Below are 144179 nucleotides of genomic sequence, written 5' to 3'. Positions count from 1 at the left end.
TTTCACCCCATTTTTTATGCTTTTATGAGACTCTGGCAAAGGTAGTAGAGGGAGAGAGCTCGAAAGACCATGTTGACCGTAGAGCTTCATCCAAGGATTTTCTTTCCTTCCAGACTTTTCTAATCGGTATCTTGCTTCTAATGAAACTCAGGAATGAGATGCTTTTTTTGGAATATCTTCCAAAATTAGATTATAGTTAGAACATCATATTTCTATAAAGTGAATGTTCATCCAGAAATAAAACTGCATTTATGTATCCAACAATATCAATAGATAGATCTAGATAGATGATAGATTTTGAGTACCTTGACTTTCAATTACTTTTTCAAAATATTATTATTTTGCTTCCTGATTTCTTTTTAAGTTTAATTGCTTTTGTTTCAGTTATTTTTCTACAAATGGCATGCTACTTGACTAGTAAAAACAATAAAAATATAAGAAGTAGCCCTGGCTGGTGTGGCTCAGTTGGTTGAGTGTTGTCCCATGCACCAAGAGGTTGCGGGTTCAATTCCCCATCAGGGCATGTGCCCAGGTTGCCAGGGGGTGTGCAAGAGGCAGCGGATCGATGTTTCTCTCTCACATCCATGTTTCTTTCTCTTCCTCTTTCTCTAAAATCAATTGAAAAAAAACCTTTAAAAAGTCCACATTTATAAGAAGTGAAGGAGATGCAGTTTGCTTGGAGAAGAAGATGCTGAATTCTGTTTTGGGCACTTCTGGGCTTTCTTCAGATAGACAATCAGGCAATATATAAGATATAAGAAGCTGAGAATGTGAATCGGGAGGTGTGCTGGGGTCCAGCCTCAGCGGTCCAGGGGTTCCCAAAGGTGTGGACGGAGTCGGCGAAGAATGTTTTACACAGAGAGCGTTCAGAACTCTCTAGCTTTCCTTAGTCTCCGTGGATCTTCCCTGTGCCTTGCCACAGAGGCAAGCTGAGCCTTTATTTTTATAGTCAGAGGTAAACAAGGTAGTGGTTACCAAAGTTACACTGTTCTTGTGAGTTTCACTTGTTTTTGTTCTTGTTGCTTGCACTTCCCTCTGCCCCATTAGCTTCCCAGGTAAGATCTAGGGAGCATTATAAGATCAAGCCTAATTATGCTAAGAGGACTGTGCCCTCCAAGCTGGGACTTGTTTGTGACTTTGCCAACAGGTCAGTCCGAGGTTTAACCCTATAGCGGCTCCCCACAGAGGTGAGCGGTGTGGCAGCCCTCAGGACAGAGATGAGGAGTTGAGTTCTGAGTGGATGAGGACACCCAGAGAAAGTAGAGCCAGGTGATACAGACCAAGGACAGAATTCATGGTAGTAGAGGGGAAAACAGCAAGAGAGATGAAGGAAGAGCGGGCAGTGAATTAGAAAATTCATTAGTATCCTTCATCAAAATGTAAGGAGACCTGGTAACAGAAGGTGAGCTACAGGGATGCCTTTGGTCCCTGGGACGGAAAGCCCTCACTAAAGTCCAGCCCCTCTGCAGCCCTTGCCACAGGCTCACACTTCTCAGCACAGAACCTTGTCCGGAGGGGAGGTGCAAGGATAACCCCAAGCAAAACAGTGCCCCCCGGGGAGCTTTCCCTGACGCCAAGAGTAGAAGTTGCCCAAGCTGATCAGTCCTGGGCCTTCTTGGGAGGGAGGCATCCTTCCCCATAGAGGCAGCCCCAAGCATTTGTGCAGGTGCCAAGAGGAAGGAACATTCCAAAGATGGAAAGCACCCCTTGCAAAAATAAAAAATAAAGCCACTTGCTTTCAAGGGCTTTTAACCTCGTAACTCAGCACATTAAAACGTCTGCCCTGTCCCCAAAGTCCTGCACCCCACCTCCAGGAAGGAGGGTGGGAACAATGCCCCACCCCCTGTGTGCATGCAGTTTCCTCAGACATTTTATTTCACTGGTGGTGGTAACCAAGGGTGGCTTAGGGGCATCTAAGCCCTCTCATAATTCCCATCAGACCTCCATTTTCATCAAGAATAATTGGTGATTTCTTCATCTTGTGTAAAGAGCAATGCAAATGTGAGTTGAAAGGAAGCCTAATGAACTCCCCCTCCGCCTGGATTGTAGCCCCACCCAGGCACGCCCCCTCACGCAGACCTTGAGAGCCAGTGCTATGTTTCAAGGATGAGTTTTTAAAAAGTAATGGAAAACTAACAAATGCATGTGAAGTCTTTGTTTTAATATGAAGACTGTTTAAAATAACTTTTCCAGTCTTTTAAAAAAGGAAATACATTTTTATTTGTTAATCCATACCCAAGGATATTTTTTTTCCATTGATTTTTAGAGAGAGTGGAAGGGAGGAGAGAGGGGGAGAGGGAGACAGAGAGAACCACAGAGAAAGTGAAACATCAATGTGAGAGAGACACATTGACTGGGTGCCTCACACACGCACCCTTACCTAGGCCGGGGTTCAATCGAACCTGCAACCCAGGTACATGCCCTTGACCAGGAATCAAAGAATCAAACCCTTCAGTGTGAGGGCCTGCGCTCTAACCACTTAGCGCACTGGCCAGGGAAGAAAGGATATTTTATTTTATTTTATTTTTTTTAAATATATTTTATTGATTTTTTACAGAGAGGAAGGGAGAGGGATAGAGAGTCAGAAACATTGATGAGATAGAAACATCGACCAGCTGCCTCCTGCACACCCCCCACTGGGGATGTGCCTGCAACCAAAATACATGCCCTTGACCGGAATCAAACCTGGGACCTTTCAGTCCCCAGGCCGACGCTCTATCCACTGAGCCAAACCGGCTACGGCAAAGAAGAAAGGATATTTTAATATCCCCAAAGTGAGAATAATATAATCTCAATATAAATCATAGAAACTTAGTGTTATGATAAATTCACTATACATCTTTATTTTTCTTGGTTTTCCTTGGCTGGCCCTGGTTCACAAATCAGCATATGGGAACTACTGGTTTAGAGTGTTAGCCAACAAAAATGGTAAAAATATCCCACTCTAGCAAGAATAGACCATGATCTTCTTTGAGCCTTTCTCTGACTTGTAATTCTTAAAGCTTTCTGGTGCCAGAATAAAGACTTCTTTCCCCTCCCTCTTAAACAGTAAGCTCTTTGAGACCAGTACACTAGGGCAGTGGTCGGCAAACTGCGGCTCGCGAGCCACATGCGGCTCTTTGGCCCCTTGAGTGTGGCTCTTCCACAAAATACCGACTTCTGCGCATGGGCCATGAAGTTTCAATTGCACTGTATGCGTGCACCCGCACGTGGTATTTTGTGGAAGAGCCACACTCAAGGGGCCAAAGAGCCGCATGTGGCCCGCGAGCCGCAGTTTGCTGACCACTGGACTAGGGTATTCTTCATATCTTCAGCACAGGGTTAGATATGAAGGAGTTGCACCAGGAATGTTTGATGAATGAGTAAATGTTCAGCAGTGGGGGTGGGGGGCGGGGGCGGGCTGTAGCTGCTGCTGTAGAAAAGATTAAGGAACCAGGAGTTCTTATGTAAGCTGCCCACCTATGTGGTCACTGGAGAATTCCACCATTAGAGTAGGCTGAACAGGGATGCCATCAGCCAGCTACCCAGAACACCTGTATAGTCTGAAAGGAACTTAAAAACTGGTACCTTGAATCAATAGATATGAGCAATTCGTCATGTCATCCGGTTCTGGATATGTAGTGAGGAGAGAAGGGATTTTTTAATGAGGATAGAGGAAACCCTGCACAGAGCTATGGGGATGAGCTACCTTTCCCTGCAAGGACAATAGGATGAGCGATGGTCCCAGCAATGAACCACGACTGAAGCCTGGGCTGGAGGGAACACTTTAAGGCAGGGATGGGGAACCTTTTTTCTGCCAAGGGCCATTTGGATATTTATAACATAACTAGAGGCCTGGTGCACAAAATTCGTGCACTCAGGAGGGTCCCTCAGCCCTGCCTGCACCCTCTCGAATGCCAGGAGACCTTGGGAGATATCTGACTGATGGCTTAGGCCTGGGCCTAAGCGCTGCTGTGGAGGCGGGAGAGGCTCCCGCCGCCACCACTGTGCCGCAAGCCATGAACTCAGCTCAGGGCTTCTGCCTGAGCAGCGCTCCCCCGTGGGAGCACACTGCTTTGAGCATTTGCCCCCTAGTGGTCAGTGCATGTCATAGCGACCAGTTGTTCCATCATTTGGTCGATTTGCATATTAGCCTTTTATTATATAGGATTTTGGGGCCATACAAAATTACCAACTTAAAAATTAGCCCAGCCCTAGCCAGTGGATAGAGCATCTACCCCTGGCTGAGGGTCCTAGGTTTGATTCTGGTCAAGGGCATATACCTCAGTTGCAGGCTTGATCCCGGGCCCTGGTCGGAGAGTATGTGGGAAGCTACCAATCGATATGTCTTTCTCACATTGATGTTTCTCTCTCTGTCCCTTCTACTCTCTCTAAAAAAAAATATCATCTGGTGAGGACTAACAACAACAAAAAATTAGCCTGTTATATTTGGTCAAATATTTAATTAACTCACCCTAATGCCTTGGCAGGGCCAGACCAAATGATTCCAAACTTTCCCCACCCCTGGCTTAATGGGAGGTCAGACTAGAAAGAATTAATGCTGAGTGAGCAGAAGGACAAACGGACCAATGAGAAGGACTGGAGGATAGGTGAAAGGGAAGCGTACCCAGTGCTGCTCAGACTTTACAGTGTGTGAGTAACTTGACCTTGTGGAAATGTGCATTCTGTTTCCATATCCTGGGTGGGACCTGAGGCTCCGCATCTCTAACAGTCTCTCTGGTGACAAGGATTAGGTCATGGAAGGGATGGTATTGAGAGGGACTGGAAAGCCTGGGAACCTATTACAACATCGATGGGAAATCCTGTGGCAGCTGCTTTTTTTCTGCCCCCCAGCTCTCCCCGCCCCCCTGCCACACCCACTACAGCAGCACTGTTGACATTTGGGGCCAGTTATGTCTTGTTGGGGGTGGCAGGTGGGAGGAGGGGGTGCTGTCCCTGCATCATAGGATGTTAAGCAGCATATCTAGCCTCCACCCCCTAGTTTCTGGTACGCCCACATACACACACTATTTGTGCCAACCACAGATGTCTTCAGACATTGCCAAATGTCCCTTGGGGTTCAAAACTGCTCCTGGTGGAGACCTGTAGGTTAGAGGGAGCATTGAGTCACCCCCCTCATGCACATTTACCTCCTGTCTTCTGTAACCATGAGGCAGAAATAGCTTTCCTCTGATTTATATGCTTAGAATACAACACACTCTTCACTAGCGCAACCTTTAGAAATGCCGAGAGGTGTTTGCTTTTCATTTGACAGCTGATCACTTGAGAGTGTCCTCAGCACAGACCAGCATCTTGCCCCGCCCCCTCCTTGCAGTTCTGGGGGAACAGTAGGGAAATGCCTTTCCAAGAAAATGTTGGCTAAGTAACCTAACATCATTTTAAGTCATCACGACACGCCCACCCACAGTGCGCAATAAAATGGAAACTCCATGATCTGTTCTCAGGATACTGTGTTAGCATTTCGCTGACGACCTAACAACTTCTTCATGTCCATCCACCACCACATCTCACTTTTCTAACAGCCTCTAAATGTTTCCCAGCTCCAAGGCCAGTCAAGTGACAATCTCAAAAATCCTGACAGGGATGGGCGGGTTTGCTTTTTGCCGTTGTTTTAGTTATTTCTTCTTAAAGTGTTGAGAAAACATCTTGAGGTTTTAAACCCGGCTGGAGTCTTAGGCCGAAACAGTTCAGCAACCTGCACTTCACTTGTCTTCCCGGTGCCTATGCGTGCAGGGCCCAAGGCCCATGGTCCAATCAGTTAAACTTCTCTGAAAGCCAAAGAAAACTCAGGTCCAAACAGGGTTAGTCTCAGGCTGAAACAAAAATGTACATCGTGTTGAAAAGGCTTCTCCAAGTGCTACAGTTAATAAGCACTGTTGTGTTTTTACTGGAAAAGCGTGTATCTAGCCAAGCATTCTTCACATTTTTCCCAGGATTTAGTCACAAAATCAGTTTAGACATATTGCAAGGATGAAATGTGTACATATCTGATAAAGGGCAATGGTATTTTTTCTTTTCTGCTGTATAGCTCCCTGAAGGGGAAAACAAACTACACACACACACACACACACACACACACGTGTGCACTTATATCTGTGGTTTGTTTTCCCCCTCATGAATTGTGTACCTATGTGTGTAAAACAAAACACAGACATATAAACACAGATGTGAATGTATATCCACTTTCACCACTGAGTACAAGAGCTTCTTTATTCACTATTATACTTCTACTTAGATTTAAATGGGATGGCACAGACCTTTCTCCTGGATTTGAATAACTTAGATCCAACGTGCAGAACACTTCCTAATCTTTCGCACATGTCTACACCGTCTTCAGAACTTCAGTCGAAGTGGCCTTGGATTTGATTTATTTGGGACAGCTGTGTAGACATGGATTTTGTGCATGGTCGGGAAGGGACCAGGGCTGTGGAGTCATGTCCATAAATGCGGGCATGAGGGCATCATCCTCGGCTGCATCGCTAACCAAAGGAAGGAGAAAAATGTACCCAATGTGGACTGTTGCAAAAGTTCCCATTTTCAGAGCAGATTGGCCTGAAGGTAATAATCTGTGGTGGAGGCTAATGGGCGCTGGACTTGGATTCTGGGTTTGAGCTCTGGCTGTGCAACTTACTGGGTGTGTGACCTTGGACAGGTCACCTAATCACATTCCTCATCTGTGAAATGAGGATAATGAAACTCAATACAGTGGTGGTCATGAGGACTTAATGAGATAAGTCCTCCAAATATGTGAACATTGTGAAGGATTGTACAAATGCAAAGTGGTATTTTTTCCAGCAGATACTATTCTTGTACGAGTTCTTGCTAACACACCCCATTACATTTCTGAGTCAAACTAACTTTGGTAACAGATCATGGAAACAGTAAATCAGGGGGAGATTAATGGGACGCTCTGGGCCAGCGATGACTTGGCGCTGTGTGCCTGCGCACACAGTGATGGAAATTGCACTCAACCTGCGCGTCTTCCTTTCAGAATCCTAGCTCTGGTCTCCCTGAGAAAAAGCTAGACCAAATGAATGCATAGCGTGCTGACGAAAGCTTAGCTGCTGGCGTGGGCACAACAGAGGTTCTGGTGCATAGCCTGCTGGTGTGTGTGATGTAAATACTCCCATAGCGATGGCCAGTTTTCCACTGCCAACGTCACCGAATGTGAGGTTGGGAGGGGATGTGCCATAGCTCGCTGTTACACCGTATTTCCACTATGCAAGTGGGTGTAAGTAACGTCAACTATCCAGGTAATAGTAGAGTAAAGTAACTAGGGAGTGATGTGTCTTTAATATGATTTGTGTAACTGTAAGTTTGCATACTTTAGTTTTTATTAATGGCTGTGTTTAACACTTGGCTCACAACTCGAACAACCAGCTCTTGCTGGCCGGCACAAGCTGGCTCCCACATGCCACTGTTTCTCATTGGCTATGTGAAAGCACAGAACTGCGCCATGAATCAGCAGGTTCAGGACCGTCCCGGAAAACCAGCGTGGAGAATGCAGCCATCAATGGATTTTTATTTCTGTGGACTTTGGATGAGCCGTCTGTGCTTGGTCCCACATTTCCTCCTGTGTTCCCTTCGGCTAACAAAATGAGTATCGGCTCATGAGAATGGGTCATAGATCTAGTTACTAGGGTTAGTATTTGAAATTGTTTCAACTTTTTAATTATTTTAAACATTGTAAAGATTTAAAAAGAGCAGAATTTTATAGCATCTTATTGTGGTCATTAAGAAAAAAATCTAGAAAATATTCCCAAAGAGAAGAATAATGTTTTTCTCTTAGCTATCCTAAATGCTCTGGGAGACTGTTGGGGCACAAAGGTTAAAATTTAGCCCATATATGGAACATGCTGGGAAGAGGACCTCCCAGTGACCTGCACCTCCTTCCATAATCAGGTGATTCCTTATGTCTGACCAGCCACATTGCAGTGGTGGAGAATTTGGGAAGCCTGACTGGGAACACAAAGGGGAAAAAAAAAAGTTGTCAAGGCAGCTTCTATAATCAAAATCATTAAAAGATCAAAAAGCAAACAAAACCAGTATTTCAGATACTGAATTATTAACTTACTCCTAGATGTGTTTCAGGCATCGGGCTTATTTTGAAGAAGTTTGTAAGAAGGCTACAAAAACTTATAGACCCATGATATTTGGGCCAAGCATAGGTTGTGGGGGAGGGGGGGGAGTTGGAGGAGTTATAGGAAAAGGAATGGTTTCACATCAGAACCCCACATTGAAAATTATACTTTCTTGTAGGTTAATTGCCAAAAAGCTTATCTTAAAATTCGGTCCCATATGCAACCCAAATATTGCATTTTGTTTTTCTGAGAAGGACATAGGACATGAATGCCATGGGCCAGATTTTCAGACATGCCGGTCGTCTATTGTCAATCTGGTAGATGTATTTTCAGGCAAATAATGTGTCAGTGTCAAGCCTTTTAAAATAAAACAACTTGCCATAATTCTCCTATCTGATCATTGGTAAGTCATGTGCTGTTTATGTGTTGGGGAAATATGTGGTCTTTTGGTAGTTCTAAAAAAGAAAGTCTTCTTCAAGCAAAAAAAAAAAATGTCATATGGTATTGTTTTGTTTATGAATTCACTCAGATAAAATTTTGTAGACTCTTGAAAGAAAATGGTTCTTACTTCTATTTTAGTGTGTTTCCATTCAGGGGAGCCATGAGCCCGCTGTGGCAGTGACTCTCATGTTTCTAGGGGCCAGCACCTGGAGGTTCCCCGACCCCACTCTGAGTTTCCGATTTAGCAAGTGGAGGTGAGACCTGAGGCCTGAGTATTTGCATTTCTAACAAGTGTCCAGATGATCATGATACTCCTGGCCCTGAGGACCACACTTTGAGAACCACTGATTATTTTTTTATTCTTTATTGATTGAGGTATTACATATGTATCCTTATTCCCCCATTGCTCCCCCATCCCCCAGTTCATACCCTCTCCCCCCTAGTGTCTGTGTCTATTGATTAGGCTTATGTGCATGCATACAAGTCCTTTGGTTGATCTCTCCCCCTTACCCCCACCCTCCCCTGCCTTCCCTCTGAGGTTTGACGGTCTGATCGATGCTTCTCTGTCTCTGGATCTGTTTTTGTTCATCAGTTTATGTTGTTCATTATATTCCACAAATGAGTGAGATCATGTGATATTTATCTTTCTCTGACTGACTTATTTCACTTAGCATAATGCTCTCCAGGTCCATCCATGTTGTTGTGAATGGTAGGAGTTCCTTCCTTTTTACAGCAGCGTAGTATTCCATTGTGTAGATCTGCCATAATTTTTTAATCCACTCATCTGCTGATGGGCACTTAGGCTGTTTCCAAATCTTAGCTATTGTAAATTGTGCTGCTGAGTTCCCTGTAAATGTTGGAGAACAGTATGGAGTTTCCTCAAAAAAACTAAAAATGGAACTCCCATTTGACCCACTGATCCTACTTCTAGGAATATATCCCGAGAACCACTGATTTTTAAGGTAAAGAATGGGTCAGGAAAGTGACCAGCCAGTCAGTAAACATAGGATGGCCATTAACAGCACATTAGGCATTCTGAATTCTAAGAGGGGAGGACATTAGGCCATCTTAAAAACAATTTATGATTGGCAGTTTCTGTCTGCAGGCTTCTCCTAAGCTCAGTTCTAGCGTACGTTTCAGACTAAGTTGCTTCTGTGTCCATGAGTGTCAGCTGGGCAGACCAAGTTCTATCTTTGCGCTTGGCAACCTCCCCCCATGCCCTGTCTCTGCTGTTAACATTGGCATTTCCCCCAGACTGAGTAGCCTGAGAGCAGCCATCTGAAAAGAAGGCAGCAAGGTTACTGGTGATGGCGCGACAGTGGCATTTCCACTGCCAGCCAGCCAGGCGGCTTCCCCGTGTTCTGATCACCCTGGAAGGGATCCCGTGCTTCCTTTGGGGAAGCAGTTTTCTGCCTGAGCGCTGCTTCTCCGCCTCCGTGCCCCTCCCACTGAAGTCATCCCGCAGAGCCTGATAACTGAAGCAGTTTCCCCTCCAGGAATCATTCCTGGGCTTTTGGGGGGCAGGGATGCCAGGCCGGCAGAGACTCCGATGAGGGGTGCTAGCATCTCCTGTCTGGGATGCTGGGCCTGAGGGTACAGAAGTAAGAATCTAAAGGGAAGAGAGGCCTGGAGGCCGTAGTAAAGCTGTAGTCAGTGAGCCATTGCACACCCGCCTGCCATGCCGAGGGGGTAAGGCTGGTTCAGAGGACACATTGCTTTTCGAGAGCTTTCCAGAGCCTTCCAGAGCCAGCATTCTTCCTGAAAACTCCTCCGATGCGCAAATGGTCAGACTCCAGCATGACAGTCAGGAAACCTACACTTCAACGTATACCCTCTGCGGGAGGGAACAGATAGCAAATTCACGATCATAGTTAAACTCCAGTTTCTCCCGTCACAGACAAACACGTTACATTCACAAAGTGGATCCCAAACCTCACTGATCAAAATCTTACGGGGGATTTTTGGAATGCCATTTCCTTTGCACCAACCCAGACACTTTGAGTTGCCCAGTTGATGGGGGATGGCTGCGAACCTGTGTTCACTATAAGATGTGCTGGTGATTCTGATGGGTAGTCATGCTGGAGAACTTCTGGTAGATCCCTGCCTGGTTTTCATGGTGATGGTTATGCAGCTGCTGTGTTATAGGGAATTCAAAGAAAAGTTTCTTTTTAAAAGAAACACAGTAAACCACAGCTATAATAATGTTGATGTGAATAGGGTTCTCTCTCTCTTTTCTTTTTTGTTAATCCTCACCAGAGTATATTTTTCCCATTGCTTTTCAAAGAGGGTGAAAGGGAGAGAGGGAGGGACAGAGAGAGAAACATCAACATGAAAGCGACACATTGACTGGTTGCCTCCCACACACACCCTGACCAGGCGGTGGGGAGCAAACCCGAAACCAAGGCACATGCCTCGACTGGGAATCAAATGTGCGAATCTTCATTACTTGGGCCAATCCTCTAACCACTGACCCACACCAGCCAGGGCTGAATAGTGTGCTCTTGTTTTCAAAAGGCCTTTAGGAACATTATTGATGTTCCTCACCAAGTTCCTGAGAGGTAGGTGACAGGATATGTAGTATTGGCGCCATCTTACAGCAGAGATGCTGCCACAGAGTGGAGCCAGAATGAGGTCCCATCCTTCCTGTTACCTGTCACATGTGCTTGCCACTCTGCCATCTCCGTTGCTTGCTATTGCATGTATGTGTTTGTTTTGGGTACTTTGAGTCTGGTCATCTCGCATTTCATGAATAGATTACTGCACTACTATGGGGTCACTGGGGCGTAAGTGGAGGCGGAGAAGACAAACAGAAAACAGATGGAAGCTAAGGTACACCCAAGGGGCCTCACAGCCCAGGCTCTAAACTGGGGAGCAAGGCCAGAGCTCCCCGCGTGCAGGGCTGGGTGCTTATGCATACATACAGTGTAAAATCGAACATCTAAAGAGCAGCTCAGTCCAAGAGAGGAAGTTATTTGCATGCATACCATTCAAAACTGTACAAAAAAATGTATGCACGATTACAAAGGTCGCAGTGGAGTCCGAGGTCCAGGCCAGGGAGAGTAATAGCAATCATTCAGGAAGGTGATAGGCAACAGATATTGAAGAGACAATAAACAGAACACCAGAGCTCAAAGGTAAGAATTTCCATTGCCAGAAGTTCTTGGGGAGTAAAACAAGAGTTTGGGGTTATAGGTCAAGAATCTCATCATCATTGAGAACTGGCATGAGGTGAATGTGAGTCTGCAGGTTGTGGCCAGCTGCTAAGTCCAGAAAGCTCAGGTTAGCCAGACATTATCCTATATAATAAAGAGCTAATATGCTAATTAGACCGAACTGCAGAACGACCTTCTGGACGAAGCCGGGGCTGCGAGGGCCTACACTTGCACGAATTTCATGCATCGGGCCTCTAATATATATATACTTTGTTACATCACGTTGAACAAGCCTCACTTTCCTTATCTGTAAAATAAGGAGTTGGCAAATTAATAGTCTGTGTACAGTCCTAGCAGCAAGGAAATCTATTGGCAAATGAATAGCAAGTGCAGTGAGCCTTTGAGAGGGCTGACAAGAGGTGCATGTATTCAGAACTCTTTAACACTGATCCTGGGTCACTGGAACTATTGCAAGTGGCACCTCCTTTTGTGGAGAAAGGATTGAGCAATTAGTCGCAGCACAGTGGACACACCACCAGACCATGAGCCCCGTCATTTGTAATAGAGCAAATGCGGGGCCCATGTTAGTCAGGGGGCTCCTGAATGTTTAGTTGATGCCTCCCATTGACCCTCCTATCTTGGCTGCTGTTGTGTTCTTATTCTCCAGAAGAAAAATGAACAGAAGGCGGATCCCAATGCTAGCTTGTTATCTGCTGTGTGCTTCTTGTAGTGAAAGGATTGCCGGTAAGCTTAGAAACCAAGACTACTGCCTCCCCTTCATTCATTCAGTATCTTTACAACCTAGAGGAGACAAGAAAAATAAGGGCTCTCAGACAGAAGCAAGTAAAATAAAATTGGGAAGCAGGTCTACAGTAAATGCGGTGTGCCGCGCCTGCCACTCGGCGCTCCTCCTGCCGTTGCCCCTGGAAATGTGTGCCTGTGTGGAAATTTTCCAAGTATTCACTACCAAGGCATGCTAATGTCTTCCTAATTCTGGCACATCAGGCTCAGGAAAAGAGGACACTGATTAATAATTAAGTAAATGAAGCATGGGCCAGATGGGCAGTATTAAGAAGGAGGAAGAGAAATTCTCTTGTCCTGTCATTGGAAACAAAGATGGTGATAGACCTATCTTACAATCATGTGTCCAGAGCTTGCTTGCATATACACTATTATTTCATTTTGTCTTCACAGCAAACCTGTGAAATGGCTCTAGATGCCTAGATTACAGATACTCTTAAATTAGAAAAGCTTAGTAACCCATAAGCAGAGACATGAGAATGCTACCCCAAACCACTCGAGGTCATGAGCATCCCACCAGCTGGGCTTTGTGGCCTCCCGATGCCTCATGTTTTCCTAATTCCATTCAATCGTGTCAGCTCTCTGCTATGGTCTATAAAATGCCAACAAAAATCACTTGCGAAATTCCCAATGGTAACAACATCAGACTCCCTTTAAAAGACACATACTAGACCCGTTCTAATATATTTAATTTGAAGTAGCAGAATTTCCCAGAACCCAAGTTCAAAAGTACACCTCCTTGTGGTCTTGGGTCTTGGGAGAGTCCACACATCTTATGTAAACTCATGGAAAAGGTTTAAAGTTGAGGGCTCCGTGTGATCTGAAAGGGATGGATGTTTTCGTTCTCAGCATAACTATTCTAACTCCTGCCCCAAAGCAAAAATGTTAAAATACCTAGTGCTACTCAAAGGGGAAAAAAAAACAAAACCCACTGGAGCTTCCATTATTTCCAGGAATTTATGGTTTTGTGTGAAAAATTACTCTCAGGAAACTTTTGTATTTTGGTGGCAGAAGCCTTGGCAAGAAGTCAGTCAGATGTACATCCTGAGTTGTGCACCGTTGCGGCTGACGGGATGCTCCCGGGACAGCAGCTGAAGGCACGGCACGGGACCTGCAGTCTCTGTCCCCGTGGCTACAGGTTCTTTGGTTCGGAGATTCCATCAGTGGTCCAGGCTCTGCCCGGCTCTCCGGCATCATCACGCTCCCCTGTGCATACCAGGATCATTGCCCCGCATGAAAACTAGGCTCGTTGTTCAGTGGTTAAGTGTGCACTTGGGGTTCGAGGAACCTGGGCTCACACCTTGTCTCTCCACTCATTGGTATGTTGCTTTTTTTCTCTCTGCATGAGTTTGTTCATCTGGGAACTTAAAAAAGTATCCACCAAAGGTGGTGTTGTGAAGATTCAGTTATGTGTTAGATGGCACCACCTGGCATGCAGTGGGTACTCAATAAATGTTCGCTGCTCGTATTACTGTTGCAGACATCCCCAGGTATAAGACCCTGGCAGAGGATGTCTGATGACCTGATTAGATATTTTATGTCGAGAAGAATTAAACACAGAGGGACCCTGCCATCTGTTTAGAGGATGTTTGAACCACACTGTGTCATAATGAAGCAGGCAGGGCAGTCCTCAGCTACCAACACTCTCTTGCTCATTAAATACAATTAGCATCCCTGGTCTGTCGCTGTCCCTACTTCTAGCCATGTCCCCGGGTTATTGCAGCAATCAGAATACCCCATCCCCCCTCAGATGGCCCTGGGTTGAGAATCACTGGCAAGTATAGTCTGAGTTCGACTCTGACCCTAAGTAGCGGCGCACCCCCTCTGCCCGTGGCCAATAGAGAGATCTTATTCTCTGAGCGTGTGAGGGAGAAGTTCCGGCCTCTCTCCCTTGTCTGTTTCCTGCAGCACTCAGACATGTTCAGGGATCCATAGGGGCTGTAGCCGGGCTTTCTGATGGCTCCGCAGGAGCAGCAGTGACTGAGGGATGGAGGCCTTGCTTCGGCTGCATCTATAGGCGTGTTCTGTGGGCAGGACTCTTGGTTAGTTTGGGTGGGTCCACGCCCACCATTGAGCCATTGACCTACCTAATCACTCTGCAATTCAGCAATTTGCTTGACCCCCTTATTCCAGAGGCACTTATTTAACAAACTAACATTTATTGTATATCAGGTACTGTTAGATACATCATACTATAACAACTAAGACATGGCCCTTGTCAGCAAAAGTAACGCATGGAAAGCAGGTCTCTGTAAAGGGACCTCAGGGGTGGTATTCTGTTCCCACTTAGAGGCGTTCAGTCTCTGAGCCTAGGGACCAAGGCTAATTGCTCTTTCTATTCACCGTTTAGACCGTTTCTTCCCACTCGGCTCTCACTGTACTCCTTAGGAAGAGTGTTTCTCCCTCACCAGGAGCCATGGGCAGTGCCAGAGACGCAGCCCAGGTGGCAGGTCCAGCAGGAGTGGTTCGGGGGCTCCCACAGCCGCTTTCCTGCCCCAGGGGAGCACAGCATGGAGCACATGTGCTGTTTAGTCCCAGATTTCTGTCTGTTTCTTTTATGTAAAAGTTTTAAGATGATGAGAGCTCTGTCTGATCCAAACGGGGATGTTGAAGTTCTCAGCATTACTATTTTAACTGTCTTGTGCCTTTGCAAATATGTTACAGTGTTCTGAGCCACCGCCAGCCCTGGATTCCCATTTCTCGTGGTTAGGGCTGTCACCGCTCCCCGGCAGTCTGCACGGCAGAAGCGGGAACATGCGAGGAACTAGGTGGAGACCTCCTCACAGCGGAATGCTGTCTGCTCGGGAAGGGCGGGGTGGCAGGAGGAGTGATTGATGGGAACTTAGTGAAACAACCGTCACTTAAATATTTTTGCACAGATTCCTGTGGCTTCTTTGCCAGAAAATATAATAATGACAATGCAATCGTGCAGACTGCTGTAGAGTCTGGAATGTGCCGTGGCGGGTGAGGATTACTGCTGGTTCTCTTACCCCAGGCATCTGTCTGAACCTAGAAATTCTGTATCTTGGGGAAGATTAATAGCCTTCAGGGTGAAGGAGAGGACAGAGACCCTCCCCGGGAGCATGACAGGGATGGCGGTTGGTGATAATCAGATGAATGGACGGGGCCCTGTATCAGGAGGGAGCATGTGTTTGGGATTAGCATGTTATCAGGGAAATGTTTGCCCTTATCTTCTTCTTTGAATAAGTTACAAGCTATTTTTCTTCTTTCATGAAGGCAGAGTAGTAATTCAGAAAATGTTGATATCTTGTCAGATGGAAAAAGTTATTTTTGTGTGTCTGTTCAAGTTGCCAAATCAACTGATGTGTACTGAGTGTCGACTGTGTGTAGGGGATTGGAGAGAGCCTCCAATGCCAACTTTAAGATTTTTAATGTTACCCTGGAGCGAAAATGGGAAGTGGAACCCTGGGTTAGAGGGAAGCTGTGACATTGTTTCTCCTGTACCCTCTGTGTGAATGACATGTGCTCTCTCGCAGTGCCAGGAGCCCCCCTCCCTCCAATGTGCCCATGCCTCGCCATCCTGTAACCCCAGCGTGCACTGCCTATGTGGTTTCCCTCCCACCTGGCTCCTCTGCACCATCCTCCTTGCCCCTGCATCAGGGTGGACCTCATGATGCACTGGAGCAAGATCCTTCTCCCTGCCTGGAGAACTTGGTCCCTTCCCATCATCCTCCACCCTGTCACCAGAGTGACCTTTTTAGTATGAAAATGACCTTGATTAACCCTTCAGAGGTTGTCCATGGCCTTCAAGAGATGTCTTGGGGAGGGAGGGTCACTGCCTCCCTCCTCTCCTGACACCTCTTACTGTACACCCCGGATATAGCATGCTCCCTTGTGTGACTCCACGTGCTCCTTCCTCGATCTAGAGCGATTTTCTCCTTAGTTTCATATGTAGTAATTCCTGTGTCTTCTCCAAAACTCAACATTGCTGTGACCTCCAAGGAGCCCACCCTGCCTTCTCCCTCCTGGTAGGATTTTCGCTGTTCTCTCGAATGTGTCTGCACACTGGGTACTGAGCTCCTTGAAAGCAAGAACTGTGTTTTAGATCTTCTAGTTCAAGTGTCTGGTACAGATTGGCAGCCAGTGAGCGCTTACTCCATGAAGGGATACAGTCTGAAGGTTAAACAGAGGTGGGAATGGATATGAAGAGATGTCACACACTGTCTCTCGCCATCGGTGCCATTGGTGCTATCTCACATCTCTTGGTCACACCATCCCACGAAGGCCTCACACTGTTTCCCAGAGAACCTCTGGGGACTCACCCCATGACCACTTTTCTATCATGGTTCTCTTTTCATGGGGTCCATGCCCCAAACAACCAATAGGGGAGGATTTTTGAAAGCTTCGACTGTCGTGGATACATGGAGAGAGTCAGAAAGGGCGGATGTGTTTGAAGAAGCATAGATTCAGCTTTCTGGTAGTGAACGATTAAATCATCTTGTCATTCAAACTGTGGTATCAAAACATCGTTATGTAAATTGCAATAGAGCAGATGAACCCCTGAATTACCTGGGATGCACAAAGTAGAATTTAAGACCTAGTCTAGAGAGAATACAGCCCACATACCTCATGACCTGGGTGTGACCATTTGAAAATTGCTGGTGTTTTGGCATTTGCTGATGTTTTGTTCACAGATTAGAGTTGCCACAGGTTCTCTCTTTAAATGGAGAATTCCTGTATTGACCCTAATAGTGAAGTGAAGTATCCTGTAGCTGTCACTGTGTTAACAGCCTTTGGTAAACAGGCTGATATTTTATTTGTGTGCTAGCACACTGGCCGTTACTCCGCTGGCCAAAGAGTACCCCAGGTCCAACCAATTCCCTTGGGTCTCAATTCGGTCATCCACTCGGGTCAGGAAGGCAGTATCTTACTCACGTCTGTGCCAGCTGAGGGCCTGGAATTTAGATGTTAAATGAATAAATTGTTGCGGCAAAGCTATTAGCAGAATGATCTAATGACCTTAAACAGGGGAGTGTGTGTGTAGGCAACTTATATTTTAAGAATTATGTTTTAATAAGTAGTGAATTGAGTATAAATCCAATAGTAATTACCATTAATAATGGATGAAATATTTTGAGCATTTACTATGGGCACCAAGCTCTACTGCCTCTCGAATTAAGTGAAAGACTAAATTTTATAGGTTAAAAAAAAATATATAATGAAAAGTGCACTTAGTGGCATTCAGAGCTCAGGAGGAGTGAGTTTGGGATGACCTAGTGTTCATCCGTAGAAGTCCTCCCAGTTCCGTTTGCACTAATGTGGAATGGGCCACGAATAAAAGAAAAACCTACCAATTCTAAACATTAGCAGTCCTCCCCCTCCCACACCACCTCTGGAGGACTAGTCTGCGCTTGCTCAGCCTGCTATTTCTGCTGAGGTCAGAAAGGTGAGTGATTAAGAATGATGAAGCTTTGGTTAGGCCACATTGCTTCGCAAGGGAAAAGGCAGGGGACAGTGGACGGGCCTGAGAGTGGCCAGGGCAGGGCCTGTGAGAGAGAGGGGGGGAGATGGGAGGTGAGAGGAGACACCATTGCCCTGTGAGGTGGCAACTGGGGAAGAGAAGTGCAGAAAGGCTGTTAGGAAGACTTTCTGTGCATGCTGCCATGTAGTGGTTCCACATCCTCCCCGCCATCCCCGCTCCTGTCTACCCCTGCTCTCCACGTCTCTCCAGAAAACTTCCGCCAAGTTGGTGTTTCCTTTAGGAGGGACACATGATAGAAGGCCTTTGTCCACCTGTACGTGGGCCATAGTGACAAACATGGGAAGTCAGTGCCTTCCGTGGCTCGAAGGAATGGAAACTGGAAAGCTACTGTGCAAGAGTTTTTGTGTTTTTAAAATTTAGGGTTTAGCCCAGCCAGAGTGGCTCAGTGGTTGAGTGTTGACCTATGAACCGGGAGGTCATGGTTTGATTCCCAGTCAAGGCACATGCCTGGGTTGTGGGTTCGATCCTCAGTAGGAGGCATGCAGGAGGCAGCTGATCAATGATTCTCTCTCATCATTGATGTTTCTATCTTTCTCTTCTTATCCCTTCCCTTCCTCTCTGAAATCAATATAAATATATTAAAAAATATATGTGTATTAATAATAGTTTAAAAATTCCTGTCCCCTCACCTTAGCTTCTTGGCATTGTTAATTTTCTCACTTAACCCTGTTTCCAGAAAAAGCAAAAACTACCAATGGAATTCTTAATTCCTCACTGGGTAAAATTACTAGTAACAGCCAATTACCAATTAGTGGAGCCTGAATTCCATTCTGTATAACTCTATAAATCATTTTGAATAAACTTTCATTCTGTACAACTCAATGTTTTAAAGCTGTAAGTGTAGACTTATCAATATAGAAATGTCAGTGGCTCTCATATCAAATGCTTTAATAGTAATACTCCATACCTGTGTGACACTGGGAACTTCTCAACCTAGCGGGATGTTTGCAACATACCCGAGAAATAGGGGAGTTGTTGTAATGCCTAGTCCGGATAACCTGATGATAGAGTTGTTCATGCTGGGAGAGGCAGCCCAGGGCACTGCACAATGCACCTGTCTTTAGCTTTAAGTGTGAATTCTGTAGTTTGGGTGACTTGGCACCATGTGTGCTGAGAGGAATTGAGTGGTGTTGCTATCATTACAAGGTAACTGAATTCCAGCTGCTGGATGATGAAGTCATTCCTTCACATGGGGACAACGCTGCATGCCTGCATTAGTTTTTCAGGGCTGCTGTAACCAAGCCCACAAACCTCATGGCTTAAATAGCCAGAATGTATTCTCTCACAGCTCCAGTGGCTATAAGTTCAAAATCAAGGCATCAGCGGGGCCATGTTCTCTGCAGACACCAGGGAAAGGGCTGTTCCAGGTCGCTCTCCTGGCTTCTGATGGTTCCTTGGCTTATGGCAGCACAACTCCAATCTTCCCTGTGTGTGTCTGTTTCCAAATTTCCCCTTTTTATAAGGACACCAGCCATAATGGATCAACGCCTCCCCCCCCCCACACACACACACACACACATACACACACTCTGATATGACCTCATTTTAACTAATTACATGGCAACAATCCTAATTCCAAATACAGTCGCATTCTGAGGTGCTGGGGTTAGGACCTCAACTTATGAACTTGGGGGGTAGAGACAATTCAACACGTAACAGTGCCTCCTAAGTGATAGTTTGGGGGATCAGGCCGAGTCTAGCAGCCCTGCATTCAACATAATCCTTGTTTGGGGAGATGAATGTCAACATTCATTGATTTCAGGGAACAGAGCCCTCTGGAGTCTGTGATGTAACCTCACCCTCTCCTAAGAGTTATTTATGGCCTACAAGCCTGTGAACATTTGAGTGCTCATGTACAGAGAAGATAATCAGCCAGACAGATTTCTACACCCACTTCAGAGCCCTCATGCGGATCAGTCACCCACCCAGAGCAGCACATTAGATTTGACATCTGAAATGCGTCTGGCATTTTCAGGTAGCAAAGCCTTTAAAACATATCATATGGATGCCAATATCTTACTCTCTCCCTGAAAGAGCCCAAACACAGAGTCCCAGACATAGATACCATATACTATCTGGCCCTCAGTTAACTCATCTGAAAAATGAGCCTACTGCCAATCTTTCCACATTCCTGTGGATAATAAAGGGAATGATGTATGTGAGCTTTGTGAGTGATAAAGTGATATGTAAGTGAAAGGTATGTTGTTGTTATGACACAAGCACTATATGAGTTAGGACAGGCCAACAGAGAGGCAGTCTTAGAAATAATGTTCTGAGTTTCTTCCTAGGCAGGAGTGGGCAAGTCATGCCTATGCAGGAGGTAGAATTTGACCCACGCTTTGAAGACCAAGGTCATCAAGATAGTCAGAGGGAAGGAGACTGGCAATGGGCAAGGAGCATGTGTGTGAGGGGCACAGTGGGCAAGCCCTATAGCCAGAACAGAGAGCTAATTGTGCTGAGTTGCTCTAACAAATTGGTACTTTTAGCTCAAATTTCTCAGTTGAGCCAAATTATTTGTCTTTTACACATACGTGCTGTGACTTATGATGATGCTTCATTATAACAAAGCTCACCTCATCTAGACATAGGAAGTCACTTGCCATTCCCCCAGCACACTGCATCCTCTCTGCCATCAGTTCTACACACAGGTCTCTCCCGTTATTCAGATGCTGCCCTCTCTCTTCAGTGACTTCTCACCTTCCAAGAGCTAGATCTCGTCCTCTCTGTGCCACACTCTCACTGCTGCTCCTGCATAGGCACGGTCTCCCCCCCGCCCCCTCTCTCAGAGCGCTCCTCACCCGCCTCCACTGGGGCAGCATACATGGCAGGAGCTGATGGTTTGTTTGGTTCTGGTTCTATCTTCCCCATGTGACTGTAGGCCCCTGGAGAACAAGCAGTGTCATCTGTACACCTGTGACCTCCCAGGGCCTCCCATAGCCAGTTAATCTGACCCCAGTGAATGCTCAGTGATTGGAGGGACAGCGGGGAAAGAGAAGCTCTTTCAAACTCTGTACTTCATTGCACAGAAAGGCAGGTTCTTCGCCTATAATTTTTGCCAATAGGAAGAGCAGTGTCCTGGATTACCATCGGGAAATGAATTTGAGGGATGATGAGACTTGAATGTGATCACATTACCAGTCAGCTGACTTGTCTACGAAAACCTTTTTGAGAGTGTCCCTCATTCAGTCCAGTGGAATGGTCTCACACTTACTTCCTGTGAGGACAACATAATTTTGGCTTTGGCACAAGCAGTGACATGTTCCTCTTTATTTGTAATTAAAAATCTGGTTTGTTTTTATTTTATTTGAATATGGGAAAATTTTATGGGGTAATTCTTGGGGATACTGGAAATAAATTGATGGGAGCACTTGTGTGAATGAATGGATGAATGAATGAATGAATGAATGAATTAAACAATTTTGAAACCTAGGTCCCTGCAGGTATTTCTTTGTACGTCCTCACCTTTTGCGAATGTCTGCAGTTCTCTGTGTGCGGTAACTTCCTTGAGCAAAAATAACTGCAGTATGACAACACTTTTCAATTGAACAGCTCTAAAGACAGATTATTTTGAGACTGAAAAGTAGAATTTGGTGTCAACATGTTTTTAAAAGTGATTTCAGAGTTTGCCAACGATTATTTAAGTGTCAGGAAAAAAATAATTTAAATGGCATTCTTGAGAAATTTATTTTTATATTCTTGGTTTTTATGAAATGAAGGGAAACTGGGACTTGAAAAGCTAAGGTTTTGAAATGAAGAGGAAAGGAATAAGCTGGTGTGACTTCCTTTCTCTTTGAAGACACTCTGTGTCCACACTGTCCCTCAGAGCTCTCCTCCCTCCAGCACTTTCTCTGTTCCCTTCATGTCATCGCAGTGTGCAGGGCTAATGGTGGGGGCAACAGGGCTGTGGTCGATTTAACCTGCAGCCCATTCTCATTCATAAAAATCTACCCCAACTGATAATGACTTTTGCTGGATTAAATGAAATTCTTTGGGTAGACAGACTAGTCAAAATATAATCCCTACGGACCCCAAGCAAACATTCATTTCTGAGATGCTGTGGGCATGAAGGAAGGATTTAGTCCTAAGTACCTTGGGGTTTTGTTCAGTCCAGAGTGTAATTTCTTCCTCTTTTGCCTGTAGCCATTTCCTTAACATTACTGAAAGGATATTTTTCCTAATGAAGCATGAAAATTGATTGTATCTTGCCAGGAGGGTTCTTCCTAAGTCTGAAGATATTAAAGATTTCATGAGAACTGCATGAAAAATGTCTTCCTGAATCATTTACATTTCCCCTTCTGTAGGCTTATGTAACCATGCAGAAAATCTAATAATAAGTGTGCTATTAGTGTTCCGTGTGCCATACTGTAGGCTGCAGCGCTGGGGGGCGGGAGGGGGTGGAGAAATACCGGTGCCCATGGGTGTGTGATCGCATTCCCTTGCACAAGTGTCTGAAGTAAAGCCCTGCTGGGAAAGCTATAGCTAATTGGACAGAGTCTCCGTTTTTATCAGGCTTCTTTTTTGAAGCCTGTTTAGCCTTTTTTCTTTCCCTGAGTCGGAAGGAGACAGGAGCCATGGAATAGATTCACAGCGGCGCACAGCCGCTAGAACTATTTTGATTCTCAAAGCAGTGTTTGTCTAACACAGGTGACAACGCCAACCCAAGTCAGAACAGGGCACAGACAGCTAACCTGCAGTTGGAGAGAGGCCTTAAGTTATCATCATGGGAGGGCAACAAGTAAGTCAAAACAAAGACACAGGCATTGTTATCAGTGGAATTTCCCCAGCATCCATTTAGAAATCGCAAGAAGATCATACTGCCTGTCCTTTCTCAAGTCCCAAAATTCAGTAAAGGGTTCCATCCAAGTCCCCAGAAACTGCCGTGGTCGTCCGGGTGATAGAGCAAGAAATGAAGAATTTTTTTTTAATTCTCCTATTTTTCTAACCAGGCTTAGAGGGACATTGGTGGGCTAGAGATACACACTCACATCTGTAGTTGAAAAAGGAATTACAGTCGGCAGCTGTCTCCCAAGACACTTTTCCTATAGATACTTCCTCTGGACCCTAAGCCACGGGGCTGTGATTCTTGAAGTTGAACTATTTGTGCTTGGGAAAGAGTTTTCTCTGTAGATAGCTCAGTGGTGGGAATCAGTGGAGCGGAGCCTGGGCAGTAATGTACGCCTTCCGAATCCTGTGCCTTCCTGGTAATCCCAGGGCTTTCCCGGGCCTCTCTCATTGGTGTTCTTTTCATGAGGTGATGAGGCCTGAGCACGTCCTGGCTCTCCGCTGGGGCAGGGGAACTGTCTTGGCTTTACAGCAGTTGCCTGTCTCAGGTCCTCCCTCTGCAGACTTCTGCAGGGTCTCCAGGAATTCGGGGGAAGGGGTGCCTTTAGCAGAGCTTGCTGCTGCCAGGAAGCCCATCGGGCTTTTTGGATTCCTGTGAAAGTCAACATTTTCAGGGGTTCGGGCTAATGCGATGCTCTGCTCTTTCCCTTGGAAACATTTAAGAAAACATGCAGTTTTCACCAAAGGTATTATTTATTGAACAGATGTATTTCTCTTCCTTTAGACTTTCTTCTTTAAGGGTATTCCCATAATACTTGTGCACAGGGGTTTGGTCCTTTAGTCCCAGCCCCGGTTTATCTCAGTGTCAGACAGAAGGGGAGCAGCTGATCTTTGGGGAACACTTACCCTGCGACCTCACAGGTGTCCTTTCAATACTGCTCACCTGGAGCAGCCCTCCATTGGCGATGCAGCCCCATTCACACCTTTCAAGACATTTCCCCGTTAACGGATGCTCACTTGCACCTGTGGTATTTGATGAAGGTCCAGAGGAGCTCATTAAAGAGAGCGCTGGACAGCGTGCGGGGCGTGCCTCATCACCCAGTCCGAGGAGGGCTCTGTGGAACTCGTTATAGAGGCTTTATAGGTTGTTAATGAAAGGATTAGTGTTGTGCTAAACCTTTTTCAGGTTCATCCGTTGTGGGAAACCAGATCTGCTGTCTAAGCAGGCTTGCACTAGGGTTTTATAGTAAGAAAAGCTGTTAAGCTACTGTTACTCCTAATAAACCCTCTAGATTGCTAATTGACCTTACTCTGCAAAGTTGCACTTAACTAAATGTGATCTTGTTCTCCAGTTCTGTTATGTGTGAACATTATTCTTTCCAACTGGATTGGAAGTGCCTTTTATTAACAGGGACGTTGTCTTTTTTACCCCCGCCCCCCTCCTAAGAGCATCTGGTGCAGTGCTAGGTACATAACAGATGCTAAGACCTTTGTTTATTGAGTGGTAGCTGCATTTTTAGAATGCCATTCAGTGTGTTATCACATGGCTTATGTCCTGGTGATTCATGTAAAATGTTGTACCTAATTATAGAAAACTCTGCTGTTACATGTTGATCTGGAACCAGGCTGTCATCAGCAGTAGGAAAGGCACTGTGAAGCTCATATGGACGGGGAGAGCATAAGCAGGTCCAACCTGGCAGTGATGTCATCAACCGGATAAAGAAATGGCTTCCAGATGGGAATGGCCAGCATTCCTTACCAAGAACCGTGGGTGGAACAGATCAAAAGGTCTGTTTGCCATTTTCCTTTCACTTAACAATCGCTAATAATTGCCTTTTGCCCATGCGCATTCACTTGTCCATAGAGCAGATAGAAAGTAAAGTAAGTAAAAATTGCATAAATGGGAAAACTAGGGCACAAACAAGAAATTCTAGATCACTTGACAGTGGCGGCCAGATCAGTTCCCGGTGGAAACCATACTATCAAGGTATCACTGATATAAAAACGCAGCTGATGGCTGCAGGCCTCTGGGAGCAGAATGAGCCTTACACAAAGGTGTGCACGGGCAGCATGGCCAGGACAACTCCTGGGCCTCCTTGAGGAAGAGGTTGCCTGAGCCTCCCTGAAGCCCGCTCCACGTGGGCCTAATGTTCAGCCTCTTATCACACGCACCCTTCTTGCCATAGAACACTCTTGTCCCTGCATTCTCCACTCTGCCACAGCCGCATTGAAAGTATCCACATGATTAATACTTCCATAAAGGAATCGATTGATTGTAGACATGGGCCGTCAACATTTCAGAAATGACGGTCACTGCCAGCCGTCACGAAATGGAATCCACGTTACCCACGTTGACAGGTTTGGGGAAAAATGGATGATGGACTGAGTGGAGTCATATTGCATTTCTGTGTTGGAGGGCTTCCATTAGCTCACCCGTCATTCCACCTGTGAGCTCCTTCCCTGTTCTCTCTCAACTTCTTTTTTCATTCTCTTGTTTCTCTCCATATTTACTGCATCTTTTAATTGCCTTTCCTCTTGTTTCTCATTGGTCTTGCCTGGGTCTGGAGAGGCTGGGGAGGTGGGAAGGTCAAGGCTTTATGCCTGCTTATGATCTTTGTAGATGTTCATATTTCTAAGTGAATATTCATTTTTAGTTAACAAAATATTTGTGTGAAGTTGAGTGTTTTTTAAGCGATTCAAATGGTTCCTTCTTATAAGTGAATTAAATGCTGTTCTTAGAGTATGGTTTACACCAGGGGTGGGCAAACTTTTTGACTCGAGGGCCACAATGGGTTCTTAAACTGGACCGGAGGGCCGGAACAAAAGCATGGATGGATTGTTTGTGTGAACTAATATAAATTCAAAGTAAACATCGTTACATAAAAGGGTACAGTCTTTTTTTTCAATAGTTTTATTCATTTCAAAGGGGCCGGATCCGGCCCGTGGGCCGTAGTTTGCCCACGGCTGGTTTACACCATTCGTTTGCTTTGTTAAACCATTTTTTTGGGTTAAAAAGTAGGTTAAGCTCAGCTCTGCTCAAATTTATTGCATTTCCCCTATTTTTGAGGTTCTAGAATATAAGCTTCCAACGTCAGGGGCTCTGTCTTGCCACCGCCACATCCGTGAGCCCGGTTCCTGGGATGATTCCAGCAGCTTGGGACTCAGTCAATACTTGCTGATGGATTAAGATTTCCCTCCATTAATTTACATGCCAGAATTAGTTACCATTTTCCCAATGTTCTTGAATTTGACAGTTAGTTACAGACTGCACTGCAAGGTGTTTTCCAGTTTTATTTTGTAGCCTTCCTTTCACTAGTTTAAAAAACAGTTGATTTCATCATATAATTCTAATTACAATACAGTGTTAGTGGAAGAAAGCAGAATTTAAAATGATTTTCAGAATTACCCCAATTTTATCAATATATATAGATTTGAGTTTAAGTATATAAGCATTATACACTATATATAATTATTATGTATAACTTATATGTTTTACATACATATGCCAAGACATAATCAAAATATAAATATCAGATAGATCAGGCTGGTTTGATTGTGAGCAGTTTTTGTATTTTTTAAATTTCCTGTATTTCCAGATATGAACATATTCTGTTTTATATCAGAAAAAGTTCACTTATACATTAGAAATATTCATTTTGATGATAATCCTGACATCTGAAAACAACACATTTTTTTTCTGTAGTCGTCCTGGCTTTTCTGAAGCCCCTGTGTGTTTCATAGTTCCTTTCATTCCATTACTTAGTTTTTCTATGTTTGCTCTTGAAACTGTCTTAAAACAATGGAAAGCAGTTTTAGTAGCTTTAGCCCTCTAATAGATCTATACCTTTCAGAACTTTGTTATTAGTGAAAACAAGAATGGATACTAAAGAAAAGTGGTTACATTTTAAAAATATGTCCGGGGGGGTGGGGGGGGGTAGGGGGGGGCGGTGAATGTGGCAGGAAGAGCTCCTTGTGAACGTGACCTAACGCGGCTGCCATGCTGTTCTCTGTCTGGGTGGCCGGAGCAGAGCACTGAACCTCCTGAGTCCAGTCCCCCTTCCAGGCCCTGTAACATCCATAACACCCACCTCCGCACGATTCCCGGTTGGAACACATCAGATAATAATGTGTGTGAAAGTGCTTTGAATGACAAACAGGACATTATTACCACCCACAGCATTATTTCCCTGCCTGTAAAAGGCGGAGAGGTAAGATGCAGATTGTCTCTTGGCACAGGAGCGGGGAAATCCGTGTTTTTTTCTGCTGTGCCCTCCAGCAGGAAGAGTCAGAGGTAAATATCATTATTGCTCTTCATAACTTACAGCCTCGCGGTTCATGACAGGCGATTTCTCGGGTTTCTTTAGCATTTCAGAGACCATTATACACAGCAGTCATCCTTTGCGAAGGTGGAGTAAACTCATTATTCAAGGCAAATAGTCTCAAGTCAAGGAAGCAGCCCTGATGGAATGAAATGAAGAAGGGCAGTTTATCTTACAGTGAGCTAGCTAGCATTTAGGCCGATGTTGGAGATTGTCAGTGATGCTTGTGGAGGAAGGGGCGTTTAGAAGACACATGTCCTATTACACATCTTTAAATCCCTGTAATGCTCAGAAGCCGAGAGTGAAACAGTAGATGCGTGCAACTATTAGAGATTAACCCCATCCGTGGGATTCACCAACCAAGTAAAACTGACCACATAGTGTGAGATTATGACTACTTTTCCACGGCTCATTCCTTTTATTTGAAAGGATGTACAGTGTCCTTCCAAACTCCCAGGCCATAGCTCAGGGACAAAACATCCTATGTTGGATATTTGGTTTATTGGTCCACCTGAGTGAGCAGAGATATTACTGGAGGTGGAGCAGGAGAGCGGAAACCACATATTGCCCATTCCTCTGTTGCTATTTTCATTTTGAATATTAAAAGGTGACGACAGGGATTTTAAACCGGTAGACAGTTTGAAGTTACTATAACATGGGAGCGGAAAGCTTCTTTTTATTTTAATGGCCATAGAGTGATTTGTAGGGTGAAGATTATAGGGCGGGGGCATGGGATGGGGACACAGAGAAGAGACAGTCTATTTATTTTTCTTCATCAATTGAGTTTAGTGAGTTTTTATCCGTTTAGTAATGCCGGTGAGTTTCAGAGGGTTATCCTATAAAAAAGCGTTTAGGGATGTGTTTGGTGACTACGCTATGTTGGCTGTCTTGTGTACATATTGAAGTAAAGATACCTTTTAACATTTCAAATACTGACTCATCCCCAAAATTTGAAAATCTCCATTTACCACTTTCTAAACATCATTCAAGTTATCCTAGCTTCATAGATTTATGGAATCAGATGCAGAGTAAGACATGTGCCTGCTAATGAACATAGCAGGAAAGAAAATGTTCTCAAGTCTATTCATTACTCTACCTCTTTCTGTTTTTTATTGTTTAATATCTTATTCCTTGAATATGTGTGATTTGGGATTAGATGGGCCCATTGGAAGACCTCAGAGGTTCAGAAATCCACAGACTTGTGAAATATAAAACCATATTCATTTAAACAGATACCGACGGGCATATAAAATGAAAACTCCATCATCTCTCTTTAGCAGAAGGAGATTAAATAGGAGTGTAATTAAGTTGCCATCTCTGCTTCCCTGATTGAGACATTTATCAAAGTTGATCTTTAATCATTAGGTTCCTTATCTGTAGAATGAAGTCTATTGTGATGTCTAAGGTCAATTTGTTACAGGATGAGGGACAGTTTTATCAAATGAATAAATAAATAAATAAATAAATAAAGGCTAAAAAAAATAGAAATTTATTTTTCCCTCACATAAAGGAGGTTGGGAGGCAGGATCCAGGGCAGATGTGGCAGCTCCGCAGGCTCAGGGACCTGATCCTGACTTGCTCTTCGGCCATCCTTAATGTATTTCTCAGGTTCAGAATGGCTGCCGAAGCTCCAGCCTTTGCATTAGCATTCCACAAAGCAAGATGAAGGAAGGGAGAGGGGCCTGGCCCAGTTTTGTTTCCTACACTTCAGCCAGAATTTAGTTTCAGGACACCCAGCTACAAGGGAGGCTGAAGAGCAAGGCTTTGAGCTGCACAGCAATGTGTCTAGTTCAAAATGAAGGTTTCTGCTTCTAAGGAAAACGGGAGAATGGATATTGGGGCAAGCAATTACCACAATTCCTAGGTCAAAAAAACATAGTCTGGTGGGAAATTTTGACCTATGTAGTCAAGCCTGAACGTATATCGCATATGTACAAATCAGGCAACTTGAACTATATGCCTTTATAGCTTTACCCCTTATTTAGACCCGTGATTGTATTTTTTTTAGGCCTAGATTAGAATCATCAGGCCGGTGTGTGTGTGTGTGTGTGTGTGTGTGTGTGTGTGTGTGTGTGTACACAAAATCTTCTCTGTAAGGTGTGATGGATATAAGCAGTCACTCGGCAATTTAGAGCTGCCCCTGTCTCTCCCCACCTCCCAAGTGTCAGCATACACAATGTTACTCCACAGTCCAGGGGTCCTCAAAATTTTTAAACAGGGGGCCAGTTCACGGTCCCTCAGACCATTGGAGGGCCGGACTATAGTTTAAAAAAAAAAACAAACTATGAACAAATTCCTATGTACACTGCACATATCTTATTTTGAAGTAAAAAAACAAAATGGGAACAAATACAATATTTGTATTTGCCTGTGGCCCGCGGGCCGTAGTTTGAGGACCCCTGCTCCACACTATCAACACTTTGGATGCTTACTAGTAACTGGGAAGGGGGCGTGTTTTCCATAAGAGTTGTATGCACCTGCTAAGGTTACTTGAGGTCACAAAGCTAATAATAACTGCAGTACTGTTGATTGTGCTACTGTGAAGACAGGTGTAGAGGCTGAGGAGGGGAGGAAGGTACCCAGGATAACTGAGGGAGTAAACCACTGAAAGTTACAATTCTCTGGTTTGGGCTCTATGCATAAAATCATTCTAAAAGTCAAAGAGAAGAAAAAATCAATCTTGTTTTAAGTTCTCCATCTTAGTAACTCATTGGAACGAGGACTCTTCTATTCTGGGCCAGAATCTCCAGGGCACATTTGTGACATGTTGCATGTGGGTTGCTTGGAGGTTTGGGTCTGTTTCATTTAATGCATTTTTAAGTGTCTCTGAGAGTTTTGATCAACAAAACCCAAGAGTCCCTTTGGTTATATTTCAAGTCCATTTCTGCTCTTGGTTGTAGCAACGAGGTCAGTTGATAGGGTGCCGGAGCCAGAATTCAGCTGGGTGGCGAGTTCTGAATTAATGTGGCACTGCTGTGTGATATAATGTCGTTTCCTAGGAAACTGCCAGCATCTGGCTAACCTCCAGGAGGACAAGTGGTCAGGAAGGTGGAGGTGGTGTAAGAACTGTTATTATTGTGTTTTTTAACAGGCAGACATGTCATGAAAATTCATCATCATAGAGGTCCCCTTTCTATATACACAAGGCCTCACAGGTAATAAAAGGTAGACAGCTGAGATTGTTTCTTTAAATGTTGCTATTTGTCTGATTTAGATTTAGCCACAAAAACACACATAATCCCTGATGCTGAGAAGAGGTCAGAATGAGGGGGGGAAAACAAATAAGCAAAAAATAAATGTTTTTCACATCGGTATAGATGGGTTGTACATATGGGGATTGTCTGGACCCACCATCAGCAGGTATATATCAGCAGATATATGTGACTAATATCTAGATGCAGACAGAACTGATTCTACATAAATGCAGAGAAGCAGTGGGAGGTTCCTATAGTGGAAGGAAGGGAAGGGAAGGAAAATGTAATTGTTAAATATGAGGTCATGCGGGGTCGTCTGGGCCCAGTAGGGTTCCCCTGCCTTACCTACACCCTGCTTGCAAACAGTTTGCAAGCTTGAACACATGCTTGACTGTACTCTGTGCTAGGAATGGATTAGACTTGAAAACTAGATGAAAAGTAAAATAATTTCTCAATAGCATTTCTATTTGGTTATGTTATCATTTCCTTCAACGAGCTGATCTGGCTAAGACCTACGGACATGAAGCCCCCAGATGCCATTTAGAGTTTCTGTAGGATAAAGCAGAAGGAAGAAGAAATACTTTGAAAACCAATCGCACAGTTTTAGTCCTCCTTCCTCACCTGTGTTTGTTTTTGTTTTTCATCAGTGCTGATTAAGATGACACACCTCTGTGTTTTCATCCCACTCTGCGCACATGCCTAGCGTAGCACCATCATGCTGGAAGACAGGGATCCACATTCGGGCTGGAATCAGGGTCTCCCTCTGCCCCCTTCTGATTGGACACTCTGTGAAAGAGAAAGGCACCTGGCCATTTCTACATCGTGTCTCTCACCCTAATGCTCTACCTCAGTGATGGCGAACCTCTGACACCTCTGACATGCGAACTCATTTTTTTGGTTGGTTTTTCTTTGTTAAATGGCATTTAAATATATAAAATAAATACCAAATATATAAGTCTTTGTTTTACTATGGTTGCAAATATCAAAACATTTCTATATGTGACACAGCACCAGAGTTAAGTTAGGGTTTTTCAAAATGCTGACACGCCGAGCTCCAAAGGTTCGCCATCACTGCTCTACCTGGTCCATCCAATGTTTGTTGAATAATCTGGATGGATGGGTCCCTTTTCAGTTTCATATATGGGATGTAAATAGGTTACATTAATGACTATGTGGGTTCATGCTTATGCCACATTGTTCTATTGGGCAAAAAGCCTGGGGCTCTGGAATATTGGGTTCTCCTTGAGCAGTAGGGAAACCATGCTTTATCCTTACAGCCTAACTTCGGCATGAACCTGTTCCACAAATAGTGCCCCACACTTCGTCACATGCAGGCCGTTCAACAGGGGGAATTATTTATTGTGAATGAGGTGGGTAGTCTGCCTGCAGTTTCACCAGCTGCCCAAATGCCAGCGTTCCGTGTGACTCAAGCACCAAGGAGACCTGTGGTCATCGCACAGGGTCCACCTTTAAGAGACTGTAGCCGGCAAGCTGAGTAAACTTGACACTTAAGTTTTGAGCTTGGAAATTAAAGCCAGCACGTTCTGCCAGAATGCACTACCTTATAATCTTAATAACTCCTAGGGCCTGCTTACTAGGGATGTCCTGAGAAATTCCCACCAACTTGGCAATCTCTGGTCCGGACTGTGTTTCAGAATCACTTACCAAAAAGATTTCAGCAGATGTCACGGCCCCAGGAAGCCTGCTGCTAGGAGTTACTTCAGTAGGCTACCAATGAATGCGCGACCGCCTTTCTGGGCTGCAATGAAATGCTCACCAACTCACTCCTAGCTGCACTCCCCACCCGCAGTCAAGAGACAAGCCAGAATGAAGAGAACGCTGGCTGAGAGGAAAAAAATGAGTAAAATTTGAGAATACAGTGAAAATCAGCTAGCTTTACATGATGGGGGTGGACACATGCCCCCTCAGGACTGACCCACTTTATAAATGTCAGGAGAAACTCCCTCTCTCTGTGGAGAAAAACTTTGCCTTCTTCTGTGGTTAGACCAACCACGCTGATTAGATTGACTCGTGTCTAAGAGCACCAGCTTTTGCTTCTTTGTCCCATGGGTTAAGCCCCACCTCACACTTGATTGGCTTTTCGTGGAACCTTGAATTGACCTCAGATTTCGTTGTGTCCTTCTGTGGAGCATCAGGCACCAGGCAGACCACATCCCAGAGTATTATTCAGCACTTGGGATTATTACAAGATGTGATGCTTAGCACGTCATGGAATTAGTTACCGTAACAAGTGCTTGGTGTGTGCCTGTCAGGTGTGTATCAGGCACTGTGCCAAGGTCCATAGGCTGGGAAGAAGAAAAGACACATGCTTGCCCTTGGGCAGCTGTGCGTCCACACGTGAAGAGATTCTGCTTTCCCTGTTTCTCCTTGTATATCTGAAACCGTGAACAGCCAGCTGACATCTAGTAAGCATCCATTTTCCCAGAAAAACTGTTAGGGGTGAAATAATTTGGTAAGGGAGATGAGGAAAGCAGAGAGGGGTTGGGATAGAAATGGGGATATATAGGTACAAAGAAATTCCATGTATGTTATGTAGCTCTATATTTGTGCCTGTGAGTCATCTTATTTAATCAGATATTAGAATAGTAACTAAAAGAGTGCTTATTTAAATGAGCTGTTCCTTATAAAACTCTAGCATTTAGGAAGTGCACTATAGATATTAGCCATTACTATTTCTACTTCTTGTTGTAAATACATAGCAGACACTCAATAAAGCGTTGCTAAGTGAGTGGAGAGGAGATTAAATTAAGAGAGAGAGGAGAGAGAGAGAGAGAGAGAGAGAGAGAGAGAGAGAGAGAGAGGGAGAGGGAGAGAGAGAGAGGGAGGGAGGGAGAGAGAGAGAAACCAAAGCGAGAGCAACGTTCTCACATTACATTCTGACAAAATTGGTCTGGAAAATTATCCCAGCTTACCTGCATAGGCTTTAAAAGGGTTTCTGTGCACAGCGCCCGCCGTTTAAAGAGGAATGACATTCACATCTCCCCATCTCCAGGGTGCTGCTGGCAGGAAGAGCTGGGAACATGCCCTTTTGTGTCACTCGGGAGGGGAGAGGTGGTAAGAGGAGCTGACCTGAGAGGAGGGGAGGGGTGACGGTGCTAATGGAGGCCAGGGTGGTGCAAGGGGGCGGGGGACCAGGACCAGAGTGTGAAGACAGTGCTAATAAGCGGACACGCAGTGACTTCCCCGGAATGTCCCCTAATGCCAGCCCTGCCCTTTTTCTGAAGTGCTAAGACTAGAACCAGCCTCTTGCTTTAGGGGCATAAAGCTCCAGACAGTTACAAATGGCTCTCAGACCTGGGCCGCCGTGCCCTGCACGCAGCGCTGCTGCCCTGCTGCCCATACGCCTCTCCGTAGTGAGGGCGTGGGTGGGTGAGGCCGCTGTGGTCTCGCGTCTGGATCTCCACGTTGGTCTGAAGCAGCCTCAGCAGCTCCGCAGGGCGCGGGTGCTGAAGGTCTGCAGGTGTGACTCGACCAATTTACCAAAGGGAACTACTAAGGCCCCACGTCCGAACGGCAGTTCAGGTGCGAGAGTCCATGGAATCTTCTAGAGTCACCCAAATTCATCAGGGGATGATGCAACTTGATACTACTTTCTTGTGCCCAGAGGTGAAACACTTTAAGTGAACGATTCCTGAGGGTACAGAAACATGGATCATTTAGAATGAGAAGGTCCTCACTCCAGGACAGCCTCACAGAAAAATCAAAGAGAATTCTTCATGCAGTGAGTGCAAACCAGAGAGCTGAGCTGGGGGCCTGACATTAAGACAGCTGGAGGGATGGAGGAGGAGGGGAAGCTTGGGAAGAGAGAGGACAGGGTAATCTTCTGGGGATAAAATTTATTACTGAGCTAAAAAGAAAAATCTGCAAGTTAAAGTTGAGAGTCATTTTGTTTATTCCCTAAGTGCTGCAATGTCCTTTTTGTTAATTTGTTTATACAAGTTTTAGGGTCCAGCTACATTTTTAGCATACACTCTACATTTACAACCAGAGTGCTGCCCCTCAGACATTCCATCGGGCTCTGGGAAAGGGGATAAAAGGCATATTTTTAAGGGTGGGTGTGTATGTGCAAAATATGTTTGTTTTAAAGAGATCTTTAACGCTGTAGAAATAATTAGCCATGTGCATGAACCAAAATAACGAATACCAAATGGTACAAAAACTTGCTTGAATCCTGTTTCAGAACAGAACTTGAATGAAACATTAACTTCTATCTCCTCTCTCTTTCACCTTGTTTTTATAATGATCCTGATTTTATAATGATCACTTACCCCGTTGGCTATGAATTTGATGCCCCCACACATCCTCTTAACATTCTTCCTGCCTATCAGTTGCTTCAAGTCTTTAGGTATTATACTACTTGCTTTCCGGAGGGGACCCGAAATATTAACTATTGAGCATTTTAATGACCTAAAATGAATTAAACGCATGTTGTAAATGTTTAACAACATTGAAGCTGCTATTATCTACATGGTACCTTGTCACTGGGGTTATTTATCTGGGATAGGTAAAGACAGACATCCTCACTTGCTGGATCCAAACTTCTTACCTTGTTGTGTTGTTCCATCATAATTGACAGCGCTATTCTAGCATCCAATTTTTGAATTTAGGGAAGGACTCAGATGATGTGTTGGGATGCTTGAGAAGGCAAATCTAAGTGTGTGGAGGTGGGGTGTTGTCTGCGGTTTTGGTCTCCACTGCTTCTCTTCAGATGTACTGGTAAACTCACTACAGCGTGTTACTAGTAACAATCTGCATTACCTTCTATTAGCTCTCACCAAGCATGTCACCAGCAGATTGAGATTGGTTTGAGATTGACTAGACTCCCATGAATGAGCTCTAGGCTCGAACACCAGTTGAAGAGGAAGCAAACCACAGGAACAGCGTTTTCCAAGAGGATTACTTCCCTTAAATTGAAACATAATCATGTTCCCTTTCAGGGCACTCGTACAAAGCCCATCTGTTTACTCGAGCATTTGCTTGATGATGTGGGCGGCTCAGCCAGTGTAATCTCAGGCATGAGGGTTTCAAATGCTGAATATGTTATTCAAGCACATTATTTCTCATTGACCTACGTACGTGTAAAGTATGGTAATCAATAATGCAAATGTATCCATCAACTCGAGCGGCTGGAAACCATATATATGAGATGCCGCCTAGTTGATCCATTCCCCGACTCTAAAGTAGGACTATAAAGCTTCCCTTCCAAGTCATCTGTGGCCAGGAAGTTTAATCCAGTGGCCGTTAACCCCGAATCCGGGGTCATGTCTTTTAGAAACTCTCCAGTGCTTCTACTGTTCAGCGTGGATTGAGAACCACTGGTCTAATCCAATGTCCTCTCTCAGTCCGTGACTTTCTCAGTTTCTCTGCTACATTATATGTAGTTGGGGTCTTAGTTTTCTTCCGCCTTCTTACCTACTTTTCCTGTCTTTAACCAAAGTTAGGTGTGTGCTCCTCTCCCTTTTATTACCCTCCCTGTCTCAGTTTCTCTCCTGGGATAATGGTATTGCTTTCGAAGTCCTGGTCCCCTCACTTGCTCCCCATCCTCCCAGATGACTGCCCTGTAAAATGAATGAGTCTTAAACTTGATCATCCTCTCCTCTTCCAGAATAGCATCCTTTCCATCTTATCCGTCTTCTAACACTTGTACCCTTTCTTATTCCCACTTGAACACCCTGATTCCTTTCACTTAGCTTGGCTTTGCTTCAGTCATTAGCCAAGCTTTGCTCATTCTTCTTGCCTCTCTTCCATACTCACCATCACTGCTAGAATGTAGACCTAGGGACCTAAGCTAATCTGACTGCAGCTTTCTGCATCGGGAGATGGGCATAAAGCGGAAGGTAGAATGGAGAGACGGAATTCTAGCCCTGATTCTGCATTTAATTAAACACAGTACCAAAGCTATATGACTTTAATAACACCCATCATTTCTTTGGGCCTCAGTTTCTCTACATATAAATTAAGAAGTTGTATTTTATAAATGGAATAACTATAAATAGAAACCTTTGTGTAATTTGGAAATGATGTGTAAATTACAGATAGATTAGAGTTTCTTGGCCTGTGGCTGAAAGCATCATATGAAAATGCTGATGAAGAAGAGATGGTATTTCACTCCAGATGACTGTATGGACACCGTCTGGATTGACCCCTGCTCTGTCATCTAGGCCTCCGAATAGCAACACCAAGTACATGAGGAGGGCTGTGTCTTCAGTGTTTGCTCAATACAACCAACATTTTGTTTGCTCGAGATTTATCTTCCTAAAAATGTTTGGCAAATGCAAATTTGAAAATTAGCTTACTGTCTTTGAGCTACTGTCAGAACAACAGAAACCTTGTCTGAAAGAAGTTTGTATACAATTTGTGTGCTGGGATTTTTTTTTAAAATCAGATAACCCAGGTTTATCTGCCTGAGTTACATGTTGTCCCCCAAGGAAATGCAAGCAGCTTTCTTGGTGCCATCTCATCTGTCCTCACAATTCTTTAGATTTAGGACACTGTTCACACTATTCTTGGCATTTGCAAAATGAGAAACTGAGGTATTGTCGTTTAATCCATCTGTCTGCCAAGGAAAATTGAGAAACACCATGGACAAAATAGTTAAAATTACTTGGGCCTTGACTGTAGGTTCTGAAAAATTTATTCATTGAAGGGCAAAATACATTTCTATTCCCAGGGTATTGCCAAGAGCAAAGAGATTATGCTCAGAATTAAATACAGCCGTTTCATTTCACCTTTGCTTTGAAACTTAACGAGAAAGAACAGCAGACACTGTTTTCCACCGAAAGCCAGATTAGGTCAGAGAACTGTTTCCTTCGACCTCCTAATTCACGGGATGAGCAGGGAAGGGGTAGGAAACCCATGGCCCGTGTACTTGTTTAGTCCCTGATTCTTTTCTCCAAAGCGGGCTGGAGGCAGGAAACATAGGAGGAAGAGGGAGTCACTCTGGGATGTTTCTCATGTATCCAAAGTTGAGAAATCCAAGGCATGTGCTGTGTGTGTTAGAGCTAAGTCACACAGATGTTGTGAGCAAGAGGAACATTTGAGGCAACATGCCTGAACACAACGACTTGAGAGCTGAGAAGTGGAGAAAAGTCATGAGGAAGGAACGGGCCCAGTCAATGCCATACCCAGAGTCAGCCCATCACCTGCTGTTTGTAAGGGGTGGAGGTTGGAGCCAGAGATGTTAGCGGTCACAGGAAAAGGCAAGGGGGGGTTGTGGGGGGGGGGAGGGGGGGCAGCTCAATCTGCCAGTCTGAGGGGTGGGTGAGGATTCATGGAACAGGAAGGGGAAAGGCGTGCCTTTCTTGTGGATGAGGCTCCTCTTCCCACTGTGCCCGTCCATCAGGGTGGAAGCTGCTCTCTTTGTTTCCTCACTCGGAGGAGCCTGCCAGGCAGGAACGTGGCAGGTGAGACGCCTGTCGCTAAGAGGAGGTGTTCCGAGCCCCGGGGAAAATGGGAGGCGGCAGCGAATCGCGGCTGCAGTCTTCCATGCAATTGCATGGCCGACACTTAGCACCCCTGATGCACAGGGTCGGGCACAAGTGCAGGGGCACCGCGGGCAGCAGGGTTGACTGGATTCTGCAAACCGAAGCAGGCCCGGTCCAACCCAGGGAAGAGGCCACGGACCTTCCTTTTGTTGATGAGGCCAGTGAGAGGCAATGAAACACTATAATAACGAGGTCTTCTTAGTTACAATAAACACCTCTCCACCAAGAGGCAGAGAAGGGATGGGGAGACCTGGGGTGCTATAATCAAAAGTGTGACAGGACACAGGAGCGTGTAGCCGGCAGGGCCTGGGGGCAGAGGCCCCGGTGATGTTTTGGCTTAGCTTTCTGTGCTCCTCAACGTAAGGTGTAAGTCAAGTACTGTGGCCACTGTTGCCAGGCTTCCTGCCTCTCAGAGAGCTGGGTGCCTCACCATTACCCGGAGTCTTTCTTGTTCTATCACAGATGGGGGGACAGCCCGGACCCCAGACAGTCTTTTCTCTTGATCTAAATGCTGCCATCTGAGCCCTAACTGGTTTGGCTCAGTGGATAGGGCGTCGGCCTGTGGACTGAAAGGTCCCAGGTTCGATTCCGGTCAAGGGCATGTACCTTGGTTGAGGGCACATCCCCAGTAGGGGGTGTGCAGGAGGCAGCTGATGGATGTTTCTCTCTCATCGATGTTTCTAACTCTCTATCCCTCTCCCTTCCTCTCTGTAAAAAATCAATAAAATATATTTTTTTAAAAATAAAAATAAAAATAAATGCTGCCATCTGAGCAACCCGGGGCTCCTCTCAGAGCCCCAGCCCCTAAAATCATAGGAAGTTAAGCTCTCCTCTAAATGTGTCAAAAATATGAAATAGATTTTGTTTTCTGGGGAAAGCACAGTTCCGTAAAAGCAAACTCCTTGGGGGCGACAAGTGCACCTGGAGCTCAGTACAGTCGCAGATGGGCCTGGGCTTGAATTCCCTTCCTTGTTCTGTAGCTGGACCCTCTGCAGCTTTAAGGGAAGGTGCTCTCGGCTGTATTGTGGAGAGCAGACTGTGGGGCAGGCACCCTGCTAGGTCCAGGGTGTGGGGCACATACTGAGCGTGTTCCTCCCTCGGGGAATGTAGGGCCTAGTGTGGTGATTCTCACAGTAGCTGGGACTCTGGAGGCCTGCTCCCACGCTCGGCTGTATGGTGTGGTTGGTTTGGGGTGTGGCCCCACAGCAGGATGTTAAACAACCTCCCCAGGTGATTCCAACGTGTGGCCAAGGTTCAGAACCACGGTCCTGGTGGAGTGGGGTCCCAAACTTAGTTGCATTCAGAATCGCCAGAGAAGCCTCTAAAAACATGGGTTCCTGGATCCCAGCACAGACCTCCTGAATTCTGGAAAAGGGCAGGGAGCGTGTGTTTTTCCAAGGGCACAAGTGTTTCTGATCATCCACCCAGGGAACCCTCCTTGTATAGTGCCCATGCCCAGCTGTGAGCTAGGCAGTAATGCTTGTAACCGTTTAATGTCTTTATTCTCATAGACAAAGCTGTTTTCATTCCTTCAGATAATGGCCAAGTGCATTCATAGTTGTTTTAAATGAAATTTCACCGTGTTCTAGAGCTACCAACCCACTGACGGCACTCCCCATCCTTGGGGCCCTGTCCCTGCCACGTTCCTGTGAGAGAATTTGTTTCCTTCCTTAAGTCCTCTTCCCTGTGAAGTGTTTATATAGACACTCCCCCCCCCGCCCCCGCCACACACACACACACACACACACACACACATATCTAGACCTGCCTGCTGTTCACCTCTGTTACTGAAACCTGATGGTAGCCTGGCCCTCACACGTCTGTAGGACACAGAGCAGGCTTCCGGGTTGTGCCCCCGTGGCCATTGCCGGTGGGGGTCTCCCAGTCTCGTAAGGTGTGTTCTCCATGAGGCGGCGGGGCCCAGGTTCTGCCCTCACCCGGTCCTGCCGTCAGTGTGCAGGAGCCTTTTAGTCCGTGCGTTTAATTGAACAGCTTCCACATTGTCCTTGAGGAAAGTTTCAAGTCAGCTGTGAAATGGAAACCAAGCCCACCGTCGGAAGCATTTCCAGTGCCTGGCTGTTGGGAGCTCACGTAAGCTTCCCTGGCTCCCTTGAGAACTGTGTGGGCCGTTCTCAGGAACTAACACTTCGTATGTTTTACTAGAGGAGCTAGCATTCTGCATACTTGTATGTTTTACTGTTTACTTGGAAATGTATGCTGATCCAATCACTGCTTTATTGCTGTTTTTCACCACCCTGTCCACCATCCCACAAGTTAACCAGAGCAAAATGGAAGCAAAGTATAGATTTTTTTCAAAGCCATAGAGCTGAGAAAGATGCCAAATGTTGAGACGTGTCCTTATGAAGAAATAAGAGTGTATCAGACATGTAGATAAAAAGCCTCAATATTGAAGTTTTTCTACTTCACATTAGCTATTTTTCTAATGGAAGCCTCTTTTCATATATATTTTTGTTTATTTAAGAAAAAGCCTCTTTAGCTTGTTTTAAGAAATTATCTTGTACAGAAATAAAGGCTTTTTGTTCCATTTTCCAATCAAAAGTATAGTCTGTAAAAGACCAGGAATGTAGTGGCCCTCAGCCCACATCTGAGACTCTGCATCATAAAATCAGGGAATGCTGACGGTGGCAAGCTGAGCACTGGAATGAGGCCATTCCCCTGCACTCTGTGGGAACCGCATGATAAGGAATACCTATTGATCCTATAAGAAGGAAGCAGAACCCAAAAAAACCAATCCAGAAAAGTAATACCTTTCTCAGAAAAAGGACGTTGACAGAATTCTTGGAGTATTCTGACTATTTCCTCCACCTTCTCGTAATTATGAAGGAAAAAGAAGTGAGCATCAACACAGTTCCTACTGAATAGGAGGAGCATGTTTTAGTTGATAAGTACTGAATGCACAGTCTGTGCTTAGGCTCTGTACTATATGCCGAATATACAGGGTCTCATTTAATGGTCACCCAGACCCTTCAGGGTAGATGTAATCCCCTGGTTAAGTTAACTTGGTTAAGTTAACTTGCTGGGACACAAAGCCCTCACCCTAAATAAAGGCACTCCATCCTTCCAGGTATAACATGGGTTGCTTAACCCTTTCTTTGGACAAGGCCAAACTCCTTATTCTATGGGAGGAAAGGGTCAGATGTGAGGCTTTTTCCCCCAATGGTTGCAACATTTTGAAGAAAAATTGACACTAGTTGGGGAGTAACTGGATATAGGAGTTAAGTAGTAAGGAGACATCAAAAATTACGTTCTACTCTTATGCTCGGGGAAAGCCATTGACACCAGTACGGGACCGTACAGAGCAGATGCTGGTTTGAGATGGTGTTGGGGGAAGTTGGGGCATCTGTGTAGAAATTCTCAACAGGCAGTTGGAGATAGGAGACCGGATTCAGGCAAGAAAACATACTCGGATCTTTTTTGTTATAGACATTGCACTTTCTCACATATGTCGTCTTATTGCATCTGACAACAGTCTTTTGAAATGTTATTATTGCCCTGCCCAGTGTGGCGCAGTTGGTTGAGCATCAGCTGTGCACCAAATGGTCTGTGGTTTGGTTCTAAGTCAGGCACATACCTGTGTTGTGGGCTCCATCCCCTCTTGGGGCGTGCAGGAGGCAGACAATCAATGTTTCTCTCTTGCATCGATGGTTCCCTCTCTCTTGCTCTTTCTCTCTCTTCCTCTCTCTCTAAAATCAATAAAAACATGTCTTAAAAAATAAAATATTATGATCATGTTATATTATTATTATTATTATTATTATTGATGAGGAAACGGACTCAAGAGGTTAACTGTCTTCCGAGGCCACCTTCCTAGTAAAGAGAATGAGCTTGCTGTCCACAGGGCAGTCTCCTTTTAACCATAGCATTTTCTTGCCTGTTTAGATGATAGTCATTCGACACCCCCAACAGCATTATTTGGTGTCTTTCATGTGCTTTTAGGGCCTTAAGTAAAATAGCTGGCATTTTTTGTGCATTTATACTAGTGTAGAGATTTCATGAGGGCATGGGTATTCTAAACAGATTCAATAGGAAAGATTGATTTCATTTGTAATGACGAATTGTGTCTAAACAGTGTACTGTGTTCTGTGTTCAAATAAGCCAGAAAGCTTCCACGTATACTGCGGGAATAAACAGCAAATAATACAAACAAACCCAGTTTAAAACATGAATGCACGTGACTTTTACTTTTGAATGTAGATGTCATTGACTGTTTGTTCTGCAGACAACACTCTAGTGCAGTTTGAGGGAAGAGAATACCAGTGCTCTCATGTGAATTTCCCCAGAAGAAGGCAGTTTTAGGCTTAGGACGCTTTCTCAACTGTTGCGACTTGAAATCCCTCATTAACAGAGGCAAAGCAAGAAAATTTTAATTAGAGATTATTCCATCTAAGGTCTTCTCTGAAGCTGACTGGTGCCATGTGTTGCATGAAGTAACCTGGAAGGAAGGAAAGTGGGGTTTTTAATACAGTTGAAAATATGACCTAAGTCAGGGCCCTTCTCCTGATCATCATACCAGCAGCCAATGTGCCCAGACCGTGGACCAGCTCTTTGAATGTGTGAACTCACAACAAGCCTCTGGGGTAAGTTTTTTTATTCCCACTTGAGAGATAAGGACATGGAGACACAGCTGCTGGGGGAAGGCACCAGAATGCCACCTCTGCAGTCAGGACCCCAAGCCTGCGCCCTTCATTCTGCCAGGGGAGGTCGTTTCATGCCCGAAAGCAGTTCATGGCTAGAGGTGGCTTTTCCTGAGGTCCCCCAGCCTGTGTGTTAGGCTCTGGCTGCCTTGTTGTAGCAGTGCCACCACAACCGCACGACATATGGCTTATTATTATCACCATTTTCTTAAAGAGAAAACCAAATTTTCGAAAGTTAAATAACTTCCCCTAAAGTCACTGGTTACCAGAGGCCAAAAGCTACAAGTTGAGCCCAGGTCTTTGTGACACCAAAGTCAACCAGGTGCCGATCGTCCCGCAATAAGAACGCTGGTAGAAAGCGTGGTGGATTTCTAACGGCAAAGGACAAGCGAAGCCTTTTTCCTCTCTGACCAGCTTCTCCTTACAATGTCTCTTTACTGCAGGCCCCAAAAGTACTGCACAGAGGGGGGCTCCCTTCCTGCCAGACCCTGAATTAAGTAAAAGAGCGTAAACTGCCCTGACGTCTCCTGCTGAATGTGGTTGATTTGACAGTGCACCTCCTTCAGAGGGATCTGGCGTTCTTCCAGGGAGAATGTGAAATATTTTTTCATTGAGTGAATACCTGATTACATTAATGATGCTGAGCCAGGGGGTGCGGGGTGGGGGCGGGGAGGAGCAGTTTGGCAGCCAGATTCTGTAGGGTTTCTGGCAGCTCATTCAGCGTCCTCCACGCCCCACTGGCTTTGCGCTGGGCCTCCTGTGAGCCCAGGAGGGGCTGCGGTAATTACTCAGCGTTTTGATTGAAAACAGCCTTAGGTGGCGAGTCATCCCATTGTCCATTTTGCTGGTGATTGGAAACGGCACAGGGCATCTTGGGCTCTGCAAAGCAGCCTCTCTGAAATAAATGGAGGTGGAAAATAGGTTTCCCACTTGTTCCGCTTTTCAAAAGAAACCATTCATCTTTTGAGGGTCAGAACTCAGCCATCCAATTCACCGAGTATGAGTCATACCCCTAATTTTAAAACAAACAGTTTTTTTTTTCATAGAGAATTCTTATCTTGGCTGATTTTTACAGCTGGTCTTCCTGTGCTTTCCACGCTTGATGTAGGCTGGTTGCAATAAAATTGTTATCTTTGGAAATGCACATTCCTTCCAGTAAACCGAAGTCTACCAGAAGCGCTTCCTTGGGATTGATGTAAGGACAGTCTGGGCATAGTTTTGGATAATGATATGTGGGTTCTTAGAGCCCTCCCCATGCAACACACATCTTAATGATGTCTCACATGGCGAACTTAGACTTCCTGCTGCAGGGAGCGTCCGGGGCTAATAATCTCACAGGAGAATTTGTGTTAGAAATTGAATCTCTAAATGCAGATGCTTTTCAAGTACAGTGTTTTATGACACTCGACTTCCATCTTTTTATCCAATACTGTATCGTTACCTTAAAAAAAAAAAATGCAAAAGAAGATCCAGAAACCCTTTGCCTTTTGGTCGCCAACTTCTAAGAAAGACAGAGCTGTAACAGACTGACACGGGATGAGAGGGATGAGGCAGTAACCAACAAATAAAGGACAACAGCCCTAGAATCCGAAAGGACTATAAAATTTCAGTCTATACTCATCTGGGGAGTTGACAACGTGAAAACACGTGGAAAGTACAGCAAGCGCAGTCAAGTGATAGACTGTGGTGGTTGTGGACGCTTCAGAGGACGAAGGGATGAGCAAGAGTGCAGTGGTCTTAAGTGGCTTAGCCAAGCTTCCGGGGCCCCACTGTGGGCAGAGGCATGGAGGGAGTGGCCGTGGCAGCCTGGGTGGGGACCAGAAGGACAGTCGAGCTATAGGACAGCGTGTGGATGATAGGATAGAGCAGAATGATGGGGGGCACAAAGAAGAGGGGTGCGGGGCGAGGGGTGTGGTGGGGAGAACCTCAAGTAAGTGACATCTAAAGAGAGACTTGAAAGATAGCTTAGGACACTGGTGCTCAAGCATGGTCCCCAGACCAGCTGCGTCTGCATCATCTGGGAACTTAGGTATGAGAACCACTGGATCGGAAAACAGGCAACAAGGTGGCGGGAAGGGAAAGTGCTCAGAGCAGAGGGTATGCACACACCCTAAGGGCTTGAGCTGACATGCTTGAGGGCTGGAACAGTACACAGCCACATCCACTGGTCTGCGTGTTATCTATGATGCTTTCGCACGGCACTGGCAGAGTGGAGGAGTCGTGGCAGAAACTGCCTGGCCTGTGAGGCTGGACACACTTACTGGGTGGCCCTTCTCCTAAGTGCTGGCCCCTGATTTAGAGGGCAGGACTGACATCACCTGGGGGTCTAGTCCACGTGACCTGGGAGTCTACTACAGGGGAGAAGACGTGGACAAGCAGCCTTCTGTCTTGAGCAAGTAATGAAAGGATAGAGAGCTTTGGACACCACCTTAAAATGATGCTTCTTAGCTTTTCATTGCTCACAGTCCCCATTGTAATGTGAGGAAGTGCATTCTGCTGTAAGGGCTTAAAGATGCCTGGAGTCCAGCCCTGGAGAGTAGGCCGGCTCTAGCAGGTATTTGGAGGATCCATGTAGCTCCAAGGAAAACTGGGTGTGGAGAGGCTGTGGAAGTTTAAAGACAAAATTGCAATTGGATTGCAATTGGTTTGCAAACTTTTAAAATCATGACGTATAGTTTTAAAAAATTCTTTTTTCTTGTGATAAAATATCCATAACAAAAAATTGACTACTTTAGCCATTTTTAAGTGTACATCTCAGTGGTATTAGGTATATTCACATTCTTGTGCAATTATCACCCCACTTATCTCCAGAACATTTTCATCATTCCAAACTGTAATTCTGTGTACACACTAAACAGTAACTCCCCACGGCCCCCTCCCCCAGCCCCTGGAAAGCTCTGTTCTACTTTCTTTCTCTGTGAATTTGCCTATTCTAAGTACCTCCTATAAGAGGAATCATACAGTATTTGTCCTTCTGCTTCTGGCTTCTTTCGCTGAGCATAATCTTTGAATCTTTCAGTAATACTCGTCTGGTAGAAAGTATCCGAATTGCATTCCTCTTTCAGGCTGGTAATAGTCCACTGTGCGGGTAGACCACATGCTGCCTATCCAGTCCTCTGTTGGTGAGCATTCAGGTTGTTTCCGCCTTTTGGCTTTTGTGAGTAATACTGCTGTGAACACTGGCATACAGTATCTGTGGGAGTCCTTGCTTTCCATTCCTCTGGGCACATGCCTAGAGCTGGAATTGCTGGATTCTACGTTAATTCTACATTTAACTTTTTGAGGAACTTCCAATCAGTTTTCCACAGCAGTTGGACCACTTTACATTCCCACCAGCAATGCACAAATGCTCTAATTTCTTCACATCCTCACTCACCAAGACTTGTTATTCCCCCCCCCCTTTTTTTTTTTAAAGTAATGGCTATCCTATGGGTGTGTAGTGGGGAGCATGTCATTTTTTTAAAGCGCAGTTAAGGAAGGTGAGAACACCATGTTCATGTTGTCAGGGCTGGGGCAAAGGATTGGCAGCTGTATTTAAACATCATTGAGACATTCTGCCAAGGGGGGCAATGGCGTTAACCAGGAACCTAAAGATCATTGTAGCAGGGGTGCTCACCTCTGGCTGAACATTAGAATCCCCTGGTGCGTCTTTTTCAATGCCAGTGCTGGCCCCGCCTTCTGGAATTCTGATTCAGTTGGTCTGGCTGAGTCTGGACATGGGTGTGTGTTGAAAAGCTCCCTGGTTCTCCCAACGTACAATGAGGATTGACTTCTTAGTCTGCAGTGAGAACAATGTGGCCCTGGGACCCCTGCTGCCAGCTTTCCTGTTCCTCAGCTCAGGGCTGCTGCCACCGTGTTCAGCATAGCCAAGGGCACAGTGAACCCAGCCCTGCCCAGGCATGTGTGCAGCTTCCTCTGCTCTGAGGAAGTACTTCCTCCAAAAAAGCCTACGAGCCAGGTGCTGGAGCCCGGGGATGGGATGCTGGGCTGGTCAGGGTCAGTGTCAGTGGCCATGGAGATTGCTGGTAAGTCAGTTCCACTCAGTGGATGGAGGATATTGAGACACCTGCACATCCGGTGATGCTTCTCCCATTGCTCCAGCACTGTGAATAGGGTACCCAGAAAATTGAACCGCTAATTCTACCGAGATGTGTGTGCTTAACCGCTGGGTAATTCTTATGGGCAGGCTTTCTCCACAGGGCCTGGCCCAGATGGAATTACACCAGGCAGCATGTTCTCCTCTCCAACCTGTTGCATTCACCTGCCTGTCACTGGCCACTGTTTAGGGGTGCTCAAATTTGGATTGATCTAATCCTTGCTTCATGATACATTCTTATCCCTGGACCCTGATGGATTTTATTTATGTTTATTACTTTGTCTATTTAAGTATATAATCAGCATGGGCTATAAGGAGTTTATGAGCCATCTATAAAGTCAGAAAGATCCGTTTCCACAAGACTGCCCTCAATTTCTGACACCAATTACAAGTTTGAAGGGTTCCCCAAACTACCCTCAGGTGGGATAACTCACTGGAAGCTGTTATGCTCATGGCTGCAGTTTACTACAAAGAATAGATGCAGGTTAAAATTAGCCAAGGAAAGAGGCATATAGGGAAGAGGCCCAGAGGGGTCCAAACTGGGGGCTTCCAGGCATTCCCTCCCGTGGCGTCGTGGCCACAGTGTGTGACAGTATGCAGGGAGTGCTGCCAACCAGGGGAGCTCACCGGAGCCTTGGGCCCAGTGTTTTTATCGGAGCTCAATCACAGACTGCCGTGTGGCGGATCTTTTGTCCCCAGCCCTTCCCGGAGGCCTGGCAAATATCTCTAGTTATTAGCTCCTCAGAGATTGGAACTGATCCCACATGGCCAGAGACTCATCATAAGTCACTCTGTTAGACTGTCTGGTGGCCAAAGCCCCCAGGCAAACAGACACACTGATATGGGGCAGGCCACTCCAGAGGCCTGGACATCCATCACCTCCAGTAGCCCAGAGCAAAGGCTAGACCTCTGTTTGGCTATGGTTAATCTATACATATACATATACATATACATATACACATACACATACACATACATATATATATGTGTGTGTATATATATACATATATATGTATATATATGTGTGTGTGTGTATATATATATATATATATATATATATATATATATAATTTTTTTAAATTGATTTTTAGAGAGGAGTTGACAGAGGAAGAAACATTGATCAGCGGCCTCCAACATGCACCCTGACCAGGGATGGAGCCCACAACCTGGGCATGTGCACTTACTGGGAATCAAATCAGTGACCTTTCTATTTACAGGACAGTGCTCAACCAACTGAACCACACTGGCCAGGGCAGGGTTAATTCTTCACTACACACCTGCAGTTTCACTGCCTACTCTAAGAACTGGAGCCAGGCTGTTTATACAGACAAACCAGGATTTTCATTTTATTTTGGCCACTTGCACCCTGTGCCTCAGTATCCTTGTCTTTACAATAGGACGATCATCCACAGATGGTCACTGGCATGTAAAACATCTCTGTGGCCTGCACAAAGAAGGGCTCAGTGAATTCTGTCAACCCGCTTCGCTTTGGGGAGGTGGGTCTCAGGAGGCCTTGGGGCCTTGGTGGTCCAGGGGATTAAAAAGGTGCATTGTGTCCCAGAGACAGTAAGACTGCCTACCACAGAAGGCAAGCCGTTGTGACACAGCCCTGCAGGAATGACGGGGTAGTTTATAGATGACCCACGGGCCTCGGATTTCCTTTCCAGCCACATGGGGCAATAAGTGCTCTAAGACCCTCTCAGAATGCCTCAGTTCCAGAAGGCATCTGGGTGGAGATGTTTTACATTCATAAACATGGGCCATCTAATCTCTCAGAGACCCAGTCCCCCGGTGGCCTTAGAACAGACTCAGCCTCCTCCTGCTACTGCTGGGCTGTGCTGAGTGGTTGTAGCAAAGCACAGGAGAGCATGTGTGAGCAGACAGCTGGCAGCCTTCCTGTGGGATGTGGAAAGAAGTCTACATTTCCCCACCGTGCCTTTTGGGAATTACTCATCCAAGAAGTATTGCGGAAAAGCAGGCCGAGTGGAGCAAGGAGCCATCATACTTAACTCTCACCGAGAAATGCCAGACTTACGTTACCTCTGGCCTTTCTCTTTATTCTGTTGGTGTATATTGAGTTGCTTGCATGCTTCTTGGTGTGAATGGGGGCCTGTACATTGGAAACATTTGGCTGAAGAAAGAAAATAAATTCTCAAAGATCCATAACTTTCTTTTTTTTGTAAATCACAGGTATGGGGGGAACCCAGTTGCTTGAAAGGATTGGTAGTTGGAAGGACTGTATTGATTGATCGTGGAACCAGGAGAGGTCAGCAGCAGTAAGGTGGGTGAGAACGGGAGGCACCAGGAAGCACTTGCATAGTTGTAGTTGTGATCACTGCCATCTACCGAGTGTGTACACTACGTTGGCACCATGCCGACTGATTCCTCCCCACTTTATAGGCAGACATTACACACTGTTGAAACACTTGCCTCCCTATGCTGGGTGCATGTTCAATTTTGAGTCAAATAAAAATTACATTAAAAAATTACAAACTAGTTAGGGGTAAAGCCAGGTTTTCAACCTGGACTCCACCTACTCCACAGCCTGTTCTTTCTGCTACTCTCTGTGGCCTCTTTCTTAATCTATATAATAAAAGCCTAATATGCTAGGTGTCCGGTCATCCAGTAGCCCTTCAACCAATCAAAGCATAATATGCTAATGATATACTAGTACTAAGGCCACTCAACCACTTGTTATGACGTGCACTGACCACCAGGGGGCAGATGCTCCAACTGGTACGTTAGCTTGGGGTCTGGCTGATTGGGACTGAGTGAGACAGGCTGGGCATGCTCTGGAGCCCTTCTGCAGCCCCTCTCAGGCTGGCCAACCTCCCACGTCCCTCCCTGGCCCCAATCGTGCATAGGTGGGGTCCCTCAGCCTGGCCTGAGCCCTCTCACAATCTGGGACCCCTCAGGGGATGTCAGAGAGCCGGTTTTGGCATGATCCCGCAGGCCAGGCTGAGGGACCCCCCCCCCCCCACTGGTGCACGAATTCATGCACTGGGCCTCTAGTTAGTAATAATAGTAGTAATAATATGTTACCTTCCTGTCAGGATTGATGATAATATTGTTTTATCTTCGTATTTCAAATATGCCAATGGATGTAAATGCTTGCTGAATTCTGTAGTGAGTGCTAAGAATCACTAGAGTGCTAAGAACATTACTTTGAGAGTCAAGGAGGACAGATTCCTGTTCTCCCCACCCCAATCCTAACTGTGAGCATGGCCAGTTCTCTGCCCCTGGTTGTGCCAGCCGGAGCGGGGAGACCAATGGGGCCAACTGCCTCTGCCTGAGACCAGTCACTGTGCTGAGGGGCGGGGACACTGCACACGGTGCATGAGTGCTTGGCACTGGGCCTGGCCGGGGGCATGGAGGATAAACAGGTGGGCGTCCTGGGTACTGGTCCAGCTCGCCTGCCACTTTCAAGCAGAAAGGTCTTTGCTCTGTATCGAACCAGGGAAGCTCTTGACAGAAAGGCATTTCCCACTTTTCTGAAACCTCAGACTCAGCCTCTGTTAGACAGTTCATTTGGGACCGGTTTCAATCACATGGTTATCCCTCTGAGTGATGATTTTTCCGTCTTGAGCCTTTCCAGGAATTCCAGCTCAGGCAGGCTGCCAGGGGACACTGGCTACTCAGACGTGGCTGCGACATTCCCTACGGGCCGGCCAGCTTCCCGGGATAGCCCGGCCCCGCTGCAGGCCTCGACCCTCCTCCCGCCTCCTTATCGCCTCACCTGTATGCCTGTCCCATGCACACAGACATGTGCCATGTCCCCATGCAGTGGGCCCCGCCTGCATGACAGATAACCTGGTGCTTCCACAGGTGGCAAAACCTGCTCACAACACGCCCAGTGCCACCGTCATCGTGTTGACTGGGAAAGGTAATGGCAGAGGCCGAGAATCCAAGAGCAGCTCCACCCAAGGCTTCAGGAGTGCTGTCTCCCGCTTGGGCTGACAGCAGCCAATGACGGAGCCCATTGAGCAGGGGTCCTCAAACTACGGCCCGCAGGCCACATGCAAATACAAATATTGTATTTGCTCCCATTTTGTTTTTTTACTTCAAAATAAGATATGTGCAGTGTGCATAGGAATTTGTTCATAGTTTTTTTTAAAAAACTATAGTCCGGCCCTCCAACAGTCTGAGGGACAGTGAACTGGCCCACCCTGTTTAAAAAGTTTGAGGACCCCTGCCCTTGAGGGTGAGGGAGGCAGCAGTGTAGTTCTATGCCAGGTCGAGGAGTTCAGTAGACAGACAGACAACACCAGCACAGCTGTGCGCCTGCAGGATCCCCTCCAGTGCCTCCCTGAGGGCCTTCAACCTGCAGTGCCGCCAAGTCCGTTTGGCCCACTGGACTCAGAGCCACGTGGAGTCGGGAGCACCCAAATGGGACTGTGTTCATTCAGATGGATTTACATCTTAACCTTTGTATTAAGTTTAGTTGTCGTATTCATTGCCTGAAATGAATACTGAAAAAAAAGTATTATTTATGGTGCTAATAACATAGAACGGGGTCTGTTTTCTCCTGCCCTTCCCCTTCCCACTGAAATCTCGCCTCCCCAACAAGGCCCTGCCTCAAAAGAAAGGCCCCCCGCCTGGCCAGCATGCTCAGTGGTTGAGCATCGACCTATGAATCAAGAGGTCACTTCCCAGTCAGGGCACATGCCCAGGTTGCAGGGCTTGATCCAGTAGGGGGCGTGCAGGAGGCAGCCGATGATGGTTTCCTCTCATCATTTCCATCTCTCTCCTCCCTTCCTCTCTGAAATCAATAAAAATATATTTTTTATAAAAAAAAAAAAGAAAGAAAGCCCTGTGTGGTATGCATCGCTGCTGCACCTGCGTGCACCCCTGAACTTGATTTTTGTGATGCCAGAGGGAGAGAGTTTGTGTAGACAGCATGTTAATGTCCACAGCGCTCCATGTCTGACCATGCAGGTTGTTCTCTCTGTGGTCTCTGCTCTACCGTGACCTGGATCACAGTTGGGTGGGTGGCACTGAGCTTGGGGCTAGGGGTGCTGGGGATCCCAGCTCACTTGCCAGTAAAGTCAAAAGATTCTGATCTTTTTGCCTCAGCCAACCCAGCCCAGTAACACGGAATGCACACCAGCTTCAGCCCAGGGTTAGTGCTGGTGTGGTGCGGGTTCCCTGGACATCTTCAGCCCCTCTTACCCCTAGCTTCCTGCCCCTTTTATACATGAGAAAAGAAAGGACATTTGCTCTAACGCTGCCATCACCACAGTGCATCCCAGTACCTGTCTACTCTGTGTCCTGGTTGGATAGAACAAGACACCCAACTCTGTCCTCCCTCTGACTGCAAGGTCTTGGCCAAGCCTCAGGGTCCCCATCTGCAAAGTGGAGATAAAAATATAAAGCTCATGAGTTTGTTGTGAGGAGTAAATGAGATATTTATAAATAGAGTTACTGGCACCCTGGCCAGGAGGCTCGGTTGGTTGAAGCATCATCCCGTACACCATAAAGATGGCGGGTTTGATTCCTTGTCAGGGCACATAACTAGGTTTTGGGTTTGATCTCCGGTCGGGGCATGTATGGGAGGCACCCATTCAATGTTTCTCTTTCACATCCATGTCTGTTTGTCTCCCTCTCTCCTGTCCTCCTTCCCTTTCTCTCTCTCTAAAAATCAATGGGAATACTAGTATATCCTTGGATGAGGATAAATAAATAAATAGACTTATTGGCATATAGTAGATGATAAATATGTGGAAGCTATTTGTATGTGTTTCGTAGGACTGCCGTAACAGATTACCTCAAATTCAGTAGCTTAAAACTGGAAACTTGGGCATGATGCCAAGTGAGATAAATCAGAGGACAAATGATGTATGATATCACTTAGACATGGAATCTAAAACAACTGAACTTGTAAAAACCGAGTAGAATGGTGGTTACCAGGGGCAGGAGGTGGGAGTGGGAGAAAGGAAGAGATGTGGTTGGAGGGCACAGACTTGCAACCAGCAGATAAATATGTTTTGGGCCAGTGTCCCCTTGCCTCCGTACTCTGTGACTTTGCCGATGCCACATACTGTTACAGTATTGAGTCCCTTATTCTGAACACTGTGCTTTTTTTTTTTAAATGAAGCTTATAATTACTCCAAGTTATTAGGCACCACACCAAACTGTTGGTTCACACTGAATGTATGGTCCAACAGAAAATCCCTGGGCTCTTTCATTTGAACCATTCTCAAGCCAGCCGTTCTCTCCAGCTCTGCTACTAAACTAATTGAGCTGTTGAAACCACGGGCAGGTATTTACATTTACTCTCATTAATCTTAAATTTCTTGGTTTTGTGCCATCACTTCCAGGTTCTGAGGATATATTTGAATATTAATTGCAATAATACATTAAGCATTCCTTCCAGCCTTCTGTTACCTCTGAATATGATAGCCAAAGCACTAATAAAATGTTGAACAGAATAGACCTAAAAATAGAGTCCTGGCATACCATTGGCTCCATGCTGACATTGAAAAATTAAGGTCCACTGTACGCATCAGAGGCAAAGTAAATGATGAATGAATGTGTGATCCACTTCCTTTGGGACATACTGTCCAGCAACCATGAAGGTATCTAATTATGCTATCATCCACCCCACCTTTCTCCATCCCAGAAACCCCAAGGATGTCAGGGTTGGGCCTGTTTTTAATATTTAATGTTTTAATGAAGTGCCTTCTACCAGCTCAGCACACGGATCTTCAATCTTAGCAATAAAATGAAACAGAAAGGAGATGGGCGTACCAGGAATTAGAGAATCCTCGCCACGTCCTAGTGACCTCTCCCACCAGGCCCGGTGTTCTGTCTCCTGATGGTCAGATGGTTTTTCCAGAACAGACAAGCTCCGCAGTCTGCGTTCCTTCCTCTTTAAAACTGTAGCCATGCCTCTGTTCTGCATAGACACACATGCCAGGAAGGCGTGGGTTCACACTCTCCGGGCTGGGTGTGCTAGGCGCGCAGCCCAGTTCATGGCCATGACCTCGGAATGCATTTTCAGGACGGCGTGTGTCCCGTTCTAGGAGCATCTTCCGTTCAGAGCGCGTGGTTGTTGTTTATAGGCCTGGCAGTCAATGGGGATCTGTTCCCACATCTCTCGGTACAGAGGCATCGTGGTTCTTTTATCATTTCTGAAACAGTCTAAATCCATGGTACTGGGGGAAACTGTTTCGTATTATAGCAAAGATATGTGTGGCTTTCTTTGTTAAAGTTTGTTTTCCTTCGAGTCCTGTACAAAACGTATGATACTAGCCTTTTTAAAGTGTGTTTTTCTATCCTTCTTGAAGACGGAAGAAAAGGAACGTCTGTTATTTAGAACCGTCTTGGTCTAGGAGACACCAAGGGAAACAGCTGCGTCTTACCTCCATGTTAGCTGCTTATCTCCATCAGTTAGCAGATACGCAGCAAGCCTCCATCAGTTCTGTTTATGTGCAGCCCTGGTCGGGGTTCCTAGCGCCTGCTCCAGGGGAAAGAGGCTAGAGATGTTTACTATGCTTGGGAGCTTATGAGCAGAAAACTTATTCTTATACTGAGTTTCTGAAACCTTGCTGTGCCTGTGAATCATCGGGGGATCGTGTTAAAATACAGTTCTGGATCAGGAGGCCTGGATGGGGCCTGAGGTTCTGCATTTCTAAAGCTGCTGGGGTGCTGGTGTTGCTGGCCTGACGACCACCCTTGGAATGGCAAGGCCTTCGGCCACTGAGCTAAATTTTAAAATACTGATCGAGGGATAGATATAAATGTAGATATAGAGATGCTTGAGGTGAATGTATCCAGAACAGTGATTACCAGGTAAACTGTATGTAGTAAACCCTAAGTAAGTCTGTCTCAATTCATCTATGAACTCCCCCTCCACTTTAGCCTTCCTGATGTTTGAACAGTATGATCTGCATTCGTGGTTCTTTTGTAACTTAGTGTTTATGGACTCTTGTGTGGCTCCATGTTTCAAAGGAAGTGTTCTGTTGTGGCGGGAACATCGGAGGCAAACTCCTCGGGGCCCAGCTGAATCATTGGGTTTCAGCCCTGAGAAGGCGATTGGGGACACAGAAGCCATTTGTCTGCAGCTGGAAGGAGACCCTAAAAGCAGAAATCCCACTCTCCTTTTTTCTTCTTTCTTATCCCTTACTCTCTCCCTTCCTTTTCCCTGCTGCACTTTTCTACCTTCATTATTGACCTCTTCCTTCTTTTCTATTCATTGAATAATCACCCAGTGTGCCAGAGACATGGACATGGTAGCATACTCTGGCGCCCTCTGGTGGTTCACTGCAAAGAGCAAGACACAGCCCTAGCAGGTTTGGCTCAGCGGATAGAGTGTCTGCCTGTGGACTGAAGGGTCTAGGGTTCGATTCTGGTCAGGGCACATGATCCTCTCTCATCATTGATATTCTCTCTCTCTCTCTCTCTCTCTCTCTCTCTCTCTCTCTCTCTCTCTCTCTCTCTCTCTCTCTCTCTCTCTCTCTCCCCTTCTCCCTTCCTCTCTGAAATCAGTAAAACATATATATGAAAGAGCAAGACACAGCCCCTGCCCTCACAGTGCTTCTCCCTGATAGGAGATACTGACACTACAGAGAGATAATGGAGCACAGGGAAGGAGCACATCCCCAGAATTAGATCCTCGTCTCCTCCAAGCTGCACTGGTAATAGCAGGCATGGTCCTTCCAAATGTGGGAGGAGGATGGGTTGAATTTTTATCAGTTTGGCCCTTTTTGGTCCAGTTCAGTCTTTATCTTTATATCCTTGGTTTTATCATTATTATTATTATTATTATCAAGAAAAGTTGTTTATCAATGGATAACTGTTTAAAAGAAAATATATGAATTTGTCAAGGCCAAGTCTTAGTGGTCCATTAGCAGAAGACCAGCGCTAAATAAGCAATGTAAATAAGCCAGGGCACCCCTGAGAACCAAGTCAGCATTCTTCTGCAAACCGGGTTCTTTAAAAAGTACCTTCAAAGGGGTTTTCTCATTTTGTATATTGTGCATTCAGTTGTACGGGCAATTTTACATTTGCATTGCTAATGGACCTATTTCTGAATGTGTTTGACATTTTGCTTGGCTTTGAAAGGACTTTTCTGCTGCTGCTTTTTCTTCCCTGAGGCTGTCTTGCGCTAATTAACCTATTCCCTTACTGGCTGGGCCTACTATATGCAAATGTTCTCATTTCAGATTCTGACATACTACTTGCATGAACATCCTTAGTGAAATCTTGTGGGGTCTTATTGGATCAGTGCTAGTGTAGAGCCAGCAGGGGGCGTATGGAATGGTGGGCTTTGAGGAGATCTATCTTATATAACTTTGCTAGTTGGTATGGGAATATGAGAGCTCATACAGTTCCCGTGCTCATGGGTGACTCTTGAAATCTCTAGATCATTATCAGTGCTTTTTAAGCAGCCAAAAAGGGCAACTGTTTTTGATGCATTGTAGTTTAATTCTGTCATTGTTTTGAAAATAGCACTGCATTTCATTGACTTGCGAGTACCGGGTGTAAATTATGTAGTGCACTCTATAAGAGAAGGCTACGGAGAGCACAGTTACCTGGACTTTAAAAGGCTGCAGGTCGGGAGAGTAAATAATGGACACTACTCTTTCGACGCAGATATTTCTTCAGCATTAATATTTTAGGTCTTTTTATTTTTGTTTCTGCCCCAGTCTTTAAAGTGCCTCTCATCATATGAGAAACCCTATGATAACTGAAGTGCTCTTTGATGTTGAGACACCAAATTCCTAAACCTCCACCTTCAACATAAACTGATCATAGTCATTGTAGTTGGGGGACCTGGTCTCATGCCATTTGTACTTTTATTGTGATGTTTGTTCGTGATATTCAAGCAAAACCAAAAAGGACCACTAAATCATTGGCAAAATAAAGTAAAATTGCAGACCAGGGTGGGGTGTGTAAACTGTATAGGAGATGTGGAATAAGCTGGTGTTGGGAGTTGAGCGGAGGGGCGTCGGAGAAAAGTGTGTAATAATAGGGATATGAAAAGATTTTTTTAAAAAAGGATATGGCAATTGCTTCAGATAGACAAGGATCAGAGGCTGTAGGCTGCTGCCATATTTTGTGTGGGTTTTTTTTAAATCAGAGCATAGAAAAGAGTGTCTGGGTAGGAGGACCACTGTAACCCCAGGGCACGTGATCCCCACAGCGGTACCTCACAGCTTCCCAAAGTCATAGCATGGTGGCATTGTGCGTGTCTGCAGCTGCTGGCCGTAGGGGGCGCACACATCTGGCCCTTGTTACCCTGGTTCCCGTAGCTTCCATTGATGTTTTGTCTCCTGCCAGGTGGTCATCTCTTTGCCCACAGTCTTGGTGACTTGGAATTCAGTGTTTACTGGGAGACTGAGATATGCGTCTAAGAAATGGCTCCAGGTTCACTGTTTGTATGTTCGAGTGTAAACACACAGGTTCTGATTGGTCTGAAAGAAGTTTTACCTCCAGGGTTAAGGGTAGGCTGGCTCTCTCCAAGGAGAGCAGGGGCGGAGGGTATAAAAGGAAATTCAAAGGCCACTTGGAACGAGTCGGGGATGAAGCAAGTGTGTAACCATCATTAAAGAAGCCTTCAGTACACCTGCATGATTATCGAATTTTTATAAAAAACTGTAACCGTATTCCTTTTTTAACTGTCTCACCAATTTCTTTTGGTTTTCTGTTACCATGAGTGGCTGTACTGGGAATTCTTGTAAAGAGAATTGTTGTAAAGTTAGGATGGACCCGGAGTCAGGTGGCATCTTCGAGTGGTGGCTCTAACAGATGGGGATTCAGAGATAACATGCAAAGTCCATTGAGGCTCTCACTCCTAACCTGCCCCTCCCCAGGGCCTGGCTTGGAGGGTGGGGCCCAGGGGACATTCCCTGATGTCATCCTCCCTGTGAGTTTCACTTCATTTTCCAACAAAGTAAAGAAGAGGTGAGGCATGGAACCAGCATTTCCGAAAAGAAAACTTTAGAAGCACATTGTCTACCTTCTAATAAGAAAAAAGGAGAGAGGTATTGAGAAACGTGTCTTAGGGGAGTTAACTTCATAAAAAGGTCTCTGCTTTAAGTTTTGACTTGCTCCATGTCTTAATCCTCTTCCCGAGAGGATGTCCGCCGAGGCCACTGTTTTAGCTGTCTCAGTGCCGGGGCTAGAATCATGTTTTCAGAATTTGCACGGAAGCCAAAGCCTAGTCTCAGTCTTGGGAGGATGCCCTTTTCCGGTGCTGATGTCTTGATTTCTTTTCCCTCCTTCCCTTTCTCTTCCTTTCCCTCTTCCTTTCCCCAGATTCCAGAGCTGCTGCTGGCGGACTGCACCCACGGGGAGATGATTCCTCATGAAGAGCCTGGATCCCCTACAGAAATCAAATGTGACTTTCCATTTATCAGACTAAAATCAGAGCCAGCCAGACAGTGAAGCAGTCACCGTGGAGGGGGGACGGCGAAAAATGAAATCCAACCAAGAGCGGAGCAACGAATGCCTGCCTCCCAAGAAGCGCGAGATCCCAGCCACCAGCCGGCCTTCGGAGGAGAAGGCCACCGTCCTGCCCAGCGACAACCACCGGGCGGAGGGCGTGGCATGGCTCCCGGGCGCCCTTGGTGGCCGAGGTCACGGGGGCGGGAGGCATGGCCCGGCGGGGACTGCGGTGGAGCTTGGTTTACAACAGGGAATAGGTTTACACAAAGCGCTGCCCACGGCGCTGGACTACTCCCCACCCAGCGCGCCCAGGTCCGTCCCGGCGACCACCACGCTGCCCACGGTGTACCCTCCCCCGCAGTCAGGGACCCCGGTGTCGCCCGTGCAGTATGCGCACCTGCCGCACACTTTCCAGTTTATTGGGTCCTCCCAGTACAGCGGGCCCTACGCAGGGTTCATCCCCTCCCAGCTGATCTCCCCAACGGCCAGCCCCGCCACCAGCGCGGTGGCCTCGGCCGGGGGCGTCTCCACTCCATCCCAGCGCTCCCAGCTGGAGGCCTATTCCACTCTGCTGGCCAGCATGGGCGGGCTGAGCCACGCCTCAGGACACAAGGCTGAGCAGCAGCAGCAGCAGCACTTGGGCAGGACTCCAGGGCTCATGGCACCAGGGTCCCCACCACCCACCCAGCAGAACCAGTACGTCCACATCGCCAGCTCCCCGCAGAACGCCGGGCGCACGGCCTCTCCGCCGGCCATCCCCGTCCACCTCCACCCGCACCAGACGATGATCCCACACACCATCACCCTGGGGCCCTCCCCCCAGGTCGTAGTGCAATACACCGACTCCGGCAGCCACTTCCTTCCTCGGGAGGCCACCAAGAAAGCCGAGAGCAGCAGGCTGCAGCAGGCCATGCAGGCCAAGGAGATCCTCAACGGGGAGCTGGAGAAGGGCCGGCGGTACGGGGCCCCCACCTCGGCCGACCTGGGCCTGGTGAAGGCCGGCGGCAAGTCGGCGCCTCACCCCTACGAGTCCAGGCACGTGGTTGTCCACCCCAGCCCCTCGGACTACGGCAGTCGGGACTCCGCGGGGGTCCGGGCCTCTGTGATGGTCCTGCCCAACAGCAACACCCCCGTCTCCGACCTGGAAGTGCAGCAGGTCACGCACCGCGAGGCCTCCCCCTCCACCCTCAACGACAAAAGTGGCCTGCATTTAGGGAAGCCTGGACACCGCTCCTACGCGCTCTCACCCCAACAGGCTCTGGGCCCCGAAGGCGTGAAGGCCGCCACCGTCGCCACGCTGTCACCCCACACGGTCATTCAGACCACACACAGCGCTTCGGAGCCACTCCCAGTCGGACTGCCAGCCACAGCCTTCTACGCAGGGACACAGCCGCCCGTCATCGGCTACCTGAGCAGCCAGCAGCAGGCGATTACCTATGCCGGCAGCCTGCCCCAGCACCTGGTCATCCCCGGCACCCAGCCCCTGCTCATCCCGGTGGGCAGTGCCGACGTGGACGGGTCGGGAGCTGCCTCTGCAATAGCCACGTCGTCGCCCCAGTTTGCAGCAGTGCCTCACACGTTCGTCTCCACCGCCCTTCCCAAGAGCGAGAACTTCAGCCCAGAGGCCCTGGTCACCCAGGCCGCCTACCCGGCCATGGTGCAGGCCCAGATCCACCTGCCCGTGGTGCAGTCCGTGGCGTCCCCGGCAGCAGTGCCCCCGACGCTGCCCCCCTACTTCATGAAAGGCTCCATCATCCAACTGGCCAACGGGGAGCTGAAGAAGGTGGAGGACTTAAAAACGGAGGACTTCATCCAGAGCGCAGAGATCAGCAATGACCTGAAGATCGACTCCAGCACCGTGGAGAGGATTGAGGACAGCCACAGCCCCGGCGTCGCCGTCATCCAGTTCGCCGTCGGGGAGCACCGGGCACAGGTAATGTTCACCCAGGTCCCAGGCGGGGACACCCACCACACACCTTCCTCACTTGCTGGCGAGGTGAACGTCTTCCGGGCGCAGACTGTGCCGTGCTCTGGGGGGAGTGAAAGGCTTTCATTTGTACCCAGACTTTGGACTCTGAGTCTTCTCTAAGAAGATTCTCTAAGAGAATTAGCCCCGGTGCCCCAAGACGTCTGCTGTTTGCAGTGATCTAACTTCTCCGCACCTGGAGTGAGGCTAGTCAGGCCCCAGCCGCAGGACAATTTAAGGAAATCATCACTCAAGTTATGCTTTTGTTCTGGGGTTCAGGTGGGAACCTGACTGAGAAAGGCTGGGTTAAGGCCCTTCTAGAGGCCCATCTGCCCCTTTCTCCCCACCAGGAAGGGACACTGATGGTCAGGTAAGGATAATAGATGCCCAGAGTCACCCACCATATCTCATACCAACATCCGTGTTTTAAAATGCAGGTTTTATTGTTGGTCAGGCGTGGCGAGGCCAAGAGATGAGATAATGGCCATTGAAAACATAGTTCTTATACTCCCAGATCCCAAGAGGGGACATGCCACATGGGGAAGCACCAGGCTCAGTCAGGAGGCAGAGGGAGTGAGGAGAAAAGGGGGAGTATTGTGGTTTCTGTGGGGAGGAGTGGGTGAGAGGGTGAGTACGTGTGGGACTGGCTGGTTTGAAAACTTTATAGTTAGCTCTCCTCCTAGTTGTCTGGTACCTGCTGTGGGGTGACTGGGGCAGGTGGGCAGTGGCCAGGAGTCTGAGCCTCCTAAAGGAGGTGGCTGAGTGGTTTGCATATGAAGGGTCTGCTCCCAGCAGAGTTGATTGCTATCTCTAGGAATTAGCTAACCCCAGAGGGGCAGTCCCTCCAGAGTCAGCAAGGCCCCCAGATGTCAGAGCATCCGAACACAGAAAATAAAAGGCAGGGTTCATACAATCCAAGAAGTCAGGGCTGTCTGTCCCAGGTGCTCTGCTGGTCTTGGGGTGAATAGGAACCCCAAGAGTCATGTGTAGCCAAGCTGACTCCTGTTAGAAACTAGACCTATGATCAACTCTCTTATAATTTCCCTGGGCTCCTTCAGTCTACCCTTTTCCAGGCTCCTAAATCTCTTGGATGCATTTATTCCAAAGCCCATTATAGCAAACAGCAACGTCACTACCCAGGGTGACTGGGTCAAACAGAGTAGGCCCCCATGGGAACTCTCCTGGCGGTAGTGCCCGCTCTCAGGGGATGTTTCCATCAGGGACTTTGAAACTCTCGGCTGTGACAGCACCTCCTTCAGGTGTGAGTTGGAAAAGGGTCAAGGCTTAGCTGATGGGACATTTACAGAAAATAAAACAAACAAAACAAGACAAACTAGTTAATGGTTTGAATTGTTTTAAGTACATTTTTAAAAGATCAAGTGAAGTGGAGGGAGGCCAATTTTCCAAAGTGTTTTCCGGAACTCCTTTTGAATGACCGGATGTGGGATCTTACACAACAGCCAGGACCTGCCTTGCCAAGAGCTTTTAACCCCAAATATTTTTCTTTTTTATGGTGAGATGTCACTGTAGGCTTAGACTCTTTGGTAAGACCCACAAAAGATTTCTCAAAGTTCTGAGTCAAAGAAAGAGCGAAACTCAAGCTTTTTAAAATGGCATCATTATGTACAACTCACTACCCATCCGTAGTTGCTGCTCACTCCGACCTTCCTACATGGATTGGGGTCGGTCCTCGTAGGAAAAAGGAATTCTCTTTAGCAAAGCTGTCTTTTTAAGAGTCCCCAGGAGAAGCGTGGTAAATAAACAAGAATGAAAAGTAAATGTGTTTTTCATGGTAGTTTTTTTTTTTTTTGATCCTTAAAGCGTTAGTGTGCACAGAAGTAGGAATGGAAAGAGGTGTGATATTTTTAAACACTCCTGGTTCCTTACCAGCATCTCTTTCAACTTGAGAAGAAAGAGCAGCTCTAGCCGTGGGCCGTATCTCTGAGGCCCTGGCAGCCTCTCACACCAGCGCTCACGGCCTCTTTAGGTTTCAAATGGACCTGGCAGGTCTTAGAGAGGAAGCAAGCATCTCTCTGTGTTTTCCCTGCTTGATACTTTGCAGAATGAACGTCTAAATGATAGAGAAATTGGTTTCCAGGCCAAGTCTCATTACCTTCCCGTAGCCAGACCACTCGTCTCTCTGCTGACAGCCAAGGTGCAAATTAGAAGGTGGAATATTTGTCACAGCCTGTTCGCAGGTCTGTCAGGAGGGCCCCTGTGTGGTCGGGCTGCGTGCTGGGAATGGCTTCTGGAAAGACCTGTGAGAGAGCTGTTGTAGAAACAAGTGCAGGCCCCCAGCACAGCCAGTGACTTGTCACTCTACTGGGAGCCTATCAGAAACAGGCTGACATCATCACAGTGAAAATACTCCCCCAGCTGTGTCTGCCTCAGTGACAGAGCAGAGTCCTGGAGAGTCAGGGAGAACTCAAGTCCGGATTTAATTTACGTGCCCAGGACGGGGTGCTTCCCTCTGTGACCGGTGTCACTGAGAGCTCTCTCCCCAGCCTGCAGATCAGTCCATGTCTTCCCTACTGACTAGAATCCTTGCACCTACAGGGAGATTAGAAATGTGCAAATTGTTTAACTTAATTAGCAAAATCATAGATTTGATTGGGGAAGTTGAAGGAGCAGGGCTGGTTTTTCCATAGTAGGTGGCTTTATAGCCCTGGGCATAAATCCTACCTGGTTGGGGGGCCTCAGGAGGCCTGACCTTATAAAACCCAAGCAGGGTCTGACCTTATAAAACCTAAGCAGGATCCCGAGAAGGCCATGTGGCGCAGAGAAAGCCAGGAGTCTGGGTGCCTGTCAGCTGCCAGACCAGTTGTTTTACCTCTCAGAGCTGCCATTTTTCTCATCTCGAAACAGGTAGATGACCCCTTACACCTGGTAGATACTTGGACCTCCTTGTCCTGTAATCCTTGGCTTTCCCTCCTGCCCTGCAGAACCGCCCTTATGAAACTGGCCAGCACCAACACCAGAACCAGGGGCCATAAAGGGCACCTCCGCTGACCTCACACTCAGGACCCGCCGTAGACCGTAGATGGAGGGGAACTAAAGCCAGCCTGTGTGAAACAGAGGGGCTTTATTTTGGTGATTATTTTTAAGGAGCTGATTTTCTTATTATTATTATTCAAAGATGCCTCCAATGTTGTTTCTAGCTGAAGCACCAGACGAGGCAGTATAGGAGAAAAATACTTTCCTGTATTCGTCCCCATCCCTGGGGCTGGTCTTACGCAACAGGACATTTCTGTGCACCCCAGTGACCCACCCCAGGCGTTATCCCTTACTACTATGGGCTCCACAGGAAGCTTCTTTTGGCCACTCTGCAGTCTTCTTCCTCTTCCGGTGAAGGGCAGGTAGCACACTCCCTCCACCCCTGCCGGGAGGGTCCCTGCTTCCATCCAGTCTGCCCCTCAGCCCTGGTGATTCTGGTTGAGAGCCCCAAGGGACAGTAGAATCACTTCCCTCAGAGCCTCACTCCCAAATATAATCCACTTAATATTCTCCAAGTTTGAGTCCGTAAGTCTGTGGCGAGTCCCAGAAGAGATCCCAGGCAATAGGAGTGTGAAGCATCACCTGCTTGGGTGGGAAGCAGGTTGGCTGGAAGGAGAATGTGGGATCTGGAGCCAAAAAGACCTCAGCCTGAATCTGCCCCCCACCACTCTGTAGCGCCGGGGCCTTGTGCAAATATTTACAAATAATTGCACAAATAATGTACCATGCAAATTCTACCCCGGCCTTCCATCCTTGGTTATGTAGTGGGAATAATGTAAGAATTAAAGAAAATACATTTAAAGGAACCAGCACACGATGTAGCACGTAGTGGTCCCTCAACAATGTTAGTGTCCTGTCCCTGCTTCCCTTAAGTGACTTCGGCCCTGAGAAGGGAAATGGTTGGCTTCTGAAAGAGAAAAGGCTCTGTGCTCTATAGTAAACAGAGTTTATGGAAGGAGAGATAGTTTAGAAAAGCCCAGAAAGAAGGCTGACCTTTCCCAATGAGCTATGTGTACCCTGCCTGTGTTCCTGTGGCATGTTCCCAATGACGGGCCCGGAAGCATGCATACAGCTACTTCTACGTGTGAGCGTACACATGCAGCGCTTTCCTGCGTGTGCACTGGACTGGAGGGGTGGATGCATGGTCCAGCCCTCCACATCAGTAAGAGGACCCAGGCGGGGACTGCGGCTCATGGGCCTCTCCTGCAGCAGGCCTGCTAGGAGTGTCCGACCTGGGGGGTCTTCAGCTTCCATCTGGCAAACAGTGTTCTGTGTGTGAGCAGCCTCCTACCTCTCTGCCTCATGCTCCCCAGGCCTCAACTTTTCTGAAAAGTACACATACTTGGCTCAGAAGACTTGGAGCAGATCTTACTTGAAAAGTGCTCTGGGTGACTCTTTTCTTGGACTGCTTCTCTCCTAACTGCCGAGCTCCTTATGTTAGTGGGACTGTCTGTCGCTTCCCACATCCTCCTGGGGTGACTGCTTCCCGTTACCGCCACGGCGACCGCTTAATATTCAGTGCCACTTCCTTCCCCCAACTGTCCTGGCGTGTCTGTGTGTGGGGGGGTTCACTCATACGGCACGTTATAATGATGTGCTTACTGCACGTTTACCCCGATGGCTTTTCGTGCATCCTACTATTTTTTAATTTGACTGCTGTGTTCTGTGAGTCATCCATGGTAGCATTATGCAGTTAATGGATTAGCTGCTGCCTAAAAATAGCCAAAGCCCTCATGCAAGCAGCACATAAGCTGGTGTAGTCCCTCCGCAGCCAAGGCAAGCCGACGTGCCAGCGTTCCACATGCGGAGCCTGCCGGGAATGAGTCTTAAAGAACCAAAGACAGATAGTGGCTGCCCTGTGTTGGAAGCCCAGAGCCGGGCCGGTGGTCCAGGTCCTGGTGGAGAACCTCCTCTGGGTTCTGATGCAGGAATGGCAGCAGCAGGGAAACAGCAGCACGCCACGTGGCTGTGGTGTGTGTGTCCCTCCCAAGGAAGATGGGGGAAGAAAGAGGCTCTGTTCAGCCTTTGAGATGTAAGTCCCCCAACGAGGTGATCTCACGTGTTGTTTGTAGCTTTTTAAAAAATAAGCTTTAATTGTTAAGAGTAGTTAGTTCTAGGTTTACAAAAAAGTTGAGCAGAAAGTACAGAGTTCCCAGACGGTGTCCCCTATGAATGAAATCTTGCATTTGTGCAGCATATTGTGATGGTTGATGAGCCAGTATTGGTATGTTGTCATTAACTAAAGTCCATCTTGTACATTAGGCTTTATTCTTTGTGGTGTATTTTCTGTAAGCTTTGACAAATGGGTAATGTATTTTGTATGATATTATAACCATGCCTTAGGGCAGTGGTTCTCAACCTTCTGGCCCTTTAAATACAGTTCCTCATGTTGTGACCCAACCATAAAATTATTTTCGTTGCTACTTCATAACTGTAATGTTGCTACTGTTATGAATCATAATGTAAATATCTGATATGCAGGATGGTCTTAGGCGACCCCTGTGAAAGGGTCGTTTGACCGCCAAAGGGGTCGCGAACCACAGGTTGAGAACCGCTGCCTTAGGGTATCATACAAAATGGTTTTGCCACCCTAAAGACCCTTTATGCGCTGCCTACTTATACTACCACCCCCACCCCGAGGCCCTGGCACCCCTGATTGTTACCTCTCTCTAGTTCTGCCTTTCCCCAGAGTGTCACATAGCTGGACGCAGACACAATGTTGCTAGGGTCCAACCCCAGCAGGTCCAGGGGTTCCCAAAAGTATAGACGGAGTCGGCGAAGAAGGAATGACACGGAGGCAGCGTTCAGTTGATCAGCAGCCTAGCCAGGATCTCTAGTCAGGATCTCCAGCCAAGTTCTGGTCTGGATCTCCAGCCAAGTTCTGTTCAGGATCTCCAGCGAAGTTCTGGTGTTTATTGTCTTGTTACATCTGTATTTATACCAGTTGATTTTAATCCTGTCAATTTCTATTGCAAAGGTTAGGGCGTTTCTTATCTCCATTCCAGGGAGTAAAGATTATGTAGCTTAAGCGTGATTGTTTGTAGTTAAAGTGATTAACTACCTGCCTGGCACTTAGTTAAGGGGTTTTATCACCTCCCTAACTTCAGGGAAAAATCCCTACCTGGGGAAACAACCTTTCTCTGAGAGGTGACCTTCTTTAAAACACATAGCACTAAGGGGAGCAAACATATTAAGAACAGTATGCTATATATGCCAGGTCCATTGAAACATATGCTGTGCAGATGTTTCTTTCCTGCAGCGACTGTGTCAAGCAGCAAGGATGGACCGGCTTCCGGCACAATGTAGCCTTTCAGACTGTCCTCTTTCACCTGGCAAAATTCATTTATGGTTCCGCCCTGTCTTTCTGTGGCTTTGGTAGTTCATTTTTTTTTTTTTTTAGCACCGAATAAAGTTGTTGTTCTTGAGAGACAACCAAGATGGTGGCATAGGTAAACATCTGAATTTGCTGTCGTGCACAACCACATTAAAACTACAAATAAAAGACAAAACGAATACCATCCAGAACCACGGGAAGGCTGGCTGAGTGGAAATTCTACAAGTAGAAGGAAGGAGAAAAGCGCATTGAGTCCAGTAGGAGGTGCAGAGGTGTGGAAGTGTGGAGGTACGGAGGCGCGCGCGAAAGGGGCTGGCAGCTGGGTACGCTGTTGTCTTTCTCAATCGGGAGGGAGATACAAGCTCCTGACTGCTCTGAATTCCAGTTCCAGGTGAGAATTTAGGGACCCAGACTCATACAGAGAGAAACTGGACTGTCTGGCTTCAGGATATGAGGGCGGCTTTCTCGCAGAGGTGCTTGCAGCGGTCATTGTTCCTGCACAGGGCCACGGGACACAGACCACAGGACCTCTCCTAGGCAGAGCAGACTGGCAGCCATTGTGGTCTGCTCTGCCCTGGTGATTCCCTGAGACCCAGCCCCACCCAATTTACAACCCCACCCAAGCTGTGCACAGAGGCTTTTGCATATGAATGGCCTGTCCTTTCTCCCCCTAAAAACCTAGGCAGACTCAGTGAGTGCCAAAGCCCCATTGAAGCAAGTCCTGCCCCATAAGGGTGTCTCCAGCACAGAAGTTCTCCCATTGTAGACACAACCGGTCCTCACAACCAATTGGCCTGGAGATCGATTCCTCCCAGTGATACCAACAGCAATCAAGGCTTAACTACAACAAGACTGTGCACACAGCCCACAAAGGGGTGCTCCAAGAGTGTCCACCTCAAGTAATTGGGGAGGCTGAGCCACTGGGCTCTATAGGACACCTAGCACACAAAGCCACTCTATCAACACAGGGAAGCAGCCAAAATGTGGAGACAAAGAAACAGGTCACAAATGAAAGAAATGGAGGAAAGCAAACTACTGGATATAGAATTCAAAACCACGGTTATAAGGTTACTCAAGAATCTTCTAGAAACCTCCAAGAAATTTAGTGAGACCCCCCCAAGGATATGAAAAAGGACCAATTAGAAATTAAGCATACACTTACTGAAATAAAGAATAATATACAGAGATCCAACAGCAGACTAGAGTACCCTAAGAATCAAGTCAAAGATTTGAAATACAAAGAAGCAGAAGATACCCAACCAGAAAAGCAAAAAGAAAAAATCCAAAAATATGAAGATAGTGTAAGGAGCCTCTGGGACAACTTCAAGCGTACCAACATCCAAATTACAGGGGTGCCTGAAGAAGAGAGAGAGCAAGATATTGAAAACATATTTGAAGAAATAATGACAGAAAACTTCCCCTACCTGGTGGAAGAAATAGTCTTACAAGTCCAGGAAGCGCAGAGAACCCCAAACAAAAGGAATCCAAAGAGGACCACACCAAGACACATCATAATTAAAAAGCCAAGGGCAAAAGACAAAGAGAGAATATTAAAAGCAGCAAGAGAAAAACAGTTACTTACCTACAGAGGAGTACCCATACGACTGTCAGCTGATTTCTCAACAGAAACTATGCAGGCCAGAAGGGAGTGGCAAGAAATATTCAAAGTGATGAATAGCAAGAACCTACAACCAAGGTTACCCAGCAAAGCTATCATTTAGAATTGAAGGTCAAATAAAGAGCTTCACAGATAAGAAAAAGCTAAAGGAGTTCATCACCGCCAAACCAGTATTATATGAAATGCTGAAGGGTATCCTTTAAGAAGAGAAAGAAGAAGAAAAAGCTAAAGATAAAAATTATGAACAACAAAGTGACAACAAATACATATCTATCAACAAGTGAATCTAAAAATCAAGTGAATAAAAAATCTGATGAACAGACTATACTGGTGAATATAATAGAATCAGGGGCATATAAAGGGAGTGGACTGGCAGTTCTCAGGGGGAAGGGAGTACGGGGAGAGACTGGACAAAAATCGTATACCTATGGACGAGGACAGTGGGGGGGGGGGTAAGGACAGGGGGTGGGGTGGGAACTGGGTGGAGGGGAGCTATGGGGGGGGGAAGAGGAACAACTGTAATAATCTGAACAATAAAGATTTTAAAAGTAAATAAAATAAAAAAGGTAAAGGTTTAGAGGAAACTCTAACAAATCCAGTATAAACAGATCCCCCCCCACCCCCCGCAAAAAGAAAGTTGTTCTTTATGCCACAGTTTTGTTAATCCTCACCAGAGGATATGTTCCCATTGATTTTTAGAGAGAGGGAGGAAGAGAGAGAGAGAGGCATCAATTGGTTGTCTTTTTCCTGTATGCACCATGACTGGGGATCAAACCTGCGACCCTTTGGTGTACGGGATGATTCTCCAACCAACTGAACCACCCGGCCAGGACCAAGACAAGCATTTTTAAGCCCTGAGAGAGGAGAGCCAGTGGGATGGAATCTGTGTGCCGAGAGCTGCCCTGGTGGCTTGCTGAGCAGGTCCTACGGGCCTCCCAGCAGTGGGGGCCCTGGGAACCACGCAACGATGTGCAGGAAGCACCCAGCTTGTGGCTTGGGATTAGTGTCTGGAGGCCCCTCAGCACCAGCCTGGAGTTTACTAAGCAAGCCTGAGACACCCACCGAGGACTGAGTCAGGCCTGCACCGCGATGTTTAAATACTGGAAACAACACTCACAGATGTCCTACACTCAGCTGAAGACGTATGCCTGTTTTCATTGATAATTTTTCAACATTGATGTAAGTGGGTCTCTTGCTGAGCTCTTTAGTCCTTGTTCCAGGGTTTTCTGGGGTTCTTGATGTGGAGAATGTAGTCATGCAAACTGGCCTTCGAGGAAAGCAGGCTGGCTTTTCTCTTCAGGTAACACAGGATCAAGAATGTCACTGGCAGACAAGTTAGGAACTCCCAATTTAATAACTGCACCGGACGCGGACACCCACTGAAACCCGCTCCGGAGCTGCCGTGGCTCCAGGACCAGGCAGAGTCGGTACATTTGGGAGACTACCAAGCAAAATGTTTTGTCAGATGCCCTTCACATTTGTGAAAACAGGGACTCCTGTTAAGGAAATAGGAGGCAAATTTAAGCAGCAGACGTTTTGTGTTCTTTATATCTTGTTTTTGGTGCTATGCACATATGTGTGTATATAGACAGCACCCATCGAAATATTCAAACAGCATAAATATGTGTTTATGCATACAGTGTTTAAATACAATAGTTATTGACTGAGTAGTTAAAGGAATTTTATTGAACTTATACACAGAAGAGCAAGGAATGATCATAAAATCCAGTCATTAGCCGGAGCAGGACTGTGATATTGAATAAATTATTATTGGTCCAGCTGTGCTGCTTGCTTGTCCTGATTGCTCCATTTGAATAGAAGGTGGAGGTGGTGGGTTTAGAGTGTTGGTTTAGGGGGCTGGAGAGAGGGAGGGAAGACAGACTTCTCAGAGAAGCAGTAGTGAACACATGGGGTGCCTGCAGCAGCGGGGGTGGGGGGGGGGCGGAGAAGGAGGAGGGTAAAAGGTGATCTGGCCCTAAAAGAGAAGTCCTGGCTTCCAGGCATCCAGAGATGAGAAGCAGTGGGCCTCCAGCTGACATAAGGACAGAGGCTATTCATGCTCACATTTTATCCTACGACTGCTTCACGTATTTGGAAAAAGATACATTTATGGATGAAAAAGATGGACTGTGTGGCGCTGCCAGGAATTATGTAACGTCCTTTGGTTTTTATATGGTGCTGCCCTCAGGAATGTGTGTTCATTGGGGTTTAAGCAGAGACCGTTTGAACCCCCACAAGGTCATGAAACGAATGGTTATTAGCACAGCTGAAATAGCAAAGATGAACCTCAAGAGTGCAGAGAAAGGAACCAAAGTTTGATTCTATGAGGTCATGATGAACTCAGTGTCTGACAGGGACGCGCTGAGGGAGGCCGCTAAGGCTCAGCCCAGAAAGCTGCCTGTGAGTGGTGAGCCAGCCCCCAGGCAGGTGCTGCCCCTCTCCCTGGAGAGGACTGGTCGCCCAATTTAGTCCCCGCTGAAAAGAAGCAAGGACAGCCAGCGCCTGTGTCTAAACATTGACCTCTGTTGGCCAGTTGTGCCGTTGCAGTGTTTTTGCAAATAGACGGCAAACACGGAACTAGTTATTCATTGACAGTTAATGAAGAAGTCACAGGGAGGGATTTTTCCATCGAAGTATATATGGTCGTGTCTGTTTTCTTGAAATTCCCTTAGAGAGGAGCCTCATCTACCTCCAAGCACGCAGTCAGTGCTGATGGGTGCTGCGTTGGGCATGCTCAGTACAAAGCTGATGACCTGGTTTCATGTTTGCCTTCCCTCTGTAAACACACTGCAAGGCGTGCACCTATTACAGGCCAGAAAGCATCCTAGACTTTGGGCATGGAAAGATGAGCAAAACGGACAAAATCTCCACCTTTGTGGAGCGAATAGCAGTGATGGCAAACCTATGACACGCGTGTCAGAGGTGACACGCAAACTCATTTTTTTGGTTGATTTTTCTTTGTTAAATGGCATCTAAATATATAAAATAAATATCAAAAATATAAATCTTTGTTTTACTATGGTTGCAAATATCAAAACATTTCTATATGTGACACGGCACCAGAGTTAAGTTAGGGTTTTTCAAAATGTTGACACGCCGAGCTCAAAAGGTTCGCCATCATTGGCATATAGTCTTGTGGGAGTTTGGGGAAAGAGGTGAAACAAATAGCATGAGTAAAACAATAACGCATCGAAAGATAGTACGTGCTATAGGGGAAAACAAAGCAGGGTAGAGAGGGCAGGAAAGCTAGGGATGGGGTGTTGTTATTTCAAGCAGGGTGGCCAGCGAAGCCCTGGGAAGGGCAACGGAAGGCGACAGTGCACAGGGCAGATGGGATTCCAACCACAGGAACTAATGTGGATACAGACGCAGAGGTGCAGGTGCAGTTTAAGGACCAGCAGGAGACAGGTCACTGTGGTGCAGTGAGGAGGGGGCATGCAGACTGCGGCTTGTGCAAGGTGCTTGTCCTCCCAGTGAGAGGGAGCTGGCTTGGCCAGGACAGGGGCAGTAGAGGCAGTGAGACGTGGTCTCATTCTAGGTAAATTTGGAAGAGAGGACAGACAGGATTTGCTTTGTGATTTGATGAGTGTAGTATGAAAGAGCCGAGTCAAAAGTGATTCTGGGCCCTTGAATGACTGGAATAAAGGAAGTGCCATTCACGGAGATGAGAAGAGCCTAAGAGGTGCCAGTGGGCAGGGGCATATCAGGAGGTCTGTTTTGGACACATTGCATTTGCGTTACCCCTAGGTAGCCACGTGGACATCATGAGATTACATGGTGGCCGGGATCCAGGTGTGCCTTGTGAAAGTTACTTGTTTTACACGCATGTTGTCTCCCCACTGAAGCAAGAGCTAGGTCTTAAACAACAGGTTCTCTTCTGCAGTCCCTCACATTTAGCAGGTGCTCAGTGTGGTTACTGAACTTTATTACAACTGCAAAACCTGGAGTGGGAACACGTGATCAGCAACATTGGAAGCTCTCAGCACCATAGGGGAGACCTGCTTGGGCCTCAAATTCAAGGAACTCACAGCCTCGCCGTTCCAGTTTAAAGTAACATCCTGTCACAAATCCCACCAAGTCTGTTTCTGGCCAGCACAGTAGCCATCAGCACAGATAGCATGTTTTGAAGTAGATAAGTCTTCTCCAAGGGAATTTCAAACAGACCTAACTACATATACTCTTCCTGAAAAATCCCTCCGTATGGTTTCTCCATTAACTGTTAATGGTCAGTTAACCTTTAGGAATGTTTATGTCCTTCTGATAAACCTAACTATGAAATACACAGATTGGTTATGGATATTTTAGTATCCTTTTCTGAGATATGTCCAATGAGAGTTTAACTTTCACCAAAGAAAGGGAAAATACTTACTTTAGTTGACATACATGCAGACCCCAAAAAAGTACATTTTCTAGATAATTCAGGTTACATATAGTCAGGAGGGAAATGTCTGAGGATAAATATTCGTGAGGATGAATAATCAGTGAGGAGAAAAAGTAGCATTTGGCATGAGCTATCCAGTCCACTGTTTACAACAATCACATTATCTGAATAATCTTTCACTGTTGGTTTGTGTAGACTCACCTGAGGATGTGTGTGTGGCATCTTTTCCAGGATGTCAGAGCTCCTTTGGGAGGAGGCAAAGCCAGAATTTAGGAAGAAGGGACCAAAGACAAGCCTTTGAAGTGGTGGAATATATCTTCCCAAACCTACCCAAGTTAAAATAAATTCCTTTATCATCAGCTCTTTTTAGTGCATATCTTAAATATTCTCTCCCTCATCACTTTTCTTTCATGACTTGTTAGGTAGGCTGTTCAAGCTACAGACGACCTCATGGTATTTAATTCTAAGACCTGCCTTGGGAGTGTTGAGATGAGGGAGTAATGAAGGGCTTTCAAATGCCCCCAAACTTTATGGAGTATATAATTGGAAGCATATGCATCTACATCACAGCCTTTGGAATAATCAGTAGTGTTACTTGTTATAAAGGCCTTGAAAACATTTCTTCTCAATGAGTCTGTAGATACTGGGTAACACGTAAAAGTCTCAGATAGACTTGCCTATGAATATGCAGTAGACATTGTTTTCAGAACATGAAATATTGGCTGCTCTGAGGAGTGTGTACAGTATCGCTCACACACCAAGAAAACTGTCAACTGGTAGGTATTAGGCTTTCTGTCGGCAAGGAGACAGACTGCCCGAATCAGGGGATCATCCAGGAACATGCAAAGCCAAAAAGGCCAATATGTTTGCAAATAGGGCTTCCAGTATTATGAATGTCACATGACCTCTGACAGCTGTTAGGCAGGGATAAGCAAACAGTGAGTCTGGTAGATTCTTAGGAGATATTTATACTTTAGAACTTTGTTTTTATGGCTTGGAAATACAGTTTAAAAATCCCCACTTGAAGAAGGATTGGTTCCTCTGCTCAGTTTGTGATGTTAATGGCTCTAAGAGGTTTGGGGCAGGATTTAGGAGCCAGCTCCAGGGTGGCCCTCCCACTTGGAACTCAGTGGTCATCCCCATCTGATACTGTAACTTGTATGATTGTTCATATGTATATGCAAATATATGTGTGCAAGATATAAATGTAGCTCTGTAATTGAATAGCAGCCTCATCACACATTTATATGGGGGGACTAGAATTGTATGAGTAGGTGTAAGGCAAACACTATTTCACAATTTTCTGTACCATGAAACAAACCATGAGTTCCTGCCATTGGGATCCTGTTTGTTTCAAGTGACATTCACCACTGTTGGGGATAGTAGGAATGTCAAGTTCATCTCTCTTAGTGGTATTATATCTCTGTTCATAGAGGCAGAGATCGGGAGAAAGAAAAATGGGTTGGGAGACCAAAGAGACTGGATTAAATCCCAATTCCATCAATTCACAGCTGTGACATTAAGCAACTGATTTAATCTCTCCGAGACTATAATTATAGTTCCCTATTTATAAATTAGAACAACAATGCTTTTTTCACTAGTATATTGTTAGCATTAAACAAAAGGCTTTTTGTAAAGCTTGTATTGTAATGTTCAACAGATAGTAGGTACTCAAAAAAATGTTAACTTTCTTTACATTTTTAAAATATCCCAGAACTATGAAATGTTCCCCAGATGATATTCACATTGATATGGGCTCATGCTCACACACTATAGTAGTAGGCATGCGGCTCACAGGCTGAGAGTTTTACATGCTTGTTGTAGATGAACCAGGTCCTTGAGATGTATATGTCACATTAACCCTCTCCCAGCAACGTTCTCCCCTCAAACCTCCCCCCATTCTGCTTCCCCTAAATTCCTAGGGTACACATTCATTTATCCAATAGATATGAAGCCTCAATTATGTGCCAGGTACTCCTTTAGGAGCCAGAGATAGGGTGATTAACACATAGTGCCTCCCTCATGGAGCACACACAGTCCAGCTCAGACCCACATCAGCCCTGTCGCACAGAGAAGAGTCTTGTCCCATGAGCTAATCAAGCCGAAGGCCCGCGCCTTGCTCAATGCTGAACACTCAGATGTTCTTTCATCCTTGGGGATCGACGGACTTGTTTTCACAGAGCCCAGGCCTCGAACTGATACTCAGTAAAATGGTATTTTGAGCGCCGAAGGGACTTTTACACTGGCTTCTGCCCAACATCTGCATACGGTAAGTACAAATACAGCAGAAAATTAAGAGCCTCGGTAGTGTGTGTTAGTGGAGGAGATTTCTGGAACTGTCTCATTTTGCCCCATTCAGCTTCTGCACTGCACGTGTGTGAAATAAAACCCGAATAAAAGGTTTCACTTCCTTCCTTTCTGTCTCCCCTCTCTGTCTCTCACCGTCCCACAGGTCAGCGTGGAGGTGTTGGTAGAGTACCCTTTTTTTGTGTTCGGACAGGGCTGGTCGTCCTGCTGTCCGGAGCGAACCAGCCAGCTCTTCGATTTGCCGTGTTCCAAACTCTCCGTTGGGGACGTCTGCATCTCGCTGACCCTCAAGAACCTGAAGAACGGCTCGGTGAAAAAGGGCCAGCCCGTGGATCCCGCCAGCGTCCTGCTGAAGCACGCCAAGGCCGACGCCCTCGCGGGCAGCAGGCACCGCTACGCGGAGCAGGAGAACGGCATCGGCCAGGGAGGCGCCCCGATGCTCTCCGAGAACGGCGAACTGAAGTTCCCAGACAAAATCGCCTTGCCTGCCGCGCCCTCGCTCACCAACACAGAACCCAGCAAGCCCGCGGCCGCGAGGAAGAGGAGGTGGTCGGCGCCCGAGACCCGCAAACTGGAGAAGTCGGAAGACGAGCCGCCTTTGACTCTCCCCCGGCCTTCGCTCATTCCTCAGGAGGTGAAGATTTGCATCGAAGGCCGGTCCAACGTGGGCAAGTAGGAGCGGCGGCGCGGCGCGGCGCGGCGCGGGGAAGGGATTCGGCCCTCCCTTACCATTTGTATCCAGATTACTGTACTGTAGGCTAAATAACACAGTATTCACATGTTATCCTCCTCCTTTAGGTTTCTGTTCTTACCTTGTCGTTAGAGTTACAGCTGGTGTTGCGCAGGAGACGGTGCATATGCTTTTTCCACGAGTGTCTGGCCGTGGGCGAGCGGGGGCCGGCACGGGCGGCGCGGCCATGCGCCCGGTGGAAGGAAAGTGGCTTTGGAGTGGCTGCCTTTTCTAGCAGTGCCAGAAGCATCCGCTGGGCGCTGACTTCTGCTGGTTTCATGAGGAAGTTCCGGGAAGGGGATTGCAGGGGTGTGCGTGCGAGCGTGGGGGGCGAGGGCAAGGGGTGCGGGGGGGGGGGGGTGGGGGGGTGCAGCCGGGGTGCCACAGCAAGCGAGGGTCTTCTCTCTGCCTCCCCCTGTCTCAGGCTCTCAGCACGGGGTTGCAGCTCCAGAGACACGTCCTCAGGAGGTCTCACGTACAAAAGAAATATCAGGAACCCAGCCTCAGGGCATCCTAGAGAGGATGGAAAGCTAACCCTGTAAAAGAACATTTTTCCCCCCTCCAACATATTTTACAATAAAAGCAACTTTTAATCATATAGATATGTATTTCCCCCTATGGGGCCTGACTGCACTGATTTTTTTTTTTTTTAAGAGCAACTGCCACCCGTGGGATTTCGTTTCTGCTTCGCTAGTGCAGTGCCGTCTTGGGGTGTCTGGTGGGCAGGGCCGCCCTGGCTGCGTGGCTCCCCGAGGGTGCGGGGCAGCGGGGTGGAGCGCGAACGCCCACTCTGGTTCTGTGCAGTGTTAGGAAAACCGATCAGGTGGTCGCATTGACTTCCTCCCAAGAGGCAGGTGGAGCTGCCCTTCAGAGAGCTGCAGCAGCTCTTCACCTTGGGTTTGCAAATCTTTTGTCTTTTAACTCTAGTACTGTTTATAGTTCATGACTATGGACGACTCGGGTGCCACTTTTTTCAGATTCCAGTGTGACGTGAGGAATTGGATTTTGAAGATGAGCATATATATTGCTATCTCTAAGCACTTACAATGCTGTTCACACTTTATTACCAAGCATCTTGGTCTAGCATTCAACAAGTACTGTATCTCACTTTAAAGTCTTTGGGAAGAAACAACAACAACAACAAAAAACTAAGTTGCTATCTTTTTTCGACACTGTAACTGCATTTCAGCTCTGCAGAGTTTCTCACGGCAAGATATTGACAGTTTCAATGTGGTTTGAAAGGATGAATGTGAATCATGAACCAGTATGTGACAATGAATGACCACCCAGTGCAGCCTGGCGGGAAGGCACTTTCACTTTGATGTTTGAGAAAGGATTAAAGGCATATGCAGAGCTGGCAGAGAAACTGAGAGAAAAGGGATGGAAAAAAGAATACTCATTTTTGTCCAGTGTTTTTCTTTTTATGACGAACTTTTAAAGAACCTTGCGATTTGCACATCTTGAGTTCATAATTTGTGTGATATTCCTGCAGTTTTTATCCAATAACATTGTGGGAAAGGTTTGGGGGACTGAACGAGCATAAATAAATGTAGCAGAATTTCTTTCTAACCTGCCTAAACTCTAGGCCATTTTATAATGTTCCTTTCAAAATTTATTTTGGTCTTTCTACCACATCTGTCACAAAAACCAGGTCTTTGGCAGGACAACTCTGAGAATTTTCTTCAGATTCATTGAGAGAGTTTTCCATAGAGACATTTATATATGTGAGCAAGTTTTTTTTTTTTTAATTCATTATTGTTGTTGTTAATGTTTTTTCAGAATGACTTTTTTTTTTTTTCATCTGAAATCAAATCAAGATTTGGTGTTTGGTACAAACCCAGAAAGGTATTTCAGAATTTAAGCCTTTCATTCCCAGAGAGGTGAAATATTGTTTGTGGGTTTTGAGTTTGCATCTCAAAGTGCTTTAAAAAAAAAGTTTTATAAGTAGGAAGAAATTTTTAATATTCGTACTTGGAATGGCTGTAGCTAATCTGAATAAAAACTTCTGATTTTCCTTTCCTCATTGAGAAATAATACTTTTTTTTCCATTTCACAAATTTAAGAAGTCCTAATGTCAACCCACATTTTGGCTATCTAGTGTTCCTTCACATTTTGTTCTCACCAAGACTAATGAGTTTATAAACCATTTTCTGGAATGTACCAAAAACATTTGAATAGATAGAGAATAGCTAGAGCCGGTCCTTGACTCTATTTGAATTTCATCACCCTCCCTGCATGCTCACAGAGAGTTGGGTGGGTCTATTCTCGCAGTCATAATACTCCTTTAGTGCTGTATTTTTTAAAGCGTTTCTGTTCAGAGAACTTGCTTAATCTTCCATATATTCTGCTCAGGGCACTTGCAATTATTAGGTTTTGTTTTTCTTGTTCTTTTATAACCTTTGGTGGCAAGAGGAATACGGGGCTGCCACATCGACTTTGTCCTCATTGGCACCACTATTTACAGTAGCCACTCCTGTGGACTCAGAAAGACACACACCACCTGTTGGCTTACTTCGAGCATTGAACTAACTGGATCCACAACACCAACACTAAAATGGGAAAATATACATGATTGGAGCAATAGGAACATCATCATCATTTTTGTGCTTCTATTTCAGGTATAGGAATTATAAGAGGATCGGTTCTTTCTCAGCATTGTCCCATTTCACTCCCCTGCTTTTCCAGCATGTGCAATACTTTCCATGCCAATAGAGTCTGGTCAGTGTGGTCCAGTTAAAGCTCCCACCCTATTGGCTTTTTCCTTGTTTGGAGGGGAGGAGCTAGAAGGGGAGAGCCTCCCACTGCGAGCTCCCCCTGCTGCTGTGGATGCTGAGTGCTGGGCTGGAGCCTTCAGGAGCCCAAGTGTCTGTCGCCACGTTGCAGAAAGAGCAAGCAAAGGAGATCTAGGGGACCAGCTGCAGTTCCGCTGTCACCACGATGAATAGTGAATGTGGAGTGTGTAGAGGAAGGAGGCAGAGTCATTTCTAAGGCGCACTCTGGAGCAATAGAGCCAGCATCAACCCATTTTCCACGCCCTTTTCCGCAAGTGGGCAGGCCCCGCCTCAGGCCTGTGTCCTTGGGACTTTGAGCTGTGCCTCCGAGCGCGCTGGAAGTGATGTGTGTGTGAACTGTGAGCGTGCAGGCCAGTGGCTGTGGAGGGGCCGCCTGCCAGCACTGCTCCCTCTCCTCTGTGGCAGCTTTCTCTTCGAATAGGAAGAACATCCAGGGGACAGGGAACTCCTCCTGTTGGCAGACCTTGCTGAACTGAGGCTCCCAGAGCAGCCTCTGTCACCGCTTCTGTGGAGCAGACCTGGCAGTGACAGGCGTAGAAAATCTCCGGTGCCCTGCAGCTTATGAGAATCAGCCTTGTGCCTCTGTACCGTGTCCACTTTGCAATATTTGCCTACACTGTCTTTAGCTCTTTCTTTCCTGTTTTCCACTTTTAAACTAATAACAGCAGGCCTTTTGCATTTACAATGGAACACAATCACCAAGAAATTAGCCAGGGTGAAAAGAAAAAAATATATAATAAGAAACCAACAAACAAGAACCTCTCTTTATAGGGATTTCTACTAGTAAATATAGAAAATGACTGTTCCTTCGATTGTTTAACTTAAGAATTATTTCAGTTTGTCTGGGCCACACTGGGGTGCAGATAAAGAGATGGGTGCCACTTACCTCAAACCTTTTGAAGTGGAAATCCAAATTGCATTTTCATTGGGACTTTCAGGATAATTTTCTATGTCAGTCAATTTTGTTTTCCCCAACTCGCCCCGTTTGGTTTGGGATGATTTGATTTTCGTCACGGCTGTTGTCGATCCCCTTTCTGACTCTGCATTGTGACCCTCTGTGTTTTTTGTTGGGTGAGTGTGTAGGGATTCCCCCGCAGGAAGTGGCAGCAGCTTCCCCCTCCCCCCCACCCCCCTCCCCACAGGAACTCTGCGGAACCTTTCACACCTCTTACTCAGGGACGGGCTGGCGTGTGTGTGGTACACTGATGTGCCCGGAGCAGCACTTTGACTGCTCTGGAGTAGGGCTGTACAACTTCGAGGAATGTTTGGATTTCCTGCACCTTGTGGATTACTCCTTAGATCCTGCATAGATCGCAATATAATGCTGCGTGTTCACGAGGAACAGCAGCTCCTAGTAATCATAAATCCACTCTTTGCACATAGTTCGATCTTTACTGAAATATGTTGCCAAAATTTCTTTTTGTTGTAGCTTTGGAATTTTTGTTGTTGTTTGTTTTTTAAGGAAACAATTGACAATACCCTTTAACATCTGTGACTACTAAGGAAACCTATTTCTTTCATAGAAAAATCTCAGTGCTCTTGAAGACACTAATGCCAGGCTATTTCAGATTTGGGTGAAGAAGCAGAGCTCTTGGGACAGAAGGCCAGGCTTTTTGAGCTGTGTTGGTTGTCATGGCGACTGTTTCATGTACCATAAGCAGCTCAACAAACTGTGGCCTGTTCTCTCCTAACCCTTTGCACTTCCTGTTTTCTGGTCACCGTGATGATTCCAGGTGACAACAGGGCCGCCTGTCTCCCTGGCCCAACCCAGCTTCTTTGGCAGATATGAAAGAAAAGGGAATTATGCTTTTTTTTTATCCTTTAGAGTGGAGTGGAGGCCTTTGCTTCCACTTTTGTGTTTTCAACCCAGAATTTCTGAAATGGAGAATTTAAGACATCACGTAATAAATATACAGAGAATATACTTTTTATAAAGCACATGCATATGCTGTTGTGTTGGGTTGGTTTCCTCTTTTCCACGGACAGTGTTGTGTTTCTGTTGATAGGGAGACTCCAAACGATTTGCACACCTCTACTCTGGAGCCGAGACTTCTACAGAGATGACCTCGCTTCAATGTTACTGACTGATGGGATCTTTTCCTGTAGCACTAGACCTTGTGGGAATTTCCTTTTTTTTTTTTTTTCCTTCTTTTTAATGTACACCTAATCTGAGAAGCTGAAGAAAAGAAATTTTTGAGGCACTCACTTTGAGGAGTACAGGTAATGTTTTAAAAAATTGCACAAAAGAAAAATGAATGTCGAAACGATTCATTCAGTGTTTGAAAGGTATGGATCTATTGAAACAATGAGTTTCACACCTTGTTTGTAAAAAAAAAAAAAAGAAGAAGAAGAAGAAGCATAAAGGTTGAAAGTTACTTGTTTTTCTTTGTATATAGAAATTCGTTGCGTCTAAATGATCAGATCTGTATGGTTACGGCCTGGAAGAATTACTGCGTCAAAGGCTCTTCAACTATACCTATGCTTCATTTCTGTTTTCGTTACATAGAGCCCCCCTTCTAAGAGAGGGCAACTCTGTATTCTGCAGTTTGAGAATACTGTTCATTCCTATGCTGAAAGTACTTCTCTGAGCTCCCTTCTTAGTTTAAACTCTTAAGCCATTGCAACTCCTTTTTCTTCAGAAATGATATTTTGACATTTTCAGCACTTCCTGTTCCAATAAACCCAAAGAATATAATCCTGAACAAGAAGTGTTTGTAACAAGGGATCCTAGCTACCAATAAAACAGGACTCATCGTGAGGACAAAAAAAAATGTTCCGCCTTCTTTCCCCCCCACACCTCATTTAAATGGGGGGGGGGTAAAACACGAAATTCAATTCAAATGCCTCATTTTACTTCAGTTAACTTTTTCTTTATATTGAGGCCAAAATAAATGTGGGACAACTTCTCAGAAAAGTCATATTCTGTCCAAAAATCAAGCCAGCCAGCGGATACTGGACAGCTGTGGGGATGTTGAGCAAACCCACCTACAATTCTTACATGCAGAATCTCTGCTGCTCCCTTGCTGTTAAATGCAACATTTCTGGTAGCTGCCATTCACGGCAGGAGGGATCAGTGGCCTCGGTTTTTCAGTTTTTCGTGTCCTCTTGACTTGCATACAAACGGTTCAGCTGTATTAAAATTAAGTGCATTTGGCCAATAGGTAGTATCTATACAATAACAGTCTCTAAGAATTTCCGAAACTTTTCTTATCTGAAAGGACTCGAGTCTTCCACTGCAGATAATTGGAGACTTTGCCCAAGTTTTCTTTCCCTTTAGTTTATTCGTTTACTGTCTGGATGGCCAATGAGCCTGTCTCCTTTTCCATGGCCAGGCTGAAGGCCTGTGTGGGAAGCGTTGTTTACAGTCATCTTTGCTGAGATAACAGACTGTTCTCTGGAATATCAGGGCTGAGGCGACACTAGCTTAGAGCTGTCGTCTTTAAAAAGCAGGTACCAAGAAGCCAGGTGCGTAGATTTCCTCTGGTTCTCACATGAACCACCTACTCTTAAGTTATTATCTGGCCCAGGAGTGGGGTAGATTCTTTAGTACGTGACCATTAAACTTGACACCTGTGCGTTGGGTTCTGTGAATACTCCCTTTTGGCCTTTGGGTGAGGTTTCTTCGTCCCCGGCTGTCACTGCTCACCTGTCAATCCAAATCAGTGTCAGCTGAAGGGAGGTTTCAGGACAGCAGCCCTCGTCTCCGTGGTGGCCTTCAGTGAGGACAGCCTCCTAACTTCTAGCCAGTGGGGTCCCAGCCCAGAACCATGTCTGAGACCCGTCCTTATGGACGTGTTAATATCTGATCATTCAAACTTCCAACCGTAAGCCTCCCACCGGCCACGGGAAAAGAGACGCCAGAACCGTGGGCACTATCAGACTGACATGGCCAGTACAGAGGAAAACTAGGGAAGGAGTGGTGATTTGCACCTTATCGAAAAGAAAATATTCCGTGCATACATAGTTAAGAGCTTTTATTGTGACAGGAGAACTTTTTTCCATATGCGTGCATACTCTCTGTAATTCCAGTGTAAAATATTGTACTTGCACTAGCTTTTTTAAAACAAATATTAAAAAAAATGGAAGAATTCATATTCTATTTTCTAATCGTGGTGTGTCTATTTGTAGGATACACTCGAGTCTGTTTATTGAATTTTATGGTCCCTTTCTTTGATGGTGCTTGCAGGTTTTCTAGGTAGAAATTATTTCATTATTATAATAAAACAATGTTTGATTCAAAATTTGAACAAAATTGTTTTAAATAAATTGTCTGTATACCAGTACAAGTTTATTGTTTCAGTATACTCGTACTAATAAAAATAACAGTGCCAATTGCAAATGTGTCCTTGCCTTGTGTCAGGTCCTCGAGGAATGCTGAGGCTGAGGCAACGGGGAATTCCTCCTTCCTTACCCATGGCCGGCCGTCACCCCGTGGGTTTGGGGGGCGGCGACATGGGCATTGCCTGTACTAAGGGTGTGGGGAGCAGAGGTCATAATGAGTTTCTGAGACAAACGGTACACTTCCGCATCTGATGCTGTGCCTGGCTCCATTCCTGTTGATTGCTCCTATCTGAATCCCACTGTTTGCAAGAGATGATTGTTTCTAAACAGCATTTGGCAGCTTGGTGCGCTCATGTAGCATCATGGATACATTCTGTACAGTTTCACTGTAAACCGGTTCGTGGTCTGAAGGCAAAGTTCACTGTAGTTCAAATGTTTCCTGTAGTTATAACTGTTAGAAACGCAACAAGCGGTGGGGGGTGGCGGGGGGGTGTCACCCAGCACATGGAGGGACCTGTTTGTCTCAAGCAGTTGCCCCAGAAAGTGGGTCCTCAAGGACCGGTGACTTTCAGTGACATTTGCCAGCTGCTTGTGTGATGATGACCTAACTGTGAGGCCCTGCAGAGGTGGAGGAAAACTCAGTGTCGTTAGCCCAGGGAGGGGAGGGTAACTCTGTCCTATCTTCCTGGTTAGGTGTTTGGGGACATCTCACCAGACTCTCCTCTCTGGACTTATGTGAGGCCCTGAGTGTTGTGCATGTCGGTGTGTGACAGGACGTGCACTGAGCCAGCAGTGAGGAGATGAGCCTTGCAGCCCAACAGGAAGCCTGCCGCGTCCCCTCCTCCTCCAGAGCAGTTTGGGTGGCCGTGCCGTGTGCTGGAGCACATGTGGGGCAGCAGTCTGAACCGTTGCCTGCCCTGTTTTAACGTTAGATGCTAATGGCTCTGACAAGTTTGGGTTCCAATGGCTGTGAGTCTGACCTGGACTGGTCACACCGATTAGGAAAAGCCTTTGCCTCCCTGGCTGCAGTGGGGAGGCCTTGACACTGTTAAGCACACAGCGGAACCCCGAGGCGGACAGGAGGCACCCAGTTCCCTGACTTCTTCCCTCCTCACCCGCCACTGCTGCATGGAGGCCTGCACTCAGGCAATAGGGCTGCTTCCATCTGTGTCCCTACACGAGCCTGGTCTGTGGGCTGCTCCCCTGAGGGCTCCCCTACCCCGACTCCTGTTGGAGGCAGAGATGAACTGGCTACCGAGTGGATGCCTTAGAAGCGCTGCTTATTGTGCAGCCTCTGCTTCCAGATGACCCAGCAGAGCGCGTGGCTTTTCCTATAACTCAGTTTTCACGTCCCTAAACACCTGAGCGAGGGACCTGCCTTTGGTTGGTTGGTGCAATGAAAGAGCTAGTCTGCAGTCTGTGCAAGACAGATGGCACCAGCAGACATCCTGGCAGAGGGCTACTCACAGGGGCCATTGGGTGACAGGTGCCCCCACCCTGGGCACTCTGAGGGGAGCCCAGGAGGAGACCAGTCTGGGAGGGGATACTGGTAACAGTCCCTTCCCACTGACTACTGCTGGAACATCTTAAGTGGATCCCCTCAGGTCCTCCTTTGCTTCACCTCTCTCCCTCATCCTATATAATAAAGAGGTAATATGCAAATTGACCATCACACCCTCGCACAAGATGGCTGCCCCCATGTGGTCAAAAATGGCCACCCCCATGTGGTCAAAAGATGGCTGCCACAAGGTGGCCAGCAGGGGAGGGCAGTTGGGGTGACCAGGCTGGCAGGGGAGGGAAGTTGGAGGCAACCAGGCCAGCAGGAGAGGGCAGTTGGGGGTGACTGGGCCAGCAGGGGAGGGTAGTTAGGGGCAATCAGGCTGGCAGGCAGAAGTGGTTGGGGGCAATCAGGCAGGCAGGCGAGCAGTTGGGAGCCAACAGTCCTGGATTGTGAGAGGGATGACCGACTGCCAGTTTAAGACAGCAGTCAGACATCCCCCAAGGGGTCCCAGATTGGAGAGGGTACAGACTGGGCTAAGGGATCAGGGTGGGGGTCCCCCTGGGGTGCCTGGCCAGCCTGGGTGAGGGGCTGATGGCTGTTTGCAGGCTGGCCACACCTCCTTTAGGGTGGGGGGTCCCCACTGGGGTGCCTGGCCAGTCTGGGTGAGGGGCTGAGGGCCGTTTTCAGGCTGGCCAAGCCCCCCGGCGACGGAAGCTCCCAACCTCTCCTTCTTTTCTTTTTTTATTCTGGGATTTATTTACCTTCTATAATTGAAACTTTGTAGCCTTGAATGGAGCTCAGAGCCAGCCAGGGTGGGCGGAAAGCTTCGCTTCCTCCATCGCCAGGGGCAATCCAAGCCTCCTGCTCGCTCCAGCTCCGTGGCCATGGCCGGCAGAAAGCAGGTATCTGGGGTTTTTTATCTTCTATAATTGAAACTTTGTTGTCTTGAGTGGAGCTCAGAGCCGGCCGTGGCAGGCAGGAAGCTTGGCTTCCTCCATCACTGGGGCAACCAAGCCTCCTGCTTGCTCCAGCCCCATGGCTGCCGGCCGCCATCTTGGTTGGGTTAATTTGCATATAGTCACTCTGATTGGCTGGTGGGCGTGGCTTAAGGCATAGCAAAGGTACAGTCAATTTGCATGTTTATCTTTTGTGTGTGTGTGTGTATATATATACGTATATGTATATATACATATACATATATATATATAAAACTCTAATATGCAAATAGACCAAACGGCTGAACAATTGAACCAGTTGCTATGATGTGTGCTGACCATCAGGGGGCATGCACAGAACATGGTGGGCATCAGCTGTGGTGGGATAGTGGAGCAGGTGAGTGGGGGCACCAAACCAAGGCAGGCCATCAGTTGCTGTCATTGGGGCAAGCCTCTGGTGGTTACTGAAAATTCTTTGCTCCCATGCCGCAGTCCCACTGGGCGCTCGCACCTGCTGCTGGCACTGGCCCCACTTGCACCTGCTGCAGGCCCCGATTACCCCTCAGGGCTTCTCCACCTACCCCTGCTCCTGAGAGGCAATTGGAGCAATAGCCACTCCTTGCACCCACTGATGGCGCTGGACCCAATCACTCCGCGCAGTCAGCGGGTGCGAGCAGGGCCATCAGTGCATGGGAGCAGCGGTGGCGGGAGCGGGGCTTCTGGCAGACAGAGGACGGGGAGCCTCAGTGGGAGGAGCCAGGCAGGGGTGCAGAGGATGGGCCGAGACCCGCCCCTGTGCCCACCGCAGCCTCGCGGCCCAAAGTTCCTTTCAAGGTGCACAAATTTATGCACTGGGCCTCTAGTTTTGCATAAAGAAACAACAAAGAGGAGAGTCAAACACATCTTCCATCTTCCATAGGACGGCCTTGGGCTCACCCCTCCCACCCAGCAGACAGAAAAGGCAGGGTGCCTCCAGCACAGCCCCACATCTTGCTCTGACTACACGTCCTTCACCCCCACATCTCCAAGGTGTTGCCATTCATATTTCCACCAGTACAAGCATCATTCTCCAAGGGTGTGGGGGGGAAAGGTATTCCAGTGGAGTTAAAGTTGCTGGTCTTTGACAGTATTGTAAGACTGAAAATGGAACTCTGAGTGTGTGGGATTTGGTTGTTTCCCTCCTACAGTGGACACTCGGCCCTTCCTTACTCTAGGGCCATGACTGCCTTTTCAGGGAAAAGTTTACTCCTGTGTCTGCTTCTTCAGAAGTAACACCCTGGTCTGCACACCCTCCAGTCCTCTCAAGTAATGCTTCAAAAGCGGCCAGCCATCACCAATGCGCCACGTTCACCGTGGACACCGTGCCACAGCAGACACCGTGCCACGGCGGCCGGCTGCAGGGCTCTGCCAGGCCCGGTCCTCTCTCCAGGAAAGCACCGACGTTTCCAGGGAGTTGACCATTATCCAGGAACACTGGCGGGCCTTCCTCCAAAGCATAATCACCAGGAGGGGCCGGTTCTGGTTCTAACTCATATGTTAAATCAATGCTTTTAGGAAGCTGCTGGCCAAGGTGTTTGCTATTTTTTTCGATGGGACTCTGCCTGCTAATTTTTTTGGTGGATAACCTTTCACTAAAATATGGCGTGGAATTTCAAAGTAATGTATAATCTCTTTAAGAGAGCGGCCAGCCAGGCAAGTTGGGACGCAGGAAGGAAGGGGAAGAGGTGGAGAAACGAAGCTAAGTGAAAAACCGGGACAGGGACAGGCGCAGGGACAGCTTCCCAGAAGGTGTACCAACTGGCGGGGCAGACGACCTGCTCCCCAAAGACTCGGCTAACAAAGGGGTGAAACACATCACCGCCCACTGAGAGTATCAGTGGGAACCAATTCCTCCTCACCCGCCCTTTTGTGCTTTGGTTCTTCTCCAGAAAACGGAAGGAAGCTGGAGGGGGGTGATCTGGTTACCCTGACCTCTCCCCCAGGTGCCTGGACTTAGGGCCACGAGCTAGCGTGTCTGGGAAGGAGGTGGAAAACCCCCAGGTTCCCCTGCAACTTGGCTCCTGAAAAGGCAAACTCCCAGACTCAGTAAGTCTTAAGGTAACAGCATTATATTAAAGTGAAACCATTTTCTTTTTAAAAAAGAAAGAAAAAGGTACGAGTGTTAGTTTGAACAATGAGGTTATGAGTTCCAGGCAGCTGGGCTCTGACCACTGACCCTATCAGTGCTCTGCTTCCTGCCCCACCAGAGGCACCAGGGGACCCCAGCGCCTCCGGGCGGCAGCAGGGGAGGCAGCGTCCCGCCGTTCAGGAGCAGCCCGAAGCCCAGACGGATGGACGGATGGACGGGGATGTGAACGCAGCGTGTGGAAGCTTCCGTGAGCAGCCGGCACCTGCCCCCAGGTTAGCCGAACACCGTGTTGTGCTGCTGGGTCACTCGGATGAACGTCGTCCTCTTGCTGAGCTCTTTGAGCTTGGCGGCCCCCACGTAGGTGCAGGTAGACCTCAGTCCGCCCAGAATATCCAGGATCGTGTTTTCTACGTCTCCTCTGTAAGGCACTTCCACGGTCTTGCCCTCCGACGCTCTGGGAGAGAAAGGAAGTGCTCCTTTAGCCCCGCTCGTCTTCCTTAGGCACCATTTGTTCTAGCCCCTGAAGCAGCCCCAGGGCCCTCGGGTAGCCAAATGCCTCTGAGCCCACGCCCACACTGCCTCACACACCAGGCTGGCCCCGCCCGCACCTCAGATGGACAGGTCCTCCCACCCAAAATGCCTGACCTCCTGCCGGCTGCTCCGAGCACCAGGGAAAGGCGTCTGTGAGCAACACTGAGGCTGCAGACCCGGACCTGCCCAACGGCATTCCTCTGGGCAGCGGGCCTCCCCTCTGCCCCACAGAAGCTCACTTCACCTTTCTCCCCACCTGGATCTGCACACCTGTCTCCCGCTGGCCCAGGGCCCAGGGGCAGGAGAGCAGACGTGGGGGATTACCTCCAGGCCAACCCCTGCCACCCCCTCTGCTTGCCCGCCCTGATCAACAACAGAAGAAGCCTGGAGCTTCACCCTCCTGCATCCAGATCAGACTCTGAGTGTCTCCAAAGGAGTCAACCAGGAGGAGGAGGAGGAGGAGGCTGCCAATGAAATGAACACCCCTAACCTACCAGGTTATGTGGGCACCTCCACCAGCAAGATGCAGCGGCTCCCCCTCCCCTCCAAGGCCTGCCTTTCCAGGGGACAGGGTGCCTTGTCGGGCACATTCCCCCAGCTCACGCCTGCACTCACACAAGTCATACACCTGTCGTGCTGGGTGTGGGGTAAGGTCCCAGCAAGGTGGAACCAGCGTAGAACTCGGGACTTTTTTTTAACACCGAGACGTGAGGGCTTTGGTTAGCATCTTTCCTGCTTTCAGAGGCGCACTCAGAAACTCAGGTCTAGTACACAGTGCAAGCCCTGAGCAGTATCTGTCCGTGCTGAGTCGGCCCCTCTCCACAAAGCCTCCAAGTAACACTGACTCCACACGTCAGGTCCCCTTCCTGCCAAATGGGGACTGGGTCCAGAAAAACGCTAGCCCCCACCTAAGGGCCAGGCAATCTGGACATTTTAACAATTAAACAAATTGTTACTGGAACTTTCTCTAGCTGGTCTCTCTGCAACTGTTACAATACTACGTCTTGATTAGAAACTTACTGCCTAGAATTTCAAAAGGGAATAACTCTTGTACCCTGAAATCTACACATGCAAAACTACCCCTGGGTGAAGTCTATGTAGACCATCTACCAGACCAAGGTCTGGCCTCGCGGCTGGCTTAGGGCACTGAGATGCTGAAGCAGCAGACTCATGTCACTGCTCTCTGTGGCCAGAGACCAGCATCTGTGTACGCGTGCTGCGATGCCTGCCATTTCATTTTCTGAGGCCTGGGCCTTCCGGGAGCTTCCTGGAAATCACTCAGATTCTCATCCTGGTTACAGGTGACAGCACCTTTTGCAAGTCATTTACTGCTGATGCTCAAGTCTTCTCATCTATAAAACAACGGTACTTTGATCTCTCTCCCAAGGATGGGCAGCGTGAGAACCGAATAAATGGTTAATGACTGGGAAGGAACTAGCACAGCATAAATAACGGGTCTTCATTAAAGACAATGTCAAATAGGAGAACCATTCTCATGAGGAGACAATGGTGATGAGGCTGCAAACACCCAGGAAAAGAGAAGGAAGGAGGGAGGGAGGAACAGGGAGGAAGACAGAGAACAGATACAGCCTGCAGGACTCAGGCTGCCTTTGGATCAAAGTCCTGATTCCTTCCGTGGGTCTCTTCCTTGTCTAAGATTTGAATCCGCTTTCAGAGTCTCGCTGCACCTGAATATTTTCTCCTGTTGTTCTGGGCCCCGCTGAAATGACAGGGGATGATTTTTCACTTGGCCCCTTGGGCTTCTGTCGTGCTGGGGCCTCGTCCGGCCTTCCCTGTCTGCTTTTCTTAGGACCCGAAACAGATGCAACAGCTAGAGGGCAAACGATGCACTCCAGGCAAAGCAGCCAGCTGCCGCCCCCCATGGCTCCCCTTACACCCCAGTGGCCAGGAGGCCCACCCCACCTGGGATGTGACAGTGGCTGCTGGGAAAGCGGGGAGCTTGGCCAGAGGTCCGGGTTAGCACCGAGCAGCAGTCCCCCCTCCTCCATCAGTCACCACATGGGACGGCGGCCTCGGGCTGCAGGGGAAGGAGTGTGCCCTTGTTCTGAACATCGGAGGTGGCCAGGTGAAGGTGTAAATGCAGTCAGTCCCCTACTCCTCTTTCCCACCCCGCCTTCCCCATGCTATAATGTTCTATTTATTGAGGTCCTCCCACAAGAGAAAGACCGGTGAGAGTGAGGACTGAAGTCCCCGGTTCCCTACTGAAGAAAGAGCTTGAGAGATGGTGCCCCACACCACCCCTGCCTGCCCGCACGCCCACTGCAAATCTCTGGGAGTCCTGATGTTTTACCTCTGGATTAGTTTGAAGCTTATATGATGCATCTGAATCCCATGTCCTTACAACAAGCGGTTAGGTGTGGCAGGAATGGTCGGACATGGAGGGTGTCGGCCCACAGAGGCTTGGGTTCCCTCCCAGTGCCGAGGCTTCCTGGGAAAAGGCAATCAGCCCCCCACAGAGGACTTCCTCCTGAGGACACAGGACCTCGTCCTGCCCCCTCCATGTGCCCTGGCATCAGCGCCAACCCCACTAAGGGCACCAGCAGCCTCTCTGGAGCAAAGCAAGGTCACGGGTATGTTGTCATATAAACACACATGCAGACAATAACATGGAAGTGATTTTAACCAATGTCGCCCCAATCAATCTAATTTAAAGGTAAAACAATAACATAGATGGAAGTGAAATAAAGGCCAGGTTATATTTTGGGATCATGGATTTAAAAAATAAATAAAAACAGACGTGAGCATCCCTTCTACAATGAGGGGCAATGACATGGCTAAAATGCTGCCTGTTTCAACTGTCAAAGCTAGATGGCCCGTGTGAGCCCCTGTAGGTGAAACACAGCCTTCCTCAAGAAAGCCGGCCTCCACGTGATGTTCCAGAACCACACCTGTTTCATACGCAATGGAGACCCTTCTTCACCCAATTCTCGCAGCCTGAACTCATCCTGGGCCAGAGGTCAGAGGTCACTGGGAGAGGTCAGCAGAGGCTCTACCAGAAGGAGGAGGCAGTAACCTCCTGGCCCCCTCTGGAAGTCTGGAGTGTCACCGTGGGGACTGGCTGAGCAGGAGCCCTCCCGACTCACACACACCCCAGTCCATGCCCAACCCATCCCCAAACAGCTCTGCTATCACTGCCTTTTGAGGGCCCCCAACGCTGCAGACTAGCTGGGTGAAAAACATGGCTACTTCCAAAGAGCAAGATAGGTTTCCTGCCCCTGCCCATGGTGCTTTGCTATAAAGAGAAGCAACGTTCTTCGAGACCTACTTCCACCCGATTCTGAAAGGAGCAGGAGAAACGTGAGAAGCCTTACCTGTACTCGGCCACCCCTCCTGCGTGTTTCTTCATCGCTGTTTCGGAGCTCATCCCGTAGAAGAGCTTGAGCTTCTGCCCGTCCCTCTCGATCACCTCTCCAGCACACTCGGTGTGGCCCGAGAACATGCCTCCGAGCATCACAAAGTCTGCTCCGGCTCCTACACGCCGAGCGTGGGACAGGAGGAAGCAGCAACGGAAAGAGCTTAGAGAAAACGGGCTCTGGAAAGATCCAGGTGCTACCCCCACTCACTCTCCCGCCACCAATAGCTATCGTCCAGAGAGAAGCCCATCTCTCCCCTCCTACAAACTTCACAAGGGCCAGTCCTCAGTCGTTAACAATGAGCACCTTCCCGAGGTTGGACTTAGAATCAGAGAAATGTTAGCAATCGAGCAGCATTTTAGGCTGCCCGCTATCATCTTCTCCTTAATGCAGTGACTGCTCTACACGGTCCCCCCAGGCTTCTGGTCTACCTTCAGCTCTCACACGCTCACACTGTGCAGGTCGTGAGACCTCGGAACAGACTGAACCTCCTATACTGGACTGGCATGAAGGAGAGAAACCTGCACGTATGTGTGTATGCATGTATATGCATCGTGTAAAACTCTACCTCACACCTCTGCTGTGATGTTTGCCTTCTAGGATAAATAATATCCCATATTAATCACCAAATGGCATGAGACTTCCAGGCTAGGTGCAGAGGACACAGGGGTATGGAAGCTGCCTTTGAAGGCTACATTGGAACAGGGCCAGGAGCAGCTGGAACAGCAAGACTGGCCACTGCTGTGTCCCCAGGGTCTGTCACAGTGCATGGCACATGGGAGAAGCAAATGCCTAGTTGTCGAGGAAGTAAAGGGTGTGTGTGAAGAAATAGAAACAGTTCTCACCCCCACCCTGTCCATAGATCACTGTGCAGACAGGGTCTCCACCGACTGCTACAACCTGCCACAAACCGCTGCAGCCGCTCCCCAGAAAGTCCTAGCGAGGGTGCACATTCGGAACATGAGGACACCAGGGTACAGAGGTACTAAGTCATTAGAATGAAGGACAAGGAGGAGCAAGCATAGGAACCCCTGAAAAGTGGCTGTGACCTCTTTCATCTGGTTGTTTACTAGTAAATAGTTATAAGAGGACTGAGTGGGTTGGGGGAGGGTGTGGCCTTACAGTCCCTTCTGCACAGCATCACTGACAGGCAGGCTGCCCCAGTGGGCCCTTTGGCTCGCACCACAGGGCCTTCCCACCTGCAATCAGCTTTGAGGCCATTCCTTGCGGGGTGCCTAGCACAGATGTTGGCTCCGTGGCCCCTGCGCCATGATTATAAGGCGACTGAGAAAGCTGGTGTCCGCCAGGCCCCCGATGACCATAGCCCGGGAGCAGATGGAAACACAGGAGCACAGACACAGGTCCTCAATGGCGCTTTGAAGTGGCTTCTAATTAACCTCATTTCTGACCCCTCTCACGGCCTTTCCCACCAGCACGTTCCCTGACCCAGTCCCTCTCCTCACGCTCTCCCAGCTCCCCCTGCACTTGCTGGAAGGGGAGTTGATGAGGGAGTGGACGCCAGGAACCTTGCCCAGACCTGCTATTTACGAGGCTCCTTCTTTGGGACAAGGCACTTTAAAGTGTACTCGGCTCCCACTCGGAGCAGGGAATGCATGCACCATTAGCAGGAGCCCAAGATGGAACGCCCACCAGCACTGAGAAGATGCTGCTCAAAAATCAGCAGTAGAAATGCCCTTGGCCGGTGATCCTTCCATCGAGGTGACTGAGCATGCCAGGAGCACAGGAGGCCTGTGTGCTTCCTGCTCTGCCCTGAGGGTGGGACCCTGACTTTGTCATTTGCCTCTTGGAGCCTTGTCCCCGGGACATTCTCCAGGGTTGCTACTAACCCAGCTACTGAGAACACTGCCCCATGTTTCCTTTGGTCACGATCAGTGTTTAAAAACAGAATAAGAGCCAGTGCCCAAGCCTAGGCCATTCTAGGGGGTGAACTCTAACCAGTGACGGGGAGGCACACGGGTGAGGGGAAGAGCCACAGGCATCCCTCACGTCAGAAAGTTTCCCTTCATCAAGAAAGAACAAATAAATCAACCGCAAATGTGACTGTGAGGTCAGGAAAGGAGGGTGGAGCCGCGGGAGTTTGGTTTCTGCCTCCTGCCAGTCAATACACAGGGCGCCCACTTCACAGGCTGGGGAGCCCAGCTGTGCAGGCAGCTCTGACTTCTGAACAAGGAAGTTTGCCCGGGTTAAGCTGGGGGGCGGGGGGCGGGCGTGTGCACAGCATGTTGAGGTGCTGAGGTGCTTTCCTGAGAACAACCCACCGGCTCACAGCTGGACACTGCTGCCCCCTAGTGGGGAACGGGCTCCTCAGCCTCCTGTAAGAAACTGCTTCTGAGAAGCCAACCCCGCTATGGGGTTTCCCCACCGACCCTCCCTGTAGTTACTGCGTATCTGGACCTGGTACTGTCCTTTCTTCAGGCGCCTGAGCCTTCTCAGCTGTGATTTCTGAGCCGTGACTTCACCCACCCCTGGCCTGCAGGATGCCATCCCTAATTCTATCCCTGGGTGCTCGGCCGGCTCTGCCACCAGCCAGAATGAAACTGATGCCAGGGTTTGGGCCAGGGGGGCCTGAAATCCAGGGAGAGGACACTCGGGACTGATCCAGAACATCCCTGCAGGTCCCACCTCCTCCTTCCAGATCCCACCCCGTTCCAGGTTCCCACCCCACAGCCAGCTCACAGCGGCAGGGCGCTCCCTCCCGCCCTCCATTCTCCTCACCAAAGGCTTTGGCGACATCTCCTGGACACGTGCAGCCTCCATCCTTCAAAGAGGAGAGAGCAACAAGGATGTCAGTGGGAGCTCACCAGGCCCTCCCTCTCCCCCGGGGTGCTGGGAGTTGATACCCATACCCACCCCCCAGCCAAGTACACAACCCTCAGAGCCAAAGCCCAACACTCCCCTCAGCAGGCACCTTCCACCCCAGCCCTGCCCTCTGCCTGGGAAGGTGCTGGACATCAGAGGGGCTCCGATCTCCTCCCCCACCAGCCCCTAACCCAGCACGCCCAGCCACCCGCCCTCCAAGCTCACTCTCATGCAGCAGTCAGCTCTCCCCACCTGCCTGGTGTGAGGCGAGATTTATTTAGTACAAGGGCTGAATTATTTTAAGAGCCAGAAAGGACACTGAGTTCGTTCCTTTCTGTTTCCAGGCACTTCGTGTTTCTAATTCCCCTTCATGTAATGTGCCCAGTTACCTTAGTCTGACACCCACCCTCCCCACCCAGCACAGTCTGTTATCCTGGGCTGCCCGGTGGGGTTATGTTTAAACACCAGCAACCAGTACCCGGTTCCCCGGATGCAAAGCCACTGTGCTTCCTCACGTACACAAAGGGCACAGCGTGACCAGGCTCCCTGCTCTGCGCAGTGTGGCTGGGTGGGGTCCAAGCAGGCGAAGGGCGCGAGGGTGGTCTGGAGCAGCAGCCAGACCCACAGGGACAGGCCAGGAGGCAAACACACGGGGCAGGCGGGCTGGTGGTCAGGGCAGCGAGATGTGACAGAGCCCAAACTCAGTGCAGGTCTTGGAGAAACAGCAGGTCTCAGAGGGAAGGGCCTGCTGCCCAAACGTGGGACCCACCCTCAGATTGGCAAAGAGCACTGGGAAGAACACAGACCGCCTTGCTTTGCAATTGGCAGGAAGGTGGGTGTGCTGCTGGAGTTTCTCTTTCAAAGGTACAACCCGTATGCCCTTCACGTGTCCTGCCAATTATTTTTAAAGTGCTTTACCTCTTTATCTAAATCAGGACAACACAATAGGGTTTCAAAGCTATAACCTCAACAGATGATATAAACTCATGCTTCTGTTAAAATAGGTCCCTAACAGCCCTGGCTGGTGTTGCTTGATGGTTAGAGCATGGGCATGCATATGGAAGGGTCGCAGGTTCCATTCTGGGGCAAGGACATGTGCTGGGTTTCGTGTTTGGGGAGCATGCCGGAGGCGACCAGTCAATGTGTCTCCTTCACATTTGATGTTTCTTTTTCTCTCCATCCACTCTCTCTGAAAAAGTAATGGAAAAGTATCCTCTGGTGAAGATTAGCAACAAATAGGTCCCTAACAATATCTGACTTTGAACACACACACACACACACACACACACACACACACACCTTACGCCTTTTGCTCACTTGCTTGTGAGTAAGTAGCCTGTAACTGCTGGGGTGTCTCATGTGGGGCCCTGAAATTCCACATCAGTGGTCAGTGATGAGGCCCTCAGAAGACCTGAGCTGCCAGGACCCTGAGAACGTGAGCTCTGCTCCCAGGATGGACCGGACGTGCAGTGAACAGGACTTGTGCGTGCTGGGGAGAGAAGTCACACTCCCAGCATCCTCTGCTCGCTGTCTGGGTGCCCGCCATGAAATAAACACTGCAGAGCAACATGCTGATGACACGTCACCCAGTGCACCCCAACGTCACATCATGCCTCAGGGCACGGCGGTCGCTCCCTGCTACCATTTACAGGTGATTCCCAAACTTGTTCAAAGGCATGATTTCATGTTCTCAGGAGGCAGAGCAGTAGGGACAACCCCCTGAGATCCGAGGAAGACACTGATTTTCATCCAGAAACATTCATAGCTGCTGGAAGCTTGTTTTAAAGAAAGTGTTCAGGGCTTGCTCCAGCAGCACATATACTAAAAGAGTGTGCAGACACTCAGAGGGTTGCTCGTTTTGTGTTTCAAGAGTGTTAACATTATATATTAGTAGGAAAGGCACCACATCGCATGAGTGCTGTTCAATTTTACCTCTTCTTTAAAAAATAAAGAAAAAAGAAAAAGACTTGCTCATCCATAAAATAAGGGGTAGAAAAAGCAAGCATGGGGTAGGCAGAAGAAATTTGAATCAAACACCTACTATAAGCCAGGAACTATTCCAAACTTCCCTTGTCTATTCAATCACCACAAGAACCTGAAGTTGACATTTTGTAAAGGGGTGTGGGGAGATAAGGGGGGCTCAGGAAGGTTGAGTGACTTGGCCAAGGTCACACAGCTATAATAACAGAAGAACAAGACGAGAACCGTGGTTCAGAGAAAACTCTAAAAATGTCTAGAAGCGTACCTACCAAAACGTTAGCAGTGTTTATCCTACGACAGTGATGGCGAACCTTTTGAGCTCGGCGTGTCAGCATTTTGAAAAACCCTAACTTAACGCTGGTGCGGTGTCACATATAGAAATTTTTTGATATTTGCAACCATAGTAAAACAAAGATTAATATTTTTGATATTTATTTTACATATTTAAATGCCATTTAACAAAGAAAAATCAACCAAAAAAATGAGTTCGTGTGTCACCTCTGACACGCGTGTCATAGGTTTGCCATCACTGTCCTAAGATGATGTCAGTTGTAGTCATATTTATTTCCTTTACCTTTATTTGCATTTTCTAACTTTTTCTAAGCTAAACCTACTTTTGGTGGGGAAATTTCCGAACCTAAAGAAATTATTTGAAAGAATTTGTGTAGGTATTTCTAAATAAAGGTCTGGCTGTTTCTAAAGTACTACATTAAATCAATAAAATTATAGGAAATTTGCTGATCAACCTTTACTTCTTGGCCAAGGGTCAATGAGGGGATGAGGGCACTGCCTGGGTGTAGGGAAGGAGAAGGTGGGGGCTGCTTTGAATCAACCGACCCTCTGTCATGAACAGAACCTCACAACCTCCGTGATAAGCATGTTGAACACGAGTAAAGAAGAGGCAATACTAATCCCAGTCAGCCTAGTCACAGGCCTTCTTTAGGTCCTGTGAAGCGCTACAAAGCCCAAGCCATTTGGGTTGTTGGTGCAAATCCCTCCCCTTCCAATGGTTCAGTGAGTGCTAATTCCTGACTCTGTACTTGAGGACTCTGAGGGGAAAGGGTCTTGGTATCTAGAATAATAAAAGCATAATATGCTAATTAGACTGGACAGCTGAACAACCTTCCAGACGACCTTCCGGACGAAGCCGGGGCTGCGAGGGCCGAGGCAAGCTGCTGCGGCTGCGAGGGCCGAGCCCCTTGCATGAATTTCGTGCACCAGGCCTCTAGTAGACCAGATGAAGCTAAAGTCTCCCGAAGCAATGTGGTGGGAACATGGGCAGGCCTGGGGTCCTGCAGAACCTGCACTCTTTGTGACTTCAGCAAGCCCTTCACCTGCTTTGAGTCTCCTTATTTTTAATGACAGAGGTCAGGGGAGAAAGTGGAACCCTGGAGATGAACAGACTTTGGTCTGAGTGCTGACTCTGCCGCCCACCAGCAGTGTGATCCTGAACAAGTTACTTACGGACTCCAAGCCTCAGCCTCCTCACCTGGGACGATTACTAATTGTGTGTGTCACCTTGACTGGTTAAACATTAACCTCATATTTCTGTGGGGTGTTTGTGGATAAGAGTCACATTTAAACAAGTAGACTGAGTAAAGCAGATTGCCCTCTCTAATGTGGGTTGGCCCCATCTAATCAGTTGAAGGCTTAAATGGCACAAAAAGTTGACCCTTCTCAAGAGAACTTTTCCTAACTGGCTGCCTTTGAATTGGGAAGTGAGCTTTTTCCTCCTGGTTCCAACTGAAATATTGGCTCTTCCTGGTTCTCAGGCCTGCAGACTTAGACTGAACTCCACCATCAGCTTTCTCTAGCTTGCCGAGTCATCCTGCAGATCTTGGCACTTGTCACCCTCCATAAGCACATGAACCAGTTCCTTCCAATAAATCTCTCTCTCTCTCTCTTTCTCTCTCTCTCTCAACACACACACACACACACACACACACACCTGGATGTTTGTCTAGAAAACCCTGACTAACACGCCTATCAAAAGATAACAGCTACCCACAGTTGTTCCAAGGATTAAATATTATATGTATGGTATGCCTGGCAGATAGTAGATGCTCAATAAATGATAGCCATTACTTCCTCCAAAGTTGTTTCCACCTTTAAAATCCTCTCCTTTGTGTGATGTCTTTAGCAGATGACAAGACAAAATAAACTGGTCACACCTTCATCTTTACCTACACGGGGGGAGGGGGAGGATTCCTGAATTTTTTAGGTCTCTGCCTCTCAGAGCCCATGTGGGCCACAATAAATAGAAATCTGACTCACGTCCAGCCTCTTGGGTGTAAGCACCTGCTGAACAGACTATGCTGTGGCTTCCTTCTGCATGTCACTGGCGTGGATGTGCTAACTCAGCAGCTAAGGGGGGAAATGAGACAGCTAGAAGGCAACTGGACGGAGTGGCAGGATCCAAAACGTCTGATGGGTTTCCAGTGGGGTTAGGACAGCCGGCGATTGGGAGAAAACTACTTGTGAAACTCCATTAGTCAAAGGGACGGTGGGTAAAATGGCGGCTCTGAAGCCTAAGACACTCAGCTGGGCAGAAGGAAGGAGCTGAAGTCAAGCCTACAGACCCCACATAAGTCTGCGAACTTCATTTGATCAAACTGAACTCCTAACCCCATCTAGGAAACCTCTCCCGTTAATGGGAAGTTAAGACCCTCGGAGCACCAGGCCACACTGCCCCCAGCTGACAAGTCCGCTCGTTCCCTGGCGCTAGCAGATGAGACCTGCCTCTGGAACAGTGACCCGAACTGCAGAAGCCAAGCCGGCGGTTCTCAGTCTTGACAGCACATCAGGAGCACCTGGAGGGCTTGTGAAAACAGACTCCAGGGCAGGGGTGGGCAAACTTTTTGACTCGAGGGCCACAAGGAGGGCCGGAACAAAAGCATGGATGGAGTGTTTGTGTGAACTAATATAAATTCAAAGTAAACATCATTACATAAAAGGGTACGGTCTTTTTTTTTTTTAGTTTTATTCATTTCAAACGAGCTGGATGTGGCCCATGGGCCGTAGTTTGCCCATGGCTGCTCCAGGGCCTCACCGTCCGCGTTCCAGATTCGGGTCTGGATGGGATCCGAGTTTCCCTAACAAGTGCTCAGTTCATACTGATGCTGCTGTTCTGGGCACCGCGCTTGCAGAACTGCTGAAATAAGCTAGAAACTAGGTGTGCTGTGCACGGAGCCCAAACCAATTGCCCGTCAGTCACTGCGGTGCGAGCAGAGCCTCCGCCCCTCCCACAAACGGTCCCGTGGTCTAAGCAAGTGTGACATTTCTGGAAAGGCACACGTACGGGATCGTGGAATGTGTTCATAGTAAACCTACGAATTTGACCTCCACCCTTTTGGAAATTGTAGCCATTCAAGGTGTATAGTAGAGAATCTAAATTCTGATTAAGATTCTTGATGGTAACAGAGACTTATGGCTGATGAGACATGGTGCATTGGGGGCCAACCTCTGAAAAGTCGAATTCACCAGGATGGGGTCCAGGAATGTCAACTGTACAAAGCTTCCCAGGTGATTCTCATGCAGTCAGCCCAAGAATCTTAAGGCTACTGTGAGCCTCTGAGAACCACGGGCGCGCTGGAGAGAGTGCAGTCTGATGACTTCTCGGTCAATCACCTCACTCAGCAAATGCAGGATGACAGCTTTGTGTCAGCCTCGTACACACTAGTTGTTTAATAAGTGGCTGTTAATTTGTTCGTTGTGGCAAAAGCTAAAGGGAAAGGCCTTGAGAGGAGGCCTTAGAACTCCGTCTGCAACCAATCAACCTCAGTCATTTACCAGCTTCTAGCACACAGTAGAAGCTCAATAAAGACTTGCCGACTGGATGGATGGGTAGATGAAAGGCCTGAAGAATTAGGAGCCCAGGCAATCAGCTCTAGAGCTGATGTTAAGGACCTGCCTCCTGGCTTAGTTGTTACCTGGAGACCACAAGTGGGGAAGCAACAGCTGCAGCTCAGGCTGTGATAAGGCTCAAGGGGGACAATATGCATACGTGACGTTTAATGAGTGTTAGCATACCTGCCAAGCAGGTCCAGGAATCAAACCTCAACAGCTGAAATGCTGAGCCAAAATCAACAAGATATCATTCCCCAGAGATATGAAATTCAAAGCATTTGGACTGAAAAAAAATAACCTAGCATTTAATGTGGGAGCATAGCTTAGCAACTGTGCAACTGAAAAGATCTGAAGATTTAATTTACTATATTCAATATGAGTCCATTGTTATAGAACCACTAAAACTATGTCACTACTTTAGAATTTGTACAAAAACAAAACAAAATTTCACATATGCATCATCCAATAAACGGAAGCCATGGTTCTATCTGAGTTGGTCAATTGGTATGGACACGCGCTGTCCTGTCTGAGCACCTCATGTAGCAGGGGAGAGACAACTCTCTCCAACTCTGCACTGCGGCCACGGCGATAAGGTGGAGTAGAATTACAGAAAAAGTGAGGATTTCATCTCGACATCCATTCAATCCCCTGAGCACTCTGGAAGTGTTCTTCCAGGAGCTTCATGAAAGTGTCAGGCCACTGTCTCTGCCTCCCCTCACCTCCTTCCCGTACTGGTCTCAACCCGCAAAAATCTAACTGCTGCCCCCACCACGCCACGGCGTCTGCTCTCTCTCTGGCACCTGCTGGCCCGCTGGCACATCCGCACCGCTGAGATGTGATCAGCGAAGGTGAGGTCAGCCTGAAGGAGGACAGGAAGGGCTTCTAATCCAAGGACTGACGTTCTTATAAGAAGGAGAAATTTGGACACAAAGACAGACATGCACACAGGGAGGGCACCGTATGAAAACTGCAATTATGGTGCCACAAGCCAAGGAGCTATCAGAAGCTCGAGAGGCCTGGAACAGAGCCTTCCCGGAGTTAGAGTGTCCGTGGCCCTGCTGACACCTTCATCTCGGACTTGGCCTCCTGGCTGTGAGACAACACATGTCTCTTGTGTAAGACCCCATCTGGGGCGGCCCTCTCACTCCCTCAACGCTCCCCACCTACTCTCCATCGTGCTGCCTACCACTCTGAGTTGTTACTGGCCAGAATTCTTACTCATGTGCCCGCCTTGCTCACTGTGTGAGCTGTGACCACATACTGCTCGCTCCCTGGCCCACAGGATGCTGCTGGGTGAAAGGCGACTGGAAGCAGGGCTGCCTCGGGGCCTGCAATCCTGAGATGCCCCCTCCCCTTCCCCCCAGCCCCGCTTGGAGACTTACAGAGATGATGTGCCCCTTCAGGCCGTGGGCAGAGTCTGCGCATTCAATCACGGCACTCAGCTGGGGGTACCCCACCCCCGTCTTGGTGCGGGTGGTGCACACGGAACCTGGATGGAAGACAGAGATGGTTCATGGATGAGCAGAATGGGACACAACGTGAGCCTCCCTCACTGTCACGTGGCAGAGGAGAGGCGCGAGGAGGGACTGCCCAGCAACTCCACCGAGGTGGTTAAAAGCGCACTGTGTGGCTGTGCACCCCTTCGCGTCCTCAGAGCTGTCACCTGCTCACACCCAAAACACAGCCCACCCCATAATCTGCCACCGTCACTCTCCCCTACGACAGCAGCTCCCCTTCCTGGCCGAGCACGGACTCTCCACACTTAAGCTCCCATCCCTTCTCGCCGTCCTTCCCTCTCCCACACAAACATACTACATTTCAAGGGACCTCCTTGATTCCTCCCACAGCCTCCAGCCTCTGGACCTTCCACTTTTGTCCAATTCCTTACTTCTCCAGGCCTCCAGGCCTCGCCTGTGGCATGGAAATTAAAACATTGGCCTCACAGGATAGAACTTAAATGGCATAGGGAATAAAATCATTTGGCCCAGGACTTGGCACTAACCCTAAGCCTGTCCCCTCACCCTCACTCTCACCCAAGTCTGTCCTCAACATGCCCAGCCTGCTGCTCTCCACGATCTCACAGTCCACCTCCAACCCTGTCCGAATCCGCATCCAGCTGGGCTGTGAGGTCAGCCTCCGCTCAGGACCCACACAAGCCACCTGAATGCCTTTGTCCCCTTGGCCTCTGTCTTTCCCACGGCCACGGCCAGTCCTGGCCGCCCATCCCGTTATCCCAGTTAGGTCCCAGCCAAGTCACGCCAGAGGCTCCCGCAAATGCCTGCTCGCTCCAGACCCACCCTTCCTCCCAGCAAGTGCACACCCTGCTCCGAGACACCCATCAAACCCCCGGGCACCGCCCCTCCGGCTGCCCACCCTCCAGCCACTCTGCCCTTCCAGTTCCTCCTGTACAGCCCGTGTCTTCCCACCTAGGGAGTCTCTGTGCGTGATGTTCCCTGTCCAAACACGCCCCTCTGCACGCCCCCTCGCCCCCCTCCCTGTCTTGCCAACCCTTTCTCGTCTTCCAGGCGTCATCGTAAATGTCACTGCCTCAGGGAAGTTGTTCTCACTGCATTCATTTAAAAAAGGAGGCACTTAGACAATTATTTGTGTCAGAACCAAGGACCAGAGTTCTCTGCTGGCTGGTAGGCTGCTGGACGCTCACTCCCGCAGAGCAGTGGTCGGCAAGCTGTGGCTCGCGAGCCACAGGCGGGGCTCTTTGGCCCCTTGAGTGTGGCCGCAAAGTTTCAATCGCACTGTACGTGCGCACCGTCACGTAGTATTTTGTGGAAGAGCCACACTCAAGGGGCGGCAGTTTGCCACCACTGCTGTAGAGCACTGAGAATGGAGCCCGGACCTACAGCACTACAGATAGCCACCGAAAGCATCTGAGAGTTCAAGAATGGATCAGTCACCCACATCCCTGGCGCCACTGCCTCACACTCAGCCAGTTCCTGCTGGAGGTCCCCTGGTGTCAACAGCGGAGTGCCCTAAACCCCTCCTCTGCCCGCCAGCGCTGGGGGTGAGGTGCTCAGAGCCCCGGCCTCCTCTCCCGCTCCCACCCCACCAGCGGCTTCAGAGCGTCCCACAAATGTCTCCCAGGCGTCCTTAGGAACAGGGTCAGACAGAGAACCATGCCCGTACTCCCAGGCCTCGCTTCCCCAAGAAAACAGGATAGGAGATCCCCTTCTCCTGCATCTATCCTGCTGCAGGCCGAGACCCACCTCCTTACGTCCATCCCTTCCATGTGCACTCACAATCCTGGAGCCAACCCGTGCGTGTGCTGTGTGAGGCAGAGGCTCTGGGTCGGAACTGGCTTTAGCCCTCTTCCCCCTCAAGTGCTAGATCCTCAAGGGAAGCAGGGGCCTCGGTGCAGAGGCCCGGAGCTCCGCACAGGTAAGGAGAGGGCAGGGGAGAGGTCTTTTTCTAAATATTAAAATATTTAATATGAAATTATTTAAATTTAGTTAAGGTTAGAGTTGTACTTTTTGATGGTCGGCATTTCCATGTAGCTCCTAGGAGACCTCAAACAGTCTTCTACCCAATCAGAGCAGTAAAAACCTCCTAAATGTAACACGTTTTTGAAAGATCTGCTTTGCTCTCTTCATTTCTAGTTTCCGAGTCTACTCTGAGGATGGCACCTGCCCAGACTCTGTGAGTCCAGCCCCGGGGTCCGCTCTGGATCCACGGCCCAGAGAAGTCCTCTCCGGGGGCAGGCAGGCTCCTCTCAGGACTAAGGTGGGCGAGGACCTGATGAGCCCCCAGGTTAAAGCGAGAAACTGGGCCCATATTTCTCCCAGTCCTGGCAGCAGGGGCACCCAAGTTCAATGCTTTCTCCCAGCTCCTGGGAGTTACTCATTAATGGACCTTGTTTAGTGCTGTCATTTACGTACACATTACTCAGTGTTTGCACTCGAAAGAATTTGTGAAATGTCAATATAATCTCCAATTAAATTAAAGAAGCAGCTCCAATACGTCAGGCTCAAAGGGAGCCACCGACCCTGCTCAGTCACGTCTGTTCCAGACAGACAGCCAGGGGTCACACGGTGCCCGCGGGAGGACAGTCAGTCTCCAGGGAAACACATAGAGGACGCGCATGCAGACACCGCGCACAGCTGAGTGCCCGAGATCACATCAGGAACAGCTCCTCGCGAGCCAAGAATGCTGTGCACCCCCACGTGCCATACAGCACCCACCCGCACAACGGCAGCCACAACGGCAGCCACAGGACACTCAACACGTGTTTCTGATTAAACAGGTAGCTGGCGCGCTCCCCTGCCTTAGGAGCAAGAGTCCTCCAGGTCTACGTCCAGCCTGTTCTATTCTATTACAAGCCTGGCCTATTGCAGCCCGTCCTAAGTGGGAGCTCCTTGTAAGCAAGAGCTGGGCCTTATCCTTTTTTTTTTTTGACTTTCAACAACGACAGATGCTCAGTAAAGACCAGAGTTGTCTTTCCTGTTGCTCAGAGCGGCAGTCGCCAACCGGTGGTCTGCGGACCACTGGTAGTCCATGAGGTCCGGAAGGTTGGCGACCGCTGGCTCAGAGTGTGCTACAAATTGGCTTAGGTGAGTGGCAATAGAAAAAGCCCAATCTTGACACTCTCCCGTGTGTTAAAGGCTCAGGGGCCTGGATGGGCCGATAGGGCTCTTCTTCCATCACAGTCCCTCGTGGCTCTCCTTTTCCCTCAAGGCTGACAAGTGTGTGAATCACAGCCCAAAGGTGTCTTCTCCCAGCAGCGCTTGCCCACACCCTTCTCCTGTTAGCTTATGATTTGCTTCCTTTTTTGGTAATTTTTTTTGGGTAGGCAATATTTTTTAAAACTATGTTTTTATTTATTTTTAGAGAGAGAGGAAGGGAGTGGAATAGAGAGACAGAAACATCGATGAGAGAGAAACATTGATTGGCTGCCTCCTGCATGCCCCCTGCTGGGTGGGGATCGAGCCCACAATCAGGCATCGAACCAATGAAGTCTTGGCTCATGGGTCGATACTCAACCACTGAGCCACACCAGCCAGGTTGGATAGGCACTATTTTTTTTCAGTCTTTGCTGTTTTTATTCCCAACTGAAAATGTGTATCTTCTTTCCTTGGCTCCCATTTTAGTGTCTGGTTAATAATGAATATGAAGGAAGAATTTAAAAACACGAAAGCTCAGCTCAGGTATGGCCAGAGGGGATAGTGAATGCCAACTGGTCCCGAGAGAAAGTGGAGCCACCAGTATAAGAATAGAAGGGCTCACCTCATTCCCTCAAGACACCAATGAGCAGTTTTAGGAGAGGGTGCCAAGAAGAATTGGGCAAGTCTGATCTGGATATGTACCAAATGAGAAGCCCAAGTGCTAACTACCTGGGCGACACACGGGTCAAGTTCAATATGGCCTCACAGCCGCATGCTACTTGCAGTGTTTGGGGTCCCTCAAACACTCACGGAAACCTGAGTCATTCATGTCCATGAACTGTCCCAGGGATTCTTCACCCCTCATCTTCCTCTTCACAGTGTATGTGGTCATGAACGAAATCTGCATGTTTCTCTTCCACAGCTACACTCTAAAAGAGTGATGGCGAACCTTTGACACACGTCAGAGATGACACGCGAACTCATTTTTTTGGTTGATTTTTCTTTGTTAAATGGCATTTGAATATATAAAATAAATATCAAAAACATAAGTCTTTGTTTTACTATGGTTGCAAATATCAAAATATTTCTATATGTGACACGGCACCAGCGTCAAGTTAGGGTTTTTCAAAATGCTGACACGCCGAGCCCAAAAGGTTCACCATCACTGCCCTAAAACCTGGACCTCACACCCTAACCACTCCCACGCTCCTTGACAAGTTACCCGGGGGCATCAGATGGCAACTCAATGACATTTCTAATGAGGAGCTTCTGTGGAAGCTCAATGAGATCCAAAAGAAATGTACTTTAAACTTGTGAGTGGGTCACTCGTGGGCTCCCTTCTGGCCATCTCCAGCCCCTGTGAGCCCCAGACCCCATTCCTCCCCCCCACACACACACCCTCTGCTGTTCTCCTGGCAAGTCTTACCTGGTCCAACTCCCACTTTGATTATATCTGCTCCGGAGAGAATCAGCTCTTCCACCATCTCCCCTGTCACCACGTTCCCCGCCTGAGACAGAAAGAACACAGCTCACGTCATGAACTGCTCCTGGTGGCACAAAGATGAATGAGGGAGGAACTCACACCTGGATATAATCATGAGCATATCTCAAGCCACCAGGCAACGAGGGAAACAAAAGAAAGAAAGAAAGAAAGAAAGAAAGAAAGAAAGAAAGAAAGAAAGAAAGAAAGAAAGAAAGAAAGAAAGAAAGAAAGAAAGAAAGAAAGGAAGAAAGGAAGAAAGAAAGAGAAAGAAAGAAAGGAAGGAAGGAAGGAAGGAAGGAAGGAAGGAAGGAAGGAAGGAAGGAAGGAAAGGAAGGAAGGGAGGAAGGGAGGAAGGAAAGAAGAAAGAAAGGAAGGGGGAGGGAGGGAGGGAGGGAGAGAGGGAGGAAGGAAGGAGAAAAGAGGGCTGCGGGGGTTAGGAGAGAAAATATGGGATCCTATAGGAGCACAAAATTTGACACCCGGAGACTACGTAGAGTATAAAACTCTATGATTTTACAACTCTAAGACCTTAGACCAGTGGTCCACAAACCGCAGCTCGCGAGCCACATGTGGCTCTCTGGCCCCTTGAGTGTGACTCTTCCACAAAATACCATGTGCGGGCGTGCACATACAGGGAACGTTGTGGAGTGAAAGAAGATGTAGCATCAAGGATTGAGAAAGGTATGTTGAGATGGTTTGGACATATAGAGAGGATGAACGAAAGGAGATAGACAAACAAGTATACAAGACAAGTTGGAAGGGGTCGACCTCAGCGAATGTACCTCAATCAGATTGAGGGCATTTTTAGCAAAGGCCAGCTTAGGAGTATCCTAATTAAGTTAATAACAATGTACCTACCTATATAGTTTAAGTTTAAAAAATTTGGCTCTCAAAAGAAATTTCCATCATTGTACTGTTGATATTTGGCTCTGTTGACTAATGAGTTTGCCGACCACTGCCTTAGACTATCTAGGTCAGTACTTTGCAAACATTTCAGCAACAAGCAAAACAAAACCCTACAGAGAACAAATACATAAAATAAGCTCTGCAACACTCAGCTGATTCAAATTTTGATTGTTGGGCATAAAATGCATCACAGATTGTAAAACCCCTGAAGAACCTTTGTGGAGCCCCAGGGGCCAAGATCAGGAAACCGCTGGTCATCTCACAGCTGGGAAGACACCCGTGTATCTGCCCTTGGGTGAGAGGTTCCCACCCAGATAGGAAAGGGCAGAGGAGCCCCCGTGGACCAACAGCACTGGAACCGGCTCTGTTTTCAGAACACGAAGCTGTGACCCTAATAAAAGATATGTAAGCCAGGACATGGCAGCATCTGAAAACCAGAGGCTGCCTCTGGACTGGAAATAGCACCAGTTCTCTCACTGCAGGAGCCTGGGAGCCCTTTCTGACAGCTTACTGTCCTGTGGATTCTTCAGCTGGTGCACAGACGTGGTGCGATGCCTGACTGAATTTTCACAACGGCACAAAGTCTTATTTTGGGAAATGGATCCTTACTCATGCCACTCATTTTTTTTAAATTGAAGTCCCACTGTCTTTCATTGAATTGATTCCCAGGGGGAATTTTTCTTTTTTGACCAACACAAAGTGACTCTTAACTTTGTATGAAATTATCTTGAGAAAGGGCGATAAGGAGGGCTCAAAGCTGCTTTAATCCAAGCAGCATCTGACAATCAAAAATGATAGATGGTCCAGAAAAAGGGCTCCAACATATGAGAATTGTGTTACGGGTCAGTGAGGAGAGGAATCATATTTCAAGAGACTGAGCTGGGAAAGGCATCTTTTGAGAACAAATACAGATTATTACTCATACTTTTCACCAAAATAAGCTTCAGGTGGATTACAGAGTCAAACTAAAAGTTTTATCCCCCCCCCCCCCAAACTTAGAAGAAAACCTTGAATACTTATAATAAGCATAAAAGAGAGAGAAAAAAAACATAAACATGGATCTGCCCTGGCTAGTGTGCTCAATGGTTAAAGCGTCAGCCTGCACACCAAAGGGTTGAGGGTTCGATTCTCAGTCAAGGGCATGTACCTGGGTTACAGGTTCCATCCCCGCCCCTGGTCAGGGCATGTACTGGAGGCAACCAATCAATGTGTCTCTCATATCAATGTTTCTCTCTCTCCCTCCCTCCCTCCTTGCCTTCCTTCCTTTCATTCTCTAAAAGTCAATGGAAAAAATATCCTCACGCCAGTATCAACAAAAACAAAACAACACACATAAACATAGATCTGTCTATCTGAAAATAAAAAGCTTGTTCACATATAAACACACAAACTCATACATACAATCAACAAAATGAAGAGGCAAATAAGCTGGTGCAGAAAATGCCTGTAATTGTGACAAAGGGTTCCTGCCATAGGAGCTCTTCCAAATGTACAAGAAGAATGCTAACACCTCGCTGACTAGCTGCCAAGGGATGTGAACAAACTAATGAAAGAAATAAAATTGGCCAATACACACAGTGAAAGAACTGAACCTTACTAATAATTGATTTTACATTATGAGCCCAGTGAGGTACCACTTTTCACTTCACAAATTACCGACGATTATGAACACAAAATGCTAAAGAGAAAACAGACACTCTTTCTCTGCTGGAGGAATGTCTATTTTTGTACAAGTTGTCTTAGGAAACAATGTATGCACACGGAAGAAATGCAAAAATTCGTACATCCTTTTACCCAATAAGACTACTTCTAAGATCCCCTCCCGAGGAGATAATCACAGGTGAGGTCACAGGACTTGACTACAAGGATGTTATTTACAACTGTGCAACACTGTGAGTGCATTCCCCCGAAGGGAATCAACCCAGGGCCTATCCAAGGGATGCTTTTAAGCTTCATTTAATGGCATGGGAAAACGCCCAAATGCTTCCAGTATAATATGGGGGAGACAAAAGGAAATAGTAAGATCTCCACTTGTTTTTAAAGAGAGACAACATGAGTATATGTATATATGAAAACATACACCCACATGCTAACAAATTATGTCTACATGGAAGGATTATCTGACTTTTAATCTTCTTCTTTATAATGTTCTAGATTTACAGTATAAATTGTATGACTTTTATTAAACATGATTTTTTTTTTTTGCTCTTGGTTTTTGTTTTTTTATTAAGCACAAGGACCCGCATGAACTCTGTGCCCAAGAAAGAACATAATAGGAATCTGAGAAACAAGACTCTTATTCTTCCTCGCTGGTTGACCTGCTGAAAAATAAAGCTTTAAAGTTTTAAAAATAAGATAAAAATAAATTTTTAAAAATAAAATTAAGAAATCAAAAACAAAGACACTGCTTTAAGCTCCCCACATAATTTCATTTTCAATGTTGATTTCCATCTCCTCCTCCCCCACCCCCCCAAGTCTGGTGCTGCCTAACATAGTAGATCATTTTATTTCAGAGGGCCTACTTCACACAAAATAAAAGAAATAAAGTCAGCTCATGATGGACAAACCAGGTGCAACCAGGCACAGTCTGTGTTTCAAAGCTTGAGGATGACATACTGTCTGGGTAGCCCAGAGGCTGACACAGGTAGCTGAGGGGGTGGGAGGATACCTGTGTGGCTCCCTATGGAGGCCAGACCGCAGTCTCCACAGAGGGCTGCTGGGTGGAAAAACCCCGAATGCCAGGACATGCCTCAAGCCTGAGGAAACACGACAGGAAGGCTGACAACGAATGGGAGAGGACGAGGGAGTTTCCACTTGCAGGAACAAAAAGTTTTCTATTCAAGTTCGAAATCAAGAAGGGCAAAGATAAGGGGGAAAGGAAAAGACAACATCAGAATGAGAATGGTGGCAGGAGTATGGCTGGGCTCCAGTGAAAGCTGCAGGCAGGCGAGGCAGCCCGGGGCCTGGGCTTGCTGGGCGGGGGAGTGGAGGGGGAGACTGGCGAGGAGCTTGCTTATCTTGGCCTGAAGCACCACGGGTGTGCAGTGGATATGGACTGTCCGAATGCGACCGCACCCAGCAGCACATCCGGCTGTCACTCAGGCAGCTCAGGAACGACCATTCTGGGGGCAGCCACAACAAAACGGAATCTCCAGACCCTTATCTGAGCACCAAAGCCAGCAAGTGGAGATTCCCACTGGGTCCCCCTCTCCCTGAGCACATGTGCTGTCGGCAATGACTGCCCCTCCATTCAAGAAGGATGAGGACCCCAGGAAGAGACACAAAAGCAACAAAATGAACCTTCCCAGTACTTTTGTACCATTTAAAAAAGCCCTCTGGGCAAGACCCAAACCCCAAACTGTTTTGCTCCAGTTTTTCCAGCTTTCCTTTAGACCTGGACACCTATGGCCAAATAAGTTCAGAAAGACCTGGGTTCGAACGATGGACCTCCCACTCCCATGTAATCTTAAGAAAGTCACTTCAATTCTGGTCTCCGTCCATGAGTTGCTATGACATCACTCATCGTGCCCGCTCGCTGTTGTCCCTGTAAGGTTTACAAAGCTCTACGGATTCCTAGCACATGCCCATCTCTCAGCTGGGGCTCAGTAAAATGTTAATCCCTCCACTTCAGACTGGCTGCTATAGATTGCTCTTTCTTTCTTTCTTTCTTTCTTTCTTTCTTTCTTTCTTTCTTTCTTTTTCTTTCTTTCTTTCCTTTTTGAGTTTTAATTGTGGTCCAATATTTACAACATAAAATTTACTGTTTTAGTTATTTTTTAATAATTAAGTACATTCACATTATTGTGCAACCATGTCCACCATCCATCTCCAGAACTCTTTCATCATCCCAAATGAAAATTCTGTTCCCATTAAACGATAACTTCCCTACTGACTTTATTGGCTCTTCTGAGGCCCTTTTCCAAGAAAAGTCCTTTCTAAGGAAAGAGTAAGGCAGGTGTCAGGCAGGGGTCAGCTCACAGCTGCAGGCTGGATTTGCCTATGGGACCAGCCAACAGTGGCTGACCTGGCATTCCCCAGGGTGCTGAGCTGGGTGCCTGGTCTAATCTGAACAGCTTAGTTGTCACAGACCTACTTCTTCATAGGACCAGGTCAGAAAGAGCCACCAGCACAAAAGCATCTCTCAGACCCAATTCGGGGACCTCAATGTCCCACCCAGCCTGTGTGGGCAGGCAGGCTGGCTGCAGTGTGGTGTAAGGGAAAGATCACAGGGCCTGGGACAGGCTGCCTGGCTTCAAACTCCAGGCTCTGTGATTCTTGGAAAGCTCCTTGACCTTTGACTAAGTTTCACATTATTAAATACTAGAGGCCCAGTGCATGAAATTCATGCATGGGTAGGGTCCCTAATGGCTGCTGGCCTGGGCCTCCCTTCCCCCAGCGCCTGCCGCCAACTCTGGCCGGGGTGGGGCAGACCAGGAGGAGGGGCTATGGGCAGTTGGCCGGCCGGCCCTGCCCCCCTGGTCGAACTCCTGGTCAAACTCCCAGTTGAGGGGAAAATTTGCATATTAGGCTTTTATTATATAGGACTAGAGGCCCAGTGCACAAATTCGTGCATGGGTGGGGTCCCTCAGGGTGGCCTGCAGAGATCGGGCACCAGCTCCTGCCCCCACCCTGCTCGCACCTGCCTTGACCTGGCGCCGCCCGCTCACCTGCTCCACCATCCCACTGCAGTTCCACTCTCATCAGGGCCCATCGGGGCTGGCAGCACCTCCACTGCCGCCAACTATATTCTGCACCACCTCCTGGTGGTCAGCGCATGTCACAGCGAGCGGTCGAACTCACTGTCGAACTCCTGGTCAAACTGACCACCAGAGAGGGCAATTTGCATATTAGGCTTTTATTATATAGGATAGGTGCTATTACTCTTACTCAAAGACTTGTTATTATTAAGAAAAAAGTGTCTCCCCCATGCCAGTGTCTTTTCCCACAGCACCTAGAATCTACCCACTTGTTACACTCTTCTAACAGCCAGCCCCCTAGGGGACCCTTTTCTGCCAAAGATATTCTGTGAACTTCCCTGCTTCCTCCTCCTTACATGTGGCAAGGCTCGCCCACCCGAGGTGAAAGGCAAGAGAAAATGCTGTACATGAAAACCCAGGGCGCACTGGGCAAAGGGAGCAACAAGCCCTCGCTCCCGACGCAGACCCTGGAATGCCAGCCTCTGCCAAGGGCATTTCTGAGCACCCTTTCTGCTCCCTGCACTGTAACAATCGTAACACTCAGCGCCCCTATTCTATTCCTTTCAGTCCAGAGCACTGGACAAACGGTATTGCATCCTCACAATGCCGCCAAAGCTGTAAGAGAAGCTGTTTCCAAGAACTGGGGACGCTAAGAGCATTGGGGGTTTCCAAATGAATCACAGATTTCAGGGGTCAGCGCAGGCGAAGAATGGCTGAGGAATAAACACCCACCTTGCCAAAGTCTCCTGGTCATTGCTGGGGAAACCAACAAGAACACCAAGAGCACAACCTGGGCCAGCCAGCAGGCGCTGGAGAGGCACTTGCTGTTGGTGGCTGCCCAGAGGGCCGTGGGAACTCAGCACCCATCGCCCCCTCCCAGACTCATCCCCCAGAGCAACCTGCAGGCTCCGCACTGGCAACAACCCCCTTTTCCTTGTCCTCCCAGCCTGGCCCCTCCCTGCACTGCCCTCTGTCCCTGGTGCTTGCCTGATGGGTGGGACACAGGCAGCTTGCTCAGCTCTCAGTGGGGCCAGCTGGGAGCTACAACTCATGGCCAACTGTCCGGAGCATGCAAATGGAAAGCTCTGGGTGGGGGCTCCAATGGGTTTCTTTTCTCTCTTTTTTGAATTTTTTTTTTTTTTTTTTCAATAAGAAGTAAAGCGGGGTCAAAAAATTCAGCCTTCTGAATTCTACAAGACAGGAGTGAAATGACTAAAGGCAGACCCTGAATGGAGATTTCTGCCTTATAACCCAGTGAGGGAAGAAGAGTCAGGCCTGCTAGCACAAAGCCCCCCTGACCCCCAACACACACACACACACACACACACACACACACACACACACTCACACCAACCTTCACCCAAAATAAATTAACTGGAGAACGTTTGCATTAAGACTGATTCCAACCTATTCACAATTTAAATAATTACATTTTTACAAAACTGCATGACACTCATCTCAGTGCTAAAATAAGCAGTTAAATAAGTTGTTTATTTTCATTTAAAAGAATGCAGTATGAAATACATGAATCAGTTGCCTTATTTTTCTTAAGGAAAATCAGTTGCATTTGGAAAAGTGGCTAGAATACCTATAGGTAAGGAATTATTAGACCTTTGTTATTGGCTACTGGTCCTTAACGTTTATGCACACTGACCCTAAACTCTAGTCGCAGTGCTTTTTACAAACAGGCCCTGAAACACATCAGTGTGGTCAGTGAGAGAACTGGTGTTGGTTTCCGTTCTCGAGCATCTTAGTTCATGCTTGTACTATCCACACGTTTTTGATAGGTACTTTTATTTTTTTAATCTTTTTATTGATTTCAGAGAGGAAGGGTGAGGGAGAGAGAGAGATAGAAATATCAATCAAGAAAGAGAATCATTGATCGGCTGCCTCCTGCACGGCCCCCACTAGGGAGCCCGCAACCCAGGCATGTGCCCTTGGCCGAATCGAACTCAGGATTCTTCAGTCTACAGGCCGATGCTCTACCCACTGACCCATTCCTGCCAGGGGGGTACTTTTTAAATAACACTGTATTTGGCATTGCTGACAGAAGTGACTATTTTGCATCAGCAAATGTATTGACTGTACTAAAAGTGCAGACATTGAATTGTAGATCATTGCTATGAGGAGTAACATGCACAGATATGTACGTTCAAGGGATTTTCTGGTAATGAATTTGTAGGACACCAGCTGGCCCTCTGAGTACACCAATTGTTATTTTTTATATACATGTACCGATAGCCATATTCCCTTTCTTTCAAACCTCATTACTTTTTAAATTATAAAGTTAATAAAAGGGAAAGGAAGAAAAAAGGTGATTTTTTTCCTTCAATGCTATAGACCTTTTGCACTTGAAGTATATTTTTTCCCTCTTGGATTTTTGGGGTGGCTATTTATAACATTGAATAAACAAACACCATTCAACAATGAATTTTAATGATACAGTTTAATTATACCACTATCACCTCACCTGCCAGTTTGCAGATAGCTGCTACTGATCATTAGCCTGCTTGATTCATATTCAAAAGGTGTACTTAGTTTTCTGAAGCCCAGAGACCTGGAGAGTATGACGCCTCCACTTTTGTTCTTCTGCCTCAAGGTATGATCATTTGTGGTCTTTTGTAGGTCCATATGAATTTTAGCGTATGGATGAACCTAGAGGGTATTACACTAAGGGAAACAACTGAGGGACTGCTACTTTATGACTATGAAACCTCCATGTGTTATGCACTTTTCCGTATGTAGGTCATAGCTCACTATTTAATACAAGAAATACTAAAAAAAAGAACTGAAGCCACAAGGTTGACTCATTAAATCGATGAAATTTCTGATTCCTAAACATTCATAGCTAACACTTATACCCAAACCCAGTAGACATAAAGCATAACTTCCCAAGTTTCTTAGTCCTTTGTATCTGCAGGGCCATTAAAACTCCACAGGGCCCTGGCCTGGTTATCCCATATACCCAAAAGGTGTGGGTTCGATTTCTGGTCAGGACACATACCTAGGTTTGTTCCCTAGTTGGGGCAATTCAGGAGGCAACTAATCGATGTTTCTCGCTTACATCGGTTCTCTCTCTCTCTCTCTCTCTCTCTCTCTCTCTCTCTCTCTCTCTCCCTCCCTCCCTCCCTCTCTTTAAATAAACAAATATATATACATACACACCCCTCCTCAGGTGAGGATGAAAAAGCAACAAAAACACTAGAGGTGAAATGGAAATCTCTGGAAAGATCAGATCCACCACCTCAGATAAGAATGTCAGCAGCCACCTGGGCCTGCCTTATTCCTCATTCTCCAGAAGAAAAAACAAAAGACTCCTCTCCTAGTCAACAAATATGTGCCATGCTCTTTCTACCACCCTGCTGTTGTTTCACAGAATTTTTGTTTAATACGAAATGCTGATGAGGGCTCCCAGGTCTAGCTGGGGCAGGGCGTCTGCCCTCCCTGGAGTCCAGCTTTCCATTTTCTCTTCCTAAGAAACAGTTACCCCAGATGGTTGGGGGTAAAAGAGACAGTTGAGGCCCCTGACCTCCTATCCTTGGGTCATGATACAGGGTCACCCTCCAGTACAAACATACAAGGTCAACCTCATTAGAACGGGGAGCAGGAAATTGCTCACATGCACATGGCCTAGTGCTGTGGTCGGCAAACCACGACTCGTGAGCCACATGCGGCTCTTTGGCCCCTTGAATGTGGCTCTTCCACAAAATACCACGTGTGGGCGCACACATACAGTGGATTGAAACTTCGTGGCCCATGCGCAGAAGTCGGTATTTTGTGGAAGAGCCATACTCAAGGGGCCAAAGAGCCGCATGTGGCTCGCAAGCCGCGGTTTGCTAAGCCACAGTTTGCCAACCACTGGGCCCCTAATGGAAGAAAGGAGCCTCATCACTAAAGTTAACGAGGATGGGCACATTAAGCAGCCTCAAGGGTAGACCATGGGTGTCGCATTCAGAACAACCTGGCTTCAAATCCCAGCTTTGCTGCTTAATGCTGCTGTGACCTTGTGAAAATCCCAAAGTATAAGAATGAAATAAGCCCTGGCTGGTTTTGCTCAGTGGATAGAGCGCCGGCCTGCAGATTGAAGGGTCCCAGGTTCTATTCCAGTCAAGGGCACACACTTGGGTTGTGGGCTCAATACCCAGAAAGGGGCGTGCAGGAAGCAGCCAGTCAATGATTCTCTCTCATCATTGATGTTTCTCTCCCTCCCTCTTCCTTCCTCTCTGAAATCAATAAAAAATATATTTTAAAAAAATGAAATAAGAGCTTAACACTCCTCATCTGGCACTGGCCAGGTGGCTCAGTTGGTTGGAGCATCATCTCCTACACCAAAAGGCTGTGGGTTCGATTCCTGGTCAGGGTATATACCTAGGTTTTGGGTTCATGATATTTCTCTCTCTCTTCCCCCTTCCTCTCTCTAAAATTCAATAAACATATCCTTGGGTGAGAATTCCTCATCTGTGGTAAGTTTGGGACAACAGTTTTTACTCTTTACAAAGACGTGAAGAAGAAGTGGGGGAAAAGATGTAAACCTTCTGGAACACAGTAGGCACTCAATAAATGCTATTACTCTTATCAAAAAAAAAAAAAAGCAACGACATTGGTAGCACTTTTACGGAAGGTAAAATGAATCTTGTTGTTTCCCACCCAGCTTGTGACTCCATACAGCTGGTTGACTTTGGGACAATTCTTGATCCTTTCTTCTCATGTGATTGGAAAACATAAAAATACTTATCTTAAAAATCCTTGGAAATTCTTAACAGAAGAGTTAACTCCACCAATAGAAATAACTCCTGTCTCCCAACTTCAATACAATGATCAAATGTGAGGAACACACGATTTAAAAAGGAGATTTAGGTAGCTCATCTAGTGGCCAAGCTATAATTGCCATGTTAATTAAGACCAGTAAAGACACACGTAACTACAATATAGATTTCCCAAAAGCCCAAATTTAACTTTAGAGTTTCTAGTTCCTTTTCCTGAAAATCCACACTTCCCAGCAATAACAAATACATATTCTAAGTAATGAAGGTACTGATGGTTAGGAAATTACAAAAAAGGTAGGAAAGGTCAAGAATAAAGATCCTAGATAAAACAACACACCAAATGATTTACAAGTAACAGCTGACAACTGTGAAATGTTCCTACTGTGGACTCAGCTCTCACAGGAGAGCCTGCTACTGTAAGGAGGGGTGGGCGCGGCTGGCAGAAGCAGGTTACCCTGAAGCCGTTACAGTGGGTTTTTCATTCGTAAGAATGTGCTCTTTGGCTCTCCCTCCCTTCCCTTCCATCTCTCCCCCAGGCATGTGGTGACCTCTGCCTTTCTCTCTCTCAGCTCCTAGGCGCCCTTCTTCTGCCTCTGTAACTTGTTTCCTGAGCCTACGCAGCCCAGCTGGCTCACTTCTACTACCTCTGTCACTTTCTAAATAAACTTGTTCTTATAATTTGAAAAAAAAACAAATTGTTCTTTGTTAAGGTGACACAGACCTTTGTTTAAAGGTGTCACAGGGTAAGAAACATGTGACGATATTAAGCAGAGGTAAGGAGCCACACCCTGCGCTGCTGGCCTGGACTGCACTTTTCACAGAGGAGAGCCAGGTTTCAGATCTTCCACAGCTTCCATTGTGCCCGGGGGTTTTCAACCAGTCTTCCAATGAGAAGGCACCGAAAGCTCTGCAGAGCATCTAGCTCCCCTGACGCACCGGGCACCCCTCCCTGCTTCCCCAGCTCCGGAAGGTTCCACCGTACCTACCATAATGGTGTGCTCTGGAAATCTGGCACGGACGAGTTTCACGAATTCCACAAAGTGCTCGGAATAGCCATTGGCCACATCCAGGCAAATAAACTTAACCTGTGGCACAGCTTCCAGGATGCTGCTCATCTTTTCCAGGTCATGCTTCCCACTGCCGGAGCTCACGGCTACGTGCTGTACCGAACAGAAACCAAGAGGGCGAGACATGGACAGTGAGAAGTCTTCAGAAGCCAGACCCTGCCTCCAACCACTCACCTGTTCTGGGACAGTACAGTGGCCCTCGGAGGTCAGTCACCCTGATCGAACCCGCACAGAGTGGCCCTGCTGGAGAACCAGGCAGCAGCAGAGGTGAAGGAATCCCTTCCTCACGTCATCTAAACTCTGCCCCTGCTCTTTCCCACCATTAAACTGCATGTATCCTTGGCCCTGGCCCTCAGCCACGAACGGTTCTAGCCAACAGTGTTTTACGTAGCCAGGAAACCTTGTCCATGGCGTTCATTCACGTGTCCTTGGCTCTCTATGTGGGACTCTGAATTGTGGAACCATTGGTGCGAATTCTCCTCCTCCTGGCGGAGAGGAGAGGCAGGAAGAATGATGGGGAGGCCAGTCAACTCGGGCCTCCTGACGCCCACACTGTGGCCATCACCCCCAGCATCTCGCTCTGGGGCTCAGGAGGAGGGAGGGAAAGGTGTCTAAAACCCTTTTCTATTTTCATTTCTACTCCCAATACAATACTAACACAACATGCAGATCGTAACCCAGAGAGCTGCAAATCTCAGAGTTCCTATTAAAAGGGCTAAGAACAAAGGAGCCTGAAAGCATCATTCCCCAACTGCACTTGGATGTGTTTACATCTGAAGCCACCGCACCCCCTCCGTGACCCCCTCCCCAAACCCCACAGCACCAGCACCCTCCAACCCGCCCACCGGCTCCTCGGAAAGATGCTCTTTGGGAAAAGACCTCTGTGTTTAGTAATTTATGCCTCAGAGTTGGCATCTCACCTTTATAAGAATATTTTAATTTGTTATCTCTAGTCCATAAACCACAGAGGAGAGACATATATTAATATCCTTGTTATTCCCTCCAAAAAATCACAACGATGTAGCTACAGCCCAGTGGTTGTAAGAGAACTGCAACAGGATTCATGCTGACTCATTTCCTGGGTTTACTCTCTTTTCACTCCTGTTGGCAGTGTGACCAGGCGGCACAACCCACACATCTTTTCCCTCCCACGAGAGCTTTTTTATTTTCCCCTCCATTTCCGTCTCTCCCAGTGCTGCTGTTTTTAACCTTTTCCCTTTTCAGAAAAATCAGCCTTTAGTTTGGTGGGGGCTGGGTAATAGGTAAAATGACCTCACTCCTTCATGAAAGCTAAGGTTCCAATCAACCACACATGGCCCCAAAGTCATTGCCTTCCCGACTTCCAACAGAGAAGAGGGAGAGAGGAGGTGAAACAAGTATAGTTCTTCTGAACACAATATGTCAAAAAGGAAGAATTTTCTATTGAGCCAGAATAATTTTATCTCCAAAACCACCTTCTCACTAATCAAAATCCACACATAATGAAAACATAGCAAAAAAAAAAAAAAAAAGCCAGCGCAACCTCAAACGCCCCCCACTGTGAAGTCATTTTGCAATCAAGGTAATCTGATCAGAGGAGAGTGTCTCCAAGGCAAGGCGGTGCTCTGCTGGCCCTGGCTCCGAACCAACCATGTGCCAGGAGGGAACTCAGGCACATCAGAGTGGGGCTTTTTGTTATTTTCAAATTGCCCTTAAAAAATAATAACAGCTTTATTGAGATGAAAATCACATACCATCCAATTCACCCATTTAAAGCCCACAGTTCAATGGTTTTTAGTACATTCAGAGCAGTGCAACCACCATCATAATCAATGGTACAACATTCTCACTACCCCAAAAGGAAACTCTCACTCCTTTTAGGCCTCGCCCTCCAACCCTCCCATCCCTCAAGCAACCATTAATCTACTTTCTGTCTCTAGAGGTTTGCCTTCTTGATGGTTCATGTAAACAATCACATATGTGGCCTTTTGTATCTGGCTTTTTCACTTAGCAAAGTGTTTTCAAGGCTCATCCAGCTGTAGATGTGTCAGTACTTTTTATAGTTGAATAACATTCCATTGTGTGGATATATCAGTTTTCATTCATCAGTTAGTTGGTGGATATCTGGCTAGCTTCTACCTTTTGGCTATTATGAACAGTGCTGCTATGCACATCTCTGTATACGTTTTGGTGTGGACATTTTTTTTTTTTATTTCTCTCAGGCCTATAACTAAGACTGGAATTGCTGAGTCATATGGTAACTCTTATAATTTAACCTTTTTGAGGAACTGCCAAACTTTTTTCCAAAGCAATGGCACCATTTTACATTCCCACCAGCAATACAGGAGGGTTCCAATCTCTTCACATCCACGCCAACACTAGTAACTCTCTGTCTTTTAATTATAGCCCTCCTAGCAGGCATACTGTTTATTCAACACCAAAACAAGCTGCTACAATTAGAAGGTTTTCCTACATCCAGAAGGAATGTTTGGATTGGATCTACCCCGGGCAGGAAGCAGAGGTCTTCCCCAAGCCCTCATACCAGAACACTTCACCTTTCAAGGGAAAAACACAGATACTCCTTGCAAGTAAATCCTAATACTTTCAAAACAGGATACAGAACAGATTTCCTTGGCAAATTCCTAGCAACAACGAAGGGCTAGAGCACCACTACTGAGGTTACCCAGGTCTCTCTCAGGGGTGTGTGTGTGGGGGGGTGGGTGTGTGTCTATCCGCCGCTGATTCAAATCCTTTGGACAACCCCAAAGATTTTCTACCCTTTGCAACAAATACCTGCAGGCATTCTGGGTGATCAGTGGCAAAGAGCTTCCAGTCGTCCAGGGTGTAATGCTTGTGAATTGCTGTAAACATGGAGTGCTAGGAAACAAAAAGCACCATTAGGATGAAAAGTCAAGTGAGCCTCCTTCCTCCGTAAGGTGGAGAGGCGGGGGTGAGCCAACCATACAAAAGCATTGGAGGTTCCTGCCAGTCACGTTTAATTAGCTTTGAATATGCTCCTAGGAGCCAAAAACAGTCAAAGGTGAAGCCAGTGAAATCACAAAAGGATTTTTCCATTCTAATCTTATCAGAAAATACCACAATCAGTATTTAAGAGGCTCTGCCAGGAGGCAGGGGAGGGAAGAGGGAGAGTTCTGAGCCCTGTCCCGCTGACCACCTGCATTAGGCCAAGAGCAGGTCCCCTGCCCATAAGAAGGGCCTCCTTAAGGCCAATTCTGCTTAGCCAACCTGAGAGAACCTCAGCTTATACCTGAAAGCTTTTCCTTGTGGTCACAACCTAAGCATTTCTTGCTAAAAGCTAAACCCATCAGGCAGTGTGTATCCCTAAGGAAGGAAATTATATAAATTATAATAGGAAGTCTATGACTATCAACCTGGCATTTATTGAGTACCCACCTCGTGCAAGCAGTTTGCATACATTATTTCATTTACTTCTCACAATTTTGTACACTAATATTAGCTTTGTGGGCAGAAAAGAGCTTAAGAAGTTTAAATGTAAGAAATTTCACAATTGCTTGGCCAGTAAGGGGCAAAGGCAGAATCAAACTCAAATCTGACTGCAGAGCTCAGGGTCCTTCCCCTACACCAGGGCCTCATCACTTCTCTGGTGCTTTTCTCCATCCACAGTTTCCCATTCTAAAATTCCATGACTTCATCCACTTGCACTAACTCAATGGATCCCAGAAATAGAAACTGCATAGTACCCACGCATGGGGAGCTATTTCAGTGTATTCTGTCTCATTAATGGGGAGGCTTTCCCATGAAAATGGGAAGAGCATAAGAAGGTGTATGTTTTTCACAGAGTAATAAACTGGTATGTGAATTAACCAGGGCTATTTATTGCTCCCTGATTCCACCCACTTTTACACGAATACATAATTCATTAGTAGCAATGGCAGATCACAGAGCAAGAGCAAGGAACAGATGGGGAGGGAAAAAAACACAAACTCCTTTAGCAATTAATTTATTAGCCTCTGGCCCAAAGCTCAGTGGGGACTGAGGGCTGACAGATAATACAACTGACAGATCGTGGAGTCAGACAGACCACCTCCTACGCCATGTTTTGAGCTCATAATTTGTTTGAAGCTCTTCCTGCTAATCACTGGCTAATAAGGACTCCCAGCACCCCCTGAGGTTAGACTTGCTGCCCACAGCCAGAAGCTCTTTCAACTAATTGGATTGATTTTTTTCACTTGGCAAGATTATCAGGGGAAATAGATGCGCACACCCTGTGCACATTACAAGTGGATGTCTGCATCTCGGATGAACAGAGTGCCTTGCACCTGAGACACAGCTGCGTGAGACACAGGTCCTGGCCACAGAGAGCTTTTCCTTTACTTTTCCCAAGGCCAGGATACCAGCTACTCCATTTACAGGACATTAGACTGGTAACCGGTAAAGGGGGGCCTTGCGCTTGCACTGTGATCTGTCAGTGTAAATTGACAGGCAAATCCCTTATTCTGGAGTCTGTCTGGGTTTGAATCTTGAATTTGTCTCCACTTGGCTGAACACCCTGGGCCAAATTATCCCTCCTCTCCCTCTATGCCTCAGTTTCCTCATCTGTAAAAGGAACCCACCTGGTGAAGCTGTGACAACATTATATCATCATACCCAGTGTTTGGCAAGTAAAGTGCTCAATGAGTGTTTTCTACACGATGTAACAAATGCTAAGCACAGACTGCATACGAAGCAGTTGCGTCTTCATTTGAAGGCACTCTCCCTCTTCCATAATATGGCACTCAACCAACTTCACAATATGGCACAATGTCCACCTTCTTTCTGTAGCTCTAATTTCCAAAACTATCACGGGCATCTTCAGGGAAGCAATGAATGTGGCTCTCAGCCATCTCACCGACTGCAAAGTCCAGACTCCACCCATTTTTTCTAATTGAAAAGCAGGGAAGAAAAGAAGTGCCTCCCACAAGGATCAGACTCAGAACTAAATAGTTCAGTCCCAGCCAAGGATCCAAGTGTCTCCCTTTTCCTATCTTCCCCGTGTCTGAACAAGACCAGGATGGGCTCCTGACAAGCGGTCCAGTGCGAACAGCCGAGGGAAAAAGCCCACTGCCCTACCTGTGACATCACCGCTGCCATCTCAAATGTCCCCACAGTGTCCATGTTGGCCACAATGATGGGAATCCCTGAGTAGGTCTGCTTGGAGTTTCGAAATGTGAAGGTCCGCTCCAGGTCCACCTATTGGCAAAAAGGAAAAAGAACTGTTTGCTCTTCGCATGATTGGTGGGATTTTCTAGAATCAGAAGCAAATGGAAAGAACACAAAGGAAGTGTATGTCCCTTTGCCCCTGGATTTGCTTAGTGCTGGGCCAGATGTCCCAAAGACAGGAGAGTCCCTGAGGAGACCGAGTAGTGGCTGTTACCCAGGTACAAAAGCTGAACTTGGCTCCTCAGCATCCTCGAGTGCCAGCACAGACACTGCATTTGCTGCCATCCATCCAGCCTCTGGATCTGAAGTTCTCTCTTTCAGGAGCCTCTCCCATAGCACTGCCTCCTCTGTCCCCAGCCTGGTTCATCCTAGCCCTACACCCCACATACACGTTCTCTTTCCTCACTTCCCAACACTGGACAATCAGCGCCCCCTCAGAGAAGACCCATTCCACTCTGCCCTGCCAAGCATGGCTCTCCTGCCCTTCTCCCCTTCCACTCCAAATTCACCTGCAAGTGAGCTGCAAACCATTGATCCCTTCACCTTCCAGCCTTCTCAGCTGCTTTGTAATTAGGAGAATTCTTCAAAGAGCTGGGGAGAGTGCACTGCAACCATCTGTGCACATAAACACTTGTTCCTCTGACTCGCAAACAGCTGGAGGGAGGGCCCTCCACCACCAATGCAACTCCAGCGTCAGGGCACTGAGGACTAAGTCCACTACTATCAGGAGAGCTGGGCCATGACGACAGGTTCAGCAAAAGCAGTGTGCTAGGTGCTCATCCAGAGCTGGCAGAGTAAAACCACTTCTGGGGCAGACTGCAGGCCTGTGTGCTCGCAGACCCATTCCTCACCCTTCTCCTGCCAGGTACCATCACAGGGAGGCCCCCTGCAGGCTCCATTCCCCAGGTTGGTTTCTGTCCCGGTTCAGCCAGTGGGGGTCACTGGGTAGGAAAGTGGGGGAGAGTGAGCCTGGGTGTAATCAGGGTAGCTCTCTCAGGACCCCTCTGCCGAGGCCTGCAGGATCTTCGTTCCCGCTTTCAGAGCCATCTCAGTCCCTGGGCCTAGTAAGATCACCTTCCCCGCTTTGGAAGTGGTTTCTCTCAGCTGCCAGCCTCTGGGGGGCCTCAATATCTCATTTGGCATCTCAGCAATGTCAGGATGTCTTGCATTAAATTCCCTGCTTTAAATATTAAGCAGTTTGTTTCCTTGGCTGGATCTGATGGAAGAAGGCACTTCCCCGAGGAGAGCCAGCAAGAGAAACACAGGAGTATATCATAAGCTGGGCCTACCTCCCTGGATCCAGGCCTTCCTGAGTATACCCGCAACAACCATTTCCTGCCGGTGTTTATCTAGTTCCTTCTTTTATTCTTTTCATTTGAGACAAGTTTCACTTTGCTATCAAAATGTCAAAAAAGCACCATGGGACATCTCAGGCCGCCTTGCTTTTTCATGTCTCTTGTTTCTCCACACAGGACTCCCTGTCCACCTGGCTTCCTGGGTGGACGATGCTGTAAGTACGTCCACACGGACCTTAAACAGCAACAGTGAGGGGAAATGAGATGCTGTCACTGCCAGGGCACAGGGGGTAGGTCATCCCTTCTCCAGTTCTTCATTATGATTCTTGGTTCTACTTCAGTGAAGCAAGTCATAGTTGGGTTCTGAAAGATAACTGAAGAGGTCGTATTTGTTGCAACCTTCTGTGTTGGTTAATGGCCCTCGGATTTCGACTTCCAGGGCTTAAAAAAATCAGAATTCCTTGGTGTCAAATTACTCTTCCACTCTTCCCAAGATGCATGGGGAGAGGTGCTATCCTGCACTCAGTGTTGCTCACAATGGGTTTTTAGGCACTCCAAAACCGATGGGCGGTGCACAAAAAAAGAGAGCTCTTCATGGGAATGGTCAGCCTTGGCAACGAACTCTCCCCCTCATGTCTAGTCTTCTCCATACAGTAGGTTCTATACAATCCTTAATTCTAAAAGTGATAAATAAGATGATCTTGCCATCCTTATCAACACACACACACACACACACACACACACACAAAACAGACCAGTTGTTCACTGAGAGAGATATCTAATTCCAGTCTCCCAGGAACAAAACTTGGAATTTAATCTGCCACAGCTGGTCAATGCACCAAATATAGCACCTCTAAATTGTCACTCTGCTAAACTAATTTGATAGGGAATATAAAGTAATAAACCTCCCCTCTCCCACCTGCAGCCCTTTAAACATACCTTCATTCAAGTCAGCCTGCATTAGAGGGCCCGAAACTGAGGCCCAGTACAAACTGAGGCCCTCTAATGACAGTCCTAAACACCTCATTGCAAGTCAAGCTAGCAAGCTGTTTCATGAATCTTGCTCTATTCTTCTACCTTCACAAACACAGTTTCATTACTGACCTGGGAAGCACCAGGACCTGGTGTCATGGGGAGCCAGCCGGGCCTGCAAGGCACATCCCCTTGCCTTCCACCCAAATCCTGTGTGGACATGGACACTCCAGTCCACACATTACATTCCACACACACCTCCATTCCCACAAACACCTGCCACTTGGCCACTCTCTGAGGTTAAAGGCAAGCCTACCAGCAGCACGGATGGCCCTTGAGAAAACACACTTGGCAAAGAGACCCTTGCAGGCCTTGGGATCAGCAACAAGTCACAAGGGCAGGGAAATCCAGGATCCTGAGTACTGGGAGAGGGCCCAGAAGGAACAGCACAGCCCACAGCTTTGTCCAGTGAGGAGGGGGCAGGAGGCCCTTTTGCCTTGACCTGTGGATGGTACTAATTAAAGCAATTCTCTTATTAACTGCCTTGTTCATTATCTGTCTCAATGTAGATCACAAGTCTAAGCACAGGGACAAAGTCTTTGGCCTTTGAAGTCCTACTGGCTCAAGTGAAATAAATAGCCCTGGCCGGGGGGCTCAGTTGGTTGGAGTGTCGTCCACCACACCAAAGTTTGTGGGGTCAATTCCCAATCAGGGCACATACCCAGGTTTCAGGTTTGATCCCCACTCAGGGCATGTGGAGAAGGCAATGAATTGATGTTTCTCTCTCCTCTCTCTCTCTCTCTCTCTCTTTCTCTCATCCCCTACCTCTAAAATCAGTAAAAACATATCCTTGGGTGATTCGGGGGACGGGGAGAATAAATTAACATCTGGGCAAAGGGCAAGAATAACATCATTTTGGCCCCCAGCCATTTTCAAGTAATGCTTGGTGGGCCCCAGGCCAGCCCTCCGAATGGGCTCTGATCCCTGGAAGTGTCACCATCCAGTCTCAGGAGAAGCACACGCAGCTGCACATTACCAGACAACCACAGGCTTCACTAATGGAAGGGGTTCCCGTGGCCAGTCCAGAGCATCCACGCACACATGAGAGTCATCTTAGGACAATGTCCAAAATACACATGCTTGGGATGCCTCAAACTTAATAAATCAGAACCTTTGTTTTGGGGGACAAGATATGTATTTCCAGAGTGTCTTCTGAGATGATTCTGAGGCATCTGTGAATAACAAGTCTAGTCACACCCTCTAATTTTACAGAGAAAACCTGTTATGGTTTGTGTCCCCCCGAAAGATGTTGAAGTCTTACCCACTGACCTTATTTGGAAATAGGGTCTCTGCAGATGATCAAGGTAAAATGAGCCCATCAGGAAGGCCCATGCCAATATGACTGGTGTTCTTTTAAAAGGGGGAAATCTGGACACAGACACACAGAAAGGGAGAACGCTTTGTGAAGATGAAGGCAGAGATCAAGGTGAAGCATCTCCAAGCCAAGGAACACCGAAGATTGTCTGTAAACCACCAGAGAGAGGGGACAGGAACAGATGTTCCCTCACAGCCTCAGAAGAAACCAACCCTGCCAACACCTTGACCTGGGACTTCCAGCCTCCAGAACTGGCAGACAATAAACATCTATTGCATAAACCGCCCAGCCTGGTGCTTTGTCACAGCAGCCCCGGGGAACTGACCCAAAGGCAAAGGCAATAAAATAATTTGTGACAGAGCTTGGACTGCAACCCAGACTGTTTTTTTCCCGGCCCGGTAGTCTCTCCACCTGCCCTGCTCTCACCCCCTGGCTGAGAACTGCTCAGGCTGGACCAGCACTCTGCTCACTGGACCCCTGGAGAAACAACTAGAGACTGCACACTCATTGTTTTCCCTGTCCTGGGACAAGTGGACAATTCTCTGATGCAAATTCTCTTCAATACCTGACTTCCAAAGTTCGAGTTGCATTAATAAGTTTTTGTTTTGTTTTGTTTCTTGAAAATATCTTACTGGCATAAGGAGTAAGTTGGGACATCTGAGCCAGGAATGATCCCGAGGAGGTTATGTGCTCAGGGGATCAAGGGCATTTGAGTTTCCCTATCTATCAATAAAGACAAAGTCTTGCTCTGGCTGGTGTGACTCAGTGATTAGAACATCATCCCTGCATACCTAAGGGCTGTTGGTTTGATTCCCAGTCAACACCTGGGTTGCAAGATCCATCCCTGCCCAGGCACAGTCGGGGTGCATGCAGGAGGCAACCAACGGATGTCTCTCTCATGTCACTTTTCCTCTGTCCCCGCCTCTCTCTCTTCTTCTAAAAAATAAATAAATAAATAAATAAATAAATAAATAAATAAATGGAAAAAAAATATCCTTCCGCGAGGATTAACAAGAACAACAAAAAGACCAGGTCTTGCCTTAGTCAACAAACATGTCAATTCCTCTGGAAAGATGACTCGACTGCCCCCACACAGCCCTGTGGCACTTTATTCTGTGTGCCAGGGGCTTGATTGAAAACTATGAATGCCCCAGCCCACAGTGTCTTGTGGGTAAAGGCAATGAATGGATGGCCAGTTGAGAGATGACTGCCCAGCTGGTGCAACCACTGAAAGGCCACCTGGGTCATCCCCACCTGTACCCTTTGCCTCTGGAAGGTGACATCAAATTCAATTTTATATGACACTTGTGGAAACGCCCCAGCAGAAGTGCTCAAACTTCTGGGCTGGGAGAACACTCTGTCCTTCTCTCCACTTCCTGCTCACCATGATCAGCACCAGGCCTGGCTCTTAGCAACACTGTTGCAGTGATCAATCTTGTCAACCGTCAAAACTCTCCCTTCTGGGCAAGACTCTGCTCTCAGGGGTATGTTTTCTGTCCTGGCTTCACTCAAATCTGCTTTCTGATTCAGCTCAAAATCCGGTCATTTACCAGTCATTTACCATTGAGCTTCAAATTTGCATTCTGGTATGTCTCCTGCCAGGGTGCAGACATTTGGCTTCTATCTGATTGTGCAATGAAAATAGTTTAATCTGCCTCTAAAACATGTCAGGCATCCACAAGCAAACTGAGAAAACACTGAGAGGGGATCAGAAGCCTAGCTTGACCTAGGCCTAACTAACTACATCCCTCAACACCACTGAAGCAGGCAGTCTGATTGTGAGGGGTAGCCAGCCAGGCAGCTGCCTCGGGCAACAGGGAGCTAAACTATTACAGGAACCAATTGGAAAGGCAATGCCAGTTACCTCAGGTTTCCTGGCACTGAGCTGGCAAACTCCCACAAAACTGGAAATATGAAAACCTTTCCCTAGGACACAGCGTTCTCATTGCAATGCTTACATGTAGCTTGTAAGGTGCCATCAGAGGCTGGGTCATTAATAGTTTCAATCAGCCCAAATTATCAAACAAAATGATATATGATGTCATACTCTTCCCTGGGAAAGAGTAATTCATTCTATTACATAAATTCTAAATGTTTTACTTTCTCAAGATGTTTCCTGGTTCAGAAAATACGTACAATATGAAACATATCCTTGTTTCAAAAATATAATTTTTCTTAAAAGTTCCTCTCTACTAGGTGAGTTCTGAACAAATATTTAGAGCAGTGGTTCTCAACCTTCTGGACCTTTAAATACAGTTCCTCATGTTGTGACCCAACCATAAAATTATTTTCGTTGCTACTTCATCACTGTAATGTTGCTACTGTTATGAATTATAATGTAAATATCTGATATGCAGGATGGTCTTAGGCGGCCCCTGTGAAAGGGTCGTTCGACCGCCAAAGGGGTCGCGACCCACAGGTTGAGAACTGCTGATTGAGAGACTATTGAGAACACCAAATTATTAGCCTGCCTAGAATCCCTGCATCTCGTCTTAGTCTGGTCTTAGGTACTGACCACAGCTTATGCTTGGGGAAGCCCAGGCTGGCTGTGCAAACCGTTTATTCTTCTTTAAAAGTCTGCCCCCTCTTTAGCACGTGAATGAACATGAAGAACAGGCACAGTCCCCCAACTGGCCGGCATGACAAGGGTTAACCGTTCCTCTCCTGCCTATTCCATCCTCTCTGGCCGCAGCCCACCCACCCTCCCGCTTGAGATTGAGAAGGTGACTTGGTTCTGGTCCTTGGCTAAAGCCGGAGGCCTCCCTAATCCAAACAAGCCCTCGGCGGGCAGTGCCAGGCACTGCAGTTGAGCTGGGGCATTGGTGGGCAGCCGGCCGATTTATTTCTGGTCTTTGGACTGGGGTGTAAGGAGCAGCATGCTGGCTCAGCCTCCTCCTGTTTGCTCCTGTGGCCGCAGCCTCCAGGCCCAGTCCAGCTCCCTCGCCTCCTTCTCTAGCTCCCGGCAGACCAGGCAAAGCCATGGTCACCAGCACACACCACTCTGGGGGACTCTGCCTTTCTGTGCGGCTAGTTTAACCTTCAAAGGTTGACCTTCCTCCTCACCAGTAGGGGCATCCCAACCCCCACACCGAGGCTATTTCCAGTCCGGTCTCCACCTGTTCTTCAAGCTTTGATCCAGTTTGCCCCCCCAACCCCACGCCCGCACCCCAGGGCTTTCCGCTTGGCTAGGACTGGGCAGCTGTCCAGTAAGGAGGGTGCCACTAGGCACGGGTCCCAGCCTCCCTCCCAGCAAGGCCACTGAAACGCGGAGAGTAAACCCTGAAGTTTCCCTGTTTTTCAAATATTTTAAAGAAATGCTACTGCTGGACCTGACACTAAGCCAATAGCAGTTTTCTACACTAAGAAGCAGCGTCAAAATCACAAGTCTCTTCCGTTGTGTCTCCCCTCCTTTTGTGATCTGGCCCCACTGTGTCCTTCCCCCTAAATGCACCCGTCCTGCCTCCCCATTCTCTCTCCTCACTGGGCCACTTGATCTTGCTCCTCTGCGGTCTAGCTCTAACATGGACTTCCCGGCCCACCCAACCGAGCTTTAGAAGGCTAGGCCCCAGCTGGGCCCCCTGAAGACACCTCTGGTCCTGGCAGGGAACCAGCTGGCTTTCCGCTTGCCCAGGTCGCACCCCAGCCATCCTCAGACCCAGAAAAGCAGGCGAGGTATTGCCACATTGCTCCTCCTTCCACCACCTGCCCCGCGCCACCCAGAAGCCGGCCCACCCCAAGGCGGCGTTGGGAGCGTCCCACCTCTGCTCGGCTCTTGAGGCTGCTGCGCTTGGGTCGCAGGAGGACATCCTTGAAGTCCAGCTTGAGGTCCGCATCGATGCGGGGCATGGTGCGGGTCCGCTAGCCTGGAGCCGGCAGCTCCTTCCTGCGGCGCCGGCGCGCGGGGCGGGCACGGCCGGGGCGCAAGGCGGGGCGGCGGGCGAGGAGCGTGGGGAGGGGGGGCGAAGGGGGCGGGGGGGGGGGCGGGAGGCGGGCGCGGGGCTTGCGGACCTGGCGCGTGGCAGGCAGGAGGTGCGGAAGCCGGTGCTCGCGGGCGGCCCCTCGCGCGCGCTGTGCTCCTAAGGACCCGCCCGCCTGGCTCCCGGGTGGGAAGAGGAAGGGGTGGAAAGGGGAAGAGGTAAAAGGGGAGGGGCCGGCGGCTTAGGGACCCACCAGTGGCCGGGAAGTCCGCTGACATTTTTAGCAAGTCCCCTCCCTCCCTCCCAGCCCTCCGTTTATAGCCTAGCAGGTTGTGGTGCCTGAACTGGCGGCGGGGGAGGAGGGGGCTGGACACCACCCCGTCTGGTCTGTTAACGGGTTTCTCGGAGGGAGGAGACTTGGCGTGTGACAGCCTTTCCCAGGGGAAAGGGCCACTCTCTGAACGGTTTTGCGTCTCCGTTCTCTAATTTCAAGCCCAGTGTGTCCTCCAAGCGCTGAGTCAGACCTTCACATGCCAAAAAATAAGAAACCCTTGGGAAGCCCCATAGAATTAAGGAAAAGAGTGTGGCCAGGTAAATCTATTTGGCAGCAATGGGATTGACACAATTTTCTGATCTCTGGATTTCAGGGTGTGTGTATTTGTGTGTGTGTGTGTATTTGTGTGTGTGTGTGTGTGTGTTGGGGGGGGGGGGGGTTGTTAATCCTCACACAAGGACATATTTTCCAGAGGGGGAAAGAAATGACCACATCTTGGCACACGCCTTGGGGGACTGGGGGATCAAACTTGCAACCCTGGTAGTATCCATGACCCTTGGTGTGGGCCCACGCTCTAACCACTGAACCCACCGGCCAGAGCTTCGTTGGTTTTAATAAAGGTAGTGAAGTCCATAATCATCATAGATCCTGGGATTTAACGGACCTGAGCCCCTTCTCTGGAGTTACCAGCGATGTCAGTTTATTTTTAATTCACTTGTTGACCTTGGGAGTCTTAGGGAGCTTGGGAATGTGCTTAACAGTGCTTGGCCTGCACTTGCTCATTCACTCTCCCAAAGACCCAATGAAGAACGAGCCACTTTGCAGATAAAGAAGATGAGGATCATGTACATGAAATATCTTCCCTGTGGTTGCAGTAAAAAATATAAATATCTCTGTCCTTAACATACAGTGCAAACTGAACTAGTGCTGCTTTTGCCTTGAAACCCCTCTCCGCCTGGCTTCAAAATCTGACCCCTCCTATTTCTAGATAGATGGCCTTGGGGGAGTCACTTAATTTCTCTGAACCTCAGTTTCCTCATAGGTTAAAAGAGAGGGGAAGAAAAAGAATGCTGTCCTCTCCCAGGCTTATCCTAGCTAATAAAAGAGTAATATGCAAATTGACCATCACTCCAACACACAAGATGGCCACCCCCATGTGGACACAAGATGGCCTGCAGGGGAGGGCAGTTGGGGGCGATTAGGCCTGCAGGGGAGGGCAGTTAGGGGGGACCAGGCTGGGGGAGGAAGACAGTTGGGGGGGGGGCCAGGACTGCAGGGGAGGGCAGTTGGGGGGGGACCAAGCCTGCAAGGGAGGGCAGTTGGGGGCAATCAGGCCGGCAGGGGAGCAGTTAGGCATCAATCAGGCTGACAGGGGAGTGATTAGGGGGTGATCAGGCAGGCAGGCAGGCGAGCGGTTAGGAGCCAGCGGTCCCGGATTGTGAGAGGGATGTACGACTGCTAAATGGGCAGTCTGACATCCCTTGAGGGGTCCCATATTAGAGAGAGGGTGCAGGCTGGGCTGAGGGACACACAGCCCCCTGCACGAATTTCATGCACCGGGCCTCTAGTGTGATAAATAAATTAAATAAATAAACAAATAGTGTTTGTGAGTGTGTGTGTGTGCACGCGTGCGCATGTGCATGCTAATAACCATTATAAAATAGTTCATATCCTAATGGACACACACACAATGCATATTCCATAGTTGCTCAATAAATAGTAGCTAGTTATTGGAGGTCACGTGTTACATTATATGAATAATACTATATATCCTCAAACTAGTTTGCTAAATACTCAAAGGCAGTTGTCTGCAGCCTGGAACTGTTCTCAATGAATTCATATTTTGTATGGCTAACCATAAAGACACATCATAATATGCCTTATAAGTTGGGGTTGTGGTTTGGAACTTCAAAGGACAGGAAGGCAGTTCACATGGAGAAGGAAAAGCAAATAATGGTGAATCAATGTTTGCTGGGCCATCTGTAATGATGGGACACAGAGAGGACTTTGATTAAAGGGGCCTTGTAGCTTCCTGCTATCTATCACACACTAGTTCAGGTTAAACTTATTATGTATGGTATTTATTACCTCCCTTTCTAGAGGAGGTCCTCTACCAAAATTCTTTTAGGCAGTTAGGAGGAAGTTTAAAGGTTTTTCCTGAGTCTTTTGTTTCTTGAAAAATAAGCACTATAAAATAGTCTATATCCTAAAGAGGCAGATTTTGGGGTGGCAAAGCTTGCTTCCCCTCACGGTCTTAGCCCGTCCCACTTGCTCTCATCATCTTTGCCCTACAGGATGTCCTTGATGTTTCATGGGAGGAAAACGAAAGTTATCAGGGAGAGAATCAAAGTAACCACAATTAGTCCAGCTAACAAAATATGACTCTTATGAAATCGTTGGGAGCCAGCCAGAGGTGCTGCTTATTTCCAAAGTAGTGAGGGAGCCTACTTCTGATCTTGAGTTCCTAATTAAAAACAAAATAAAAGAAAAATATAATTACTATATGGTGTGGTTATTTAAAAACAATTCTCCCTACAGGACAAAGAAACTAACCCTGTTAAGCATCCACCTGAGGTAAAGTGTAGGGGGTGAGTGAGGGCTTTATATTTATTGTTAGTGCACTGTCTTAAAGGAAAAGCATCCTTAGCTTGAACTTGCTCATGTAGCTCTCCCTCTTGGTTTCTTGCCCACTTCCTTTCAATTTGAATAATGACAGAGCTCACATTACACATTACATTCCCTCTCCTTCTGGAATATTTCATCATACCTGCTCTCTTGTCAGGCACAAAACCATACTCTATAGAGTCAACATGAGTCCCTGATTCTCCCACACCAACCTAGACTCCTTTAGATGTCCATTGTACCTTCTACATAATCCTGCTATGCTTCTTCTTACACTAATAATAATGAAAGTCACCCCTCAGTACAAGGACTTCACATTAAAGTTCTGACTGACTAGACAAAGCCATAAGAGATATCAAGAATCCAATCTGTTAACATTGTATTATCTAACTAGAGGCATGGCGCACAAAATTTGTGTGTGGGTACAGTCCCTAGGCCTGGCCTGTGATCAGCCAACCCCACCCCCCACCGCCACCCACCCCAGTTCCCCATTCACCATCAGGCGATGGGAGCCTGCCAGCCTGGGAAAGGGAACAAGAGGTGGTCAGTGTGCCTCATAGTGACTGGTCGAGCGGTTGTTCTGGTTGTTCTGCTGTTAGGGTCAATTTACATATTACCCTTTTATTATGTGGGATGGTAGGGTGGTACTGAAAATTACATGAGACTATAACCTTCAAAATTATGTGAGATAAAACCCACTTGGTGATAGTGGTAATAACTTTATATGCTCATGAATTGCTTGCTAATACTTCTTTAAAGGATTTCTGCATCTAAGCTCATGAGGGACATTAATCTGTAGTTTCCTTTTATCAGGGAAATAGCACCCTCATAGAATGAGTTGGGAAATGTTCCTTCACTCTATTTTATTTTCTGACAGAGATTACATAGGTTTGAAATTAGTTCTTTAAATATTTAATAAAATTAACTAGTGAACTAAAATTATGTGGGATGATATAATTGTTTATTTTTTGTAGATAAGCTTCCCTCAAAACCCAGAAATAATTAAAATTAAGTATTAAAAAATTTGTGCTATTTCAAAATTATAATATTAAATATGAGGATAAGAAAGAGTTAATGCATATTTGATATTTTATGTATTTATATTTGAGAAAATTTGTACATTTGGATTGACAGAATAGCCTTCTAATGCCAATTCAAAATGTATACTTAAGTAATTGAATTAAACTTATGAGTAGAAAGTAAAGTCTTTTAAATTTATGTAGATGGTTGGAACATTTAAGAGAAGATAAGTTTCATATGCAATACTTACAAAAGTTGATAAATGTGGAAAGTTCAGCTAGTTGGGGAGTTCACTGCTTTACTATGCATAATAGTTGCTGGGGATCTTGTGAAATTCAGATAATGCCTCAATGGGTCTGGGTGGTTTTGCTTTGGTTACCATGCATGATAATCACAGGGAACCTTGAGAAAATGCAGATTTTGCTGCAGTAAGTCTTGGGTGGAGCTAGATGTTTTGCATTTCTAGCAAGTGCCTAGATGAAGAAATTAGAGTTCCACTGTGAGTAGTGTGGGGTTCAGAATGAGTCACCCCAAAATGTGCCTCTGTGGTATGCAAATTGTTTTAAGCTAAAGCCAACTTTAGTGAAAGGCTCAAGAGAAACTTCCAGCTGAGGGACATCTGTGTCTCTTGTTTGTTTATTTATTTTAATAATAATAGTTTCATTGAGATATAATTCACATACCATGCAATTCACCAATCTAAAGTGTACCACTCAATGATAATTAGTCTATTCACAGAGTTGTGCAACCATCATCACAATCCATTCTAGAACATTTCATCACCCCGAAAAGAAGCCCAGTACACATTAGCACCCACAGTGCACTTTATCCCCACTCCCCATGGTCTTAGACAACCACTAATTTACTATCTGTATGGATTTTCCTATTCTGGACATTTCATGTAAATGGAATCATACAATATGTAGTCTTTTGTGACTGGCTTCTTTCACTTAGCATAATGTTTTCAAGGTTCATCTGTGTTGTAGCATGCATTGGTACTTTATTTCTTTCAATGATCAAATGATATTCTAGTCTCCTTAAATTTTGCACCTTAAATGCTTTGCTTGCTTCACCCTAGTCCCAGTCCTGTAACTCAAGTCATCAAGTACTGATAAAAGGCTTTTCTGATTTCCCAAGGAAAGAGAATTCTAGTTAGAGGAGGATGACATACCTCCCTGACAATATCTAGAGTTTCTTGAGCTAGCATTCTGGGGTGGTGTATTTCCTATGAAGAGCTCTGGAGATTGGTATCAAAACTGAGGGGTCACTGATCCACATTCCACAGGGACCAGGCAAGAGGTCACACCCAACCTTGCATTCTAAATAACATGTATGTGCTGGGCTTCTCAGGGGTCTTTGATGTATGACCAAGCAGAAATAGAGCAGGGATAAACATAAATTCTGAAGGGCTTAGGGTATAAGAGCAAAACCACTTGTGTCTGTCTTCCCCTCTGTATTTCTTCACCCTTAAACACACTACACCCCCCCCACACACACACACACACACATGTGCATGCACACATGCTCTTGGAACACATTGCATCTAGATTTTTGAATTGTCAATAGCGTTAATGTAAAAATAATCCATAGTAGAGGCCACAAGCTGACAGCCCATGGGAGATAAGCTTGCGTTAATCAACAGAGTGCTTTTTAATATTTTTGAACTAGTTGCCAACGTTTAAAAATTGAGAATTTGCACATTGAAAATCTGAATGGCTAAGTCAATTTTAAAAATTGGGAGGCCTGTCCTAATTGAGCCTTCATCCTCTCAGAGGAATGCCATCTGCTAGAGATAATCAGCATTGTGTCCTTAGATGGGGCAGACGGTATCTAATGCACAAACCATTGACCCAACCCTCCCAGCACATTCATAGTTACTTAAGCTCTCAGCCCCTGATCAATAACAAGCTAAGAAAAATGCTTCACTTTTCTAGCTCAGTTTGTGCAGAAAAAGTAGATATATATTTAGTTTGCTTGTCTTTGGGGACAGGGAAAATTTATGTGTGTGTTTATTTACTAGCTTATTTAATTAGACAACTCAATATCATCATGATAGAATTTAGACTACTAAATACAACACCAAAAGGAGGGAATTTACCTTCAGGATATGATTCTATCTTTTAAAGAACACTAGAGATTAAACCTATGATGGTATTATTAAGGTTACTATTTTGAGTCAAAATTAGTTTGGTATAATCATTTCATTACCATCTTGATAATTTCATTCCTTTTTATTAAAATCTTCAGTGTTGGCAGAAAAAGAAGTAAAACTCTTATTATTTGCAGATGACATGATACTACATATGGGAAACCCTAAAGACTTCACCAAAAAACTATTAGAACTAATGAATTCAGTCAAGCTTCAGGATACAAAATTGATATACAAAAATCTGTTGCATTTTTATACACCAATAAGTAGTCACAAGGAAAAATTAAGAAAACAATCCCATTTATAATTGCATCAAAAAAACCTAAAATATCTAGGAATAAATTTAACCAAAGAGGTGAAAGATCTGTACTCTGACAACTATAAGACATTGAAGAAAAAAATTGAAGAGGATAAAATTAAGAGGAAGGATATACCATGCTGATTGATTGTAAGTATTAATATTATTAAAATGTCTTTACTACCTAAAGCAGTGATGGCGAACCTATGAACTCATTTTTTTTTTGGTTGATTTTTCTTTGTTAAATGGCATTTAAATATATAAAATAAATATCAAAAATATAAATCTTTGTTTTACTATGGTTGCAAATATCAAAAAATTTCTATATGTGACACGGCACCAGAGTTAAGTTGGGGTTTTTCAAAATGCTGACACGCCGAGCTCAAAAGATTCGCCATCACTGACCTAAAGCAATATACAGACTTAATGCAACTGCTATTAAAAAACCAATGACATTCTTCTCAGAACTAGAACAACTAATCCTAAAATGTATATGAAATCACAAAAGACCCCAGATAAAATTTGAGAAAGAACAAAGTAGGAGGTATTACTTTTCCTGATATCAAACTATACTACAAAGCTACAATAGTCAAAACCATATGGTATTGGCATAAAACAGATACACAGACCAATGAAATATAGTAGAGTCAGAGATAAATTTTCGCTTATATGTTCAATCACTCTATGATGAAGGAAGCAAGGATATGCAATGAGGAAAAAAAAAAGTCTCTCCAATAATTGGGGCTGAGAAAACTGAACAGAGGCATGCAAAAAGAAATGAAATCAGACCACTTTCTTACATCAGTATGCAAAAATAAATTCAAAATGGAATAAAAACTTAAGTGTAAGAACTGAAACTATAAAACTCTTAGAAGAAAATAGAGGCAATAAACTCTTTGACATAGGTCTTAACAATATATTTTTATATATGTCTTCTCAGGCAAAGGCATCAAAAGCAAAAATAAACAGATGGGACTGTATCAAACTAAAAAGCTTTTGCACAGCAAAGGAAAATATCAACAAAATGAAAAGACAACCTATTGAATGGGAGAAGATATTTGCAAACGATACATCCTATAAGGGATTAATATCCAAAATATGTAAAGAAGTCATACAACTTAAAACAGACACACACACACACACACACACACACACACACACACACACACTTCTTATTTTGTCCTTATATTCACTTCCCTATGTTTGGATTATATTGTCTTTGAGTTAAGTGCCTGCAGGAGTGGAGGAAATGGCCAGCAAGTGGACCCAGTGCACGATGTAGCTGATCCCCAAAGACTCCTACTCTAACAGGGAGCTCTGATGGAGCCTTGCATCAGTGTCAGCTCAGCCCTGTGTCCAAAAGACCACGAGAGAGCTGGGTATTCCACTTTTCCCAGTGCACTGTTACCCAAGTAAATGCGATATGTCCTTCTGGATGAGGCCTGGGGCATCACTCCTATACACACTGACCTTGGTGTTGTAAGGCCCTTCCTCGTCAGGACATAGCCTCTCTTCAGTGGACTCTGGGTCTGAGAAGTGGCCCAGTTCTGAAAACTGGGTAGTGGATTGTGACTTTCAGATTGGGTGGCACACTCATTCTCGATATCTGTCTCTTTGCTTTTCTCGCCTTCCTTCTCTCTTGACATCTTTTGATATTAGACATTTCCCATCTATTTTGCTCCTAGAAACACTGTTCTACTAGCCATTTCCATGGAGTCCTCACAATCAGAAACCTGGGCATCTGGTCTTCCCTGGAGTTATGAGTCCTACCCAGCAACTAGACATGGGGTTAAGTGGATTCCTTCAGGGTGGGAACAAGGATCCTGCCTATTACCTCTGGTTCTAAGGACATCTTAGCAAGCTGAAAGGCAAGTGCCGACCTATACGGGAATGCAGCCCAGGTAATTGCATGGGATATCAATAGTTCCATTATTAGACAAACATCTTTCCACCCAGGAAGGACTTAGAATTAAATTCAGAGAAATTCAAAAGTATCAAACCCATATTTTAAGGTATTTGTACACATTAGGTATTTTAAATGTGTACAAACAAATGTGTGATCGCCATGTTTAAGAGAATTTGCCCTTTTACAGTAATGTGTCAACCTGGTGACTCCAACATAAAATGTGAAATCGAATAATTGAATTAGATTTCGAAGGGGAGCAGAACATGCCACCCCAAAATGTGACGGTGGGAATTCAGGACAAGCCACCCCAAATGTGTTGCTTTGGTATATTGATGATTTTGAGCTGCAGGCACTTGAAAAACAGCAACTGCAGGGAGAGGCTTTCTCTGAACTCCCCTTATCTGTCTAAAGACAGAGCCTCCACACGGAATTAATTGACTGAAGTCCTCATTCCTCCCTCCCAGGAGTTCCATCAACCAGGGAAAATAGGCCCTTATCACAGGAGAGGAGGCTAGATGTCAACACCACACCCAGACAAACTGTCACAACCGGTCAGACCTCGCACGTACTCTTCTAAGCCTAAGGGCACATCCATCTTTCCTAAAAGTTATTTCTGCTCCCCAAGGAGGCCTCCATCCCTCCTCCCCTTTTCCTGTATAAATGGTATTCAAGCCTGAATTCTAAGCCACTCATAGATTTACTCTTTTATCCTTCAGTATCTCCCATGTTTACATGAGGTATCCATGTTAATAAACTTCTGTTCGTTTTTCTTTTGTTAATCTGTCTTCTGTTACAGGGGTTTCAGCTAAGAACTCAGAGGGTAGAGGAAAATTATTTTTTTCCTCTACAATTGGTTATTAAGTTAAAGTCTTACAAATTTTTTAGGAAGAGTTGGAATATTCACAAGAACATAAGGTTCAGCATATTTATCATTTTAATTTATTAGATCTATGAGTTATTTAAATACATGGGGTTTATTTGCTAAGTCAAACAAAGTGCTAAAAGAAAATTGAGTAATTAAATTGAATATATTAAATTTAAATATGTGGTATAATATGTTTGTAGATATATAATTAAATTTATGAATAAGACTAAATATTTACAAAGGCTTCTTTATGGTAAAGTTTGCTAAACTTATAAATAGGATAATGTCATTAAGAGCCTAAATTTGATAGCTTAAAGATTTAAGATTTAAAAACATTTTGTAACTTTAATAAATTATATATTAACTAGAAGCCTGGTGCACAAAAATTTGTGCAGTAGGGGATGTGTGTCCCTCAGCCCAGCCTGAACCCTCTCCTCAAGGGATGTCCGACTGCCCAGTGGGATTGGGCCTAAATGGGCAGTTGGACATACCTCTCACAATCCAGGACTGCTGGCCCCCAACCATTTGCCTGCCTGCCTGCCTGATTGCTCCTAACTGATTCTGCCTGCCAGCCTGATAACCCCCTAACCACTCTCCTGCCAGCCTGGTCACCCCCAACTTCCCTCCCCTGCAGGCCTGGTCCCCACCAACTGCCCTATCCTGCAGGCCTGGGTCCCCCACCCCAAGTGTCCTCCCCTGCAGGCCTGATCACACACAACTGCCCTCCCCTGCAGGCCTGGTTCCCCCTAACTGCCCTCCCCAGCTGGCCATCTTGTTTCCACATGGGGGCAGCCATCTTGTGTGTTGGAGTGATGGTCAATTTGCATATTACCTCTTTATTATATAGGATTGTAAAATCATGATCATTTAAATATTTTTTTCTATACACAAAAACTGCCCTCAAGGGCACAAAAAGTCCTCACATCTAATGTCAATTATCTTTTGAGAAAGAAGTAATTGTATATTACAGATAAAGAAATTGAGGCTCATTAAAGGAAAGGAATGAACATTGTGACAGGATTTGAACTCAGGTTTTTGGCACTAAAGGTTAAATTCTCCTTCTGTCACACTATGCTGGATGGATCCATGAGATTCAGTTTAACCTAAAATGATCATAAGTGGGTAAGATTCAGAAAAGTGGCCTGAAATTATCCCCTCTTCTGCTTTCTTTTACGTTCCAACCAAAAATCAATAATTACAAAAAATGTGCTTTTTATAATCTGTTGTCACAATTGGACAACTACACTCCCAAATTGGAGTTAAATGGATACAAGAAATTTCTAGGATTAAATAATCAAAGATAAGTCAAGTCAATGGTCATTTGTTGTGGCATTTATTCCAAAAAGTGCTCAAAACTTAAGGTTGAAGTTTGAAACAATATAAAGTAAACACCTATATAAACAACACCCAGGCCAAGAAATAGAATATTTACAGCAACCCAGGACCTCCGACTTCCAAGGCTCCAGCACGTGTCCTTACGTTGTTCCTAGATGTAAATATTACCCTGAATATTTTGTGGCAAATTACTCCGTTTCTTTTCTTTATAGTTTCATCAGTAGTGTGCGTATTCATAAACAACTCAGTTTAGTTTTGTTTGTTTTCAAGTTTATTTTCTAACTGTTGATGATTATAGGAATACAATTAATGTTTGTGTCCATCAAGGTTACCAAACTCAGTTATTAATTCTAATAGTTATTTTGTAAATGGTTTTGAATTTACAGTCATGTGATCTTCATATCTTGACAGTTTTATTTTTTCTGTTCCATCCTTACATCTTTCTTTCTATTTTTATTCCCTCTCTTCTTCCTTCCCCCATCCTTTCCTTCTTTCACTAACTATGACTCAGTTTTACCTTGGGCCCTAGAACCCACTCTGAGCTGGCGATCAGCGTGCAAGAGGATTATTAGGGAGGGCTCTGAAGTTCATGAGGGGAGAAAGGAAGCAAGATTGAGAAGCTGAGCTGTGATCAATCTCAGCAGAGGCTCCATCCAACCTTATGGAAAGTTCTAAAGCAGGGTTAGCCCTTCAGCTATGCCCATACTTGGGGCAAGGGGGTCAAATCTTTACAATCCACTTTGGTCAGTCATTGGATGTAGACCTCTCTAGAAGGAACTGTGACATTCAGGGAGGTGTCTCTCTTTAGCCAAGGCAGTCTCCAAAGGGGGCTGACATCTAAAGATTGTCTGCTAACAGCACTCCCAGGAGCAGGGGAATAAGTCTTTATTCCTGAACTAGAGGCCCCAATGCACAAAATTCATGTATGGGTAGGGTCCCTAGGCCTGGCCAGTGATCAGAGCCTATCTGTGGGGCAACCAGTGGGGCGATCAAGGGGCGCCCCCACTGGCACTTGCCTTGGCTGGCCTGGGGGCAGCTTCTGGGTTGAGCATCTACTCCCTGGTGGTCCATGCACGTCATAGCAACTGGTCGTTCTACCATTCAGTCAATTTGCATATTAGGCTTTTATTAAATAGGATGGGATCTGTGCCAAGAACTCTAGGGCAGTGTTGGAAAAAAATTGTGAAAGTGGGTATTTTTGTCTTGTTTTTGATCTCAGTGGGAAGTTTCAATAAATCACCATTAGACATGATACTTAATATATATCTGAACATACACTTGATCAGATTAAGATTTTATTTTTGTGGGCTATGGGTTTTTATCTTGGATATATAGAGAGAGTTTTATCAACTGCTTTTTATTCTTTTATTAAGATGATTATATGATTCCTCTTTTTTTTTTTTTTTTTTTACTTAAGGTGGTGAATTATATTAATTTGATTTTTAAATATTAGACCAAACTTGAGTTCTTGAATGAAACTGAATTTTTAGTAATCTTTATATATAAAAACCCAGCCACTGTTACAGCGGAAGGACCAGGACGACCAGAATGAGTGGATTGCCCACACACCCCTATCGGGGTGGGGCCAGCTGGCCAACCGCCTTGGCTGGCAGAAATTTGGAGTCCGGGGACCTTGGAGGTGCTTGGTCTCAGGCAGCGGCATGGGCAAAGCTCTCCTTTGGCAGAAGTGGATCTGGGACCAGGGCGCCAGAGTCATGGATGGGGTGCGGAGGCTTTCCTGTTGGCCACAGCAGTGCCTGCGGGCTGTGCACAGCACCCAGGCGTCTGGCCCCAGTTGGAGCAGTGGCAGGAATAGGGGCTGTGGGGCATAGGGGGCAGCGGCACACAGGAGCCAGGAGGCACGAGGCCCAACGTGGGCTCTTACCCTGCCCACTGGGCCCAGCAGCACCAGCAGGGTGGGCCATGATGTGCAGCGAGGCACTGGGCCACAGATTGGAGGGGAAGTGAACCAGGAAGGCAAGGCCCCATGCCAGCCAGAGCCCTGAGTGGCGTTGGTGGGGCTGGAGCTAGAAACCCTGGCAAAGTGGGCGGGGCTTCAGCCCTTCGCCTCTTTGGCCTTGTCCTGGAATTCTGCAGGCAACCAGTATACGGGCTACCAGCACATCAGCGGTCAGCCCTGCTTCAAGAGAGAGGACATGGCAGAAAGTAGCAAGGCCACAGGAGGGATGGGAAATGTTGTGGCCATCTTTGGGAAACACAGCTGCCATGGTCTTTATTAACTATGAACAGATAATCTTTGGTCTCCGTTCTACAGAAGAGGAAGCTGAGGCTAAAGGAAGGGAGCCTTCCACAACACCTCACCCGCTTCTCAGACCTGACTCTGTACAGCATTGTTTTCATTGAAAGTAGAGGATCCAAAATGTTTTTAGATCTTTGCTATTTTAGGCAGGAGAGAATTTAGCACAGGGAATTGGTGCTTGGGAAATCATCAGAAAGCTGGAGGAGTGGGTATTATGCTGGGTCCCCAAGAAAGACTCCCTGCCCAGAGGGAGGACCTGCCCCCTCAGCCGCAACTGAATTCCAGGACACTCTGGCACAGCTGTGACCTGGGGATCAGGAAACTGCTGTCCCCACAAGGGCCCTCCAGCTCCCACAAAACAGGTCACTGGGCACTGCCTCTGCCACAACTGCCTGTGCACAGCCTGGATTCCGCTGCAGAAAGCCTCCACATCTCTGCAAACATGATCACCAGCAGCAAACAGCCCCAACTGCGAGAAGATGCCTCTGCCCTACTTCTGCCTTCAAAATATTGTGCAAGCACATCCAGTTGGCAGGAATGAATTCTTATCCAGAAACCTAGCTGCAAAGGAGTTTGGGCAACTTCAGACTTTCATCTAGGAGTGAAATCTTGCCAATGTACCTCATGTGCCTGGTATTGATAAAAATGGGGCCCAGCTGGTGAGGCTCAGTGGTTGAGCATCCACCTATGAACCAAGAAGTCACAATATGATTCCCAGTCAGGTTTCGGGCTTGCTCCTCAGTAGGGGCATGCAGGAAGCAGCTGATCAATGATTCTAGTCATTGATGTTTCTATCTCGCTCTCCCTCTCCCTTCCTCTGAAATTAATAAATATTTTTTAATGGGGTCATGCTGTATATAGGTATTATAACGAGTTTTTCACTTCATAGATCACTAATGTCTTTCCTGTTAAGACCATACTTATAGAACATTATTTATTTATCATTCATTTTAATTGATCTCAGAGAGAAGGGAGAGAAAGAAAAACATTGTTCCGTTGTTTCCTGCACTCAGTGGACTGGGTATTGAATCTGAAACCTGGGCATGTGCCCTGCCTGGCAATCAATCCACCACTTTCTGGTGTATGGGACAATGGTATGCTGGTACCCTGACCCCAAATTCCAGCCTCCAGAACTGTGAGAAAAATACATTTCTGTTGTTTAACAGAAACACAAATTTATGATATTTTGTTATGGCTGTCTGAGCTGACTAATCCCATATAATAAAAGCCCAGCAACCAAATGGCAGAATGACTGGAATGACTGGAATAACTGTGGCCCCTTGCCCTGGCTGGCCCCACCCCCAATCAGCCCCCATCGGGGCAGGCTGACTAGATGCCACCAGTGCACAAATTTGTGCACCGGGCCTCTAGCATCCTATATAATAAAAGGCTAATATGTCAATTGTCCCCACAGGTAGGAGTTCAACCGAGCAGGAGTAAGATGTGTGTTGACTACCAGGGGGTGACACAGAACATGGCAGGTGTCAGTGATGCAGCACGGGCAGTGGGCAGCAGTGGAGGCCCTGACAAGAGTGGGACTGCAGCAGGATGGTGGAGCAGGTGAGCCGGCAGCACTAGGCCAAGGTGGGTGTGAGCAGGGGCCCTGATTGCCCTGCCGGTCACCCCACAGATCGACCCTGATTGCCAGCCAGGCCTAGGGACTTACCCATGCAGGAATTTTGTGCACCAGGCCTCTAGTATATTTATAATTGCTGGGTTAATTTATTTACACATTGCTGGATAATGCCATGCTATTTTCAAAGT

The 144179-nt window shown here is 47.0% G+C and overlaps 2 protein-coding genes across 5 annotated transcripts; one reads left to right on the top strand and one right to left on the bottom strand.

The window, feature by feature from the left end:
- Positions 1–57788: 57788 nt before the first annotated feature.
- On the top strand, positions 57789–80366 carry ATXN1 (ataxin 1; the record flags this gene model as incomplete). Of its 3 annotated transcripts, XM_081087726.1 has the most annotated exons (3): positions 57949–59850; positions 74663–75189; positions 80046–80366. In XM_081087726.1, the coding sequence occupies 3 exons, from the start codon at positions 57949–57951 to the stop codon at positions 80101–80103; spliced, it is 2487 nt and encodes an 828-aa protein (XP_080943852.1). In that variant the 3' UTR covers positions 80104–80366. The 3 variants fall into 3 exon arrangements, with proteins under 3 accessions (XP_080943854.1, XP_080943852.1, XP_080943853.1); XM_081087728.1 differs by lacking the exon at positions 74663–75189 and having other exon boundaries at positions 57789–59850; XM_081087727.1 differs by lacking the exon at positions 80046–80366 and having other exon boundaries at positions 74663–76364.
- A 6480-nt stretch (positions 80367–86846) lies between these two features.
- GMPR (guanosine monophosphate reductase) lies at positions 86847–129863 on the bottom strand. 2 transcript variants are annotated; one of them, XM_081087724.1, is made up of 9 exons: positions 129529–129863; positions 122038–122157; positions 119740–119823; positions 116887–117060; positions 105475–105556; positions 100818–100924; positions 93526–93568; positions 90748–90907; positions 86847–87338 (listed from the first exon to the last, which is right to left on the bottom strand). In XM_081087724.1, exons 1-9 carry the CDS (start codon positions 129613–129615, stop codon positions 87158–87160), a joined length of 1038 nt encoding a protein of 345 aa, XP_080943850.1. In that variant the 5' UTR covers positions 129616–129863; the 3' UTR covers positions 86847–87157. The 2 variants fall into 2 exon arrangements, with proteins under 2 accessions (XP_080943850.1, XP_080943851.1); XM_081087725.1 differs by lacking the exon at positions 119740–119823 and having other exon boundaries at positions 129529–129661.
- Positions 129864–144179: the final 14316 nt, after the last annotated feature.

Source organism: Myotis nattereri (genome assembly GCF_964212035.1).
Source record: "Myotis nattereri genome assembly, chromosome: 3".
Taxonomy (NCBI): domain Eukaryota; kingdom Metazoa; phylum Chordata; class Mammalia; order Chiroptera; family Vespertilionidae; genus Myotis; species Myotis nattereri.
This window is presented reverse-complemented; position numbering and strand designations above follow the sequence as displayed.

What these genes read in the sequence shown, in the direction of transcription:
- GMPR (XM_081087724.1), bottom strand. Translation starts at nt 129,615, where the DNA reads ATGCCCCGCATCGATGCGGACCTCAAGCTGGACTTCAAGGATGTCCTC. An exon ending in GCCTCAAGAGCCGAGCAGAG is followed by an intron (nt 122,158 to 129,528) that starts GTGGGACGCTCC and finishes TTTTGCCAATAG; the next exon opens with GTGGACCTGGAGCGGACCTT. An exon ending in ATCACCCAGAATGCCTGCAG is followed by an intron (nt 117,061 to 119,739) that starts GTATTTGTTGCA and finishes TGTTCGGTACAG; the next exon opens with CACGTAGCCGTGAGCTCCGG.